The following is a 142847-nucleotide window of genomic DNA, read 5'->3' on the forward strand; positions in this document are numbered from 1 at the left end:
CTGACTAAGCCACCCAGGCGCCCCAGTATAGCCTTTTTAAAATTAAGTAATTTCTATGCCCAATGTGGGGCTCAAACTCATGACCCTGACATCAAGAGTCACATGCTCTACCAACTGAACCAGCCAGGTACTCCTGCTATAGCTTTTTTGGAAAGCATGTCAGCCACACCTATTAAAAATAAAAACAGGGGAATGTGGGTGGCTCGGTTGGTTGAGTGTCTGACTCTTGATTTCAGCTCAGGTCACGATCCTAGGGTCATGTGATCAAGCCTATGTTGGGCTCCATGTGGAGTATGGAGCCTGCTTAAGACTCTCTCTCTCTCTCTCTCACCCTCTGCCCCTCTCCCCTATTTGTGCGTTCTCTCTTTTTCTAAAAATAAAATAAAATAAAAACATAAAGTAAAAACACACTCTTCTACAAATCCCACTTCTGGGTAGAAAAGCACTGATTATATGTATAAGGATGTTTATTGCAGCATTGTTTACAATGGTCAAACACTGAGATTAAAGACAATGTTTATCATTCTCTGTAGAAAGTATGCTACATCGAATGCAGCTGTTAAAAAGAATGGATCAGAAGTATGCAAATTTACATGGTAAGATTTTAAAAAGGTTTTTTTAAAAAAAGATTTTTAAAAATTCCCCTAAGGTATGGGGAATTTATGGAATTTTTCCAAGATCGCATAGCTAGTAAGGAGTAGGGCCAGAACTCAAAAAGTCTGGGTCCAGAGTCCATGACCTTAGCCACTGTACTATGTTATTTCCGAGGGGAAGTAAATAGAAAGTTAGTAGAGGATGACAAAAAAAAGGGAGAAAAGGAAAGATAAGCTAAGTACCACATATGTCAAAGGAGCATGGTGCAAAAGGGGAATAATCATCTGGTAGCAAATGTTTGCTCCCCATCCCCCAAAACAGGACAGGATAGCAGAGGCCACCCTCAATATGGTATGAGAATGGTGGCTTTTCTGAGGCCACCAGAAGAGATTCCGGCTTCCTTTGCTGAGATGCAGAATCTGTATTAATAGGTATTAGCAATTTTTTATCAACAGGTATTAGCCATAGGTACCGCAACGCTTTGGGTCTTCCTGCCATCCCTCCCTGGGCTGAGCCTGATTCTCCCCTCTGCTGTCGTGGCCCTACTGCCATTGCTGCTGGTAACTGTTCCTAGAGATGGGATGCAGTAGAGGCCTCTCTTCTCTTTGACAAAGGGTGGCATGATGTGGTTAAAACACAGATCTGAGGATTTGGCAGAGGTGGTCTCAAATCCCAACTCCATTTTGACCACACCGAGTAAGCCTCGGCCAGTCGCAGCCTCTCTGAACCCAGTTTGCTTATCCGTAAAATGAACCTGTATCACAGGTGAATTACCAGAATTAACTGAGATAATGCATCTCAAATGCCAAACACAGCTCTTACTAATAAAGTCAGAAAGTATCTCTCAATGCAGTCACTTATATTCAGCTAGTTTTCCTTCACTTTTCAACTTAGCTATGCTTTCTTTCCATTACTTGCTGCGGGACCCCAACAAAGAGAGAAGCTGGGCATTGAACCGACTGTTTTGCTTACATATCCTCTAAACCGGTTTTGAAAAATGGTGTACTCCTGTACATATGCTTTAGCTGACATTTAAATTTTTTCATTCTAAGATTGAATACTGCAAAGAGAGGATTTCCAGCATTTTGCAAATAACAGCATTTTAAAATTAAAAGCCATTATAGACCTGTCTTTTAATATATTGAGTGCAATCTAAACACTATAAAGTGGCCTAGAAAGAGACCTCTGACCAATAAGGGTACCAGATCAGATAGTGCTTGACCAACCTCACCATGTTGCTTTCTGGGGCATTTGACTACGCGGGAAACAGTAGTTGAGACACAAAAGGAAAAGTTCTAAGGAGAAGTCATAGACAGTAGCATCTACGAGAAAGAAGAAATCAAGCAGGAGATAGAAGAACAGGGACAGAAGAGATTAGTAGAAGCATCAGGAAGAAGCACAGGCAAAGACAAAGATAAGCTGTGTTCACAGAATGGAGGAGTCACTTGGGTAGGAAGCGATAGATGGATGACCTCCTGTGGATGGGGGCGGGGAGGGACCACTGGAGTTGCCTTTATGCGCTAGAGCTTTACTGTATCTAAATGGCAAAGAACCATGGTTCAGTTGCACAAAGCCTAGATATAGGGCCCAAGATGGGTTTTGTGCTTCTTATTCGTGAATCTTGACGCCAAATTCCCATTTCCTGCGGTAAGCTAGGGATGCCTTTGTTTCCTGTACTTACAAGAAGTTAACGCAGAAATTAACACCTCCAGAAAGATGCTGTGAGGAAGTGAATGTTGCTTGTCTCACAGCAAGATGGTGAGCTATGAGAATCCTCTTTCTGTTACCTATAGGACAGTGTAGCCATTAGGAGCATGGGCTCTGGAGCCAGATAACCTGAATGTGATTTTGTCCTTGTTGCAGGATTTGAGGACAGTTTCTGGGCCTCAACTTTATCTATAAATGAGATATATTGGCTTCCTATGGCCGCTATCCCATCCAAGTACCAACCAGGCCCGACCCTGCTTAGCTTCCGAGATCAGACGAGATCGGGCGCGTTCAGGGTGGTATGGCCGTAGACGTATGGCCGCTATCCCAAATTGCCACCAACTTGGTGGCTTGAGACAGCAGGAACTTATTCTCACATAATGCTAGAGGTCAGATGTCTGAAATAGGTTTCACTGGGTCAAAATCAAGAATCACGACCTTGGCCAGGCTCTTCTCCATCTGAACACTCCATCGGTAGAATCTGTTCATTGCCTCTTCCGGCTCCTGTTGGCTGCTAACATTTCCCAGCTTGTGGCTACACCATTCTATTCTTTGCATCTGTGATCACATTGCTTTTTCTTCCTCTGTCTGGGGCAAATCTCTCTTACAAGGATACATGGGATTCCCTTTAAGTTCCACTTGGATGATCCAGGTGGATTATCCTTGTCTCAAGGTAGCTTTAATTTAATTATATCTTTTGCCATATAAGGTAATATTCTGACACCAACTAGTTTACTAAAATAAAATTCTGGCGCTACCCATGAGGAGTTAGCGCAGAACCCACCATTAAAAGGCATGGTCCCCAACAAAACTGCCTTCCCTTCAGATGTCACCCAAACTTGAGTCATCCCCAGGCCACTCCCACTTCATATGAACTGGCTATGGGTGTGAGGGTTCCCACAGTCCCCTCCGGTTTGAAAATTTGGTAGAATGACTCACATAACTTAGGAAAGTTCTATACTTAAAATTAAAGTTTTGTTATAAACAATACAAGTCAGGACCAGCCAAAGGAAGAGATGCAGAAGTCAGGATGGCCTCAAATGGAGAGCTTTCATGCCCTCTACCTGTGAAGTCAGGGCATATCACTTCCTCACACATCAATGTTTGCCAACCGTGAACCCTTACCAAGCTTCAGAGTCCAGAGTTTGTACTGGAGTTTCATTATAAAAGCAGATTGATTAAATCACAAACCATTAATTGTCCATCAGTCATTGGTTGAACTCAATGACTTTTCCTCATTTGCTTCCCTAGAGGTCAGGTTGATGTCATGTGGGTATCTCACTGGGGGTTTTATTTGCTCAATTCTAGTGACCAATGATGAATGATGTTGAACATATTTTCATGTGCTTATGTCATTTGTATATATTATTTGGAGAAATATCTATTCTAATTCTTTGCTCAATTAAAATTTTTTTTATAATGTTTATTTTTGAGAGAGGAAGAAAGAGAGACAGAGAAGGCAGGGGAGGGGCAGAGAGAGGGAGACACAGAACTCAAACGGGTTCCAGGCTCTGAGCTATCAGCACAGAGCCTGACAGGGGCTGCAACTCACGAATTGTGAGATCATGGCCTGAGCTGAAGTTGGAAGCTTAACTGACTGTTCTTTGCTCGATTTTTAAAAAGAATTTTTAAATGTTTATTTATTTTTGAGATAGAGAGAGTGAGCATGGCAGAGGAGGGGCAGAATGAGAGAAGGAGACAGAGGATCTTAAGCAGGCTCCATGCTGTCAGCATAAAACCCGATATAGGGCTCCAACCCACGAACCGTGAGATCATGACCTGAGCCAAAATCATATGCTCAACTGACTGAGCCACCCAGGTGCCCTGCTCAATTTTTTTTTAAAGATCTAACTGTATTTGTTTTTTTAAAAAATGTTTATTTATTTATTTTGAGACAGAAAGAGAGAAAGAGGAAGAGAGAGAGAGAGAGAGAACGTGGGCACACACATGGGGGAAGGGCAGAGAGAGAGGGTGAAACACAGAAACTGAATCAAGGCTCCAGACTCGTAGCTGCCAGCCCAGAGCCCGACAGCGGGCTTGAACCCTGCACTGTGAGATCATGACCTGAGCTGAAGTTGGATGAACCGACTGAGCCACCCAGGTGCCCCTCTTTGCTCAATTTTTGATTGAGCTTTCTTTTTTTTTTTTTTAATTTTTTTAATGTTTTTTATTTCTGAGAGAGAGAGACAGCGTGAGCAGGGGAGGGTCAAAGAGAGAGGAAGACAGAATCTGAAGCAGGCTCCAGGCTCTGAGCTGCCAGCACAGAGCCCGACACGGGGCCCAAACTCACGAACCGTGAGATCATGACCCGAGCCGAAGTCGGAGGCCTGACCGACTGAGCCACCCAGGCGCCCCAAGCTTTCTGTCTTTTTAATTACTGAGTTCTAAGAGTTCTTGGGGCGCCTGGGTGGCTTAGTCGGTTAAGCGTCCGACTTTCGCTTAGGTCATGATCTCACGGTTCGTGGGTTCGAGCCCCGCGTCGGGCTCTGTGCTGACTGCCAGCTCGGAGCCTGGAGCCTGTTTCAGTCTGTGACTCCCTCTCTCTCTGACCCTCCCCTGTTCACGCTGTCTGTCTCTCTCTCTCCTAGAAATGAATAAAAAAAAAAAAAAAACATTTAAAAAAAAAAAAGAGTTCTTTATATATTCTGGACAAGTCCCTTATCAGATATATGACTTTGGAAATATTTCCCTCCCATTTTGCAAGTATTTTCCCTCATTTTTCTTTTTTGGTGGTATATTTGCAGCACAAACATATCAAGTTTGAGATAAGCCCAACTTACCTATTTTTTCTTTTGTCAATTGTGCTTTTGATGTCACATTCAGGAAACTGTTGCTTAACCCAAAGTCACAAAGATTTTACTCTTATTTTTCTCCTAGGAGTTTTATAATTTTAGTTCTTTTTTTTTTAATGTTTTATTTATTTCTGAGAGAGAGAGAGACACACACAGCGTGAGCAGGGGAGGGTCAGAGAGAGAGGGAGACACAGAATCCGAAACAGGCTCTAGGTTATGAAGGCTAGCTGTCAGCACAGAGCCTGACGCGAGGCTCAAACCCACAAACCATGAGATCATGACCTGAGCTGAAGTCGGACGCCCAACTGACTGAGCCACCTGGGTGCCCCTATAATTTTAGTTCTTAATATTTAAGTCTATGATCCATTTTGAGTTCATTTTTGTGTATAGTGTGAGCTATTGGACCAACTTCATTTTTTTTGCATGTGGATATCCAGTTGTCTCTGTACAACTTATTAAAAATTAGTACGTGTTTGAGCCAGGGTTGAGCAGTTCCAGACGGCTGGGTACAGGCAAAAAGATTTCCTGCCACATTTCATGATGGTTCTGAATTTTATTTTTTTCTTTCTTTCTTTCTTTCTTTCTTTCTTTCTTTCTTTCTTTCTTTCTTTCTTTTTTTGCTGGTCTTAATTTTAAAATTTGCTCTGATCTGGGAAATTTAAATAAAACTTCCCTGTCTTGCTGTAGGTAATGTAATCAATTATTTCTTTGTTACATCTTCCAACTTCATGAAATTGTTCTAATCAAGTCCTCAGCGTCTCACCTTCAGGGGGCACATCATCAGGAAGTCTCATAATCATGGTTAATTAACTGTCACAAACAGCAGACCAGTAGAATTCCAATAGATACGAATCAGGGTTGTCAGCTGCAACAATAGAAGCCAAAAGTGGCTAATTTAGGCAGAAAATGAATTCATTAGGAGGATATTACATAGATTATAGAAAAGAAGGGAAACTAGGAGAAGCAGGCTTGGAAAAAGAACAGAAAGCCATTTGTCCAGCTAAAAAAAAAAGCTAGATACCATTGATTATTTCTCTCTCCACAAGTAGAGTCTGACCACACCACCACCACTGGACATTTGTTGCTTGAGACTCTTGACATCATTGTTGCAGCCCTTAATGATTTCAGATTGGGTCTTTACAAGACTCCAGTGTCCCAGGTATGAACATTTATTGGCAAAACCTTGGTTATTGGCCCATGGCCTTGATGATAGGGGATAGGGAGGGCAAATATTTGTCTCCCTTCAAACTTCTGTAACACAAGTTGGGCTTTTCCCTTCGACTGAGACCAATAAATGAAACCATTCCTCAAAATAAGAAGGGTGTTCAGACATGAGATGGCTAAAAAAACCCAATAATGTACATTACAGAAATGAATAATAATAAATACAGTAGCCAACCTTCATTGTGAGCTATGTATGCACAAAATTTCTTTTTAATTTTTTTAATGTTATTATTTTTGAGAGAGAGACAGAGAGCAAGCAGGGGAGGGACAGAGAGAGAGGGAGGCACAGAATCAAAAACAGGCTCTAGGCTCTTAGGTGATAGCACAGAGCCTGACGTGGGGCTCGAACCCACAGACCGAGACATCATGACCTGAGCTGAAGTTGACCCACTTAACCGACTGAGCCACTCAGGCACCCTGTCTGTACAAAGTTTATGTGAGGGAACTCAGGCATGGCTCACAACAGCCATATGAGGTATGTCCCATTATTAGCCTCTGCGGTGGGCTAAATAATGCTCCCCAAAGATACATCCACTTCCTAATCCCCAGAACTCTGAGCATGGCAAAAGGGTTAATATTCCCTGCTGTGTAATGAAGAATTTGGGGGAGCCTGGCTGTCTCAGTCAGCAGAACATGTCACTCAGGGGCGTGAGTTCAAGCCCCACATTGGGCATAGAGCCTAGATTAAAAAATAAAAATAAAAATTGATTGGCATTGGTTTCTGTTATGTCAATTGCATCTCAACAAGCTATTAGAAGTTACCACTGCGTATGGTAAAATTGCTATGGAAGATAAATCTGGCTCTACCATGAAGGTAGATCTGTGGCTACCGGCAGTTCCAGACTCATGTAGCCACATTTTTTTTTTCTTCCAGAAAGGAAAAGACCATCTTCCTCCCAGCTTCGCTTTGAAGAATCTCAGGGAAAATGCTGATTAATGCTGATGGGTTATACTCCCATCCTGTTTCTCTGGGGAGATCACAGGTCCGTGGTCAGGAAAGAGGAGTCTAAGGGGAGTCTGGGATGATGAAATCAAGATTCTGCTGCATTAGAGAATATATGCAGTGTGTATTTACAAAGATCCTTTCCCGGCTAAGTAATGCTCCGGAGGTAACGAGCAGCCAGTATTCAATGCCAGCGGTACCACTGGCACAGCTGTGTGTCCAGAGCTCCGCGACCACAGCAGGTGGTGTCCTGAGCACCAGTTCCATTCTGCAACTTGACTTTGGCTGTTTCTCATTGCGCAGCCCAGAATGTGATTCTTCTCTTCAGCCCTCTCATTAATTCTACTAGCTACGTAATATTCTTTTAATAAATTGCTTTTCTGCTTAAAATACCCAGAGTTGGTTTGGGTTGCTTGCAATTTAGAATCCTTTTCTGTTTTTTAATTTTCTTTTATTAAAAATAATTTTTTTATCTTTATTTGTTTTTGAGAGAGAGAGAGGCAGTGCACAAGCAGGGGAAAACAGAGAGGGAGGGAGACACAGAATCCAAAGCAGGCTCCAGGCTCTGAGATGTCAGCACAGAGCCCCATGTAGGGCTCAAACTCACAAACCACAAGATCATGACCTGAGCTGAAGGCGAATGCTTAAACACTGAGCCATCCAGGCACCCCTAAAATCCTGATAGATACAGATGAAGAAGACAAATTCTCTCTCTTGGGTAGGGTTTTTGAGCATGATTTTCAGTTTAAGGAACACACTTTGCATTGAGAGAAGTATGGCAATAAGTGGTAGAATGGATGCCCCACTGCTATCAGATATCCTACTTGTATTAGGGCATTCGAGATATAGACAAACACATATATAATTTTTAAATTGAAGTGTGGTTGACACATACAATGTTACATTAGTTATATAGTGATTGGATAAGTCTATTCTATGCTAGGTCTATTCCTTATGTTACTGTTCATTACAAGTGTAGTTACCTTCTGTTACTATACAATACCATTGACTGTATTCTCTATGCTATACTAGGTTTTTCTTTTATAAGATCCTAATAAAAAAGATTTCTTGTGTATGTTTCTATGTACATAGGTATCCATCTATCTATCTATGAATCATACATTTAGATTTGGAGCAGATTTTTGGTAAATCAAAAACTCTTCTCAATTTATAGTAGCTCTCTTTATCTCTGATAACTTTGTTAACTTAAATTCTATTTTGTGTGTTATTAACAAAACTATACGAACTTTCTTTTGGTCAGTTTGACTATATGTTTTTAGATGCTTTAAAAAATATTTTGTATACTTTAAACTTATATAATGTTATATGTCAGTTATATTTTGGGAATAAAAACCCCCAACCTTTTCCAGTTTCTTAATTTGGGGGTGTGTCTTCTTTAAATAGATTTGTTCATTTAGCCTTGGTTTACTCCTGTTTTCTCCTAGGGATCTTAGATACCAGCCAAGGTCAGTTATACACTAAATAAGATTTTCTTTATACTTTATCTAGTGTTTTCAGTTCTGCTGTACTGTTTTCTGTAATTTTTTTTTGTTTTAATAGAGAGAGCTATGTAAAAAATTTTTTTGTCTTGAGAGAGAGAGCTAGTGGAGACGAGGGGGCAGAAGAAGAGAGAGAATTTTCTTTTTTTAAAAATTTTTTATGTTTTATTTATTTCTGAGAGAGAGAGAGAGCATGAACAGGGGAGGGTCAGAGAGAGAGGGAGACACAGAATCCAAAACAGGCTCCAGGCTCTGAGCAATCAGCACAGAACCCAACGCAAGGCTCGAATCCGTGAACCGCGAGATCATGATCTGAATCGAAGTTGGACGCTCAACCAACTGAGCCATCCAGGCACCCCTCTTTTTTTACTTTTATTTTTTAACATTTATTCATTTTTGAAAGAGAGACAGATGGTGAGTAGGGGAGAGGCAGAAAGAATGAGAGGGAGACACAGAAACTAAAGCAGGCTCCAGGCTCTGAGCTGTCATCACAGAGCCCACACGAGGCTCGAACTCACAAACTGTGAGATCATGATCTAAGCTTAAGTCAGACGCTTAACCACCTGGGCCACCCAGGAGCCCTGAGAGAATCTTAAGTAGGCTCCATACTCCTCGAGGAGCCCAATATGAAGCCAGACACAGGGCCTGATCCCACAACCCTGGGGTCATGACCAGAGCTGAAATCAAGAGTAAGACTCTCAGAGCACCTGGGTGGCTCAGTTGGTCGAGTGTTCAACTTTGGCTCAGGTCATTATTTCACAGTCCATGGGGTCGAGCCCTGTGTCAGGAGCCTGTGTCAGGCTCAGAGCCTGGAGCCTGCTTCAGATCTGTGTCTCCCTCTCTCTCTACCCCTCTCCCACTCGTGCTCTGTCTCTCTCTGTCTCTCAAAAATAAATAAACGTTAAAAATTTTTTTAAAAAAAAGTAAGACTCTCAACTGACTGAGACACCTAGGTGCCCCTCTGTGCATGGCTTATAGATCTTTTTTCATAAACAGAATACCTTTCTAAAAATTCATATTTCTTTTAGATATATAATGCTAAAACCGAGAAGCAAAGCTAATTTACCAGGTTATTCACATTTGAACTTTATTGAACACGTTTAGGAAAGCATTCAGCATTTGGGAAACATGCTCCAGGGAATCTGGAAGAATGTAAGGAGTAACTTTATGCAGACTAGATTATATCTTCCTCTTGAGTGGCCTGACACTCTGGGGCCTTGAACTATCCCACAGACTCTGCACACCTCTAGGGACTCACCTGCAGTTTTACCATCCACTATGGATCACAATTCAGACCAAGAGCTTGGCGGCCAGAAGCTACAGAGATATGTCCTGACACCTGCTGGTGGCTGAGAGAGGCTTCACCTGCGAAAGGGGGGAACTGTTGGTGCTCCCGAGTTCAAAAGTTTAACAAACACTGTTTCATACTTTGTGGCTGACTTTGGTGTCATTGCTCAGATACAAAGATGAGACAGAGTAGGTTACTGATCTTGACAAATTCATAATCTCAGGGCGTGCCCTTTAGCAGGGAAAGAGAAAGACATATACACAGATAATTTAAATATGTTGTGGGAGGTGTAATGATGTGTGTAAGACGATAAAAATTATACACTGGTCTCTCCCAAGTTCCTGGCACAGAGCTCCTAAAACCCTTGTAAATTCCTAAGTAACAAGGGCACTAGGAGCATCTTTGGTTCTAATGAGGTGACCCTGGGTGGGCTCCTGGATGGCGCCTGGATGGGGCTGGTCACTAGAAAGAACAAGCCTCAATTTGAAGCTTGGGATTTTCAGCCTTGCCCCTCCCACTTCTTTAGAGAGGGGAGGGGGCTGGAGCTTCCAGATCAGTGAAAGATCCACGAATTTGGGAAGGTACACACCCCTTCTGTTTCCACGGGAACAGAGTTCTTGTGCTTGGGAGTCTCTCAAAGCTGGCCCTGTGTACCTCTTCATCTGGCTGTTCATCTGCATCCTTTATCATATCCTTTTAACAAACTGGTAATGGTAAGTATTCCCATGAGTGAGTCACTCTAGCAAAATCAATTGAACCAGAGGAGAGAGGTATGGGAACTTCTAATTTGCAGCCAAATAAGATGGAAGTTGTGGGTGGGGCACCTGGGTGGCTCAGTCCGGTTGAGCACCTGACTCTTGATTTTGGCTCAGGTCATGATCCTAGGGTCATGGGATTGAGCCCCACTTTGGGCTCCACACTGAGCGTGGACCTAGTTAACATTCTCTCCTCCCCCCACCCCTTTTTGTCTCTCTCCCTCTGCTCCTCTAACCCCCTCCTAAAATAAAGTTTAAACAAAAATTTAAAAAAAGAAGTTGTGGATAACTTGGATACTGGTGACAGGTATCTGAAGTGGGGGATGGTCTTGTGGGACTGAACCCTTACCCGTGGGATCTGATGCTATCTCCCAGTAGACAGTGTCAGATACTCAGCTGGTGTCTCAAAGAATTGCTTGGTGGGGGAAAACCACACACGTGGTGACCAGAAGTGTCAGAAGGGAAGCGTTGTATGTGACTGGTAAAGGCAACACACAGAAGGAAAGATTGTTTTTTCCCCACATGATATGGTAAGCTCAGAGTGCATGGAAATTAGTTTACTGTGTATCTCCATGTGAGGAATTCTCTGTAGCTTTTCATTACTGCTTTTCATTTTATTTCATTTATTTATTTTTTTAAATGTTTTATTTATCTTTGAAAGACAGAGAGAGACAGTGTGAGCAGGGGAGGATCAGAGAGAAAGGGAGACACAGAATCTGAAGCAGGCTCCAGGCTCTGAACTGACTGTCAGCACAGAGCCCGACGTAGGGCTCGAACCCACGAACTGTGAGATCATGACCTGAGTCGAAGTCGGACGCTCAACCAACTGAGCCATCCAGGTGCCCCTGCTTTTCATTTTAACTACAAGAGTAGAATCTTTCTGCCTCCAATGCAAATTTTTAGGAAAGGAAAATGAATTGGCCATCCCCTGAGTCAAATGTCCTTCTCTGGTCAAATCACTGTGATCAACATTGATTGTGTCATACATATATGACAAAGTCCTAAGGGATGGTGTGGGTAAGAGCAGTTCTCAGAGATATGGCGCTAGGGTGAGCAGGCAGGGTACTTGGCCCTTGTCTTTCCTTACCACCCAAATCTGAATCAATCCTACCACTTTCTTTGCCTAAGCAGCTAAGAGCTGCTGGAGAAAAAAAAGGCACAACATTTATAGAACATTTATAGAAATTTCAAATGGAACATCCAATTGGGTAAAGATCCCCTAGGCCTCATGCTGGCGGTTGGGTGGGGAGGGATAGTGCTAGGTAGGGTAGCATTGAAAAGACTGATTCATTCAATGGCTCTGAAGGAACGTATCTTGGTGAATTCACCAAGTTCAGGGTCAGGCTCTGAATTTTGCAAGCTTAGAAACATGAACATAACATCTCAGAATTGAGATTTGTAGGTACTGATTCACATTAAAGAGGTACACAAGCAACTGATGTACAACTCCTAAATGTGAACTTATTAATTTACAAAGAATATCTAAAGGCACATCAGCCCTTCCCCAGCGCCTAGTACAATTGTTGCAGGAGTTTTTACCACAGTACCTGAGATTCATTGTCTCATCCCCTCGAAGGATGAAGAAATGGACACAAAATGAGCAGCAGGCAAACGTTTATTAGAGTGTACGATTAGAAAGGAAGAATAGTAGGAAAGCTCTCTTTACAGAGACGGGACATTGAAAAGTGAGTGTCCATGGACTAAAGGCAAGGGCCTTGGTTTTATAAGGTTCTGGGGCTCCCCTCCCCCTTTCACTTCCCCCTTGTTTATTCTCAGGTTCTACCCTTATTGGCTGGATAGCTTTAGGTGCTGGGTTATCCATTCCTGATTGGCTTTCCATTGAATGAGGGGTGGTCAATGGCCATATCCTTCCTTGTGGATCATACATTTTATGGCCTACTACTTATTTTTACTTAGGTCTTTAGTCAAATTCTTGAGGGGAACCTCAGGGGGAATAGGTGGTGTCTGTTATATTCTTAGGGGGAACCGTAAGCCCGAGGGGGTTTGCTGTAGTTGATTGCTCCCAGCATTGTTTCAAGATATGTGTTTGTCCCCACCCAGGGACCTCAGGTCCCAACCTTTCCCTCTCTGCCTATTTTATCCTATCTTTCCCTATTATACAATGAGAGTTATTCTCAATGCATCTGATGAATAATCAGAAACTGGTAAACCTATTTCACCAGGGGCCAAGATAGAACTTGTTTTTTGGTTTTTTGTAATTTAAAAACATTGCTTAATGTTTTTTTAGAGAGAGAAGCTGGGGAGGGGCATAGAGAGAGGGAGACAGAGGACCCAAAGCAGGCTCTGCAGTGTTGAACGGGGAGCCGGATGCAGGGCTGAACTCACTTACTGTGAGATCATGACCTGAGCCAAAGTCTGAAGCTCAATCCACTGAGCCACCCAGACGGCCCAGAATGCGTTTGATAGACAGAACCCGGGGGCCTTGTCACTAAAGCTCTGCTGAGGTCATCAAGTCACTCCACTCTGGTGTCCAGTACCAGATCTGGCTTCCTGCCACACCACAACCAAAGGCAGAGCGACAGAGACCCCCCTGCTGAGGACTTCCCCAAGGGGCTGAGTAGGCAAGAAAACAGACGCAGACCTAGCGCAGGAGGGTAGGACTCGGAGGAGGAACGGAGTCCGGTGCCAGGGCCACAGAGAGAGAGCAGAGACTGTCACAGGCTCCCTGGCTCAGACCCAGGCAGGCGGAGGGGAGGACTCATTCATCCAGGGCCAGCCCAGGAGTGAGGCTGCAGAGCTGGCTGGCCCGGCCCAGGCGGGGTGTCAGGCGGGGAGGGGATTTCCTCAGCCTCCCTCCCCCTGGGCTGACGGGCTGAGAACCTGTTGGGACGATTTCAGTTTGGGGAGGGACCACGGAGCTCCGGGCAGGGCGGGAACTTCAGGGCCGCGGAGGCAGCCCCTGGGCCCAGGCGCCCGGGAACGCGGGGTGCAGCCAGTCCCGCCTGGGCCGCCCGTCGGCCGCCCGAGGTAAGCTGCTGGGGCTGGGACGGCTGCAGGGGGGCCCGCGGTGGGGAGGGGGCGGCGGGGCAGGGGGCGCCAGGGGGCAAAAAAAGGCCGGAGGGCCCCGGGGGCTCTTGCGGGAAGGAGCCGGCCTGGGGTACTCCCTTGGCAACCTCCCTTCCGGAGTATCCTTCAGGATGGCCGCTTGGGATCCTGCAACTTTCATTTTAAAAGTAGCTTGTCGAGGGGCGTCTGGCTGGCTCAGTCGGAGGAGCATGCGACTCTTGATCTCAGGTGGTGAGTTCGAGCCCCACCTTGGGTGTGGAGATTACTTAAGTAAATAAACACACTTAAAAAAAAGTAGCATGTTGAGTCAGGAATGGGGGGCTGTGTCTGGTTTCTCCCCCAAGGACATGGTTGGCAGGGACCAGGCAATGCCACTCTCCTCCCTCCTCAGCTCTGGGCAACCCCTGGCTTTTTCTCCCTTCTTCGCATTTTCTCCCAGTAAGCAACCTCCCTCCCCATGTCTGTCCCCCAACTTTTTTTTCTCTCTCCAACTGAGCCAGTTGCTAGAGCTCCATTCCGGCCCTGGAGACCACAGCCTGGAGACAGCCGCTCCAGCTTCTGCCTGCCAGGCGCCACCCCCTCGGTTATTTGTTTCCTCCTTCCTGGTATCGGTTCTAAGGGATTTTGCTCATTCATTCGTTACTATTCATTTGTTTGTTCATCACTGTTTGAGCGCATACCTGGATTCTGGGGGAGGGGGCACACAGTCTCTGGGAATAGGAAAACTGGCGTGTGTTTCATGCATTGGATAATTAATGAGCTGGTGGGCAGCGTGGCAGAGTGGAAGGTTATTTGGTGGCTGTCCTGACACTTGGATTCCTCTTCCAGCTCTCCGTTCACTTCCTGAGCCCCAGTTTGCCCATCCCTAAAGTGGTGTTGTGATGATGGCAGGAGACAGTGCATGTCAGGCACCAAGGTGGGCGCCCAGGAGGTAGTGGGGCCTCAATAAACACCTGTGCTCTTTCCTTCCTTGGTTCCCTCCCTGCCTGCCCCGCCTCTCCCAGCTGCCACCTCCCAGTCCCTGTAGGCTTGTAAAGATCTGGGAGACAACCCCTGGCCTTGAAAGCACTTAGGCAGACTTGTACACCTAGAATGGATAGTGAAGGGGGAGGTAGAGATGGGAGAGGGAGGCTCAAAAGGGGCGGGGGTGGACTGGGGAAGAAAACCGGACCAGGGCTGGGACTGCAGTGGAGGGAAATGAAGTTCCCAGCAGGCTCTCCTGCAGTTTCCGAATTTGCACTCACATTGAGCAGCGAGTGATGGGAACCACCAATTCCTAAGAGCAACTCTGCCCGGCCTCGGGCTAAAGGCTTTTAAATGAAAATAAATAATATTTTTAAAATGTTTATTTATTTTTGAGAGAGAGAGAGCGTGAGTAGGTGAGGGGCAGAGAGAGGGAGACAGAATCTGAAGCAGGCTCCAGGCTCTGAGCCCAATGCCACCTGGAACCCACCAACTATGAGATCATGACCTGAGCTGAGGTCTGATACTTAATCCACGGAGCCACCCAGGTGCTCCTAAGGGCTTTTAAATACCTTATCTCATTGAATCATAACCCTGTTATGATATTATTATCCCCATTTTATAGATGAAGAAACGAAGATACAAACAGGCTAAAGGATTCCCTAAGTTCACCTGGCTAGTAACTAATGGATCCAGAATTCAACTCTAGGTCAGAGTCTAGACTCCATGCTCTTTTTTTTTTTTAATGTTTATTTTTGAGAAAGACAGAAAGAACTCATGGAAACTGGGGTGGGGGAGGGGCAGAGAAAGGAGGAGTTAGAGGAACTGAAGGCGGGTTCTGCTGACAGCAGTGAGTACTGAGTACTATGCAGTTGGGCTCCCCTCCCCCCGGCCCCCCGCATAGGGCTTGCTGCTGCCAGCGTGCAGCCTGATGTGGGGCTCGGACTCATCAGCTGTGAGATCATGACCAAGCTGAAGTCTGATGCTTAATCCACTGAACCCCCAGGCACCCCTAGCCTCCATGCTCTTTGTTCAAGTCCTTATTGTCTTTCAAGTTCCTCTGTATGGGAAAGAACAAAAGGACATCATCATTCTCCTAGCTTCCTAGACACCAGCTCCTTAATTCCTGTACATCTCCTGCTCTGGGCTGCTTTATCCTAGTCTGGAAGAGCACACTCCTTCCTGATTCATGAATTCATTCACTTATTCACCCATCATTCATTCAATCAAGTGCTCTGTTGGTCCCAAGAGGGTCCCTGCCCATATCTGTTTGTTCACAGTTATTTAACCAGCAGCTTGCATATCCCTAATACAGAAACGTTTAGGGCGCCTGGATGGCTCAGTCGGTTAAGCATCCTACTTCAGTTCAGGTCACCATCTCACGGTTGGTGAGTTCAAGCCCTGCATCAGGCTCGGATAGTGCAGAGGTTGCTTGGGATACTTTCTTTCTCTCTGTCCCTGACCTGCTCGCGCTCTCTCTCTCTCAATATAAGGAAATAAACTTTTTAAAAAATATTAAAAAAAAAGAAATGTTTGACAAATCCTTTGTGATTAAATGGGTCCTAGAAACATTTTTTTGATGCATTCTGTGGGCTCCCTAATAGGGATTCAAAGATGAATAAAACTGAAGTCTTATCCTCAAGGTACCCATAGCCTTGTGGAAGAAATGGTGATAATACAAAGTAGACATGGTACCCTAGACAGGAGCCAAGCCTAGAGAGGGAACTATGAGGGGCATTTAATTCTATGTCGGCTTTGTTCTTTACTGTATCCAAGACCTAGCCAATGGCAGGCTTGTGGTAGATGCTCAGTAAGGCTTTGCAGCCGAGGCGTTTAGGACAGGATCTTGAAAGGGCTGTTAGAACTTCACCAGGTGAACAAACTGGGGAGGTAAGATATTCTAGCAGAGGAAGATACTCATGAAAAGGCCTAGGGCAGGGTGGGAGCTGGGACTGTTAGAGGCTCCGGATGGCTGAAGTGTGGAGTGTAAATGGAAAAATAGCAAGAAATGAGGATGGATAAATAGGCAGGGCTCAGGCCATGAGCCTTGTCAAGGAAACTAGATTTTATACCAAGGGTATTGGGTAACTATTGAAGGGATTTAATAAAAGGAGGACACCATCTGACTTATATTTTAAAAGTGTGGCTGATGCTTGGAGGTCCTGGAAATGGACCCAAGATCTCTAGGCCTGACAGAGTTCCTACCTGTCTGAGCAAATAAACCTTTTTTTTAAGGATCTGGGTTAGGACTTCCTTTTTAGGACTTCATAATGGTTCATGAAGGGCCTGGTGTCCTGATCTACTACTGCTTTGGCCTCAGATGTATGCTGGGTTACAGCCAATCTATTCTTTTTTTTTTTTTTATTTTTAAGTTTATTTATTTATTTTGAGAGGGAGGGATGGAGAGAGAGAGAGACAGAGACAGAGAGACAACATGAATCAAGGAGGGGCAGAGAGAGAGGGACAGAGAGAGAATTCCAAGCAGGCTCTGCACTGTCAGCTCAGAGCCTGACGCAGTGCTTGAACACACAAACCGTGAGATCATGACCTGAGCTGAAATCAAGAGTCAGATGCTTAATTGACTGAGCCACCCAGGTGCCCCTAATCTAGTCTTCCTAATAAAAGTACTGAAATATACAAATGATTTACATTTGCATAATCAGGAGCAAATTCTGGGGTACACTTCTTGCTAACTTGTGCTTTCTTATGTAAAGGAGAGAGAAGGAATTGTAGGTGGGGCACCAGGAATTATACTAGGCTCTGAATATGCCCCTGGTCGGCGGGGGTGTGTGTGTGTTGAATTGGAACTGGGGGTACATGGACATGGATAGCTTTCAGAGAATTAGTTTCCAGGCCCTCAGATTCCATAGGTATTCTTTCCTAACAGCAATCTGCTTACTGGATTCTTTTAAGTTATCCTTGTGAACTCTCTTTCCTTCCTTCCTTCCTTCCTTCCTTCCTTCCTTCCTTCCTTCCTTCCTTCCTTCCTTCCTTCCTTCCTTCCTTCCTTCTTCCCTCCATTCCCTTCCCTTCCCTTCCGACTTCATGTCCAATGTGGGGCTTGGACTCAAGACCCTGATATTGAAAGTCACATGCTCTACCGACTGAGCCAGCCAAGAGACCCTAACTCTGCTTTCATTGTTTCCCTTCTCTAGCTTTACTAGATTTGTCCCAAATCATTCTATGGTGCGTTGCTTGAGGACATAAAAACCGGAAGGACAACTGGAGAATGCTTTGTTCTTGAGAGATTAGGTAAGATAAATTGAAGGGGTGGTGCCTTACTACAGACTCTTAGAATTTACTTTTCACTTGTTTTATTATTTTTGTTTAAGTAAACTCTACACCCACTTGGGGCTTGAACTCATGACCCCTGAGATTGAGAGCTGCGTGCTCTACTGACTGAGTGGGCCAGCCAGGCACCCCAGCAACCAGAGATTTAATAAGTCACCCAAGGTCACAGAGCTACTAAGTGGCAGAATCAGGACCCGAACTCTAGAATCTCCTCTCTAGAATTTGTGCTTTTAACCACGTACTTCAATGTACGTGCCTTAGCTCTTTTTCTGTGTATTGTAGAGTCAATTGGGACCTGGGTTAGTTGTCATGGGGATACAGATAAACTCATTTATAGAAATTTTTAAAAATGAAGGTGGATTTTCTTACAGATAAAAAATTATTCTGGTTTGGTTGGTTGGTGTGACAGTAAGGACTGACTTTGATAACCGGATTACACGGCAGACATTTTCCATAAATTGAACAAGCTAAATCTATAGTTTCAAGGTTTGGATGAAAATATATCAAAAGTATGATTCCAATGAGACTATGCCAGAAAATTCTGTCTCTCTAGGTATTTTAAAAAGATTTTATTTTTAAGTAATCTCAAACTCTTTTAAGTAATGTCTTGCTCGAACTCACAACCCCAAGATCCAGAGTCACTTCCTCTACTGACTGAACCAGCCAGGTGCCCCCAGAAAATTCTATCTTGGAAACTATTTTAACCTGTGAACAATAATTTTAGTCATTATCATAAAATGTGTGAGGGGGTCATAGCTTTCTCAAAATCTGATGGGGGGGGGGTTACCTGGGTGGCTCAGTCAGTTGAACCTCTCACTTTGGCTCAGGTTATATCTCATGGTTCATGAGCTCGAGCCCTGCATCAGGCTCTCTGCGGTCAGCACAGAGCCTGCTTCAGATCTTCTGTTTCCCTCTCTCTCTGCCCCTTCCTTGTTCGTGCATCCTCAGTCTCTCTCTCTCAAAACTAAATAAACATAAAAAAAAAAACTAATGGGGATTCTTGAGCGAAACAATGTGAGGACTTCTGGCATATGGCGTATGTACACATCACTGGCCACGTGCATCGTGGTCAAGATGAGGTTCCTGGTCAGGAGCTCAGGAGCTGAAGTGGCTTGTCTACGGGTAAGTAGAGGCAGAAGTGAAGCAAGATCAGGGTTTTCTGATTGCTGTGATTTCTGTGACTCCACACTTCCTTCCTTCTTCATTTCTTGATGGCTTATTTAGCAAACATTGACTGGGCACTTACAGATGGAGTAAAAAATACACATTTTTGACTTTTTCTGTAGTTTATATTCTAGTAGAAAAGACAGACAATGAGTAAGCACATCAGATGTTTTTAGGTAGTGACAAGTACTGGGAGCATATAAGCTGCAGAATGTGATAGAATATCTGGGTGGGCAGAGGGGTGGGTCAGGGAAGACTTCCTAGGGAGGTGCTCTTTGTTATGAAGGAGGTAGACTTGTATATATATAGGGTGTGTGGGAGAAGTGGAGGGGTGAAGGAGAAAGGTTTAGGTCAAGGGAACAGCAAGTGCAAAGACCTTAAGGCAGGAGAAAGCTTGGGGTGTTCTTGGGGTAGAAAGAACTTGTGGAAAACAGTATGGAGTTTCCTAAAATAATTAAAAAATTGAAATGGCATACCATCCAGTAATTCTAATTCTGGGTCTTTACTTGAAGAAAACGGAAACACAAATTCATTTTTTTTAATGTTTAGGTTTTTATTTTGAGAGAGAGAGGGGGAGAGAGAATCCCAAGTAGGCTCCAAGCTCCTGGGGCAGAGCCCAACACGGGGCTTGAACTCACAAACCATGAGATCATGACCTGAGCCAAAATCAAGAGTCAGACACTTACCTGACTGAACCACCCAGGCACCTTGAAAACACTCATTCAAAAAGATGCATGCACCCCTATGTTTATTGTAGCATTATTTACAATAGCCATGATATGGAAGCAACCTCAGTGTCCACCAGTGGATGAATGGGTAAAGGAGATGCAGTATATATAATAGAATATTATTTAGCCATAAAAAAGAATGAAATCTTGCCATTCATAACAATGTGGATGGACCTAGAGGGTATTATGCTAAGTGAAATAAGTCAGACAGAAAGACAACTACCATATGATTTTACTTATTTGTGGAATCTTAAAAACAAAGCAAATGGATAAACAAACAGAAACAGACTCACAGAGAAGAAACTGGTAGTTGCCAAAGGAGAGGGGAGATGGGATGAGTGAAATAAGTGGAGGGGATTAAGGGGTACAAGCTTCTACTTATAAAGTAAGTAAGTCATGGGGATGAAAAGTACAGCATAGGGGATATAGTCAATAGTACATCAGTAATGTTATATGGTGACAGATGGTATCTACACCTGTGGCGGTGAGCATTTTGTAATGTATGTAATTGTTGAATCATTATATTGTACACCTGAAACTAATAATACTTCAATAAAAATAATACTTCAATAAAAATAATACTTCAATAAAAATACATATATATAAGAACATTTTTTAATGTTTATTATTTTTGAGAGACAGAGAGAGACAGTGTGAGCAAGGGAGGGGCAGAGAGAGAGGGGGAGACACAGAATCTGAAGCAGGTTCCAGGCTCTGAGCTGTCAGCACAGAGCCCAATGCGGGGCTCAAACTCACGAACTGTGAGATCATGACCTTAGCCGAAGTTGGACGCCCAACCAACTAAGCCACCCAGGTGTCCCTAAAAATACATATATATAAAAGGGAAACAGTATATCAAAATAAAAATAGATGTTGGGGGAGAATGGTAAAATTCTACAAAGCAGGCAGAAGCTAAGTCATGCAGGACCTCACCAGCCTTGATAAGGATCTGGTATTTATCTGGAAGACAGTGAGAGGTTTTTTTTTTTAAGTTTATTTATTTATTTTGACTAAGAGTGTGAGAGTGTGAGTGGGGGAGGGACAGAGAGAAAGGGAGAGAAAACCCCAAGCAGGCTCCATACTGCAGCGCAACATGGGGCTTGATCCCACGAACTGTTGAGATCAAACCCTGAGCCACAATTAAGAGTTGGTCGCTCAACCATCTGAGCCACCCAAGCACTCCCCATTGAGAGGTTTTAAGGAGAGAGTTGCTATACTCTGATTTATGGCTGTGTTTGCTTTGGAGGGGCTGCAGGGGTGGAAACTGAGATGGAGATTATTTCAAGTAAGACATCAGCAGTCTGCTCTATGGAGGGATTCCATGATGAACAGTGTTAATGGAAAGGCAGAATGGTATGGGATACCATTCTGTCTTCTAGTTCTGGTGATGTATGTTGGTAACTATTGCTATATTAACAAATCACCCCAAAATGTGGAGGCTTAAAACAACAATCATTTTATTTTGTTATGATTCTGTGGGTTTGGAATTTGGGCAGAGTTCAGCTGAGCAGTTCTTCTGCCCTGTGTGGTATCGGCTGGGGTCACTGACTTGGCTGTATTCAGTTGGTGGATGAGCTGAGCTATAAGGTCTAAGAAGGCTTCACTCATAGGTCTGGCACCTCAGTGCTCTTCTACATGGCCAGTCTCTCCATATGATTAGCTTGGGCTTCCTCATAGCATGGTGGCTTCAGGGTAGTCAACCTTATTTATTTATTTATTTATTTATTTAACCTTTTTTTATATAATGTTATTCATCTTAGAGAGAGCGAGAGAGCATAAGTGGGGGAGAAGCAGAAAGAGAGGGAGATAGAGGATCTGAAGCAGGCTCTGTGTTGACAGCAGAGAGCCCACCGAAGCAGGGCTCAAACTCACGAACTGAGAGATCATGACCTGAGCTGAAGTTGGATGCTCAATGGACTGAGCCACCCAGGTGCCCCTTTATCTTCTTTTATTATTTATTTATTTTGAAAGGAAGCTCTATGCCCAACATGGGGCTTAAATCTATCACTAGGTTTCTGTGAACTGATTAACTGTAATCACCCTGATGGGTTTGACTCACTTATAAATCTATATCACAGTATACCATGTTGGAACAATTTGTAGAATTTTATTCCTCAGTGGATAGAGAGGGCCTGGGAACAGGAGGTATTTTGTTTTGTTTTTTCCTTGTGTTTCCAGAGCCCAACATACATAAGGCATTCAGGAATGCTTGTCCAGTGAATGCATACATCATGTAAGAATTCATTGGTTATCAAACCACGGTGCACATAAGAATTCGCTGGGGTGCTGTCAAAAAGGCATGCCGATTCCTGGGCAAGATCCCAGCTCAGACCCTCTGAATCCAAATGTCTAGGGTGGGAGCTTTTAGGCTGAGTTACACTTTAAAATATACAGTATCCAGGCCCTACCTCCAGAGGCTCTGACGCCATTGTTCTGGGATGAGCCCAAACATCAATGTTTTTATAATCTTCTCAGATAATTCTGACGTGTGGCCAAGGTTAAGAACCACTGCCATAGGATTAGAACCAGCCACCTTCACCTGACTTCCCCGGATGATTCTGATGTAGGTGGTCTATGATAGGTGACGGTGTTCAATTTGCCCAGCACTGCCCTGATTTTAGCTTCCAGAGTCCCACATCCCAAGAAATCTAGGCCTGTGCACACTAGCACAGTTGGTCATCAATAGACCACTATTCACGAAACATTGTAGATGAGGCACTACAAGACCTTTTGAAAAATACCTGCAAGTATCTAACGAAAGCAATGATTCTGCCTCCTTACTTAAGGGGCTAACATAGTAGTATCATAATGCTATCAAACAGAGTCGTCTCCTTGAATTAAGGAAGAGATGACCTTGGATCAGTGCTTCCCTTCAGCCCTGTACTCTGGTACGCTAGGTCTGTTAACCTAGCTAAATAAGGTGTCCATCTCTGGGAATTCTTCCGTATTCCTTAGCATACACGAGGCAGCTTTGAAAGCCTGACCACAATCAACAAGGATGATGTGTTGAGGTTAGGATGAAGTTCATGTGTCTCTACACCAGTGTGTATTATTATTACTATTACTTATATTATGATAAGGCACAAATATATATATGTCATATCTTAGTGCTGGGCAAGCAGCGTGGTATAGTGAAGAGCCCAGGATCGCCTCAGAAAAATGGCTTTATGTCTCAGCTTTGGTGTGACTAGGTAGATATATGATCCCAGGTGCCTCTTTTGCTTTAGTTCTTCCTCTGTAAAATAGGAATAATAATGATGTCATCTCCACGGCGCAGCTAGGAGGATCCACTGAAGTAGTATAAGTAAAAGTGGTTCTGTAGACTAGGGAGGGGATATTGCAGTTGTTGTTGAATGGGAGAGGCACAAAAACATTTTTCTATTGAGAGGCCTTGCTCATGACCAAGGCCCTGGTTCCCCCACCCCGAACCACAGCCACAGTTGTGTGGGATTTCAAGGGAGAAGCTTTTTAACACATAATGGGCATGCAGAGACCTCAGGAGGCTGCGTGTCTCCACCTTAGTTACCCTCAAAGTCGAGTGCGAGTTTGCTTTGCTTTAGGAATAAGAAAAACTTCTGGAAAGGGGGGTTTGTGAAAGCAGGTTTTGTTTTCAAATCTTTTGCTTATTTGTTCCAAGTGTATCCTCAGAGATGCAGCAAAAAGAAAACAACCACAGCCACAAACCCATAATATTGAAAAGCTGGTTCTTAATTTCTGTAGCTAAAAAAGCACTCTTTCAGGCTAAACCACGGAGATTGCTGCAGGCAATCTGGAACTGGGCATAATGATGGTTTGCAGCACGATGAAGGAGGCTGTTAAACTCTGTGGCCCAGAAGCCCAATCTGTGGCCTCTCCAATTACCCAGGTTGCCTAGCAACACCACCAAAAGCCTCCCCACCAGGCCCACCTGGGCAAAAGTTGGGTACACCCAGCACAGCCTGCTGTCCAGGGCTCCCAGACCACATCAAGGCTGGACTCAGCCTTGGCAGGGGCCCGCCTGGTACCAATGAATGGGTGGGGCCAGTTGTTTAAAGAAACAATTCAGATATTGAAAACCTACTCATTTGAATGCAACTAGCAAAACAGCATAAACTAGTGATCAAAAGTCTCTTTCTGCCAAAGAGGAGTTGTCCTAAGGTGGGTGGCTGTGCCTGTGCTCTTCTGAGTGAGATGAAGAAGGGAAGGTGAACCTGACTTAGTCCCCTGGGTTTCCACAGAGGCAAGTCCTTTTCTTTTCCTAGGCATCTTGACTCCTTGTGGCAGCAGTGGGAATGATGGGGATTCCCAGCCGCATCCTCTGGGCTGCTGACTTTCCACTTGGAAACTCCCGGGCTCTCTTGTGGGTCTGTTTGGGGAGCTGGAGCAAGAAAAGGGAGATTAGGAGAGAGGGAAGGATGGGATGAACATAATCAAAATAGAGATGTATGCTTCTTTAACACTTGGTGCATGGGAGCCACAGGGCCGAGGAACACACAGGGTCTATGGAGTCAGACGCCCTGGGTTCCTCTCCCAGCCCTCCCCTCACTGGATGCATTACCTTGATCAAGTTACTTAGGAGCCTGAGTTTCCTTATCTATAAAAGGGGGTGTTATTATCCTGTTTTATCTTAAAAATTTTTTGTGTTATTATCCTATTGTATAAGGTTGTGAAAATTAATGCTCATTGAGTGTTTAGCATAGAATCTCGCAGGCAGTAATGCTCAGTGTTACAGCAACTCTTATTATTTCATTTGCTTCTTACAATAATTGTGTAAGATACTGAGGAGAGAAAGGGGGGTCTGTTTTACAGCTGAGGAAACTGAGGCACAGGGAAATGAAAGGCTATGTTGGGAGCAGAACTTGGGTCTTCACGGTGCCAAGCAAAAAGTCAGGTGACAAGACCTTTTGTAGCCATGAGGGCATGGTGGCTCTGCGGGTCTCCTCTGACAGGTCAGCGATGGGAATGATAATGGGACAGAGTGTAGAGGAAAAGGGTAGTGGGAGGCGCTGTTCAACAAAAAGTGATGTAAGACTCTTGGTTGATGTGGCCTGGATAGATGCCCCTATCTTTCCTTCCTGTATATTTTTTTTTGTTTTTTGGTTAATGTTTATTTATTTTTGAGAGAGATTAAGCAGGGGAGGGGCAGAGAGAGAGGGATACAGAGGATCTGAAGCAAGCTCTGAGCTGGCAGCACAGAGCCCGATGTGAGGCTCGAACTCACAAACTGTGAGATCATGACCTCTTGGATGATCACAGTTTGTGAGAGGAGTGGACCCTGGAGTCCTTACTTTGTGGTTCTCATAGGTGCTGCCCTCTCCATGTCACTTGTCGGAGATCGGCTAAATCTATTAAATTAGTTTTTTCAGGAGTGGGGCTCAGGAAGCTGTATGGAAACGAATGTTGAAAAACAAATGCTTGAGGGGATTCTAAGACATAGCCAGATTAGGGAACTACTAGGCAGACTGTCTAATTCACTGTGCAGGTGAGAGAGAGCCATGGAAGCTGTCTTCAGAGCATGGAAGGGACTGGCTCCAGCTCACATAGCCAGGAAGTGGCAGAGTCTAGACCAGAAAACAGGTCTCCTGGTTCTGTGCTCTCCTTGCACTGTGTCTCCCTCACACAGAACAAGAAATGAGTTGGGGCGCCTGGGTGGCTCAGTCAGTTAAGCGTCTGACTTTGGCTCAGGTCATGATCTCGCAGTTCGTGGGTTCGAGCCCCGCGTCGGGCTCTGTGCTGACTGCCAGCTCAGAGCCTGGAGCCTCTTTCAGATTCTGTATCTTTCTCTCTCTCTGACCCTTCCCTGCTCATGCTGTCTCTCTCTCTCTTTCAAAAATAAATAAAACATTAAAAAAAAAAGAAATTAATTTAACTTGTAATAGGAAGACCCTAGGTAGAAGGGTTGCTTGGCTATTCAGGTGTTATTAGGTTCTTGGTTGCAAGGGCAGAGAGTGATTCTGGATGATTACACCAGTAAATAAATTTTATTGAAAACACATTGGGTAGGAAAATAAAAACTATTCCTCCACTCCTATCCACACTTCTGATACCAAATATCTGGGTTTTTCACACCACGCAATTCTGCCACTAACTTCCCCACTGGTTAAGGGTTCAGTTCTACATGACAGCTCCCCACTTCAAATCCCAGTTGCAAGTCTGGACTTCGAATACTTTTGCTCAACTGGCTGTAATTTGAGGTTTCTGTGACTCCCACCTCCTTGGGCTTAATAATTTGCTAGAACAGCTCATAGAACTTAGGAGAGGGCTTTAGTTATTATTACTGGCTTATTATAAAGGATACATGTCAAGAGCAGCCAAACGGAAGAGATGCGTAGGGCAGGTATGCGGGAAAGGATGTAGAATTTCCATGCCCTCTCTGAGTGTTTTGTTCTCCCAGCGCCTCACTGTGTTTACCAACCTGGAAGCTTTCTGAACCTTTTGCTTAGAGTTTTTATGGAGGTTCCATTACATAGGCATGATTGGTTATTGGCCATCGGTGCTTAAACTCCATCTCTAACCCTTCTTCCATTCCCAGAGATGGGCCTGAAAGTTCAAACTCTCTAACCTCTAATCACATGGCTATTTCCGTAGGCAACCAGCCCCCATTCACCTAGAGTCACTTCATTAGCATAAACTCTGGTGTGGTTGAAAGGGGCTTATAATGAATAATAGAAGAAGTTCCTCCCACCCCTGTCACTCAGGAAATTCCAAAGCTTTTAGGAGCTCTGTGTCAGGAACTGGGTGGGAAAATATTTGTTTCTTAGTATTTCACAGTATCACAGGTAGGTTACAAAATCACTGCAAGGGTGCAGAAACAAGGTTTGGGAAATAAGCTGACACAAAGGGAGTCAGGCACCTAGAACTACTACACCAAAAGCATCACAGAGCCAGGTAGGCGAAAATGGCCCTATTGCTGCTATAGCTTCGTGTTCATTGCTGCAGCCTGTTCCAAGATACAGCTGGCATTGGCCGCTGGATACCTAACTGACCCCAATCACAAGGCTGGACACTGGACACTGTTGCCACTGCTTTATAGCCACCACTGGAAAGAACTTTACCAGCCTCAAAAATCCTAAGCAAATGCAGCTGATGGACCAAGCCCACGTTACATACCTGAACCCCAGTTGCCTAGGGACCTGCAAGTGTGAGGATTGGGAGTTTTTACCTTCTGTAGTGCTAAGTGGTCCCTGCTGCCCACCAGGGTTCATGAGATTGGGGGTTCTCCAAGAATCCGGACAAATGAGCATTATATAAGCATTATCAAAAGAATATACTGGGAGTCCTTGACATTTGCAGATTCAACACTTAACAGATTTTGTATTTCATTAGTTACCCTCAAAGGCCCGTTGTGAGTGAATGTGAACTGAATGACTTTGGTAGTCATTGACTAGTTAATGAGCCAGGCCCATCATTCCACTTTGACATCTCACGTGGCTTCACTATTCCCTACTAGTTACAGCCTTTGTGTAACCTGCATGTTGTGACTAAACTCTTTGTTTCTTGTTGGAATAGAAAAGGCTTCTAAAAATAAATCACTCGATAGTGCCAGAAATAGAAATGAGAAGAAAGTGAAGAGGCTTGAGAAAGTGACTTTTATTTTTTATGTTTTGCCACAAGTAGAAGTCTTGGATAAATTGGCATGGGATGTCAAGTTCAGCGGTGTCTAGGATCTCTGATACCAAGAGATGTATGATGTGTGTCACATAGGTCCAAGGAAAAGTGCCTTGGCAAGTTGTTTTAGTGAGTGCTTCAGCCAGTGAAGAAACTGGTCTTCAAGAGAGAGGTTAAAGTTTACTTAAAGGTGAAAAGAGGCACAATTAACTGACCAAGTTTCTATTTTCTTCTTTGCGACCTTGGGTGCAGAGTGTTGAACATAGTTAATTAATACTCCTTACATAACAAACCTTATAAATAAGCTTACATTTGCATTTGTAGAAGATATTTAGGATCCGAAATGTAATCACTTAAAATTTTCTGGCTAAAATTTATAACATAATTTTGGGAGACACTATATGGTTTCGAAGGCTCTTGAAAGGTTTTTGGAAAAATCTCTTGGCAATGTCAAGGATCTCCTGTGTAAATCTCCTTAGGGAAATCTCTCTCTACATTAAGAAAAAAATTTTTTCACGTTCATTTTTGAGAGAAAGAGACAGAGCGTGAGTAGGGGAGGGCAGAGAGAGGGAGACACAGAATCGGAAGCAGGCTCCAGGCTCCAAGCTGTCAGCACAGAGCCTGATGTGGGGCTCAAACTCACAAACCGCTAGATCATGCTAGATCATGACCTGAGCCAAAGCCAGACACTTAACTGACTGAGCCACCCAGGCACCCTCTGCTTTTTTTTTTTTTTTTTTTTTTTAAGGCAGAAGAGTGTTCTGGGTAAATGAGCATTGCCCCACCCTTTCCAATCCTTGGCCAACACAATGGCCCCATGATTCATATCATCAGCAATGCTTATTCCAAACAAAGACAGGATGTAAGGAAGTTCTTTCCAGTTTTCCTCTAATTTCTTTTTTAAGTTTGTTTATTTATTTATTTTGAGAGAATGAGAGAGAGAGAGAGAAAGAGTGGAGGGGCAGAGAGGGAGAGAGAGAGAGAGAATCCCATGTAGGCTCTGCCCTGACAGCATGAAGCCCGATGAAGGGCTCGAACTTAAGTCATGAGATCATGACCTGAGCCAAAACCAAGAGTCATACGCTTAACCAATTGAGCCACCACACTTTTCCTTTTCTTAAGGATACTTGCTGGGGCACCTGGCTGGCTCAGTTGATAGAGCATGTGACTCTGGATCTCAGGGTTGTGAGTTTGAGGGCCACATTGGGCATGGAGCCAACTTAAACAAAAGGGATACTTGGCAGCCATGAAGAGAAGGTCTTTGGTGCACAGGGGGAATATCTTCATTTTTAACTTGAAGAACATGAGTCTTTTCTACTCCTCCAACGTTCTTTTTAACAATCCACCCTCACTGTTCCATATTGGTAGGATGAAAACTTTTCATAACAGTGCCATCCAGTTTTGATCTGTGTGTGTGTGTGTGTGTGTGTGAGAGAGAGAGAGAGAGAGAGAGAGAGAGATTTCAACAGAGTTGACAGCCACTTGCTAAAGATAAAAGGAAGGAGGTGAGGCACCACATCAAGCCAACATTAAAGAAAGCTCAAGAAACCTGGATGATCTTTGCTTAGTGAGTAAGAAACAGGGCAGTAAGTAATTCCTCTCAGTATATTGCACTGTGATGAGAGCCAGCAAGTGAATAATTTGATAGCTGCGGATGCATTGTAATCATTGCTGACTTGTTTTGAGACTCCTGCTTTATTTAATTGGGCCTCCAAAAATTCTCGTAATCTAAAGTATGCCTCCAGAGACTCTATCCCAACTTTGACCTGTAGAGCCCATGGAATATCCAGGCCACGCCCATGCAGGAACAAAATTAATGGCATAAGCTTAGATTAGCCTAGGGAGAGAAAACCTTGGACCCAGGAGCAGACATGCTGGTGAGCAGATTTTCAGCACAGTGTAAGGAAGAACTAACTCCCTAAGGATTAGAACGGGCAGAAAGTGCAACAACCCAACTGAAATACATTCCAGTTCTTTGTGATTTTTCATTACTATAAATAGTTCTGCACTGAACATCTTTGAAATATAGCTTTGTATACTTGCTCAAATACATTTGCAGGATAGATTTCTAGGAGGAGGGTGATTCTGTTGAAAGTCATAGGCTTTTCGGGGCGCCTGGATGGCTCAGTCGGTTGTGTGTCCGACTTTGGCTCAGGCCCTGATGAGTTCGAGTCCTGCATTGGGCTCTGTACTGACAGCTCAGAGCCTGGAGCCTGCTTCGGATTCTGTGTCTCCATCTCTCTCTCTGCCCCTCCCCCACTCATGCTGTCTCTCTCTGTCTCTCAAAAATAAACATTAAAAAAAGAAAGTCATATGCTTTTCTACTGAATAGGTGCTGCCCAATTGCCTTCCAAAAAGGCTGCACCTGTTTCCCACAGCCTCCAACATATGAATAGTCTTTTCATTGATTAGTAATGTTTCCAAGGTGGTGAACTGTGCTCAGAAATTCAGGCGTGGGAGCAGAAGATAAACAGGAGTGGGAGGGACAGGGAATGTCAGAGACTGAAAGCATACCTGTGAGCATCGAGCAGCAGATGTTGGAGAGATGAATCAGGGAGAGGCCCCTGTCTCCAAGCAACAGGGCACACAGACGGGGATGGAAGTCACAGTGTGACCGTCATTGAGAAGAGAGGTAAAACCAAAATGCTGCAGTGGCCACCAGCATTTTCATCTGTTGCCAGAGCCTGAAGTAGCTAGAGCTGCACATCACATCTGTCTACTGTACATGCCGAGGAAGAAATCAGACCCGCAGTGAGTCTTGGCTAAATTGAATGGCTCAGATATCTTTGCAGCTCGGGAAATACGTTTCACTAAAATACCTAAAATGGTGGGCTCGACTTTGTAAAATTTCTGGAAAGTTTGAAATCTGGAGAAAAGAGAAAAATTGGAAGAAATGTAATTCTTAGTTTTCTAGCTTTTATAGCTACCAAGTTGTTTATTTACATTGTAAAATTTTATTTTCTCATAAAGTGATTGTGTATGGTATTTCAATTTACAGTAGAGTTTATTAATACAGTGTTAAACATCACTAGTTGAACTCATTTTTAAAATGACTTAGGGGTACCTAGGTGTCTCAGTCGGTTGAATGTCTGACTTTGGTTCAGGTCATGATCACACAGTTTGTGAGTTCGAGCCCCGTCAGGCTCTGTGCTGACATCTCAGAGCCTAGAGCCTGCTTTGGATTCTGTGTCTCCCTCTCTCTCTCTGCCCCTTCCCTGCTTGCACTCTGACTCACTCTCTCAAAAATAAACATTAAAAATTTTTTTAATGCTTTAATATTTGCAGTTAAACACTGAGTCTCCAATCCACACTGTGTTTTGCCAATCATGAGAAGGCACAAAACTGGCAGTAGTTGACAGCATTCAAAGAAAATTAATGAAATAGTTAGGTCCAGACTTAGTGTCTGTCCCTGGGAAGCTGGGTGAGTGGGAAGGTGGAAGATGTAGCAGAGGGAGGAAGACTTTCTTCTCAGAAAAGTTGCTGGGGGAAAAGTCACATGAAAGGGGAATTTTCTTCCCTAAATTTTCTGAATATAACCTATTGTTTAATGCGGAAACTACCTAATGAAATATTTTAAAGAATTAATTCAGCATGAGTTGATTTCCAGTAACTTGCAGTGTGAAAATAGGCCCTAAACTCAGCCCATCCTTTTCATCTTGCCAGCCAGGCAGCCAGCCAACCACCCATCCATCCATCATCTGTGCATCCGTGTATCCACTCATCCATAGCTAATAATAACTAACAATTATGGAGTGTTTCCTACGTGCCAGATACTATTCTAAGTACTTTCCATGAATTACCTCAATGTTTGTTTGTTTGTTTGTTTATTTATTTGAGAGAGAGAGAGAAGAGACAGTGAGAGAGAGAGAATCCCAAGCAGGCTCCATGCTTGGCAAGGAGCCTGACATGGGGCTTGATCTCACAACTGTGAGATCATGACCTGAGCCAAAATCAAGAGTTGAGGCTTAACTGACTGAACCACCCAGGAGCCCCTATTACCTCCAACAATCTTTCCAACAATGCTACAAGGCAAGTTCTATCATTATCCCCACTTTAAATTGGAATCTGAGAATTTCCTGAGAAGTTAAATATAGAATTACTATATTAATTACTATACTTAAGTATATACTTATATTAATTATATTTATTATTATTATACTTAATTAATTACTATACTAAAGGAATGTAGTAACTGGGGCACCTGGCTGGCTTAGTAGGTGGAACATGTGACTCTTTTTTTTCCTCCTTAGAATTTATTAAATTCCAGTTAGTTAACCTACAGTGTAATATTAGTTTCAGGTATAGAATTTAGTGATTCATCACTTACATACAACGCCCAGTGCTCATCACAACAAGTGCCCTCCTTGATACCCATTACCTATTTAACCCATCATCTCTGGCTACAACTCTTGATTTCAGGGTTCTGAGTTCAAGCCCCACATTGCATGTGGTACCTACTTAAAAAAAAAAAAAAAGGAATGAACCTTGAAGACTTTCTCCTAAGTAAGAGAAGCCAGACTCAAAAGACCCCATATTGTATTATTCCATTTTCATGAAATACTCAGAAGAAGTAAATCCATGGAGACGGAAAAGAGATTGCTATGGGCTGGAGGGAGATGGGAATGGAGAGATTGCTTAATAGGTTTGGAGGTTTTGTCTGGGATAATGAAAAAGTTCCTAACCTAGATAGTGGTGATGGTTGCATAACATTGTAAATGTACTTAATACCACTGAATTTTATACTTTAAAATGGTTAAAGTGGTAACTTTTTTTAGGTTTACTTATTTATCTTGAGAGAGAGAGAGAGGGAGAGAGAGAGAGTAAGAGAGAGAGAGAGAGAGCATGAGTGGGGGAGGGACAGAGAGAATTCCAAGCAGGTGCCCATTGTCAGCACAGAGCCCAGTGCAGGGCTTGAACTCACAAACCTGAGAGATCATGACCTAAGCTGAAATCAAGAGTCAGATGCTTAACCAACTGAGCCACCTAGGCGCCCCTAAAGTGGTAAATTCTTATGTTATGTCTATATTACCACAATTTAAAGAAATGTAATCTGAGGCTCAGAGAATTCAAGTGACTTACGGAAGTTTACAGTTGATACTGTAGTAGAGCTGTGTTTTAATCCCAGTCATCTGGTTCCATGGGTCATATAAAATATATATATATATAAAATTGATGAAGCACGTGCTGGTGATACACTGTATCTAATCTTTGCAATGACCTTGAAAGTTTTGCATTATTGTTTAGTGTGTGTGTGTGTGTGTGTGTGTGTTGGGGGTAGGTAGATAAAACATACATAACTTAAAATTTACCATTTAGTCATTTTTAAGTATACACTTCATTGGCATTAAGTACATTTACATTGTTGTGAAACTCCTAACACCGTCCATCTCCAGAACTTTATCTTCCCACACTGAAACTTTGTACCCATTAAATCAGACAACTCCCCAGTTTTCTCCCTTCCTCCATGCCCTCGAAACCACCATTCTCCGGTTTCTGGTGCCAGGCCCGTGGCCATTGCCTGGGGTTGCAAAGAAAACTCAGACGAAGCCATTCCCCCAGTCCAGCTCGTATCAAAGCCTGTGTTCCTGTCCTCCAGTGACCTTGGCGCTAGCACCTCGTCACCGAGTCAGAGAAGTCCACTTGCGGGACAAGAGTGGTGTTGAAGCAGGCAGAGGGGATGCCTGTGGCTTGAGGGTGGGAGAAGGTAGTCAGTGAATAAAATATGGTTGAGATGAAAGATGGATGAAAGAAGGTCTGTTAGGAAGACTGAAGATGAGAAGTGGGGACACAACCCTTGCCTGCTTTTTACTTCAGATTATTCTGAGGAAGGAGTACGTGAGATTTGGCGTGGGTATGTGCTTTCAAACACAAAGGGTGCTCCGCCTGCATCTTGGGACTCACATCACTACTTAAGTGGATTTTTAAAGTTAACTTTTTAAATTGTTTTTAATGTTTTATTTATTTCTAGGAGAGAGAGAGAGAGACAGCGTAAGCAGGAGAGGGTCAGAGAGAGAGGGAGTCACAGACTGAAACAGGCTCCAGGCTCTGAGCTGGCAGTCAGCACAGAGCCCAACGTGGGGCTCGAACCCACGAACCGCGAGATCATGACCTAAGCGAAAGTCGGACGCTCAACCGACTAAGCCACCCAGGCGCCCCTCAAGTTAACTTTTTAAAAATATTTATTTTTGAGAGAGAGAGAGAGACGGATTGCAGGTGGGGGAGGGGCAGAGAGAGAGAGAGGGAGAGGGAGACACAAAATCTGAAGCAGGCTCCATCCAGGCTCTGAGCTGTCAGCACAGAGCCTGATTCAGGGCTCGAACTCATGAGCCCCGGGATCATGACCTGAGCCAAGGAAGGACGTTTAACCAACCGAGCCACGTTTAACCAAGGTGCCCTTGAAGCAGATTTGTTTGAAGGGTGTAACTCAGGAGATCAGTTCCAATGGGGGATACAGATGACCAGCTGGTTAGGGGTACAGACTCCAATAAGCTAGGCCACAAAGGGGAGGGGGGAAATAGTACAGTAGTTGAGACTTTAGGATCAAGTCAAGGTGTCTTAGAGATGGCTTTATTTATTTATTTATTTATTTTTAAAAGTTATTTATTTATTTATTTTGAGAAATAGAGAAAGCTTGAGTAGGAGAGGGGCAGAGAGGAGAGGGCAGGAATCCCAAGCAGGCTCCACACTGCCAGCACAGAGCTCTGATTCGAGACTCAAACTCGTGAACTGTGAGATCATGACTTGAGCTGAGGTTGGATGCTTAACTGACAGAGCCACCCAAGCACCTCTTTGTGTGTTTTTTTTTAAATTAAAATAGTAATACAAACTTTGAAAATCAAATATAAACAGAGGCTACCTCTGAAGCTAATAAAAGCTTAAACTTCAGGTCCCTTTCACTTGCATGGCCTCCTTCAAAGGCCAGTATCCACTTTTGCAATTTTTATATTTTGTGGGTTTTTAAAATTTTTCTTAATGTTTTATTTTATATTTGAGACAGAGAGAGCATGGAGGAGGGACAGAGAGAGAGGGAGACACAGAATCTGAAGCAGGCTCCAGGCTCTGAGCTGTCAGCACAGAGCCCGATGCGGGGCTCGAACCCACTAATTGTGAGATCATGACCTGAGCCGAAGTCAGATGCTTAACTGACTGAGCCCTCCAGGTGCCCCACAATTTTTATATTTTATAATTTTAATTTAATTTTATTTTTTTCCAGGGAACCCCTCTCCCCACCCCCAAAATTGTTTACACTTCAGGCTTTGCAAAATCTGGACCCACCCCTGCACAGGAGCCAAAAATCGAGTGAAATCCCACCCACCAAGCAGATACAATCATGGTTAATTCTCCAGATCTCTTCCTGTGTGTGTATCAGTATGTTCCGTTTTACGAAAATTGGATTGTACTCTATGTACTACTTTGCAGTATTATTTTTTTCCCTTCCCCTCCTTTTGACCACAGAAATATTTGAATGATTTAAGTAGTTTAACCAGGAGTAAAAAATAACAGAACCGGGAGAACATGGTTAACCAGGGTGGCTCAGTCGGTTAAGTGCCTGACTCTTGTTTTGGGCTCAGGTCATGATCTCATGTTTTGTGAGTTTAAGCCCCTTGTTGGGCTCTGAGCTGACAGCTTGGAGCCTGCTTGGGATTCTCTCTCTCCCTCTCTCTCTCTGCCCTCTCCCTGCTTGTGCTTTCTCTCTCTCTCTCTCTCTCTTTCTCTTTCTATCTCTCTCTCTCAATAAATAAATAAATAAATAAATAAATAAACATTAAAGGAGATAGCAGAACCAGACCAACAGGGAAAGACAGTACACGGCCCAGGGAGAAGCAAGTATATGGATCAGCCCTCTCTGTTACAGACATGCTGCCTTGGTATCTTATGCACCTGCTTGGTGTCCTCTATCACAGTGTAATGATACAATTATTTGTATGATTTTTATTGACTTCTGCCTCCTCTACTACATTGTCAACCCTTTGGACTAGGGATGATGGCCTGATACATAGTAGGGGTCCATAGATATTTACTGAATAAATGCTTGAATAATTGAATGTTGAGGATTGAGTTTAAGGGAATACTTTTTTTAAATGTTTTATTTATTTCTGAGAGAGAGAGAGAGAGAGACAGCATGAACGGGGGGGCTCAGAGAGAGGGAGACACAGAATCTGAAGCAGGCTCCAGGCTCTGAGCTAGCTGTTAGCACAGAGCTCGATGCAGGGCTCGAACCCACGAACCCGGGAGCTGAAGAAGTCGGACGCTCAACTGACTGAGCCACCCAGGTGCCCTGAGTTTAAGGGAATAATTGTGGAAATTAGGAGGAGCTCAGCCAAGAGCTTTGGATGTCAAAGCATCATTGGGAAGATGTGTTTCAGCAAGGGTACTGACCTTGTGCCGGGAGGAATGGCCTTCCTAACTCAAGGGTACTACAGAATGGGCAGTGCTGGTATTTTAGAAAAGAAACTGGTAATTTAGAGAAGATGTAGGTTTGATTCTTTTTTGGGAAGCAGAATGGGCAGCTCAGTTTTTTATCTAGAAACAGGACTACAGATCCCCACCTCTTGGGGTTATTGTGGAAGTCCAACGAGTCAATAGATGTGAAAGCCCCTAGTATAGTGCCTGATACACAGTAGATGCTCAATAAATCATTTTTGTTTCTGAGTCAGAAATCTGAGACCTGTGTTTGGCCTGGGAGTAGAAGCAAGATGAAACTAAAATGGGAAAGGCAGAGCGCCCGGGTGGCTCAGTCGGTTAAGCGTCCGACTTTGGCTCAGGTCATGATCTCGTGGTTCGTGGGTTTGAGCCCTGCATCAGGCTCTGTGCTGACAGCTAGCTCAGAACCTGGAGCCTGCTTCAGATTCTGTGTCTCCCTCTCTCTCTGACCCTCCCCTGCTCGCTCTCTCTCTCTCTCTCAAAAATAAATAAAAACATTAAAAAAATTTAAATGGGAAAGGGGACCATTCACTTTAGCTGGAGGAGACTGGGTTCAGTTATGTGGTGTGCATGGTTTGAGCTCTGAGATGCATCACTTCATGGCCATGGCATCTTTTACACTGATGGTTGACTTGACAGTCAGTGGCAGAGGTGAAGGAAGGGTAGAATTTCCCTTTGTTTCCTTTGTTACTTTGTCACAATTACATGCTGGCGATGAGGGTATAGATATTATGAGTATGTGGATACCAGATCTTCAACTGCCTTCTATTAATATACAGGAAAGGCCTAGGAAACCAATGGTTGTACCAGACAGCTCAGGAAAGATCCATGGCCCAAAGACTATAAAGTCATCTATTTTTCCTTGATATTCATATCCCTTTTAGGTGGAGGGAAGACCCAGGACAATGGCTGCTGATCGCGATTTGGAGATGGAGGGCGTGAATCTGAATTTGGATAGAGACATGAAAGGAGAGCTGGAAGAAGAGAAGGAAATGCGAGAGGATGGGGGAGGTAAAGATCCCTTCAAGAATAAAAAGGTCCACAGGGTTGTCTCAAAATGGATGCTTCCTGAAAAGGTCCGAAGAACATACTTGGAGAGAGCTAACTGCCTCCCACCCCCCGTGTTCATCATCTCCATCAGCATTGCCGAGGTGAGTGGGCTGTGTGGTGGTGCTCGTGCGGGTACCACTGGGGAGTTGTGAACATACGGTGGCTTCGATCACATCTAGAGAAGAGAAGAGAGCTTGGTGGTGGCACGTACAGCATACACGGAACTCAACTTCACCCTCCCTGGAGCCTCCTTAGGTCTTTCCTATAATCCCAGTCACTTTCAGCCAAGGGTTGAGTTTTATTTTCCAAGCAAGTCCCCTTTCCAGCTGTGACTACAATTTCAGTGGCTTCGTTTCATTTTAGATGTTGGGCCTTTAGAAACCAAATAATTTTGGGGTCACAAATTGGTTTGATCTCATGAACTGATTGGTTCTATAGGCTATAGGCTGCCTCCACATTTCAGTAGGGAAAAAAGAAGGGATCCTCTAATGATGTGTACTGTGGTAGCAGGTAGTGTTATTTCAGACTCTGATCAAGTAAGCCCTTTTATTTTCCAGAAAAGAGTACAAGGCTCAGAGAGGTGGAATGACTTGCCCAAGGTCACATATGTCCATTGGGCCAGCACTGGGCTTGTCCTGAGCCTTATCGTACCTACCTTTATCTCCTATACCATGATGTCTTATAAAGAAATTGGCAGAGGATGTATGTGTGTGGCGTGTGACTTCAGGGACATTAGGAAGTCTCTAATGGAATCCTCTTTATCCTATTGATGTCTCAACTTCATTATCAAGGTGGTATTAGTCAGAGTTCTTTAGAGAAACACAGGTAATAGGGTGTGTACACATGCAAACACACACACACACACACACACACACACACACACTATCAGTCTATTCATCCATCCATCCATCCATCCAACTCTACATAGATATTGAGAGAGAAATGGATTGATTTTAAGGAATTGGCTCATGTAATTGTAGAAGCTTGGCAAGTTCAAAATTTAGGGTAGGCTGGCAGACTGGAGACCTATGGGGATAAGAGGTGTAGCTGGAGTTCAAAGGCAATCATACTTTCCCTCAAAGTCAGAATTTTCTTTCCCTCAGAGGAGATCAGTCTGTTCTATTAAGGCTTTAAATTGATTTGTTGAGGCACCACATTATGGAGGGTAATCTGCTTTACTCAGAGTCTATTGATTTTAGCATTGATCTCATCTAAAACATATCATCACAGTAACATCCAGAATGATGTTTGATCAAATATCTGGGTATCATGGCCTAAAGCCAAACTGACGCATGTAATGAACTGTCACAGGGACCTAGCCTCTTGTGGGTCAGATAAAGAAAAGGCTAATGTGTCAACATTCCTGGCGCACTCTATCATGTTATCTTTCCAGCCTATGGATTGGCTGGCCTGCCCACGGTCCAATCACGTGTGTGAGTGCTAGGGGGCGGGGGGAATTGGGGCATAATGGGATAAGGCCACATCATACAAAACATGACTGTTGTAGTCAGTGCTGTGGAGAGGGTAGTTTTCCAAGGAAGGGTCATAGAGCAGGTGCTAAGATACCTGTCTCGGGGCGCCTGGGTGGCTTAGTCGGTTAAGCGTCCGACTTCCGCTTAGGTCATGATCTCGCGGTTCGTGGGTTCGAGCCCCGCGTCGGGCTCTGTGCTGACTGCCAGCTCAGAGCCTGGAGCCTGTTTCGGTCTGTGACTCCCTCTCTCTCTGACCCTCCCCTGCTCACGCTGTCTCTCTCTCTCTCTCTCCTAGAAATAAATAAAACATTAAAAAAAAAAGATACCTGTCTCTCTCAGAGAGATGTTTCTCTTTTAAAAACATTTATTTATTTATTTATTTATTTATTTATTTATTTATAAGTAATCTCTATACCCAATATGAGGCTTGAACTTAGAACCCTGAGATCAAGAGTCACACACTCTACTGACTGAACCAGCCAGGTGCTCTGAAAGATCAGTTTTTTTAAAAATGTTTATTTATTTATTTTGAGAATGAGAATGAGTGAAAGAGAGAGAGAGGGAGTAAGTGAAGGAGGGGCGGTGAGAGAGGGAGAGAATCCCAAACAGGCTCCAAGCTGTCAGCGCAGAGCCCTACATGGGGCTTGTCCCACAACCGTGAGATCATGACCTGAGCTGAAATCAAGAGTTAGACGTGCAACTGACTGAGGCACCCAGGTGCTCCAAGATCAGGTTTTTAAATAAAAGCTTTATGTTTTATTTTTTAATTTTAAATTTTTTTTATTTTAGAGAGGGAGAGAGCACGAGCAGGGGAGACAGGCAGAGGGAGACAGAGAGAATTTCAAGTAGGTTCCATGCAGATGTGGGGCTCGATCCCACAACCCTGGGATCATGACCTGAGCTGAAATTAAGAGTTGGATGCTCAACTGACTGAGCCACCCAGGTGCCCCTTAAATAAAAGTATTTATTTATTTATTTATTTTTAAATATTTTTTTTAATGTTTATTTTTTGAGAGAGAGAGAATGTGAGCAGAGAAGGGGCAGAGAGAGAGAGAGAGACAGAAAGAGACAGAGAGAGAGAGAGACAGACAGAGGATCCAAAGCAGGCTCTGCATGGAGAGTGGAGAGCCTGATGCAGGGCTCGAACTCACAAACTGAGAGATCATGACCTGAGCCAAAGCTGGACACTTAACTGGCTGAGCCATCCAGGCGCCCCTTAATATTTATTTTTACAAACTTGCCCATTAATGTCCTCTTTCTGTCCCTTCTGTATCCTGCAACCCAGAGTTCTCACACTCAGTTGTCCTGTCCCCACAATGTCCTCTAATCTGCGACAGTTTCTCAGGCTGTCTTTGTTTTCATGACTCTGATAGTCTTGAGGAGAATAGGGCAGGTTTCTGTAGATTATCCCCAATGTGGACTTGTCTGATGATTGGATAGTTATGATGCCTGTCTCATCATATCACATCAGAAAGTAGGGGACATCCACATGTTGTCCCTGGTGACATGAGCCTTCATCCTTTGGTTAAGGTTGTGTTTGCCAGGCTTCTCTGCTGTAAAGTTTCTATTGTTCCCTTTCCTTCTTCTATTCTTTGGAAGCCAGCAGTGACTGAATATTACCGTGTAAATGACAGACTAAATGGGAATGAAAAGATGAGGGCAGAGGGTATTTAAGGGGGTAGGGAGGGCTCAGAAAGCATCTTCTTTATATTTGGTGTAGGGCTGCTCCTACTCACTGGAGGAAGTAGGCTGTGACCACAGTTACATGGGCAGATATGCAGCAGGGAAATTTAATTCCTGAGCACGTGCTATGGAATGGCCCACTTGAGAGCTAATCATTTGAAACCAAGGTAGTGCCCGTGGGCTTAAATGGGGCCACTCTCTGCAGAAGTTGGTTAACATTCATGTCTGCCCCTCCCTGTCAGCTGGCAGTGTTTATTTACTATGCTGTGTGGAAGCCTCAGAAACAGTGGATCACCCTGGACACAGGCATCCTGGAGAGCCCCTTTATCTACAGTCCTGAGAAGAGGGAGGAAGCCTGGAGGTTCATCTCCTATATGCTGGTACATGCTGGGTAAGGAATGATATTAAGTCGCTGATGGAGGAGGTGGACTGTGAGTACCTGTAACCCCCAACATTTGGTTGGTGCCTTATTATTATTATTATTATTTAATTTTTTTATTGTTTATTTTTGAGAGTGGTAGAGACAGCGCAAACAGGGGAGGGGCAGAGAGAGAGGGAGACACAGGATCCGAAACAGGTTCCAGGCTCTGAGCTGTCAGCACAGAGCCCTGTGCGGGGCTCGAACTCACAAGCCATGAGATCATGAGCTGAGCTGAAGTCAGATGCTTAACTGACTGAGCCACCCAGGCGCCCCTGGTTGGTGCTTTATTATTGATAAGGCACTTACATAACCATATCTTGTCTGATCCTCACAGCAACCTTAGGAGGCAGGTATTATTCCTGCTGCTTCATGTACAAGGCTGAGGGGATGTATTGCTTGCTCCACGTCCCATGGCTATGTGGCAGAGTGAGAACCTCACCCCGTTGGTGCTAACTCCAAGTCTAATGTACTTAATGTTGCATATGGCGGCCTAATGCTGGTGATTATATAGGAACAGTAATGAGAAGAGACCCAATCATTACTAAACCACACGTATGTTTTCCTAGTTGTTTGATGTTGTTAAAATGTTCCCTTTAGGATATGAATCATCAGTCCCTCCCTACCCACCCGTGCCACACACGTAAAAAGAATTAATTCATGACCATTTTGCTGAGTGTATGATACTGTTGTCCATCTGCAATAATACAAACAATGGGCATTAGTTTTTGTTTATAGCTTCTTATATACTAGTAGTCTTTTATAACCTTGTTCAGAATCCACAATTCACCATGGCCACTGTAGACAGTGAGGAGCTTGCTGCTGGACCCCACCTCCTCCAGTGAACGCTTGGGGTTTCAGATGAGGCCAACTTCATCTATGATACCTACCCAGCTCTGGACCCTGGAGGATGACTCTGGCCAGTGGCTAAATAGGTATCCATGGCAGGACACAGGGCTCTGAGGTTTGACAAGTCAAGGACAAAATTGCTAACTGCCCAGTTTCCATGGATACTTTCAGTTTGGTCTTCCATTTACCGTGTTCTGAACAAATGTGGTTCTGTACTCAAAGACTTTAAAATTATAAGGGAGAAAAGTCAGTTAAATAGTAATGCAAGGCCATAGAGTATTATAGTGTAGAATAGTTACCTAACATCTCTGTGCCTTATTTTCCACATCTGTAAAGTGGGGTATTACTACCAACCTCATAAGATTGCTGTGATTAAATGAGACAGTGGTTATAATGTAATTTTTGCAGTGCCTGATACATAATACAGCACTCAGAAAGAATTCTCAAGGCTGTGTAGGTCACACACGGGGTTGTATAAGTTAGGAATGCTCTTGGATGGAAGTAATCAAAAATCTAATGGGGTCCTAAACAAATGGAGATTAATTCTTTACCACATAAGAAGCCCAGAGGTATGTGGTTAATTCACCAGTTTAATGAAGCCAAGACACTTGGTTCTGTGCTGGCATCTCTGCTTTTTCCTTGACCTTTCTCTCATGGTTGTAAGTTGGCAGCTGTAGCTTGGTATTAAAAGCAGGAAGGGGAAAGGTAGTACCAGGTATTGGTGACATCCATCTCTTTTGTCAGGAAAGAAGCTCTCTCACTAGTCTCCCATCGGTGCCACTCGTACTTGCATCTCATTAGCCAGAGCCATGGGACACAGCTACCCCTAGCTAAGAGAGGTTGGCAAAGTCAACGTTAGCTCTTCAAGCATCACGAAGGGAGGCAGACAAGTGATAAGGAAATGGACGTGGGATTAGCTACTGTAATAGAAACGGAAAGAAAGAAAGATCGGGATGGGGATGGCTTCACAGGTGACTTGGATTCAAGTTGGACCTGGAAGGGTAGATAAAATTTGGATGAAAAACATTGGTATTTCTATTCCGAGTATATGACAAGATCTCATCTTTATGCCATTTCTACTTGCTACTGAGCGGCAGAGAGAATGCTAAGGGTCATTCTTTGTGTTTTGTTTTTGTTTTTGTTTTGATTGGTCACTTTGTCCTCAACCTGTTCCCAAAGAATAAGATGGGATGGCTTCCTCTGACTTTGTTCAAATTCACAAAGTGCACATATTTCCAAATACTCTTTATATCTGCGCTCTCCATAAGACTCGCGTAACTGTCCTTGCTAGACTCTTTTGTGCTGAATTACATGTTACTTCTCGTATGTCTTTGAAGATGGCTTGGACAGTGATAGTTGTGGCTGGTGCACACGTGGCTGTAAAGTTAAGTAATCTGTTCTGCAGGGTGTGCCCCGAAAGCCTGTTAAGTAAATTATAACCCAAAACACAATCCCTAAAACGAATATGAAAGCTCTTGCACTTTGTGGACGATCCAACACATATTTTTTTTTAACCTTTTTGGTTTAACCCGAAATCTCTTTTAGAAAAAAATAAAGCCTTGTGCTACTAAATTAAGGATTATTGTAATGTGGAAATGTTCCAAAGTACATTCAGAGATTTTCCAGAGATGCTTGTGGGGTTTGATAAGGAAAACAATATGGATTTTATTTAAAAACATTTTTACCGGGGCACCTGGGTGGCTCAGTTGGTTAAGTGTCCGACTTTGGCTCAGGTCATGATCTCATGGTTTGTGAGTTTGAGCCCTGCGTTGGGCTCTGTGCTGACAGCTCAGAGCCTGGAGCCTCCTTCATGTTCTGTGTCTCCCCCTCTCTCTGCCCCTCCCATGCTCATCTTCTGTCTCACTCTCTCAATAATAAATAAAAATGTTAAAAAAATAAAAATATATTTTTTTACCTATTTAAAAACTATAATAAAAACCACCTGTATAGGCAGATGTGTTCTATGTCAAACTGTAGTAATGAGAGATACAAAATTTAGCTAATATTCATACTTTCTTTTTCATTCTGGTGAACTTGTTTTTCAACTTTTTAATGTAGAACTGGGAATAGAGGTTTTTCTTGCCATCTCTGTTTTATTAAAGAATAGCCTAAGATTTCAAGACTGGTTGTTTAAAAACCTATTGAAATTTGGGGCACCTGGCTCGCTCAGTCCATAGAGCACGTTACTCTTGATCTTGAAGTTGAGTTCAAGCCCCATGTTGGGTGTCGAGCCTACTTAAAAAAAAAAAAGATTGAAATTTAAACTCAACATGAGTGAATTAGGATATTCTCAATACCATGTAACCGAAGCTGGGGCTAACATGAGTTGGCAATTGTCATCTAAACCTAAATTCAAGTTATGTTCCCTAAGCTAGCCTCATCACTCTCTGACATTGTCAGTAACTATCATAAAACAGAACCTATAAAATAGATGTATGCTTCTAAAATGTCCTTTTATCTGTTTTGCATATTGAAGCTTTGTGTCGAGATTTTATTTATTTATTTATTTATTTTAAAATGTTTTTATTTATTTCTGAGAGAGAGAGAGAGAGAGACAGCATGAGCAGGGAGGGTCACAGAGAGAGAGAGAGACAGAATCTGAAACAGGCCCCAGGCTCTGAGCTGGCTGACAGCACAAAGCCCGACACGGGGCTTGAACCCACAAACCGTGAGATCATAACCTGAGTCGAAGTTGGACGCTCAACCGACTGAGCCACCCATGTGCCCCTTGAGATTTTATTTTTAAAAAGTCACCTAAAAAAATTAGAGAATGGAATTTGAGTTAAGCAAGCCTGCTAATGTCCTGAAGAAATAACTATGTGGGTTGCTTATAATAATCTGACTCCTGTGTTTGTCTTTGCAGAGTTCAGCACATCCTGGGGAATCTTGTTATGCAGCTCATGCTGGGTATTCCCTTGGAAATGGTCCACAAAGGCCTCCGAGTAGGGCTGGTGTACCTGGCTGGAGTAATTGCAGGTCAGTGTTCTGAGGGTGACACGGAATCCGTGCCTCTTAGGAGGCAATAAGCAAAGCAGAAGTAATAAACATTTTAGTTAAGATTTATTGCACTCTTAGTGTAGTAGGAAATCTGATAAGTGTTAAAAATAAGTTAATTGGGGGCACCTGGCTGGCTCAGACGAAAGAGCATGTGACTCTTGATCTCGGAGTCATGAGTTTGAGCCCCATGTTGAGTGTAGAGATTACTTAAATAAATAAAATAAAAAAAAAAAGAAGTAAGTTAGAGGGTTGCCTGGCTGACTGAGTCAGAGGAGAATGTGACTCTTGATCTCAGGATGGTGAGTAAAGTAAACTTGAAAAAAACGAAAAGAAAGAAGTAAATTAGAATTAAAATATTTGAGATAAGATAAACAGAGGGGCACATGGGTGGCTCAGTCGGTTAAGTGTCTGACTCTTGATTTTGGCTCAGGTCGTCATCTCATGGTTTTGAGATTAAGACCGCATCAGGCCCCACACCGGGTTGCAGATTCTGTCTTAAGATTCTCTCCCTCTTTCTCTGCCTCTGCCCTGCTTGTGAGCTCTCTCACTCAAAAAAAAAAAAAAAAGATGAGCAGACAGAAGTTGTTGTGCCTGTCCTCAGGTATATCAGAGTCAGAGTCAGAGTTTTGTACAGTTGTAAGTTGTGTGTAGTTTGGTGTCCATGTGCATATATTGGGTAGGGACCTACAGCCAGATCATGAAGGCCCACGTTGTGAGACTAGTGGTCTTAGGAAGTAACATGAGCAAATTTCCACTTCAGAGAGACAGCTTGAAAAGAATGTAGAGAAGAACTGGAGGGCCCAAAGCCTCAGTAGGGACTAGCAGCATACGCCAGTGATCTCTGAAACGGGGTGTGCCTTAAGATGATCCATTTTGGTTTAAGCAGAAAATATTAGAATTTCCATCCATCCATTTATTTATTGTAAACAATTTGTTTTCAGTTAAACTTTTTTACATCACAGTTGTAAGAAATAAATACCTAGGGGTCTCATGTATCCTTTAGCCAGTTACCCCCAATGGAAAAGGCTTGCAAATTATAGTAGAGTATCACAGCCAGGAATTCCACATTGATAGAGTCAAGGTGCAGAACTACGTGTTCCTCACTTTGCATTTTTACAGCCATACTCTCTTCTTTCCCACCCCTATACCCTCCTTTGCCCCTGACAACCACTAAACTGTTCTCTATTTCTGTAATCTTCTCACTTCAAGAATGTTGTATAAATAGAATAATACAGTATATCACCTATGCGATTGGCTCTCTTCACACAGCATAATTCTCTGGAGATTCATGTAGGTTGTTGCATACAATAGTTCATTTCTTTTTTGAACAATTAAAAATTTTTTTAAGTTTATTTATTTATTTTGAGAGAGAGAGAGAGAGAGAGAGAGAGAGAAAACAAGTGGAGGAGGGGGAGAGAGAGGGAGAGACAGAATCCCAAGCAGGCTCCTCGCTGATAGTGCAGAGCCAAACATGGGGCTCAAACCCACAAACGGTGAGATCATGACCTGAGCCAACATCAAGAGTCAGAGGCTTAACCAACTGAGCCACCCAGGTGTTCCAACAGATCATTCATTTTTATTGCTGAGTGGTATTCTATGGCATGGATGTACTGCCTCTTGTTTAACCCTTCACTCGTTGGAGACTACTTGGGTCGTTTCCAGTTTGGGGCTATTACAAATAAACCTGTTACAGACCCTTGTGTACAGGTTTTTGTGAACAGAAGTACAGAGTTTTGTGAACGTAGATTTTCATTTTTCTGGGATAAATGCCCAAGAGCACAGTTCTTAGGTTGTATGGTAGTTGCATATTTAGTTTTGAAAGAACTGGCCAAAATGTTTTCCAGAATGGCTGTTTCATTTTACATTCCTCCCCGTATTGTATAAGTAATTCTGTTCCCCACATCCTCACCAGCATTTCGTGTTGTCACCTTTCTTATTTTTAGCTCTGCTCTGTGTAGTGAGATCTCATCTTGGTCTTAATTTGCTTTTCTCCAATGGCTAATGATGAACATCTTTTTGTGTGCTTACCTGCTATCTGTATAACCTCTTTAGCGAAATACCTGTTCATGTCTTTTGCCCATTTCCTAATTAGATTTTTTTTAATCATTGAATTCTAAGAGTTCTTTACATATTCTAGATCCTAGCCCTCTACTGAATATGTAGTTTACAGGTATATATTTCTCAGAGTGTGTTTGTCTTTGCCTTGTTTTAACAGTCTTTCATAGAGCTGAAGTTTTTAATTTTGATGAAGTTCGATTTATCAATTTTTCCTTTATGAATCATGCTTTTGGTCATATCTGAGAATTCTTCACTGGGCCCTAGGTCCTGAAGATTTTCCATTATCTTCTAAAGTTATAGTTTTACATTTTACATTGATACATGTGATCCATTTTTGAGTTGGCTAAGTTTTGTATAAGATGTGAGGTTTAGATTGAGGTTCTTTTTTTTTTTTTGGATATCCAATTATTTCACAACAATCTATTGGAAAATTCTACTTCCTTCATTGAATATTTTTGCACCTTGGTCAAAAATCAGTTGGCTGTATTGGTGGGGACTCTTTCTGGGTTTCCTGTTTCTTCCATTGACCAATTTGTTATCCCTCCATCAATACCATGTAGTCCATACCACTGTAGCTATATAAGGAGTCTTGAAATCAGTTAGAGAGTTTCCTTTAATCTTTTGCTCATTTTATTTTATTTAAACTTTTTAAATGTTTACTTAGTTTTGAGAGAGAGACTGACAGAGTGTGAGTGGAGGAGGAGCAGAAAGAGAGGGAGACACAGAATCCAAAGCAGGCTCCAGGCTCTGAGCTGTCAGCATAGAGCCCGATGAGGCGCTTGAACCCATGAACTGTGAGATCATGACCTGAGCCAAAGCTGGATGCTCAGCTGACTGAGCCACACAGGTACCCCTCTTTTGCTCATTTTAAAGGCTATGCATGTTTCTTTCACAAAAAGATGAGTGTCTAATTTGCTGACTTTTTACCCCCTATGGTAACAAAAGTCTTTCAGTAGGATGCTACTTAACAGATGTTGTTGAAAAAGCAAACACAAAATGTGTTCCTTTAAGGACATAATAGCTTTTTTCACACAAGGAGGGAGAATGTAACTGCTTTTCCAAAAACACTCATGCTTTGAAAGGGCATTTTGAAAACTGATAATTGGAAATCATTTTCTCCTTGTGTGATTTTGCTGCTGGGAATGTGCAACAAGTCTTAGAAATTCACACTTAAAGGGACGCCTGGGTGGCTCAGTCGGTTAGGCATCTGACTTCAGTTCCAATTGTGGTCTCACAGTTTGTGAATTTGAGCCCTGTGTCGGGCTCTGTGCTGACAGCTCAGAGCCTGGAGCCTGCTTCAGATTCTGTCTCCCTCACTCTCTGCCCTCCCCCACTCATGCTTCATCTTTCTCTGTCCAAAAAGTGAATAAACATTTAAAAAGGGGGGAAACAATTTCCTAATTTGTTTTAAGTTTTCTTAGTTAAGAGTTTTAGTGGGTTTTAAACATATTTCACAACACTTCGTTTCTTTCATTTAGTTTTTTTTTTTTTTAAATTTTTTTTTTAATGTTTTTTTTTTTTAATTTATTTCTAGGAGAGAGAGAGACAGCGTGAGCAGGGGAGGGTCAGAGAGAGAGGGAGTCACAGACTGAAACAGGCTCCAGGCTCTGAGCTGGCAGTCAGCACAGAGCCCGACGCGGGGCCCGAACCCACGAACCGCGAGATCATGACCTAAGTGAAAGTCGGACGCTTAACCGACTAAGCCACCCAGGCGCCCCTCTTTCATTTAGTTTTGAGAGACAGCATGAGTGAGCAAGGGGCAGAGAAAGAGAAAGAATCCCACAGGTGCAGAGAGAGAAGGAGAACAGAGTGTGGAGCCCCAATGGGGGCTCGAGCTCACCCTACGTGGGGCTTGACTTCATGAACTGCAAGATCATGACCTGAGCCAAAGTCGGATGCTTAACTGACTGAGCTACCCAGGCGCTCCATAACACTTTCTGATTAATCTGTAAGAACAAATGACTGGTACTGGGAATGGTGGCTTTCACCTAAATTACAACACATTTTTTTCATAATTAGAGTAGGCACAGTCAATGATGTAACCCTCCCATTTGAAACTACATTTCATTTAAAAATTTTACATTTTGGCTACGACAATGAGTAAGAAGAAATTTCTATAGAAGACAGCTGAACTTGGAAGTATAACTTTGTGTGGCATCTGGGTGGTTCAGTCGGTTAAGTGTCTGATTCTTGATTTTGGCTCAAGTCATGATCTCACAGTTTGTAGGATGAAGCCCTGAGCTGGGCTCTGCACTGACAGCACAGGAGCCTACATGGGATCCTTCCCGCTCCTCCTCTTTCTGTCCCTCTTCTGTGCGCACCCATGTGTGTGCGCCCTCTGTCCCCACCTCAAAATAAATAAATAAAAAAGAAGTATACCTTTGTGCTTCAGGGTTGTGATATGTAATGAGGATTTTAAAAAAACGAATGAAGCTTATTTAAAAAATCTGCTCATTGAAAGATTTTATAAGTTAAAAACTTAATTTTTTAGAGTGGTTTTAGTTTCATAGAAAAATTGAGAGGAAAGCATAGAGATTTCCCATACACCCCATGCCCCCCACATGCATAGCCCCCCACCCCCATTATTAACATCCCCCAACAGAGTGGGCATGTGTTACAACTGATGAACCTCCATGGACACATCATAACCACCCAGAATCCATAAAAAAGTTCACCCTTGGCATTGTACATTCTATGGTTCGGGATAAATGTGTGAAGGCATATCCATCATTACAGTATCATACAGAGTACTGTCTTCAAAATCCTCTGTGCTCCACTATTCATCCCTACCCCCCACCCCCACCCCCTGGCAACCACTGATCCTTTTACTGTCTCCGTAGTTTTGCCTTTTCCAGAATATCAGACAGTTGGAATCATACAGTCTTTGTAGAGTGGCTTCTTTCACTTGGTAATATGCATTTATGTCTCTTCTTTGTCTCTTCATGTCTTGATATGCATTTTTGTACCATTAATAAAGTAGAAATGATTTAAAAATATCGTGTAATCAATGTTTTGTCCTTTAAATATTCTATTTTTATATTAAAAAAAAACCATACTAGTCTATGAGAGAAAACCAATAAAATGTACCTGGCATCAACAAACCCGCGGTAGTATAGTAGTACTTCTATACACAACCCATAAATAAGTTAGGATACTTCTTTTTTTTGTTTGTTTGTTTGTTTTTTTAATTTTTTTTAAATTTATTTCTAGGAGAGAGAGAGAGACAGCGTGAGCAGGGGAGGGTCAGAGAGAGAGGGAGTCACAGACTCTGAAACAGGCTCCAGGCTCTGAGCTGGCAGTCAGCACAGAGCCCGATGCGGGGCTCGAACCCACGAACCGCGAGATCATGACCTAAGCGAAAGTCGGAAAGTCAGACGCTTAACCGACTAAGCCACCCAGGCGCCCCAAGTTAGGATACTTCTATTGTAATGGGTGCTTGTATCGGTTTCCTAGGGCTCCTATAGCAAGAATCACACACTGTGTGGTTTAAGCGACAGAACTGCACTGCCTCACAGTTCTGGAGGCTAGGAGTCTGAAATCAGGGCCATGCTCTCCTGCCTGCAGATGTAGCACTGTGACCTCTGCCTCCTCATCATGTGGAGTTCTCCCTTTATATGTCCCCATCTCCTCTAATAAGGACACAATCCTATTTGTGGACACTATCCTCCAATATCAGCAACAATCCTATTTCCAAATAATGTCACAGTCTGAGATGCTGGGGGTTAGAACTTCAACACCTCTTTTCGGGGGACACAATCCACCCTTTTGCAGTGCTCACCATTTCTGAACTAATGAAAATGTTGCTAGCCTTCTGGAACAGTGGGGCCACAGGACAGGAAGCATTCATGAGACGCGTTAAAGGCGCAGAATTGGCAATGCTTAGTGACACAGCTCCCCATCGTGCTTCCCTCCTACTTCTGTGGATCCTGTTTCTCCACCTTCTATTTCCATTCCCCCGCACACCTGTTTTTCCGTTCCTGCGTACACCTTTGAAAACCTCGGTGTGGGTGAGGTCCTACCTGGCTCTAGCCTCTGTGCTCGTTTCCCCTGCAGCTTGATTTCAATCCGTGGACTCAGCCTTGCCTCAGTTTCAGAGGAGGGAGAGAAGAGAGAACATGATTAACCTGTTCACACCCTCTGTCTGTTTTTGCAATAGCTTTTTGGCAGGTGTCTCTGCCATTCCGGTCTACCCTTCACACTGCTGCCTGGGTCACCTTCCTCAAGCATAGGTTCGATCATGTTATATGCTTCCTAAATCATTGACAGTTCCCAGAAGACAGTCAAAACATCCAAGATTGCTCGTTACCCTCTGCTATGTGGAGCCATTGCATAATGTTTATTAATATTAATTATTAATATCCCAATACACATATATACTTATACATTATATATATTTCCAATAAAGAAATTATGAAGAGATTAAGGGGAACTCGATGTAAAATGCTTTTTTAATAACTTTTTTGAGGGACGCCTGGGTGGCTTAGTCGGTTGAGCGTCCGACTTTCGCTTAGGTCATGATCTCGCGGTTCGTGGGTTCGAGCCCCGCGTCGGGCTCTGTGCTGACTGCCAGCTCAGAGCCTGGAGCCTGTTTCAGAGTCTGTCACTCCCTCTCTCTCTGACCCTCCCCTGCTCGCGCTCGCTCTCTCTCTCTCCTAGAAATAAATAAAAAAAAATTAAAAAAATAATAACTCTTTTGAGATATGATTCATATACAAAAATCTGTACATATTTAACGTATACAACTTGATGAGTTTGGAGATAGGTATACACGTGTGAAACCCTCACTACGATCTATGTCGTAAACATATCCTTCACCTCCAGAAGTTGTGGAGGTGTCTTTCTTGCTTTGCTTTTTTTCTAGATTGCTTGATATGTCAAACAACTTTGGTTTCCTCATCTTTGCTCCTGGCAAAGCGTGGTCCATGGCCCAGCAGCATTGGTACCACCTGGGAGCTTGTTAAAAATGCAGACTCTTGGGGCGCCTGGGTGGCTTAGTCGGTTAAGCGACCGACTTTCGCTTAGGTCATGATCTTGCGGTTCGTGGGTTCGGGCCCCACATCGGGCTCTGTGCTGACTGCCAGCTCAGAGCCTGGAGCCTGTTTCAGTCTGTGACTCCCTCTCTCTCTGGCCCCCCCCTACTCACGTTGTCTCTCTCTCTCTCTCTCTCCTAGAAATAAATAAAAAATATTAAAAAAAATAAATAAAAATGCAGACTCTTGGGCCCCACACCAGCCCCACTAACAGACGCTGCCTTCGAGCACATCCACAGGTGATCTGTATACACGTTTAAGACTGAGACGTGCTGGTCTGCAATCCCACCCAGCGTTCCCCAGTCTGACGAAGCATCACAATCAGCTGGAGAGCTCTCCTAGCTAACGCGATCCAGATCCCACCCAGATCTACTATGCCTCTATTTAATGAGGTATAATTGACGTATAATAAGCTGCACACATTTAAAGTGTATAATATAGTAGATTTTGATATGTGTATACAATCAGGAAGCTATCATCTTACACGGATTTTGACTATCATCAAAGTCAAGGCAATAAACGTATCCATCACTCTTGGTGACCCTTGAGAATCTCTCTCCATTGCCCTTCCCTGGCAATTACTGATCACTATGGATTAATTTATATTTTCTAGAATTTTAGATATATGTGATCATACAGTATGTGCTCTATTTTTTCTGTACCTGACTTCCCTCCTCTCCTTTGGGGGCTCTAATTATGTATTTATTAGGCTGCTTGAAATCGATCCACAGATCATTGATGCTATATTTATTTTTAAAAATATTCTTCTCTATATGTTTCATGTTGGATACTTTTATTGCCATTATCTTCATGGTTGCTAATCTTCTGCAATGTCTAATCTGTCATTAAACTCAACCAGTTTATTTATTTTTTCATTATAGACGTTATTGTTTTCTTTTTTTAAAGTTATATTCATTCATTCATTCACTCATTCATTCACTCATTCATTCATTCATTCATTCATTCATTCATTCATTCATGTAATTAATCTCTACACCCAGCCTGGGGCTCGACCTCATGACCTTGAGATCAACAGTCACATGCTCTTCTGAGTGAGCCAGCCAGATGCCCCAAGACACTGTAGTTTTCATCTTTAGAAGTTTGAGTGTTTTATATCTCGTATGTCTCTACTTAACTTCTTAACAATGGTTTACAGTTGTAATAATTATTTATTGCCATTATCTGCCAAAACTTACACTTGTGTCAGGTTGGGGAGGTTTGAACTGGTGGATTTTTCTCTTCATTATGGGTCATATTTTCCTGTTTCTTTGCATGTCTGACCATTATTGTTTGGATGCTAGACATTTAACCTTTGCACGATGACTATTATTGCATTCCTATAAATATTCCTTAAATGTGTCCTGGAACATGGTTACTTGGAAGCAGTTTGAAACTTTCTGATAAGGTTTGTGAGGTGAAACTGTGTTTTTGAGGAGTGCCTGGGTGGCTCAGTCGGTTAAGTGTCTGACTTCTGCTCAGGTCATGATCTCCCTGTTCGTGGGTTTGAGCCCCGCATCGTGTTCTGTGCTGACAGCTCAGACCCTGGAGCCTGTTTCAGATTCTGTGTCTTCCTCTCTTGCTGCCCCTCCCCTGCTCATGCTGTGTCTCTGCCTCAAAAATAAATAAACTACGAAAAAATTAAAAAAAAAAAGAAACTGTGTTTTTGAGTCATGTTTAGTGCTAACTATTACCCACTGCTGGTGCAGGATCCTTCTGTGTAGTTTAACCAATGCCCCATAAATTATGAAGCTTTCTAGTTTGGAAAGTGACTTAGCCTCTCTGGTGCTGTGAGAGCAAAACTACTTACTCTTCGGGGCACCTGGGTGGCTTAGTCAGCTAAGCATCCGACTTTTGCTTAGGTCATGATCTCGTGGTTCGTGGGTTCGAGCCCCACGTCGGGCTCTGTGCTGACTGCCAGCTCAGAGCCTGGAGCCTATTTCAGAGTCTGTCACTCCCTCTCTCTCTGACCCTCCCCTTCTCACGCTGTCTCTCTCTCTCTCCTAGAAATAAATAAAACATTAAAAAAAAAAAACAAAAAAACCTACTTACTCTTCTTTTCTGGTGGGACTTTCCTTGGCGCAGGTAATTTCCTCACGTGCTTCTCTGTACACCTCTTTTCCTCTCTGGTGCTCTGTCTTGCAAACTCCAGCTGCCTAGCACTACCTGGACTTTATTTTTTACTTATTAATTTTTTTAATGTTTATTTATTTTTGAGAGAGAGAAAGACAGAGTGCAAGCAAGGGAGGGGCAGAGAGAGAGGGAGATGCAGACTCTGAAGCAGGCTCCAAGCTAGAGCTGTCAGCACAGAGCTGACTCTGGGTTTGAATCCATGAACCATGAGATCATGACCTGAGCTGAAGTCTGACACTTAACTGACTGAGCCACCCAGGTTCCCCTTATTTATTTATTTTTAATGTTTATTTATTTTTGAGAGAGAGAAAGCACAAACAGGGGAGGTGGAGAGAGAGGGAGACAGAGGATCCAACACAGGCTCTGAGCTGTCAGTGCAAAGCCTGACATGGGGCTCGAACTCTTGAACTGCGAGATCATGACCTGAGACAAGGCTGACACTCAACCCACTGAGCCACTCAGGCACGCCACTATCTGGACTTTAAACCCTTATCTCATCAACTTAAAATTTACTGAGATCTACCTGGTTTCCCCCTTTGCACATTCTAGCCTGTAATCTCTCTCAAGGCAGTAAGCTGGGCAATCTGACAATTCACCTCATTTACGTCTTGCCTCTCAGGGTTCACCGTCCTTTCTCATCTGATGTCCACTATCTTGGAGATCACCATTTCATTTTGTCCAGTGCTTTTAGCTATTTCCAGCAGAAGAGAAAATCTTATCCTTGTTACCCCATCATGGTCAGAAGTGGACACTTGTATCTGTATTTTATTTGATTTTATTTTTTGAGAGAGACCATGGGCAGGGGAGGGGCAGGGAGAGAGGGGGCAAACAGGATCCAAAGCAGGCTTTGTCCTGACAGCAGTGAGCCTGATTCAGGGCTCGAACTCATTAACCGTGAGATCATGCCATGAGCTGAAGTCTGATGCTCAACCAACTGAGCCATCAGGCTCCCCTGTAAAATCTGTAAAATTTTACAGATTTAAAATATCTGTATTTTAAAAATAAATTACTCATATGATTAAGATGCAATCCCTCCAGCGCTAGTCTGAAGGTTACCCTTTGAAGACCATTGCCCTAACCCTACTGGACTACTCAATGGTCTTCAGTCATCCATATACCTTTGTTTGTATGTCTTTGCTTTTCCAGTTCCTTAAGTTCTTTATATTTTCTCCTCCTTTGTTTTCCTTCCAAATCTTAAATATATTTTAGAGTTTAACCAAAATGTTATCTCCTCCTTCTCAGGGTAGCAGGGCTTCCATCCCTCTGCTGGAAAAACCATTCCTTCCTAAGTGCTTCCATAGCAAATTCATTACATTTAAGAAATCATAGTAGTTCTTTTATTCTGCTTCTTATAATAACTGTTTACTCCTCTGTTTGTAAGATCCTAGGGCCACTTTGTCTTTCTTGCACAAAGTAGGTATTACATAGTATCCTAAAGAATGAAGGAGGGCCTTCAAAGCAAAAAACTAAGTAGTAGAACAGAGCAGTACCGAGAGAACATCTTAGAGTTTGTATAAGGTGGTTTTAAAGTCTTGTTTGGGTTAGTGGACACGTTTCATTTTGGTTGGTGGATCTGATTGAAAGCTGTGTTGATAAGTGTTCTGAGGCCACATCTTGACTCCGTGAAAAGGCTAGCCATTAGATAACAAAATGTTAGAATGTCGGGGAGCCTGGAAGGCTCAGTTGGCTGAGCGTCGGACTTCGGCTCATGGCATGTTCTCTCGGTTCATGAGTCCAAGCCCACACTAGGCTTCCTGCTGTCAGGGCAGAGCCTGCTTCAGATCCTCTGTTCCCCTTTCTCTCTACCTCTCTTCCTCTTGCTTTCTCTCTCTCCCTCAAAAAGAAATAAACATTTAAAAAATGTTGGAATGTCTAAGGTATTTTGATAGTTTCGGCTAAAGGTATGCAATATTTTGAAACAACGGCTAATAAGTACATAACACATCAGGCAGTGTTTGCATGATGCACGCATCAACTAATTTACTTCCCCTGACAATGCATTGAGGTAAGTTCTAATAATATCTCCATTTTTAAAGGAAACTAAGGCACAGAGAGGTTAAGAATCTTGTTCAAGTCACACAGCTGGTAATTCTGGCTCCAGAGTCTGTGCTTTTTGTTCATTATTCTGTCTTCATGTTGAACATTTAATATTTCAGAAAAATGGAGGTAGTTAGCCCACATATCTGTTCCTTTATAGTATGGAAGGGACAAACAGAATACATTTGTTGTTAATATGGTAATGGTCCAAACTTTCCAACTTCGACACTATAGAATACATTTGTTGTTAATATGGTAATGGTCCAAACTTTCCAACTTCGACACTATATTAGAATGATTTATTTTTCATGATTCTTAACAGTTATGTCTGATCCTTTGTGTTTTATTCTTTAGGGTCCCTTGCCAGCTCCATTTTTGACCCACTCAGATATCTTGTGGGTGCTTCAGGAGGAGTCTATGCTCTGATGGGAGGCTATTTTATGAATGTTCTAGTGGTAAGAACTTTGGGAATGGAATCTATGGACTTTTTTCTTTTAAATCATAACTGGTATTTGGGAATCATGGTATCTTCATTTATCAGTATTTACTGAACATTCATCTTCCTTCTAAGCACCAGAATTTTTCTTTCATCTTGATTTTTATTTCCCGATCTCCAAAGTGATGAATAAAAAAAATATAATCGAAAAATAGAAAGTCAAAAATCTCTAATACAGTCTGTTAATGGTTTCATATACATGCTTTCAGAGATATCCCTTTTGGAGAGAGGGGTTGGAGAGGGGTGGAGATGGGGAGATAGAGGATCCAAAGTGGGCTCCATGCTGATAGCAGAGAGCCTGACAGTGGGGCTTGATCTCATGAACCTTGAGATCATGACCTAAGCTGAAGTCGGATGTGTAACTGACTGAGCCACCCAGGTGCCCCCAAACCTTTATCTGTATGTATTCAAAATCCTGCCAACATGAAGGCTATAAAAATGGATCCACTCTTAAAGATATTGTTATATATCTTAAGGTAGAAATTATCTTGACCCCATCTACTCATGACCCCATTTTGGCTCACGGAAATCCACTTCAATCTGTTCAAGTGCATACAGATTGTACAAGTATACAGCACACTGTATAGCTGAATCCTGGTTTAATCGTTCAGTGAAAAAAAATTGAGGTGACTCCAGCTTTTCACACTTGTAGATAACGCTGTAAGAATGTTCTCTTACATTTATCTCTTTGTATTTGTGACTTTTTTTAGGATAAATTCCTAGAAGTGGATTTACTGGATAAAGCCTTTACATTTCCATAGATAAATGCTAAATTGCCCTCCAGAGTTGGCAAACCATGTTATACTCCATGATACAGTACATGTGTATGCCAACCCCTCCCTTTTTTATTTTTAGAGAGAGTGAGTGTGGTCAGGGAGGGAGCAGAGGGGGACAAGGAGAGAGGCAGAAAGAGAATCTTAAGCAGGCTTCATGTTCAATATGGAGCCCAATGCAGGGCTCTATCCAACAACCCTGAGATCATGACGTGAGCTGAAATCAAGAGTTAGATGCTCAGCCAACTAAGTGATCAAGGTGCCCTGCTAACTACTTTTTAAAACAGCCTACTGTTAAATCCTGACTAGTTGTTAACCCATTAATCATGTAGGTATACTTTAAAAATACTCTGGGAGGAAAAATATGAAGCAATTATAATGTGTGTGTGTTTTTTTAAATTTTATTTCTGAGTGAGAGAGAGACAGCATGAGCAGGGGAAGGTCAGAGCGAGAGGGAGACACAGAATCCAAAACAGGCTCCAGGCTCTGAGCTAGCTGTCAGCACAGAGCCCGATGCGGGACTCAAACCCATGAACCGTGAGATCATGACCTGAGCCGAAGTCAGATGCTTAACTGAGTGAGCCACCCAGGCACCCATGAAGCAATTATAAAACTATTCCAAAAATATAAGTCATTTAGAAAAGTGTTTTTCAAATTTTGGATTGCAATCCCATTAGTGGTTTGAATATACTTTAAGGGATTGTGACCAAAAATTAAACAAAAAGAGGGGCACCTGGCTGGCTCAGTTGGTAGAGAATGCAACTCTTAATCTTCGGGTCATGAGTTCAAGGCCCATGTTGCGCATGGAGCCTACCTGGAAAAAAAAAAATAAACAAAAATAAAAAAAAAAAAATTTCAGTACATATCACATGTAACATTGTTTGATTTATGTGTGTCCGGGATTTTTATGTAAACTGTTTCTTACTGTAGGTTGTGACCACGACAGTTCGAAAATAATTAATTTAGAATAAACATGAGTATTTCAGTATCTTTACCCTTTGGGAAGAGAGTTAATAACATGAAAGGGAAGGGAGATGTAACTCAATAAATTATAGTGGAGCTATGGACTCAGCAGTTCTTTGGTAACACAGGAGGGTACTGTAAGCTGGATTCAGATTTTTCGAAGCTAAAACTTTATCTTTTATTTATTTATTTATAATATTTTTTAATGTTTATTTATTATTGAGAGATAGAGTTTATTTATTATTGAGAGATAGAGACAACGCATGAGCATGGGAGGGACAGAGAGAGGGAGACACAGAATCCGAAGCAGGCTCCAGGCTCCAAGCTGTCAGCACAGAGCCCAACGTGGGGTTCAACCTAACAAACTGCAAGATCATGACCTGAGCGGAAGTCGGATGCTTAACTGGCTGAGCCACCCAGGCGCCCCCATTTTATTTATTTTTATTTATTTTTTTAGATTTCTGAGAGAGAGAGAGAGAGAGACAGACAGAATATGAGCAGGGGAGGAGCAGAGAGAGAAGGAGGCACAGAATCCAAAGCAGGCTCAGGGTCTCCAAAACTTTATTTTTTAAACCAATATTTTAAATTTGGGGGAGATTATCTTAAAAAACTAACGTAATACTCAGAGTTTAGTTAAGTCTTCGCTAACCCCTATTTGGAAAGAGGATAAAGCATCGAATGAATATTAACCAAAAAATCATATTTCATCAAACTTAGTTTGACAGCATCTCTCTATCCTCTCTCTATGACATGTTAAGTGTTGATTTCATATTATTTATATTTAGATTCTTTGTTGCTAATTCAGTTATGTCTAGTTTATACCACAGAATTAAATATCATGTTTCATTTTGTTCTCCAAAGTGCACCGGCATTGTGCTTCCCAAATGCATTTGAAAATTGGGCTCTTGCCACATTGCTTTGTTTTGTAAATACTGGACACTCAAATTTTAAACAAAAAAGTAGACGAAGAGAGAGCACAGTTGGGGTTTCACTTACCAATAGATAGCTTATAATATGACAATTATTATTTATCTCTTTGCAAGAATTTTCGAGAAATGATCCCTGCCTTTGGAATTGTCAGACTACTGATCATCATCCTCATAAGTAAGTTTGTTTTGTGAGCACTTCGCACCTTCCATTTTATTGAGTCGACCTCCAGGAGGCCTCACATTTCCTAAAGACTGGTATGGAGTGACAAGTTAATTGTGGCTTCCTAGCCTTGAGCAGAAAGGTACATGGAGTTTTCACAGAGCCCCACAGGTGGTTTTTAGAGGCACCTTAATAATGAGGTTTTGCTTTTTGTTTCTTTCTGCAGTGGGGTAAGTCAGGAGAGGCAGATACTTTGTCTACTTCAACCACCATAGCTTCGTTTCTGTTTATACACTGGATTTTTTCTCATCTATACGTTGGATTCTGTATATGATTTTGTCTGAGAAGGGAAAGCTTAAAAACCACTGACCCAATCTATTTTCTTCATCAATTTCTAAATTCTCAGATTAAAAAGAACAAACAACAACAAAAAAACCCCCACAAACTGATAGTCTAGGATCCAAGGGAGTGCTGGCTGAGGGCTGAAGATAGGAGCAGAGGGTGAAGGATTTCAGAGGTCAGGGACCCAGCAGAGAGGTGGATGTGGCTTTTGAAATCTCTAAGACTTACAGTAGAGAATTGCATGTTGAAGAGGTTTAGGAAGAGTGCTCCGTCTGCAGTGGACGTGGAGATTTTAGCTGAGTCTGAACGTTGGGGGAGATTTTGGGTGGTGGTGGGGACACACTGGGTGGAAGACAAAGGAGCCAAGGCGCACTGGGGCCTTGTGTTTCTGAACCTGGTCCAGCTGAAGCCGCAGACCCGCACAGAGTGTGTGGGGAGAAGGCAGACTCTGGGGACGGCCTGTAGGCTCAGACCTGATGGCCAAGATGGAAGTGACACTTGATAAAACCCAAGACTTGGGCCGTCCGCATCGTAAGCAAATATGGTTCTGCTAATTGGTATCAGGAGTTCAGTTATCCACATTGCTGGGGACAGGGCCAACCACCTCAGAGGAAAGAGACTGAATCCAGTTTAAGGACAGTTTAGCTGTAAGAACAAGATTTCATCCTGAGAGAAGAGCAGCGACTTGTTTAGAGCTTATACATACTCTATGTACTGTTTTTGTCCATAAGAAATAGAAAATGTGAGGGAAAGTTGTGAGCACGGAAAGGACAGCATGTGTCTGGGGTCATTGAGGAGAGTCGCTGTGGAGCAGAGCTGTCACTTGAGCTGTTGAGTGTCACTATCCGGACCTCAGGACAAGTCCCATGACCAAAAAAAAAAAAAAATGTTACACACAAGTTACCTGTTTTTCAATCTGTTTCTTTTAGGTAAGTATGAATGACTTTGTAAAATGAGCCTCAAACCCTTGATAGGGGAAATGGTTTTAATACTCTTCAATGTGGGAGTAAAAACCCTTTCCTTATGCACAGAGAATCTCCAAAAATAGTTTATAGTAACATTATGTCATTTCTGAGGTAAGTCATAAAGATGCTTCTTTATCTTACAGAGTAGGTAAGAGCTGCTAATGTTAACCCTTCCTCACCTCCTGGCATGCTTCATTTCTAACAGTAACCTGGTTTGCCTACTGTTAAAGACAGGAAAGTTAGCAGCATATGCCAGATTAACAAAACACAAGTACATTAAAAAATTTTTTTTTGATGTTTCTTTTTGAGAGAGAGAGAGAGAGACAGAGAGACAGAGCTGGGGAGGGGCAGAGCTGGAGGGAGACACAGAATCAGAAGCAGGCTCCAGGCTCTGAGCTGTCAGCACTGAGCCCAATGTGGGGCTCAAACCCACGAACCATGAGATCATGACCTGAGCTGAAGTCAGACACTTAACCAACTGAGCCACCCAGGTGCCTGCCCCATAACAAGTACATTTTTATTTTAAACACGTTTCCTTGGGAAAACTGTTAAAAAATGGTAAATCTTATTCTTAATTGTGAAGGACAATTGTCTTGGCCTTAAGGACCTCCCTTCATGAAAGCATTATTTGTTGGATATGTCTTGTAACAAAGCAACTGAGCTTCCCTTCAGAAAAAAAGAAATCTCACATTTTCACTCTTCAAAAAAAAAAAATCCACATAAAGGCAACTCTCTTAGAATCTGTGACAGATTTTTAGCAAGGACAATGGACTTGGTTTATTGGAATAGGAGCTTCTTTTCTGGTAGGAAGACATGTCTCAGTGTAGAGTCTGCTGTGAGGCAGAAGCGAACTCCTCCAGGAAGCAGAAAGAGCCAGGCAGAGATCTGCAAAAGGACATGATCAGAGAGAAACAGATCGGAGAAACTGACATGCTAAGAGTTACAAAAGCTTTTTGCAAGGAGGCCTCCTATTGTGGCCGACTAGACTAGAGGAACTGTTTGCAGTTAAGTCAGCCCCCTCCTCCAGTGGTTTTCTTCCGCTTTTCTAGTTCTATCTGTGTTATTTACCCTGGATTAAGAAATTCAAATGATGGAAAATAGGACACAGCCACATTTATCCAGCATTCTGTGTAATAGTCATTTGTAGTTAAATTGAATACTTACTCGACCTCAATTCCTGTCTAGTCCCTTGAACATCGATCAATATGGTATTGAAAGGGGAACGAGGCAGAACACACGGTCCTGATGCTATTTTCCCTAAGGCAAGGACTGGGTCTTTCCATCTCCGAGGACACAGTCGTTCGTTCGCTGAATGGAGCACAGGGAGTTGGGGGTTGGGTGTGGGATGCGACAGCTGCATGAGATGTTTCCAAGGGCAGGGCACATGGAGACTGGACTTCTTCTAGGCCAAGAAACCCTGGAAGCTCCTTTTGCGTCACGATCGGACTCATCTGAAGAACGCCCAAGTGGTGGGCTCTCACTGTTCCACTGGAGAATGTGGGCTCATTTCCTTTCTTGGCCTGGTGGCCCTTAGAGGCAGTTCGTGCGGTGGGTGTGAGGAGGCCCCTCCATAGTCAGGCTTCTTAAGGTTCAAATCCTGTCCTTGGCCTCTGAGCTGTGTGGCTTTGGACAAGTACTCACCCTCTGTGTTTTTGTTTCCTTACGTATAAGATGCCAGGGTAATCCCTCACTTGGATTGCTACAATATCAATGATCTAGGTGGTCTTCCTGCACCTGGCCTTGCTCCTTTACACTTTCCTATATAGCAGCCAGAATGATCTTTTAAAAGCATAAGTTGGAGTATATCAGCTCAAAAGCTTTCAAAGGTTTCCTACCACTTGGAGTCAAAGTCCTTACACTGGCCCTTAAAGCCCTTCCATGATTTGTCCCCTGCTCCTCACCTATCATTTTATCCCAAACTGTAGTCTAGAATCCCCCAGAGGTCTTGTTAAAACAGATTTCTGAGCCTCATCTTCAGAGTTGCTGGTTCAACAAGCCTGGGGTGGGCCTGGGAATTCTAATTTCTGTTAAGTTCCCAGGTGAATGTTACTGCGGCTCTTGGAGGGCCGGGGAAGCACACTTTGAAAACCACCCACCCATTCAGCCAACAACTCTGCTTTGGTATTCCTCCAGCACACCAGGCACATTTCCTGCCTCAGGGACTTTGCACTTGCTCTTCCCTCTGCCTGGATGGAAGACTCTTACTTCAGGTACTAGCATGGCTTGATCTCTTATCTCCATCAAATGTCATATTCTCGGTGAGACTGTCCCCGGCTCTTAAAAATTACACCCTACTCCCAGCATTCTTAATTCTCCTTCCTCTCTTCGCATTTTCTCCATAGCACTTACCACCATTTGATGTACTGTATGTTTTACTTACTTGTGTGCCTCCCCCACTAGACTGTCAAATCCATGAGGCAGGGCTGTTCACTGCACTATCTCTACCACCTTCTCCGGCACAGAGAAGATAACCAATAAATACTTGTTGGATGAATACATCTGTAAAATGGGATAATGATGTACTTATTTCAGAGGGTTGTTGTGAGGATTAGTTGAATTAATACTCATAAAGGTCTTTCTACAGCACCTGGCACAGAGTAAGTCTCAATCAATGGTAGCTGCTACCATTGTCAGAAGGGAATCAAAAACATCTGGCGCACTGTTGTGGCGATTCTGGGGCTTCATCAGGTTGTTTTTCTTTCTAGTTCTGTTGGATATGGGATTTGCTCTCTACAGAAGGTTCTTTATCCCTGCAAATGGGTCACCGGTGAGTTCAGTTTATTACTATTATTATTATTTTAAGTTGATTTATTTTGAGAGGGGGGAGAGGTGGAGAGAAAGGGAGAGAGAGAATCCCATGCAGGCTCTGTGTTGTCAGCGCAGAGTCAGACTTGGGGCTGCATCTCACGAACTCGTGAGATCATGACCTGAGCCGAAATCAGGAGTCAGATGCTCAACTGGCTGAGCCACCCAGGCGCCACCAGTTTATTAATTTTTAAGCGAAAATTGTTTATCAGTAGCTTAAAATCAAACGGGGTCATCAAACGGGGATAACAATTCTATGATTTAGGGCAGCCAAATTTCCATTTGGAAGTTAAGCAAATTTTGAGGACATCAGGCTTTTGGATTGTCCTTTTCACTTAACTCACTCAGAACCCTGATGGCGGCTCTACTTCTCTGCACCGGCCTTACCTACTGGTGGCTACTGGTGGCAAAACAGGAAAGAAGGGATTTCACTGCGCACAGAGTATAAAAAACAGATTGAAAACAGCAAAGAAAATTTATTTGGATCTGGATGAATTTGCAATACAAAGAAAACTGACAAAGATTTCCAGTTTTGTGGTGATAAGTCTTTGAATTTGGTAGTTTGTTTGCATATGTGTGTGTGTGTGTATTATCTATGTTCTCGTTCTGACATTCTATTTATGTGGGTCGGATAACACTCCTACAGAGATCCCCTGTGGCCATGCAACGTCCTCTTGGCATTATGTAGAACCATCCTAAACGTGATGATAGAGAATGAGAAAAACAGCTCTGTCTTGTGTACTCAGAGAGTTGATGAAATGACATGTTTTAGTGTCATTGTATGTGTTAGAACATCTCTCTCTGTGCACATCGAGCTTTGTGTCTCTTGTGTCTCGTTGGCCTCACCTCCTTGTTCTTCAGGCTTTTAAGGGTTTTGTTTGACTCTGATGGGTACTTGTTTTTTAGTAAAAGACATGCAATTAAAATATGCAATTAGCATTTTCTTCACTTATTTCCGTTTCTCGCCCTTTCCTCCCAAGGTGTCTTTTGCAGCCCACATTGCAGGGGGATTCGCTGGAATGTCCATAGGCTACACGGTGTTTAGCTGCTTTGATAAGGCCCTGCTGAAGGATCCAAGATTTTGGATAGCAATCGCAGCTTATTTAGCTTGTGTCTTATTTGCTGTGTTTTTCAACATTTTCCTGTCCCCAGCAAACTGACCTGCCTCTAATATAAACCAAGTAATGAAAAGAGCCATCTGGGAAACATCTGAAGTCTACGAAGAGACAGAGAAGTCCTCACAAATGCTAAGAGTTTTATAAAGAGGTCAAAACACAATTGAAGTCATCGGTTGCAAAGACTGTTTACAAAAGGAGTTAGGGTTTAGTGAAGGGGCTTCTGAATGCAGAGGGAGGGAAAGGGAAGAGAGAAAAGGGGAAGGAGAGAAAAAGCAGGGATTGGCTCTTTCCAGACATGCGGTGTGCCTTGTATGTACCCTTTAAAAGTGACTTGGTCTCCTTGAAGGATATATTGTAGAGATTGCTTGACAGAATCCACAAATTCTGTACTGTGCTGATAATAAAAACTTCTCATACCTGTGCCAGACTATTGGTAATTACTTTCAATCACCATTGGGGTGGATAGATCACTGTTTGAGATGCTTTATCGCTAATTATCGCTAATCTTTTCAATAACCACAAAAGTGGCTATTATTCTGCATCTAGAGACGACGATATGGAAACTCATTAAAAAAATCAAGTAACTTGTCTAAGAGGGAGCAGGATTTAAAGGTTGGTAATGACTCGAAAGCCCACACTCTTCTCCCTTACTATCTGAATGATGCTGTGTTCCCCAAATACTTAAAGTTGAGAGAATCTTGGGGTATATGAACAAACATTACCGAGAGCGCCATGAATGGTAGAAATACCTTATAAATGAAGGCTGAAAATGTTCTGGACTGCTAGTTTAATCTTCTGGAAGTGTGTCTAGGATCCCAAGGGAACTAGAACTAGCTTTCTTGTGCACAATGGGTACCTGGACTCTTGGTATTCTCATCCATAAGATTTTCATCCTTTCCATGGCTGGTGGCTCTCCTGGGAGTGGGTAGAATTTATTTATGAAAGGTAAAATGTCGTATCTGAAAGCTGAGAAGCCTGTCTCCCTTCCTATTATAGAAATAGGATTGTTGGCCATTTTTAAAAAAAAATTTTGTTAACATTTATTTATTTCTGAGAGAGAGGGAGACAGAGAGCAAGCAGGGGAGGGGCAGACAGAGAGGGAGACACAGAATCTGAAGCAGGCTCCAGGCTGTGAGCTGACAGCACAGAGCCCAATGTGGGGGTTGAATTTGTGAACTGTGAGATCATGACCTGAGCTGAAGTCGGGACACTTAACTGACAGAGCCACCCAAGGCATTCCTGATTGTTGGCCATTCTTTTTCCAAAATGGTAGTTTGGGGTCATCTGAACACGGGGAATACATTTTTTCCTTTCATCACTGACATGTTTCATTATTTATTTATGAAAAAAAACTTTAATGTTTATTTTTGAGAGAGAGAGAGAGAGAGAGAGGTGAGTGGGAGACGGGTAGAGAGAGAGAGACACACACACAGAATCCGAAGCAGGCTCCAAGCTGTCATCACAGAGCCCGATGTGGGCCACAAACCCATGAACTGCGAGATCATGACCTGTGCCAAAGTCAGACACTTAACCGACTGAGCCACCCAGTTGGTCCAACGTGTTTTATTTATAAATACCTATCAAAACATGTTGCTGTATTCTGAAAGGAGCATCCATACTTACTTAGATATACTGAGAAAAGTATTTCAGCATTTTGAGAAAAACCGATCAGAGATTTGTTAAAAACATGTTTTTTGAGTATGAGAATATGCCTGTGTTTTTGCTTCAACAAAGATTTGAACAGGAACTTAAAAGATAAGAGTCCCTTGGGGCGCCTGGGTGGCTTAGTCGGTTAAGCGTCCGACTTTCGCTTGGGTCATGATCTCGCAGTTCGTGGGTTCGAGCCCAGCATCAGGCTCTGCTGACTGCCAGCTCAGAGACTAGAGCCTGTTTCAGTCTGTGACTCCCTCTCTCTCTGACCCTCCCCTGCTCACGCTGTCTCTCTCTCTCCTAGAAATAAATAAAATATTAAAAAAAAAACGATAAGAGTCCCTTTTACCTTCCTATCCCAAATCCTGCTCTTTTCCCTTGGTGATGACTGCTGTTAACAGCTGGGTGTATATTCTCACAGACCTTTTTCTCTCCAGGGTATGCAGAAAGGGAAATGGATTTTAGTTGATGCCTGATCACTGAACGACACTGAATCTGCTCTGTACCCCCAAAGGAACAAGTTCAGAGAATGAGTTGAAGAGGACTGTGATCTAACTTCTAAGAAGAATTTGCTTCTCAGATTTACCTCAACTAAGGTCTGGGTTAATCTCTCTGTTTTAGCTAATTAAATATACATATGAAATGTATGTTTTAGCAAGATAAATGAGATTATACTACCTGGATTGTTCTGTTACTTGCTTTACAATGTGAAGTAGAGACCCTATTCTCTGAGTTGCTGAATGATACAGTTGTACTGTAGTTATTTAACCATCTCTCTACTGGACACTTAAATTGTTGCTGATTTTGTACTATTATCTACAGTGCTATGTGAACTTCCTGGTGCATGCAGTGTATCTTTGAGTATGTTTGCTGAATGAGTATTTTGAACATCCAAAAGCAGAAATGCTATGGTAATTTCAATAGATTTTTCGGGCACTTGGCTCAGTTGGTTGAGTGTCTGGATCTTGAACTCAGCTCAGGGTTGGTTTGTTTGTTTTAAGTTTATTTATTTATTTTGAGAGAGAGAGCATGAGCACAAGTGGGGAAGGGGTGGACAGAGAGGGAGAGAGAGGGAGTCCCAAGCAGGCTCTGCACCACAAGTACAGAGCCCAACACAGGGGTGGAACTCACAATCCGGGAGATCAGGACCTGAGCCAAAGTCAGATGCTTAACTGACTGAGCCACCCAGGCACGCCCTGAACTCAGCTCAGGCAGTGATCATGACTTAGGGTCGTGAGTTCAAGCCCTGTGTTGGGCATGGAGCCTACTTAAAACAACAACAACAACGAAACAAAACAATAACAAAAAACTGCCTTTTAAGTAGCTGCATCCATTTATATTCTTATTGACAGTATATGATAGTAACAGTCCTTACGCTTTTGCCAGGAGCAGGTATACGTCTTTGGAAAATTTCCATTTTGGGGCACCTGGTGGCTCAGTTGGTTAAGCATCTGACTTCTGCTCAGGTCATGATGTCATGGTTGGTGAGTTTGAGCCCTGCATTGGGCTCTCTGCTGTCAGCCTGGAGTCTGCTTTGGATCCGCTGTCTCCCTCTCTTTGCCCTGACCCTGCTTGTGTTCTCTCTCATTCTATCTCTAAAAGAAAACACTAAAATAGCTAATGTCTAAAAAAATTTGCATTTTTGATAGTTAAAAAAATACTTCATTTAAATTTGTATTTGACTCCTAATGAGGCTTAGTGTTTTTCAAGTTTATTAATATTTTATGCATAGTTTGTGTATGACACATAATATATGTTATAAACTATACAATATACAAATATGAATATATATGTATAATTATCCCCCCATAAAATAGTTGCATTTAATCTGAAAAGTATTTATTAGTTGGCAAAGAAGCCCAGAGAAGGGGCACCTGGTTGGCTCAGTTGGTAGACCATGTGACGCTTGATCTTGGGCTTGTAAGTTGAAGCCCCACGCTAGGGAGTAGAGATTACTTAAAAATTTAAAAATTAAAAAAAAAAAAAAGCCCAGCGAAAAAAAAGCCCAGCCGAAGAGACAGTCCTCTGTCATGGCCAGCCTATCAGGTCACGAGCTCTGAAAAGAGACCTTTAATGACCTAAATGGAAATGTAATTTTAACAGAACACTAGATAGAGAAACAGAATTCATTTAACTATGAAATTGGACATGACCCATTGATTATTAAGATTGATGACTAAGAAGCTATTATTTAGTCAGAAAGACTTCTTGGTACCAGCAACATCATTCACATAATCAAAACCAGTGATATCTAATTTCCCAAGGAGGCAAAACTACTGTTTTAAAAAAAAAAAAGCACACAAAAATCTGGTGTTTTAAATTTAACATCTGAATTACAGAGGAACCATCTCTTCAGCTTAATTTGGAACTCATAGCCATAGTCTTCTAAGCTGCTGTGTTATTAGAATTATTGGAAATATTCTTTATCTGTCCTGTCCAATAAAGTAGCCGCTAGGCACATGAAGGAAGCTTTTACATTTTTAATTAAAATTAAGTAAGAAAAACAAATTCCATTCCCCTGTAACACAGACCCAGCACAAGTGCCCAGAGGCTATACATAGCTAGTGGCTACCTTATTGGACAATGCAGAGTTAACTTCAACATCATTGCAAAAGTTCTATTGGATGCAGCCGACTTAGAAGAAGGAGGAGCACAAATGTTTTACCTGATGGCTGACTCCATGTGAAGAAATGAACCGCGCTACATCTGCAAAGGGGCTCATTCAGAGAACGAGCATGATTTGCTTCTCAGATTTAGGTAAACAGGTTTGTATTAATCTCTGTTTTAGCAAATTAAGAAAGCGTTGCTTGAAATGTTTTTATTTTTTGCTTTTGAATTCTATGGGACTGAATCTATGTATACTAGTATTCATGTCATTTGCTATGAAAACTTCAGAACTTAAGATTTGTAGCTGAATAACATACTGTTCCTTCTTTCAGGAAATACTAAGTTTTTTGTCCCTTAAGGAAAAAAAACATATCTTTTTTTGTGATTATAAAAGTAAAGTGCTCCTGGTAAAAAACAAACTAAAACATATATTATGAAATATTAAGTCAATTGTAATCACACTACCCAGAGATAATCATAGTTAATATCTTGATGAATATCCTTCTAGGCTTTTTTGGACGCATCTCTACCTATAAAAAATATATATAATTATGGGGTTATACTGTTCTATTTTATAAGCTGAAACAATTTACCAAATGTCTTTTTATATTGGTATATATTTGTCAATTTTATTGGTTGCATAGTATCATATTGTGGATGTACTGTTATTATGTGCAGTACTGTCTTTCTTGTATTGAAAATTATTTCGAACATTTTCAATTTGTGATTATTATAAACAACATCAATAATACCATTGCTTACACTTGAAAGTATTTTTGGATTAATGGATCAAAGAATATTATTAACATAATGAAGTGAAATAGAAATTTTCTCTATCTCAGGAATACAATGAAATTTTAGAAAGTTGATGGTTTTGAATCTCTTCAACCTTAGCTTTTAGGAAAGGAACTAAGGACTTTTTAAAAAAAAATTTTTAATATCTATTTATTTTTGAGCCAGAGAGTTAGTGGGAGAGGGGCAGAGAGAGAGGGAGACAGAGAATGCGAAGCAGGCTCCAGGATCCAAGCTGTCAGCACAGAGCCCGACACGGGGCGTGAACCCACAGACTGTGAGATCATGACCTGAGCTGAAGTTGGACGCCCAACCGACTAAGCCACCCAGGTGCCCCAGGAACTAAGGACTTTTGAACCAATTGTTTAAAAACCCCAAACTATCACTCACTCTGACATACCTAATTTAAATAAACTTTTGAGAGAAAACAGATGATTTCAAACGTGCAAAGAAGAAAAAAGAACAGGAGCTGACTTTAGAGCTACACTGATTTAAAAAAAAAAATTTATGGGGCGCCTGGGTGGCTTAGTCGGTTAAGCGTCCGACTTTCGCTTAGATCATGATCTCGCGGTTCGTGGGTTCGAGCCCCGCGTCGGGCTCTGTGCTGACTGCCAGCTCAGAGCCTGGAGCCTGTTTCAGAGTCTGTCACTCCCTCTCTCTCTGACCCTCCCCTGCTCACGCTGTCTCTCTCTCTCTCTCTCCTAGAAATAAATAAAACATTAAAAAAAAAATTTAAAAAAAAATTTATTTCTGAGAGAGAGCAAGAGCGAGCGAGCACGAGAGGGGGAAGGGCAGAGAGAGAAGGAGACACAGAATCTGAAGCAGGCTTCAGGCTCTGAGCTGTCAGCACAGAGCCCGATGCAGGGCTCGAACCCACAAACCATAAGATCATGACCTGAGCCGAAGTTGGGTGCTTAACCAACTAAGCCACCCAGGTGCCCCTACACTGAGTTTTAATGCAGTTCCAGTGGTGTGACCTTGGGTAATTTAAGGTGTGCCTCAGTTTCCTCATCTGTAAAATGGGGAAACAACATATCTCCCTCCTAAGATTTTTATGATGAACATATAGTGTAGCTATAGTATCCCAGGATTTTATTTGCTTATGGAACATTTCCCCTTATATGAGGGATATAGGACTTATAATGATATATATTTTTTCAATTTAATTTCTTTTTCAAATTGTTATTTAAATTCTAATTAGTTAACATACAGTGCAATATTGGTTTCCGGAGTAGACATATGCTGATATTTTAAACGTAAGTGATGAAAACATTCCCTCTTTTTAATCTTTCTTGTGGGATATATTTCCTCACTGATACCCTAGTATATCTACCTTAGTATGGAACATACTATCTGATAATCCAAGCAACTGAATTATGATTTACCCACCTGCTCCTTCCTCAAAAGCAAGATATAGGTCTTAAATAGGTCAAATATTGTCAAAATGAAAGTATAATAGACCACCACATCAGCCATCTGTTTATTTCAAGAAATATCTAATAATATTCTGGTAGTACAAAAATAGTTGAGAATTTTTGAAGTTCATTTTATGATGATAAAGACGTACAATGGGATGCCTGGGTGGCTCAGTCCGTTAAGCGTCTGACTTCAGCTCAGGTCATGATCTCACGGTTCATGAGTTTGAGTCCCGCGTCGGGCTCTGTGCTGACAGCTAGCTAAAAGCCTGAAGCCTGTTTCAGATTCTGTGTCTCCCTCTCTCTCTGACCCTCCCCTGCTCACACTGTCTCTCTCTATCTCTCAGAAATAAAACATTAAAAAAATTTAAATAAGATGTACAAAATTTTTCATAATTAAGAATTTTATGAATATTCAGAAATATTACTGAAATGTCTTATTTCTGAAAATGCTCCACAGCTGTCAGAAAGCAACCAGAAGTTAGACATTTTAATGTGAATTAAAAAACAAATCTAAATTTCTATAGCAAGAGCCAGATCCTTTTCCTCTGGTTTCATTAAATGCTGTATTTTACTGAATTGTTAAATGAAACACATTCATTTTCCTTTGTGTATAAATGAGACTTAAAAATCACTGACTTTAGGAGGTGCCTGGGTGGCTCAATCAGTTAAAAATCACTGACTTTGGTTTTAATTAAAAGAAAAAAATTTTTAATGTTTATTTTTAAGCAAGAGAGAGACAGAGTACGACGTAGGGAGGAGCAGAGAGAGAGGGAGACATAGAATCTGAAGTGGGCTCCAGGTTCTGTGCTGACAGCTCAGATGCAGGGCTTGAACTTACGAACAATGAGATCATGACCTGAGCTGACGTCAGGCGGTCAACGGACTGAGCCACCCAGCCGCCCCTGGTTATAATTTTTATATAATCTTAATAAGTAGGCTTTTAAGATCATGTCAGTAGTTCTAGGAACCTCTTCAGAAGTTCTCAGTTTAATGAAGTAAAACAGTAATAAATTTCAGCTAACATAACAAGACTCCGTTCTTATAGGGAATTCTACAGTTCTATATTATTATATTTTAAAAAATGTTTACTTACTTAAGTAATCTCTACACCCAACGTGGGGCCCGAACTCACAATCCCGAGATCAAGAGTTGCATGCTGTTCTGACTGAGCCAGCCAGGCAGCCCATCTACAGTTCCATTCTTCATAGAGAATATATACAATTCCTCCAGGTATCATTTTTCCCCTTTGTTGCATTAGGAGGTCTAAACATAAGTGATTTAAAGTTCCTGATATCCTAAATACATTCTTGATAAGATTATCAGAGATCTCTGGGAAAAAAAGTAAAGCAACCAGCACACTAAAAGAGCGATGCTCTGTTCGTGTTTTGGCCGTAGGTTTGCTTTATGAAACAGCATGTCCTTCAGGATGGAAGAATTTATCTGCCTCCTATTTGATGGGGTTCAGAGCTACGATGGCTGACTAAACAAGCATGGGGAACTGGAATTTCCTTGGAGGCATCCTGGAGGAAGTTCACATCCACTCCACCATAATTGGAAAGATCTGGCTCACTATACTGTTCATATTTCGAATGCTTGTCCTGGGGGTAGCAGCTGAAGATGTCTGGAATGACGAGCAGTCTGGCTTCATCTGTAATACAGAACAGCCTGGCTGCAGAAATGTATGCTATGACCAGGCCTTTCCCATCTCCCTCATTAGATACTGGATTTTGCAGGTGATATTTGTGTCTTCACCATCCCTGGTCTATATGGGTCACGCTTTGTACCGACTGAAAGTTCTGGAGAAAGAGAGGCAGAGGAAGAGAGCTCAGCTGAGAGGGGCACTTAAGGGGGTGGGGTGTGAAATGCCCTGGGACAGGAGGAGACTGGAGCAAGAACTTTGTCAGCTGGAACAAAGAAAACTAAGCAAAGCCCCACTCAGGGGAACCTTGCTTTGCACTTACGTGACACACATTCTCACTCGCTCTGTGGTCGAGATGGGGTTCATGATTGGACAGTACCTTTTATATGGATTTCATTTAGAGCCTTTATTTAAATGCCACAGCCACCCGTGTCCGAATATAATTGACTGTTTTGTCTCAAGACCAACAGAAAAGACAATATTCCTGTTATTTATGCAGTCTATAGCCACTGTTTCGCTTTTCCTAAATATTCTCGAAATTTTCCACCTAGGTTTTAAGAAGATTAAAAGAGGGCTTTGGGGACGATATAAATTGAAGGATGAGCACAATGAATTCTTTGTGAACAAGTCAAAACAAAATCTTGCCAAATATCAGAGCACATCTGCAAATTCACTGAAGGGACTCTCTTCTGCACCTGATTATTATCTGATGATGGAAAAGCAAACACACTCAGCAGTGTGCCCGAGTTTAAATTCACCTGCATTTCAGGCAGGTCCTGACCATCACAGTGGAAATGATGAGAAATGCATTTTGGATGAACAAGAAACTGCACTTTCTAATGAGATGTGCACACTTAGCGCTACCTGTAGTCATCTTCAACACATCAGATCATGTAATAATGAAGACACTCATAAAATATTTAGAAAAGAAGTGGGTAATGCATTAAAGGGAAAGAGAGAAATCGATGGTAAAGACACCAAAAGGAACCACTACTCTAGAGGTCACTGCTCTAGTCCAGGTGTTGTTATAGACCTGGACAACCATGTGGGGCAGCCTCAAACAGCTGCCCGGAAACAGACATGGCTTAGTGCTACCTGGGGTCCCTCTACAGAAGGTGAAAATCAGGCATCACCTCCTAAAGGAAACCTCAAGGGCCAGTTCAGAGAGGGCACAATCCGAACCCTACCTCCTTCCCAGGGAGACTGCCAACCACCTGACATTCCAGACACTCCTGATTCTTTGGGACAGTTGTCCTTTGAATCTGATTTGATCAGAAGCTGCAACAATCCTACTGCTCGCCCTCCAAATCATTTAGCGCTGCTGACAAACAACCTCATTGGTAGGCGGGCTCCCACAGACCTTCAGATCTGAAGGCTGCTGGCTTCTAGACATCCTGCATGTTCTCATAGATGCAGCCTGGTGGTGGTGGAGCAGGCAAAACAAGAGCAGCTCTAAAGACAAACCGTTTAGGCAGACAATTGCAAACCTACTTCAAAAAGGAAAAACTCATTAAGTCTAAATGGTGATGGGGCAGTTTTAAATTCAAGGGCAGTTACCAAATCAGGATTACTTTTTGTCACAGGCTCCTTTTAGAATCGTGAAAACGGATTCTGGGAATGTCACGTTCAGAATCGTGGCTTAATGGTTTGAAACTACGTTTTTCCTTGACGGGAGCACAGCCTTAGGAGACTGTCCTTGTTCTACCCAATTCTCCCCTTTAGTTACTGATCTTTTATTTCTGGACAATGGTTAAATTGTCCTTGGGCGTTAATTTCGTTTCCTTATATAGACGGCAATATGATGTCTCTTGAGTATAATCATAATGTCGCTATCTAGCAAATAAAATCTTAAAAAGATTGGTGGCTTTAAAACATCGTGATTCAGTGCCCAGATCGAGTTGTATCTCCTCACGCCCCAGTCCTCTAACCTCGACACTTTACTAACAGTAGCTACCTTACAGGGATAGTGTGAGAATTAAAATAAGAAACGTGTGTTTAGTACAGTGCCAGGCACACAGAAAGCGCTCAAAAGTGCTATTATTAGCTCGTTACTGCTCACCCTCAGAGGTCCACAGCAAGCCGGCCACAAAACAAACTGCAAAAGTAAAAGCTGGAGCCGAAACATACGATTACAAGCTCTCTTCTCAAGCCACTGGAAATCCAAGGGTCGCCCTACGTCGGTCGTGCGCACCTTTCCAGGACGAAAGCCAAGACGCCAGCACGTATAGGTTACCACACCACGCCCCAGTTGAGACCGGTCCGCTCCACACCGCTGTCGGGAGACCCCACCCAGCTACAAGTCCCAGCGCTCCCCGACTCCGCAGGCCCCGCCCTGGGCGCCACGCCTTTCTTTGGCCCCACCTGGACACCCGTCCCGAGTAGCCAAAACCTCGCCTCTCGCTAGGCAACCGAATTGCAGCGAGGACCGGAAGAGGAAGGAGAGGTGTGGAGCTGGGAGCAGAGAGGCGGGCGTACGCAGCCTCCCTCGGCTTAGCCCACTATGGGGCACTCAGAGCGTCCTGGTCGCCATGAAAACAGGCCACACCCCCGCGATCTCGGCCCGTGGTTCGCAAGTGCGCAGGCGCGCGCGGCCTTCCGCGCATGAGCAGTGCTGCTCAGAGCCCGCCAGCCACGGTCTCGGGCGCCAGCTACGCCGCTGCCGCTGTCACTATGGCCCATTACAAAGTGAGGGGGGCGCGGCGTGGCTGGGGGCGTGCGGGCGGTAGCCAGCCGCTGGTCGGCTCCGGGTGGGAGTGGGGGCGCGCGCACAGGTTTTGGGGGCCTGCGGTAGCGAGGCGGAGGCGGGGTTGCCGGACTCCCAGCGCCTTCTTCCTGCTCCGGCCCCTGGGCTTCGGCTACTGACCCGCCGTGTCTCCTCAGGCCGCCGACTCGAAGCGCGAGCAGTTCCGGAGGTACTTGGAGAAGTCGGGGGTGCTGGACACGCTGACCAAGGGTGAGCATGGGCTAGGAGAGGGTTCCTCGTGTCCACGTCGTGCTCCTCGGCGCTGCGCCCCTGACGGGCCAAGGCGTGGGAAAGGAGGGAGAACAGGTGGGGAGCTGTCTGGGGTCCAGCAAGGTGGACCTCGGGATTCGGCAGGGACTGGCGCACGTCTGGCTGCTGGCTGTCGGACGCCGCTCGAGTGGGGTAGCCTCGCTCACGCTACCACTCTCCAGGCGGGGAGAGAAACTCCTGCAGCTGTTGCAAAGTCCCTCCAACTTCCGTTGCTTTGCCTTGAGTGGCCACAGCGAGCATGTTTGGTAAAGACCTTGAGGTCCCAACTCCTCCCTCCTAACAGTTTTTGGGGGCTCAAAATTATGTAAAGAAGTATTTTCCTTCGGAAAAAGGGCAAGTGGGTAAATTACCAGATTTCAAAGCTATGAAATAACTAAGTGATCTCAACCCCAAAGTAAGCGATTCATAGTCAATTTGGCTGTGGTTTTTCAACCCCGGTGGTTTTTCGTAGGCTGTACCAATTCCTACTGTGTGCAAATTTCATAAGTAGTATTACCGTTTAAAGAGCTTGCAGGCACCTAAAAATGGTTAGATTGTTTTCATTTTTTAAAATAGAAGCTGTTACACTGTATCTCTTTGGGGGGGGTGCGGTTTCAAGACCTAAGATGAATAAGGAGCTTGAAACTGGAGAGTTGCAAGAGATAGTTGCGGGTACTACCACTTATATCATTAGCTTAGCAATAATGTGAATGCCTGCCATGCATCATTCAGCTCATTAGCTAAGATCTGCAAGGGTGTAGAACAGAAACGCTGTCAGGGATAATGACCTGGGTCCACATGAGAAATGTCTGGGAAAGAAAGAATTTGGTAACTGCTCTTTGGCCAGAAGCAAAGGTAAGGAGACAATTCTGGGAGAAAAACAACTTTGGGTCTTAGCAGAAAGCAGGGCTTTTAATTCCCATGCACGGGCTGGAAATTTTGAATTGCTGGCTAGGTCAGATTCAGGTACTAGTTTCCCTATCTCTTTGCAGTTACACTTAAGCAGACATTCCAGGAGTACTCTATGAAAGTGCTGTGCTCTGTCCTCTCTTGAAGAGTCATAGATGCTTGGAATTTATTGACCCCCCCCTTTAAAAAATTACGTGGGCTCATTTCTTTCATTAAACCATTTTATTCAGGTCTCTGTTCTAGGCACTGGGGATACAGCAGTGGGGGGAAAAAAGTCCCTGCTCTTAATGAACTTGTATTCTAGTTGGGGGAGACATAATAAATGCACAGTGACATCCAGTGTCAAATGTTATGAATAAGAAACAGCAAAAGAGGGGCGTTTGGGTGGCTCAGTTGGTTGAATGTCTGGCTGTTGAATATGGCTCTGGGTGTGATCCTAAGGTTGTGGGATTGAGCCCTGTGTTGGGCTCTACGCTGAGTGTGGGGCCCGCTTAAGATTCTCATTCTCTCTCTCCCTCTCCCTCCCTCTTTCCCTCTTCCTCTGTCTGTCTTCTTCTCTCTCTCTCTCTCCCCCTCAGCCCCTTTTCCTGCTTGCATTCTATTTCTAAACAAAACACCAAACAAACAAAACACAGCAAAAGAGATAAAGATCAATGGATGTGCCATGTCATAAGGGGTGGAGGCTACTTCTCTCTTAAGAAGTAACATTTGAGTGGAGATCTGAATGAAATGTGATGTCAAGAGTTCCAGGAAGTGCAAGGAGGCCAGAGTGGCTGGACAGAGTAAAAGCACGTTAAAAGGTAGAGAAGTGACCTTGGTGGGAGATAACTGAAGATGTACAGGGATGTTCCTTCATGAGACTGGAAACCACAGACGGCTTCTTTTCCCTTGCACACGTCTACTGGCATCTAACTCCTCAACTGCTGTAGACTTCCAGTTTCCTAAATAATATCAGACAACTTAACATAGTACCTACTGATGGAACCTATTTAAAATTTGATTTTTTTTCAGCTTCAAACATATGTACTTTACACATATTTAATTTGGAATTTTCATCCGGCTTATTTCCAAGGGATCTGAAATTGCCTCTAACATTAAAACACTATATGGCTAAAGATAAAGATAAGTCATTTGGAAAAAGAGGCATCTGAGTTATTTTGAGTATCATTTCAACCTCTAAAATTCCTAGCTGCTAAGGCAAAAAGGGAAACGGGGTATGGCGTTCTTCTCATCTGATTAAAAGGAAGTATATTTCATCTATAGAAAAGCACAGGAAACTTGCCATTTACATTATGTTCTGTAATTATCAATCTTGTAGTACCACTGACAAATTTAGAAGCTGAAAGAAATGGGGTGGGGAACAAGGGGTAGAAAAGGTAAGAGTATTTGTGTCCTAAAAAGTTACTTGGCAGAGATCAGTGGAAATCAGTGGGAGAAGAAACACGTTTGAGTATGTTATTTAAAGAAAAACACTGAAAGGAGAGGGAAGGGAGAGGGTGGCAGTGATGTAAATATACCGACTTCTCAAAAATAGTGTTGTGAGTACACTTAGAAGAGTATCTATCAGAACTCAGTGCTGGTTGTTAAAAGTCACTGCCATTTGACTTTTTCGGTCTATATTATTGTGATGAATTATTAAAGCTAAAAACATAAAAGGAAGCGTGTTGTCTTACAATAGTTCCTTGGGGTCTAGAGATGAGCATTTTTTGTGTGCAGTTACATTTTTTTGGCTTTTGACCCTTTCCAAGGGTTCTGTGCACAAGAAAACTTAACCATTGGTGTAGAGAGCTTTATATCTGAGTAGTAAATCCTAGGAGGAATTTATTCAACAGAAGATGAGCAAGGCAGTGCTGACGTAAGCTTCTGGATATGAACTAAAGTATAGAATTTATTTAAAAAAATTTTTTTTAATGTTTTATTTATTTCTCTGAGAGAGAGAGAGACAGAGACAGAGACAGCATGAGCAGGGGAGGGTCAGAGAGAGAGGGAGATACAGACTCTGAAACAGGCTCCAGGCTCTGAGCTGTCAGCACAGAGCCTGACGTGGGGCTCCAACCCACAAACCATGAGATCATGACCTGAGCCGAAGTCGGATGCTTAACCGACTGAGCCACCCAGGCGGCCCTAGATTTTAATGTTGATATAAGCATGCTGATTACTGGTGAAGTTTTTGGTCGGTGGTTATTTAGCATGTTGTGTCTGAAACTGAAGCATGTTTTCAGTTCAAAGCTTCTTCCAGTAATTATCATAGCCCTGTTGATTCTCGCCAAAAGTTTTCTCAAATTTCTCTTTGTTTTCGCCCCTCTATCACTTTAGTGCAGGTTACTGTCCTTTTCAGCTGGGTTACCACATCTGTCTCCTCGACTGGTCTTCCTGCCTTTATCCTTGTCCCGCCCTGCATCTTCCGCACCGCAGTCAAGAGTGATCGGTCGCTCTCCTGCTTAAAACTGTTTCATTATACGCCTGTTGTTCTTAGGATCAAAGTCCGACTGAACTTGCAGGATCCTCCCTGGTCGGCCTCCTGACCACCTTGCCAGCTTCCTTTCCTGACGCATTGTTCACAGCTCCATCTGGCCATACTTGAATTTTCAGTTCCTCAAAATGTTGTTCTCTTGCCCTCCCCACCCCCTCACCTTCCCATTTTATCTGAAACCCTCGTAGCCCAGGTCTCTTACTTCCCCTTGTTAGGAAGCCTTCCCTCGTGCCCTGGGCCGAGTTAGGTATTCTCCCAGTGTGGTCCCATAATCCATCATCCTGTATTGCTGCTTGATGGTCTTTTTTTGTTTTTTTGGTCTAGTCCTTTGCTTATTTTTTGCACTAGACTATAAATTTGTTGAGAACAGGGAGATTATCTGCTGTGTGTACCGTGGCATGGCAGTCCTATTAATGAGCTTGGCGTATAATAGGCACTTAATTCTTACTGGGCTATGGAATATAATTTCAGTCATTCAAATTTAAGACTTTAATTATTGCTTTTTTCTGCTTTTTGATTTGCAGTATTGGTAGCCTTATATGAAGAACCAGAGAAACCTAATAGTGCTTTGGAGTATCCTTTTCATCTTTCAAATCAGAAAAAGGACTTATTTTTGGAAGTCTTATTTTTTCACATAGATAATATTTAAAATATTTTTGATGATTGAAAAAGTTACTTTAAGTTTTGCGATGATGATCTCTGGGTAAATGCCGGTGGTAAGGTGCGGTGACTGTGATCAGAGATGTTGATGCTACTCTGAGCTATTTCATTAGTTTCATTCAGCTCAAGTAAATTCTTAACTTTGATATTAGTTTTTTAAAGCATCACTTAGGAGCTGCTACCCCAGAAAATCCAGAAATAGAGCTGCTTCGCCTAGAATTGGCAGAAATGAAAGAGAAATATGAAGCTATTGTAGAAGAAAATAAAAAACTGAAAACAAAGGTAAATGTTTTAAAAGAATTCACATTAAAAATAATTTCACCTTTAACAACTACAAGATCAGAACCTCACCAAAACGGAAAGTAGGGGAGGGAGGAGGAGAAAAAAATCTCAATTAACTGCAAGGCTGAACTGATGCCCTGTCAAGAAAACCACAGACAAACTGTAAATAGGACAAGCAAAACGTAGTCAAGAAGAGGTTCTTGGGAACCTGCATCAAGAAAAACCTGAGAACGTCGGTTAATGCTGCTTCTTATGAGTAAACGGAAATTTTGGGGAGTCCTAAGGCAGATGATGTAAGTAGGTCAGTGTAGGGTCACTGCTTTGTGACTGGGACCTCTTAGAGTTGTGCAGTGCGCAATCTGCACAGTCGTATTGTGGCGGCCCTGTAATGTGTTAACGTGTCCATCTGTTTGCACTGAATTTTGTCTATCGCCAAAGTTCTTTCTTTGTTTAAATTCCTGTGAACCTCTTCGTAAACTTCAAATTAGTCATCTCTAAGCCTTTGAGGTTTTACCACATTCTGAATCACATAACTTATTTTACATTACTCTAGGCAGTTCTCATCATGTGATTTATCTTCTCAACAACCTTGTGAAATAAGTAAGACCGGGACATGGACCATTTTGTAGGTGAGGGAACTAAAGCATAGTGAAGGCTGTCTTCTCACACCTGACAGCTAATTGGAACAGTCTAAATCTTAGACTAGTGTTCTTGCAGAGAACCACAGCTTAGCATAATAGAAAACGCAGTACCTTAAATTATTCAAGATTCCACAACACAAACACCAGTTAACTCTTTGGCATCTTTCAAGTCAGACATGAGCTGCTTTTCATTGACTAGCTAGATTAATAGATGTTACATTATTCTTTTTTTCTGCTTTTTGAGAGAAAGTTCAGTAAACCTTTGGTAAAGAAGAAGAAGGTACCTCATCAGAAGCCACAGCATCTTTGGGAAGATACACATAGATTATGGCCTATCAAGTATTTGAGCAGTGTGGTATGAACTGGAATTCAGTGTTGGTTTCCCAGTAATTTTAAAGGTTTATACAAAAAAAGAGTTTTCATTAGACTTGTTCATATTAAATCTTAAATCGTATTAATCTTGAATGGCTTAAAAAGGATAGGATATTCTTATAAAGTTATTGATTCAGTAATTAAATTGAACATAATAGTTAACTTGTTTTGTTACTATTAAGTTTTTTACCCAATCTAGAATAAAATTCACTTAAACTCCTCTGTCTTTGCCCTATAGCTTGCTCAGTATGAACCACCTCAGGAGGAGAAGCGTGCTGAATAGGATTCTTCTCAATTGAAAAGACACTGAAACCATGGTTTTGTATGACTTGAATAGTTTGTATAGTATATAATCTTTTCTGAACAGATGATATAGAACTCTTTTAATATGTTGAACTCACCTACCACACTTTAACTGTTATAAACACATATACTTAGAACCACCAATAAAAACTCAATGTAACTTTCTTTGGGTCTTAAAAGTAGGAGAATCCAGAGTGAATCCTGGAAAAAAAAATCTAAACACAGCCATCTCGTTCGTTACCTTAAAAGACATTCTGTTTATTAGTCTGACTAGGAATGATGGTCCTGGTTGTATTTTAGCCAAGGAAGTTCAGCATGGAGCTGTTCCTTGCTTTCGTTCAGGATATGAGCACAGGTACAATCATTCTTTCAAATGAAGAGGACACTGTCGTTTGTACTGTCAGTAGGCAGCTGGAAAGGTCTGCGAGGCGGAAGATGCTTTGGCGCGGGTTCCCGTGAATCTTCTGCTCTTGTTTATATGACGTGGAACAAATGACTCTTCTTTGCCACCACTTTGCCTTAGATAACCGTGTGTGTGCTAGTGTTAACTCTGACACCACGGGTCCTTCTATGCAATCATGCCCTACCTGAGAATGTGGCCTTGCTTCGCTCTGTGCATCAGTGGGTCCCAGGTGCACACCGGCCCTTGGCCCTTGTTGTTTTTCAACATGCTATAGTAGCAGTTACCCTGATTGTAATTTATAATAGCTTCCAGCAGGATCGCACAGTCCCCCTGCCTCACCTAGTTGCTTAGCTGAACACAGAACAGAGGCAATCTAGAATTCCGGGGTCGTGCACAAGCTGGGACGAGAAGGGGAATGAGCCATATATCGTGGAAGACTATAGTTTGCGGGTATAATTATATAGTGCTTCCCCCCCGCCCCAAGGTATTTTTCTAGCCTTGAATTCATTTTATCTTCATTATCCCTGTGAAGTAGGTAGGGCAAGAATGAGGGGAGGTTGGGTGCTGAATTTTTAGGCCAAAGACTGATATCAATACAAATTATTTACTAACTGTAGAGCCTTGGGCACGTCAGTTAACTGCTCGGAGATTCACTTTCCTCATCTGTTAAATGAGACTAGTATCTGTGCTGCCTACCTCACAGGGTTGTTGTGAGGGTCAAATGGAATGTATGTGAAAGATCTGTAAATGGTAAAGCACTATATTCTTGTTTTTTAGTCCTTTTCCTTTCTTTTGGAAGACCTACAGTCAGATGTTTCATTTTACTGGTCACTTATTTTCCTTATTGACTGACCGACATTATTAAGAGTCCCTATTTCATTTTTTCTAACCCTAGACTGACATTATTAAGAGTCCTATGTCATATATTCTAACCCTATTGTTAGAGAACCCGTCTTTACCCTTCGGTAAAAACACACGTAGAAAACAAAGCGAACCGATGAAAGCTGATTTAACTAGCAAAAGCGTCAGCGCTTGCTGGAAACTGTGACCAAGCTAATTGTAAGGGCATTTTAATCAGTCGTGTTGGCAAGAATGTGGCAACGGTCTGTGTCTCTTCTAGTCACAAGTTTGGTTTTTTGGAGGGGGGCCAGACACTACTGGAAGAACATTCACTGGAATTGGTTTATCTTTTACCAACTCGAGGGCCTCCTACATGCTCAGCAGTAGGCTGAGTGCCGGGGACTCTAAAGATGAATGACTTGAAATTAGTTATAAGACATATACATAAGCAATTACAACGTGGGATAGGAAGTGCTAAGAATCATAGGAATAATAAAACATGGCCTCATGGGGATTCTGGAAGAGAGGGAGGCTTGGCTTCTTTAAGTGGTTGGTATGACAGCCCCTTTGTAGAATACAGACAAGCAGAATTTTTTTTCTGGCAGCCAGCCCTCATTTGCTTTTTTCCCAGGGGGCTAGTATTACTATTTCCAAAACTCAGGTTACTGTCTCTTGTACCATCCTTTTTGGATAGAATGGCAACCTGTGGGTTGGCTAATTGCACTTTTAAGGGCGGGGGGAACTGACCTGCTTAAACTGCTGTACCAGTCAGTGCTGTTTAAGAACTCAGAGTCAGCCTGGCCTCTGGAGACCCTCTTCATTTCTGTCAAGGATATGGATGAAGAGACTACACAAGAAGATGCTCGATGGAGTAGAAAAAGGATCTCATCCATTCAGTTCCTGCTGTACTTCAGCTGCCTTGTCTATACAATGTAGATTTCATATCTTGCCTACCTCACAGGGTTGTTGTAAGGTTCAAATTAAATATAATGGATGAAAAGCGCCTTGTGAATTGTAAAAGACTACACACGGGTCGCATGATGTAATGCCAAATCTGTAAATGCCACAACGATGGCTGGTAGCTAGACTACACTGAAACAAACTTGAAAATGATTAACTTGGAGCACCCAAAATCCTGGGCCTAAACCAAAACGCTGCAGTGTCTAGTCTTATATTTAGGTTTAAAAAAATGCAGTAATACAAGTCTAGGCACTAGGATTGCCGACAAAATACTAGTTCCAGTGAGTATCAGTAGGAGCCACATATACTCTGAACATTTTATATATATTTCATTCTGGAAAGCATAATAGAAGTATTGACCAGGTGCTAAACAGTAATCCTGAAGGCTGTATTGGTCATTTTGCATTGTAGATGCTAGACATTTGGTGGGTGTTGTTGACAAGCTAAAATGCGTGTAAAAGAGTGAGTGACCAACAGGGAGAAGGCATTTGAAAATAGGAGGTTGTGCTGTCCAGTACCGTAGCCACTAGCCACATCTGGCAATTAAGGTTAAAAAAAATTCCTCACAGTAGCAACATTTCAAATGCTCAATCCACACTGGCTACTACATGGAGCAGTACAGTTGTAGAACATTTCTATCCTCACAGAAAGTTCTATTGGACCATAGAAGCAGTGGTCGAAAGATCAGATTATGTTTTATGTGAGAGAGAAGACTTAGTGGGTAATGAATACTGCGATCTAATATTTGAAGGGCTGTCCTGGAAAAGATGAAGACTGCTCCTGTGTTCTATTTTAAGCTCCAAGGAGTGTGATTTTCGGTTTGCATAGGAGACTTTCAAACAAAGTTCTACCTCAGTGGAAGCTGCTGCCTTTTGAGATAGTGAGCTCTTCCCTTGGAACTATCGAGGTGTATGTTGCATTATCAACAGCCACAGGTGTTACAGGGTAGATTCTCCTTAGGTGAGAGACTGGGGTAACCGATGACCTCGAAGGATGTGTCCTACCTTTCACTTAAAGATTCAGAAGTAGCCAAGTCCCAGACACGCAAGAATATGCTTTCCTTTCATAATCTAGAAGTTAGTTTCTTGGGAAATTCAGTGCCACCACCACCTCTATTTTAAGAGGAGGATCTTGGTTCGTCAAATTTCCAACTCTAACTTCTGACTGTTGAGGATGAAAATTCCTCTAGCTTTCTCAAACGTTATTTGGTGAAAGGATTAGATTTAGTTTGCTTTCATTATTCATTCCTTTGGTGGCGAACTGAAATCATGGAAGATGCAGTGTTCTCTTGGGGGCGGGGGATAAATTACTTGAAAAGTAGACCAACTAGGTGGGAAGGAGGGAAAATTGAGTCCCATTGAGTTTAAGGTGGTAGTAGTATACACTGTCTTGATTTGCTGAAGAAGAATAAGCTGTTCCAGCTTGGCCGCATTTACTCCTATCTGGGTCCTGCTACCTGCTAGAACGAGCTGCATCACACCCATGACTCTGCCTTTGGTTGAGGCTTTACCCTCACTCAGACTGGCTCCTCCTCCCTACCTACCAGCTCCACGCATCTAGACCGGCTCAGACGCCACCTCCTTACAGACTTTCCCACCCAACTCCCGAGCACTATTATCTTCACCTTTGACCTTTCCACTTCATACCTCGTACCGAAGCTACTTACGCAGAGATCCGATCTCTATTAATCTTCGAACAACTTGAGGGCGGGCAGGGTCCGAGTCGGTTTCAATTTTGTGTCCCTTGTCACCCCAGGGCATCGCGGGCATCAGTAAATACTGGTCAGGCGAGTACCACGGTAGGACGACAACTAGTTCTTCCCCCAAATGCCCAGAGAACATCTCCCGTTGCGATGGCCTCCAGAGCTCCTAAGAAGGCAGGGGAGCGGCGAGGAACTCCGCGCGTGGCTGGGCAGGACCGAGGTGCTCGCTAGGGCGGAGGGCAGAGGGCTCGGCCGGCCGGGCCACCCTCCTCGTGACTCCTCCTCCCCCCTCCACGGCTCCAAGTCAGGTGATTCCGGGCACGTGACGGGCACCACCTACCCTGCTGCTCCCGAGTGGCAGCTCGGGCGGCCAATGAGGGGCTGGGCCTCGGCGTGGAGCCTATGAGAGCCCTGCTCCAGGGGGCGGGCCGCGCGGCGGCGGCGGCTGCCGGGGGCGGCGGCGGCGGCGGCGGACTGGGGAGGCGGCGGCCTGGCTTGGCCTGGCCTGGCCTGTCAGGGCGCGGGCGGCGGCGGCTCCAGCACCATGTCCCTGCAGTACGGGGCGGAGGAGACGCCCCTGGCCGGCAGTTACGGCGCGGCGGATTCGTTCCCGAAGGACTTCGGCTACGGCGTGGAGGAGGAGGAAGAGGAGGCGGCAGCCGCGGGCGGTGGGGTTGGGGCGGGGGCCGGCGGAGGCTGTGGTCCGGGGGGCGCTGACAGCTCCAAGCCGAGAATTCTGCTCATGGGACTCCGGCGCAGCGGCAAGTCCTCCATCCAGAAGGTGAGCGGGGCCGCGCCGGGTCCCCCGGCCCTCTCTCCCCCTCCCGGGGGCTCGGGTAACCGTCGGGCGGGGCTGGGGGACCCCCGAGGAGGGCGGCGGCCGGGGCTGGCCGGCAGGGCTGTCCCACTGCGCTTTTTCTTGTCTTCTGGGGACCGGGGCCAGAGGCGCGGCCCGCGGAGAACCCCGACCTGGGAGTCCACGCCCAAGTCAGCTGAGGCCGAGCGGGTCCCTGAAAGCGAGACTGGCTGGAGGGAGGCAGGTGCCGGTGCCGCCGCCCGGGACCTCCGCCCCCTGGGACCCAGCCCCTGAGTGCTTTTCCGAAACAGAGACGTACTCTTCGGTCCCAACTTGGAGAACTCGTCCGACTCCCCCTCCCCTGCCCGGTTTTTGTCTATGGCTCTCACTTCGGGTGGCCTGAGTTTGCAGGGCTTCCCAGGTGAGCCCCAGGGAGCAGCGTCTGGAAGAGCTGTGACTAAGTCACTGGCCATTTTAATGCTTGCTCTTGTTACTGCTGCGAAGGAGAGTTTAACATTACTGGGGATCGGGGGCTGTTACTCCCCCAGTTTTAATACTTGTGGCCAGGCGAGTGTCATTACTGGTGATGGTCCTCCCCTATGCGTGTCGATACAAAAATCTTCTGAGAATCGAGAGTATTTGCAGACCTAGATCAGGACAATTGCTTTCGCTTCGGGTCTGCCGGGAACAAATGGAGGGTTAGATCCTTCTTAGTGAGGGGGAAATTGAGGCAAGGTTGGCCACCTCCATTCGCCATCCCCCTCACCTACAAGTGAGCTGATATTAAAACGCCAGATCTCTCGTTTTTTGCCCTTTCCACTCTGCTGCAAAGGTCTGTCCACAGTAAATCTGTGATATTTTGTAAACATCGTGGTTTTAAAAAGTAGCCTTCTTCTGCAAGTACTGTGTTTACTTCCGAATTTACTGGATTGCTGGGTTGTATTTGTCTTCTCACTTATTGTAGCAAAATTTGAGTACATTTACAGTGGGGATTTAGCAAACTGCATTTAATTCTTCTCAGTTGTTACTCATTGACCAGACCTTGGGAGTAACTACCCATTTTCCTCTTCTAGAAAGTAATAGAGATAAATTAGCTTTATGTTAGCATTGTATGGATTGGGATTATCCTGATTCTTAATAATTACCATTACCACTTCTTTTTTCATGGGAGCTGTTTTTCCCTGTCACTTCCCCTCCCCCATATATAACTATCTCCCCCCCCCCCCCATATATCAGTTTCTACTTGGTATAATTCCTAGCTGTTTTACATCCTCTGCAAGACTGTAAACTCTGTGAAGGCAGAGTCTAGTCAGTTACATTTCTAATGATTTCTCAAAGCCTGATGTAGGCATCCCAGGAAGTTTTCAATAAACAAAAGTTATTCTACTTTAGCTGTTTGTTTTTGTAATCTTAAAGCAGATCTTGGCAGAATTAATACAGTTTAACAGAAAACAAAATTAACACAAGAGACATTGTTCCTACTAGGATTAAATATGGTGCAGAGAAAATAGCAGAAAAGTTTAGCTCCAAAATAGGCCTGATGGGAATTAATTTGATGTCTTCTCGTCTCTCAGAAATAAAAGAATAGTGAGTACTGAGGGATACACCATTCACTTTTTATCTCTTTAAACATCTTTGCTATAGGATCAAATTCTTTAAATGTTAATTCAGGGTGGAATTTTGAACTTGAAATACAAAGCTGAATAGTTATAAGATTATCTTCTTTCTTTTAACAGGTGGTGTTTCACAAAATGTCCCCCAACGAGACCCTCTTTTTGGAAAGTACCAACAAGATCTATAAAGATGACATTTCCAATAGCTCCTTTGTGAATTTCCAGATCTGGGATTTTCCTGGGCAAATGGACTTTTTTGACCCAACTTTTGACTACGAGATGATCTTCAGGGGAACTGGAGCTTTGATATATGTCATTGATGCACAGGTAGTTAGGAATAATGATGTTTGCCTCTTTTCTTCTGGTGTCAAAAGATGTAGAAACAAAGGAAAGCTGTTTATCTTCTTTATCATGTGCTTGCAGCGTGTTTCTTTGCCGGGAGAACTCCTTCCAGTAGGAGAGTTGCAGCTGCAGAAGTGTGTTGGGAGCAGGCATGCCTTGTGAGAGTGCAGAATAGATGATTAGGAGATAGTAGCTTATTTATTATCTTTGAGTTCCAGTTATTGAGCAGGTTTCCACTTTTATTTGTTAACAGTGGATATCGCTGTACTTTATTAACTGTTATGATGGGGATGTCACTCACTGGAAAAATCTCCTCGGTGCCCGTAATATAAGTTGGAAGAGGAGAACCAAGTGAATGTTAAAGTGAGTGGTTTCCTTAGCTGTCCAAACTGAGTTTAGCTCAGCAAGCGTTTATTGAGGGCCTCACATGTGAAAGGCACTGAGGAGAATGGGACATGTCCCTGTCCATAAGAAGCTTAGTTTTTATAAGTGTAAACATCAGTCAGGAATGCTTCCTGCGTGACAGGCTCTGTAATGGATATGCTTTCACACACATGATCCGATTTAATTTATTCTTCACGATACTGTGAGGTAGGTACGGTAACGCCAGTTTTGTGAAGAAGTAAACTCAGATCACAGGTTTAAGCACCTGCTCGCAGTCACACATCTAATGAATGGCAGAGCTGGGATTACTTTGGAAAAATTCTGTTGGGAAGAAATGGCCATTTCCTTATATTATCGATATTAAAAATTACAAGCTTTAACTTGGTAATTGAATTTTTTTTCTGGAGAGATTAAAGACTTAGTTTAAGTTCGTGTATTTGAATGTTTTGAGTATTTGTGAATAATTAGGGTAATATATTTTCTGTGGTTGGGGTAAGAGGTGGTTTGAGGCTTTCTTAACTCGTTACTGACTTTTACAAGATTTCTTTTTAAAAAATATTTTGTTCTGACTTACAGGATGACTACATGGAGGCTTTAACAAGACTTCACATTACTGTTTCTAAAGCCTACAAAGTTAACCCAGACATGAATTTTGAGGTTTTTATTCACAAAGTTGATGGTCTGTCTGATGATCACAAAATAGAAACACAGAGGGACATTCATCAAAGGGCCAATGATGACCTTGCAGATGCTGGGCTAGAAAAACTCCACCTTAGGTAACAACGTGTGTGTTTGATATGAGAGCCCTGAAGAATGTGTAAATGTATTCCCATCTCTGTCATTACAAACACATAGCTTTCTGTTACTGGTAAACCCTTTCCAAATCTGTAATGTTCTTGATCTCTTCTTTGTGGAATTCAGTTTTGGGAGCCTGGATGTTCTTGAGAAGTTCCTTTCCCAGTTCTCTGCATTTTCTTGGAGATTGAAGTCCTATAAAGTGTTTTCGTTGGTGCTTTTAGAAATTCATCTCAAGAGACTGGAATCAGCCTGTTTCTTCGTGGCATAAATCTGCTTTGGGACTTCCCTCTCTTTATTTCATCTTTTTTTTTTTCTTTTTGCCTTTATTCAAGGACTCTCTGTCACATTTGTTGTAGATCTCTGTAGCTTGAGTTTTCACTTTATTTTTTTCAGTAGGAAGGGCCTTTAAAGAGGATACAGTTTCAAATCTGGACTCTGCTCTATCTTGTGTATATTTTTAAAAACAGTTTATGCTTATATGAATCTCTAAAGTTTGGGTTAGGTGAGTTTATTCTATAAATTTGTTCTGGGCTCCTGTTAGGTTTCAAGAACTGATTCATAATTAAATATTATTAAAAATTATTACTGAAAAAAACACCTACTAGATAGGATTGATGGTTTATGTGCTTGTATTCTGAAAGCATGTGAGGAATATTATCTATATGTTGTATTTTTTTTGGTGGTATAGGTAGATATGAGTAATAAAAAGTACCCAAGAAAATTCTCTTGATGATGTAGATAGCTTAAAGGGGAAGCAGCAGAGAGACACACGTGTAGCTATTTCCTTATCCCTGGTCTGTTACAGTGACTTCCTTATAGGCTCAAGCCAACCCCCATTCCTACCCCTAATATTCCTTAGGGTCTCAGACTCCAGGGTCTTTATGTTATTTTTCTAGGAAGTCATGTAGAAAAAGTCTTATTGATCTATAGTTTGCCCGGATTAAAATTTTAAAATATTTATAGGTAATTCACTTTTAAAACAAAATTCAGCAATATTTGTAAGGGAAAGTGAAAGTGCCTCCCTGTGAAATTCCTCCATCTTGTTGGGAATCTACTATCAACAATGGATTTTAGGCCATGATTGTCCTGTGTTCCCTTAGTGCCCATGGGAATTCTCCTCGTCTTTATGCCACTTCTGTGTCCCTTTCTGGGGCAGCCCACCCCAGTGGTACATGCCATCCCTCTCTCTAGTTCCTTATAGGATCTTAGGCCTATGTTAACCTCTCTAGAATTTTACATCTAGCTTTTGTTAATCACTAGCACACCTGTGGATTAGGCTTCCTTCGATTTCCGGTTACCGGAAACTCACCTCACTACCTGCCTGTGTTGTAGGCTCTCCTGTCACCCTCTACCTCCAGGCGTCACAGACTGGGCAGGACCTTCTCACATTGGTCTCTCTTGTTCATTGCTCTAACATGTAAAGTCGAGCCCCATCTTGCGTCAGGTTTAGGGTCCTAGGACAGCTTCTTGAGAGTATTTTTATTTTTATTTATTTAAAAAAATTTTTTAACATTTTTATTTATTTCTGAGAGAGAGAGAGAGAGAGAGAGAGAGAGAAACAGCATGAGCAGGGGAGGGTCAGAAAGAAGGGAGCTACAGAATCTGAAACAGGCTCCAGGCCCTAAGCTAGCTGTTAGCACAGAGCCCAACGTGGGGATCAAACCCATGAATTGTGAGATTATGACCTGAGCCGAAGTCGGACACCCAACCGACTGAGCCATCCAGGTGCCCCTCGAGAGTATTTTTAAATTGCCTGTAAAGTGTGATATTCACAGATCTGTGTTTCTAACTTTGTAATATATGCTTGTAAATAAATAAGTAAAACAACTGTGTAATGGAAAGTATCCCTGACCTAAAAAGGAGGTAAAATTGTCTGTATTGTTTGAAAGGTTAAAGGTGTGTCTTTCTCAATTGTGTTTTGTTAAATCTGTAGATGTTATGTTTCCACTGTATGTCCTTTTAGGCTACTAGATTCCTGTCCCGTTCTCAGGAGGGCCCTAGCTCCTATCTTTCCAAATAAATTATTTACTGAGCATCAATTGTGTTCATTTGTTTACTGAACAGATATTTATGAGCACTGTTGAGGGCATTGGGGTTGTAGCTGTGAGCAGGACTGTCAAAGTCTCTGTCCTCATGGGGCTTACATTCTGGTGAATGAGACAGCTCAAAAGCACTTACAAATGTATAGTGTAACTTTAGGTGCTTATCAGTGCTATGAAGAAAAATGAATTAGGTGAAAGGGGTGCTATTTTAGGTAGGGGGGCCAGGGAGGAGCTTTCTGAGAAGATGACACTTTAGTAGAGCCTGAATTACATTCTTATTTAATAAATGTCATCCTTCTCCATAGTCTTTTGGTTTCTATCTTGGTCTTTGTCAGTTTTTTGGCTTAAGAAATCAAGTTTTTTGGACCAGGTTGCACAGAATTAGGTGAATATTCAGATTTCTGCATCTGGAAATGCTTTGCTGGGTACTAGGGAATTGCCCTCTGTGTAAATGCAATAATGAGGTGGATGGTTACAAGCTAGGTGGGGAGGCTTCGTTTGTGTCCTTGAACTGTGGGGATTACGGGCAAGATAAAAAGGCTTTGTCTGAACTTCCTGAAATGAAATGATAAGAAACTTAAAAATTTATATTTTGTGATAACTGTCACTTTATTTTTTTAAGTAATCAAACTATGTTGTGTTTTTCAGCTTTTATTTGACTAGTATCTATGACCATTCAATATTTGAAGCCTTTAGTAAGGTGGTGCAGAAACTCATCCCACAGCTGCCGACTTTGGAAAACCTATTAAATATCTTTATATCAGTAAGTGAGCTAATTTACTATTGTCTCTGATTGCATTTTCTTGAATTTATCTCTGTTATCCAAGTCTCCCAAAACTGACTTGGATTAGTCTGAGTCAGGCTGAAAGACTAATGACACACTTAACATGTAAAGTAAATCATAAGAACATTCAGAAAAAAATGGCCGGAGTTATTTTCTGAGCTCTTTAGTGCTCACCCTTTTGGTCTTAAAATGTAATAATGAAAAATTTCCTCATGCTTTCTTAATAAAAATCTTCATGATAAAAAAAATTCATAATATCTGTTTCCTGAATGAAGAGTAGTAACTGGAAAAGCCTGGGTTTTGGGAATTTGAATCTAATATCTGCTTTATTGGAGGTCATGTTGAAAAATTGATCTTTTCCTTGCTAACCGTACTTTAGTGTCACATTTCACCTTATTTTGAGGATTCAGCTAAAAAAAAAAAAAAAAAGGATGTTCTTTCAGTTAATTTAACCTTCAACTTTTATGTTTTCCAGACATGACTTTGAACGACTCTGCATGTAGTCATCCTCAGTTCTTTTGGGGTTGGGGTTATGCTAGGTGTTGACATAAAATTAATTCTTTTATGTTTTGCTAATTACCACGGAAAGCCTTCCTGGTAGTGAGGTCATTCAGATCAGAGATTGATTATTGCAACAAGAAAGGATTAATGAAAATGTAGGATGGCTTGATTTTCGGAGGGTTTTTTGTTGTTGCTGTTGTTAATTTTTATTCTTTGGTGGTATCTTAGCAAATGATCCATTTAAGTAAGAAGAAACATATTTGGTGCGATCAGATTAGTAAAATAATTCCACTTTTATTCCTTGGAGAACAGAAATGTCTCTAAACCAAGTATCATTTGCTTTTTTGGTACATTTAAAAAATGTCCTTGTGTGTTAGTCATTCAGGATATGAGGTAAATTACAAATTTTGAATCTTAAAACTGACACTTCCCTAATTTTGTTTCTCCAAGAATTCAGGTATTGAAAAAGCTTTCCTCTTCGATGTCGTCAGCAAAATCTACATTGCAACAGACAGTTCACCTGTGGATATGCAATCTTACGAACTTTGCTGTGACATGATTGATGTTGTAATTGATGTGTCTTGTATATATGGGTAAGTTATATACACATTTTGGCAAGATCTCAGAGCAGATGGAAAACTACCAATTCAGTTTGTCAGAGGGATTAATTTCTGAGGCCTCTAGCAGGTCCTGTGTAGAGTGGAATTGTTCTGACCATAGTTCTTCAACTTGGAACATGATGTGTCTGTAGATGGACTGTTAGGTCTTACTCCTTCAGAGAGGATGGATAAAAGCGGTTGAAAAAGTGGCTAGTGCCAGACTTCATTGTCACGTAAAGTTTCTCCTGCCATTATTTAGGAGGCTTGCACTGTGTCTTCTCCCTTAGGGATTTAGCTAGATCAAAAAAGTAGATTGATTTATTTAAAATGTTTTGAATAACAGAGGAAGTCCTGGTTCCTAATTTAACTTCAGGCTTTGTGGGAATGAGGGATCCTTAATCTTTCATAGAACAAGGAAGTCAGAATTTTGGATGTCAGAGGACTTGCCCATAGAAAATTTTGACTCATACATCTAAGTTTTCAAAATAAATGTCTAAAATGTAAACTCTTTCTTTATGTAAATTCCTCAAACTCCATACAAGCTTTATAAATGTTAGCACAAGTGTATGATTTTATAGAATAGTTCAGAGGATGAGTGAAAACTTTGGAGAATTACTGATATTTCAAAAGCCAACAACCTCTGTTGTTTATAATAGCCCTGATTCCCCTCATGTATTAACATCAGCACTCTCCAGGCACTTTCTGATGCTCTGACATTACCTTTGCTTTCTGGTACCTGTGTCCTTTATCTGTTCCTCTCTCCACCTGGTCTGAACTCTTCATTCATCTCTCTGTCCCTGCCCTTCACCTTGGTCTCTCAGCCCAATTTGTTGGCGTCTTTCTCCAGCTGCCTCTGAGGAGGAGAATGCATTTCTCTTACCTGTTCTTTCCCTGTCTGTCCCTGTCTTTTGTTTCTGTTTTTCACTGTTGTGCTTACAGGCTCTCCTCTGTTCTAATTTTTCCCATAATAAAAACATGATTTTTGTCTGTTTATTATTCAGTAAAGTTTCATGTTCCCATTCTTAATTTTGAAAATGGATGAATAGAGCATTTGCTTTTTCTGTAAAAGAAATCAAAATTTCATAACCCCTTTTTTTTTAATAGTTTAAAAATCAAATTCAGTTGCAAAGTTCTTTTTTCAGTATAAAGTACATTGTAAAATACATTATAAGGCACATTATAAAACAGAAAATCTCTCCACTGTCATTCTTCACACAATCCATGCATGCACTTTGTGCTTTATTATATTTGCTTCTTATTTGACTCTTGATTTACATCTTTTGAAGGAGAAGCACATAATTCTGACAATTCTAGTAAAATAAAATAGCTTTCAGACCCTGAAGGCTCACTTTGTAAGCATCAGGATTCCATAGTGTCTTTGACAGACTGTATTCATTTTATTTTATTTTATTTATTTATTTATTTTTTTATATTTTTATTTATTTCTAGGGGAGAGAGAGAGAGAGACAGCGTGAGCAAGGGAGGGTCAGAGAGAGAGGGAGTCACAGACTGAAACAGGCTCCAGGCTCTGAGCTGGCAGACAGCACAGAGCCCGACGCGGGGCTCGAACCCACGAACCGCGAGATCATGACCTAAGGGAAAGTCGGACGCTTAACCGACTAAGCCACCCAGGCGCCCCTCATTTTAGTTTTTATGCTTACTCCTTTTTCACTAATGGCAGCTTTCTCTCTTTTTAAAAATTTTTTCTAAATGTTTATTTTTGAGAGAGACAGAGTGTGAGTGGGCAGGTGGGGAGCCCAGAGAGAGATGGAGACACAGAGTGCCATGCAGGGCTCAAACCCATGGACCGTGAGATCATGACCTGAGCTGGAGTCAGAAGCTCAGCCGACTGAGCCACCCAGGTGCCCCAAATGGCAGGTCTCTTAGGTTGGGTCCTTTTTACGAGGGAAGGTTGGAAACCTGTTGAATTCCATGTATGCTGGGTAGACCAGATGAAGGTGTGACCACGTGGAATACTGCATCCCAGTCAGGTAACCACGTTTCTTAAATGAGAACCTCTGTTCCAGTATGTTTAAGCCAGTATTTTTCTCAAAAGACACTCCAGAAACTAGGTGGAAAGACTTGTCATTGTGCAAATTAAATGTGACAAAATACCTAGTTGGGAAACGTGTAATGAATACTTTCTTTTAAAACAGGTTAAAGGAAGATGGAAGTGGAAGTGCTTATGACAAAGAATCTATGGCAATTATCAAGCTGAATAATACAACTGTCCTTTACTTAAAGGAAGTGACTAAATTTTTGGCACTGGTCTGCATTCTTAGGGAAGAAAGTTTTGAACGAAAAGGTAATGGCATTTTAAAAGGCTGTTTTTATGTGAAGTTCTTTGTCATCATTTATTAGGTTCTTGAAAGTAAGAGAAGATAACATTGCAGCGTTAAGAGGATTATCAGCTCGAACTACTTTTGTTCCTTCCTTTCCATATATAGTCCAGACTTTATCCTTCTTTTGATCTTTGACGTTAAGTCAAGTGTTTAATTCCAGCCTTTCTTACTTGGGGTCCTTTTAACACATGTCTCAGTGCCTGTGGCTTGGCTTCCACCCGACTCTGTGTACCGAGATGGTTCTTTGGCAGGTTCCCAGGTTCCTTTCCTGCTACACGCAGTGGCCTTTCCTCGCTCTGTAGCCTCTTCAGCCTTCCGAAGCATATGGCCCTGCCATTCCTCCTTTCTGGAAGTTCTCGTCTCTCTGTGCTTCCCTAATGCTGAGCTCTCCAGGTTATTTTACATATTTGTCTCTCTTACCACATCTCCTCCTCCCTCGGACCGTTTGTCTCAGTCTGAGCGCTCCTCAGAGCCGAGTCTGTCTGCTCGCTTCTTCCTTGTTCTCCTGGTCAGCTCACCCAGGCCACGGCTTCGTTAGTTTTGTCTATGTAGTTGATTGAAAACTCACATCTCTAGCTCTGACTTGAGCCCATAGTCCAGTCCCGTGTTTGGAGATGTTAGTAAGATATTTTCATTTCATTTGACTATTACCTTGTACCTGGTGTCAGAACTGGTGAGTATTTGCACTTCTGTGTCATGACTCTCTTGGCTACCCTGCTTTTGTTCCTCAGTGTGATGGTTTCCGGTGTCCGGGCTCAGATACCTTGTAGTCAGGTGACTGTGTGGTGGCATATTGCTGAAGGGGCCCTTGCACGTCACTTCACAGAGGGTATTCGGTGTCCTCTTTTTTCTATTCTTTTTCCTGTACTGTTGACCTTGAATTTTCACCCAGTCTTATTATTTGTTTCTTCGGTTTCTTTTCTATTCCCACTGTCAGTGACTCTAGTCCAGGCCCGTGGTGCTGCAGTAATGTCCTGCTTGAGGTTATGTGCTTGGCCTGGGTTTTGAGGGCTTGAGTATGTGTTGTCTTTTATTCCAGAGGCAGACTAGCTTTCAGAAAATTACTTTCATCGTGTTTATTACGTTCTCGTGGATCTGTGAGAACTCTCTTGTTCCTGCAGCAAGTTCCTGCTCTTCCGTCTGCGTTTCTAATAGTAGTTTCACATTGAATGAATGAATATCATTTCACTAATGTTACCGAACCATATCAGATACACAAAATTTTTGGATAAAACAAAAATCTGCATTAACCTTTGAGCTTCAGAACTAAAACACTGTTGAATGTGGTTTTCAGTTTTCCTGTGTATGACTTATTTTTATTCTTTTATACTTGGTATCTTCCTTAAACGACATAGAGCTTTGTATCCTGTATCCTTGTGTAAATGATATAAAAATATAAATGGTCTTTGGCAGCTTGTTTCTTCTCTTCACTCAAGATCTGTTTTGAGATTTACTTGTTTTGATAACATGTATGTTTAATTCGTTCATTGTCTCTGCACGCCATGCTATATGGATTCGATATACCACAATTTATTTTCTTTTTGCTGGACATGTAGACTAATTTTATTTTTATTTATTTCTTTAAAATTTTTTATAATGTTTTATTTATTTCTGAGAGAGACAGCGTGAGCACGGGAGAGTCAGAGAGAGAGGGAGGCACAGAATCTGAAACAGGCTCCAGGCTCTGAGCTGGCTGTCAGCATAGAGCCCGATGTGGGGCTCGAACCCAGGAACCATGAGATCATGACCTGAGCTGAAGTCAGGTGCTCAACTGACTGAGCCACCCAGGCACCCCATGGATATGTAGATTGTTTTTAAAATCACATATAGTTTTGCAACAAATGAACATGTTTGCCTTTGCACATGTGGAGAATTTCTCTTAGGGTATGTTTAGTAGTGGAATTTATAGAGATGTATTCATACATCTTCAACCTTATTCCTCATTGCTTTCCGAAGTGGCTTTACCAGTTCTCCCCCCTAGCGGTACTGTGTGGGAGTTCTGGTCACTTCATGTCCTTGATAATGCCTGTCAGTCTGGTAGGTGTGAAATGGTCTCGTTTGGTTCTAATTTTTACTTTAATCACTAGTTAGGGCAGACATTTTCTTCATAGCAAGCATCTTTTCTGCCAGTTCAAGTTTCTTCTTTGGTAATTTACCTGTTCATATACCTTAAACCTTTTTGTACTTCTTAGAATTTCGTTATTTTTATCTATTCTAATCTTAAAAGTTAAAAAACAAAAAAACCCAGCCAAACTTGAAAAAAGAAAAAGGGGGGCGCTTGGCTGGCTCAGTCAGAAGAGCGTGGGACTCTTGGTCTTGGGGTCGTGAGTTTGAGACCCCCATAGGCTGTAGAGCTTACTTAAATAAAACTTTAAAAAAAATTTTAAAAAGCCACTTTTGGTGGTTCCGCTTATGGAAATTTTCAAATATATACAGAAGTAGAATAGCACAGAGTGTGTCCACGTGTACCCATCTTCCTGCTTCGACAGTCACCAGCCTGTGGTCAGTCTTGCTTTCTGTTTATCCTAGCAGCTAACTCATTATTACTTCTTGCTCTTTTGTTGTGGAAACTGTCAAAAAACATACAGAAGATAACATAATGAATCCTTTCTATTTATCTTCCAGATTGGATGATTATCAACATTATAGCCAATCTTACTTCATTTCTGTACTTCTTTCCCTACTGGGCTATTTTGGAACAGATCTCTGACTTGATCAAATAACTTTGTCTATCCAGATTTCAGCAGGTATCTCTGAGAGATAGTGTTCTTTTTAAATTTTTTTTTAATGTTTGTTTATTTTTGAGACAGAGAGAGACAGAGCATGAGCAGGGGAGGGTCAGAGAGAAAGGGAGACACGGAATCCGAGGCAGGCTCCAGGCTCTGAGCTATTAGCACAGAGCCTGACACGAGGCTCAAACTCACAAGCCGTGAGGTCATGACCTGAGCCAAAGTCAGACGCTTAACTGACTGAGACACCCAGGCGCACCCAGATAGTGTTTTTTTAAAACATGACACAACCATTGATAGACATAAAAAAATGAACAGTGGTTTCATAATATCACCAAGTCTCTGGCTAGTGTTCAAGTCTCTCTGACTTGATTCCACCTACTTCCCAGGGAGCATTCTCTGTCCCTGTCCCCAGTCATGCCAGTTTCTTTCCTGTCTTCCACCTGTGCTGTCTCCTCATTGCCAGCTCCCTCCTGTTTTGGTGGGTTTTTTTTATTTTTGTTTTTGTACTATTGCTCCTCTTTCCTGCCTAATTAAATCTTGCCTGTATCCCTGAAGTTCTGCCTCATCCTTGAGGCGCTCACTGGCTGCCTTTGCTCTGCACTGGGCTTTCCGTCTTTTAGACTTCTTTGACATTTATAGTCATTTTGACATCATAGTGTGTATGTGTGTGTGTGTGTGTGTGTGTGTTTTAAATAAATTTATTTTGAGAGCGAGAGAGTTGGGGAGGGACTGAGAGGGAGAGAGGGAACCCCAAGCAGGCTCTGCGAGGTCAGCACACAGTTGGATACGGGGCTCAAACCCACAAACCATGAGATCATGACCTGAGACGAAATCGAGAGTTGGACACTCAACTGCCTGAGCCGCCCAGGAGCTCCTGACACCATAATGTTTTGATGTGTTTCTTGATGTTCTCAAGGGCATTTGAAGCCCATTCTTCTCACTGGCTTCCGTTCTCAACTCAAGGGCACCTCCTGGAGCTCCGTAGTCCACACAATGAGGAGAAGCAGGGCTGGGGAAAGAATGCATCCTTTTCCTTTTAAGGGGATTTCACAGAAGTCCCACATGTCTCCGCTTATCAGTGGCCAGAATTGGCCATGTGGCCCTCCATAACTACAAGGAAGGCTGGGAAGTGTAATGTTTTAGCTGAGCACCATTGTGCTCATCCAAAACTGGGTTTCTCTTACTAAGGAAGAAGGGATTTGGGGCAGGCAGGTAGCCATTTCTGTCACAAAATAGAACCGTTCAACCAAAATCTTGTTTGGCGGCCAGTTCATGAGACACATGCGGAAGGAGCTGCCTTGTCTGAGGAGCGGGCGGAGGCTGCCTGATGGGCTGGGCCCTTCTGGTGCCCCCAGACCCCAGGCCTCTCCTGAGCGGTGTGCTGACTGCTGCTTCACGCCGCTCCCTTCGGCCCTTCGTCGGCCACCTGAAAGGCTTGAGAAGTATTTTACTTACACTTTAGATTTTTATTGTGAATTTTCTTAGCACATTTACCTTCCTAATTATTTTATCTATTTATTTACCCGCTTCATTCCCAGGCCCCAGAGGTAACCAGTGTTAACAGCTTGGGCATATGCCGTGGCACAAAATTCTCAGAAAATAAAATTCCTGTGTTTTTAAAATACATACCAGTTATTTTCTCTTGTTGCCAAACATTTCCCAGTAGATAATTTCACAGCTGACATTCAGAGGGCCTGATCTTCTTTTTCTCTCTCGCAGGTTTAATAGACTACAACTTCCACTGTTTCCGGAAAGCTATTCATGAGGTTTTTGAGGTGGGTGTGACTTCTCACAGGAGCTGTGGTCACCAGACCAGTGCCCCAAGCCTGAAAGCGTTGACACACAATGGCACGCCGCGAAATGCCATCTAGCCGGAATTCCAGCTGTCGGGGCTCTGTGCCAGCTTACTCTTCACTCCAGGGTCAGATGCCACGTGCTGCAGGACATGGGAGCTGCCGCCTGTGGGGTCCTGGTGCCTGTCCCTCTAGAGACAAGGGGTAGAGTTTCTCATTTGGATGAAAACCCCTTCAGCCAGTGGTGTGCAACTGAAGCTACTATTTCTTTTTCTTTTTCTTTTTTTTTTAAATGGGAAAAAAGAATTCTAAAGACCACAGAACTCAAGTGTGTTCTCTCTCGTCTTTGGGGTCCTATTTTAAGTAGTTGGGATATTTTGGACCTGGAGATAACACCACTTACCCATCCTTACCAGAGAATGTTGCTGTCAATTACCAGTTGGAAATAACAGAAAGGACTGCATTTTTATATGCTTCACTTAGGTTTTTCGTTTGAGTAGTCTCTCAAAATCCTGCCTCGCTTCAGTTCTCACACTGCCTCTCAGACTTCAGGTTTGGACGTTGCACATCTAAGACCTTTTAAATGCATCTGCTTGCTAACTCGGAAGACACATGGTCTGAGTGCAGCAAAGGACATTCCTGTATTTGTTACTGAAGAAACGAGAAAGTTTGATGCTGCATCAGGCCGAGAGCAAGGCTCAACAGTGGCTGCTGCGTTAGTTCTCTTGGAAGTGTTGACGAAGAAACGTTAATACAGAAGACAGATTTTGCCCCTGTGTTCTGGGTACCAGCTATCTGGGTTCTTTCTCCTCCATTGGATAAGTGATCATGATCCGTGTAACGATGGGAATTTAACACATTTGTTTTACCCACAATCCCCTCCCCCGGGGGAGAAATTTCATTATGTCGTTGAAATATTTAGCTCACTTTTCTTTAAACTTGGTACCAGCCGCTCCCTACCTTTTATTCTAAGCTATTTAGGTTCTTTACGAATTGCTGTTTTGTCAACTGCGAATGACTCTAAAGGCACTGATGGGCTGTCCGCTGGGAGTTGGAGAGAGCACATGGCGCCACAACATGTGTCGTTAAACATCCTTTGTCTCCAGTATTCTGACACCAAGTGTCAACTGTGGTACTTTCTTCACCTAGGATATTAATTCATAATCGTTTCTTTTTGTTGGTGGTTGATACCCTGTCCATTGATTGAAAGTTACACATTATTTTTACTCAACATGCCCAGTAGTCCTGTATTCCAAAGCCACTGGACCACTTGAGTACGTAAGTGCCACTGTTTAATGAAATATGTACACCCAGGTCTGTAAACCTAACCGTGTGACTTGGAGTGCTTCCTGCAGATGGTTCTGACTGTTGAGTATTTACATGGACCATGGTGATATCCAAAAGAAAATGCTTTTATATTTATAGATTATTTCACTGAACTATATAAAAATGGGTATCAATAAATGTATTTACTCCAGAATCTGTTTTTTATTTGCCTCAGCTATGAGGGGGGCGGGGTGATGCAGCAGCGGGTTGACTCATTTTGCCCCTTTCTTTTACTGCCACGTATGGTTAACATTGCCATATGTATTAGGACCTCATGCTCTGTCCTGATACAGGAATTTCATACCTGTGTCTGGACATCTCTCCTGGCCCATGTCTGCTTAGGGTAGGAAATCTAGGCCTTGGTGAAAATGGTTTTTTGGTTGTGTTTCATACCAACAAATTTTCTCTTGTGGTGGGGAGTACCCGGGGCTGGCATAACTGATGTGGTTCTAGCCAAGCCAGGAAGGGGTAGGGAGATGAATTAAGTACACCACCATATAAAAAATTTGTACCAATCCCAGTTTGTTAAATTTTTCCAGTTTCTGGGTTACTCATTTATTTTTTATTTTTATTTTAGAGAGAGGGGTGGGGGGTAGAGAGCATCCCAAGCAGGCTCCACACTCAGCGTGGAGCCCAATGGCAGGGCTTGATCCTGCGATCCTGGGATCATGGCCTGCATGAAACCATGAGTTGGAAACTCAACCGAGTGAGCTACCCAGGCACCTTCATATGCTCATTTTTTAATTTTAATTTTTTTTTTAAATGTTTATTTTGAGAGTGCAAGCAAGAGTTAGGGAGGAGGAGGAAAGAGAGAGAGTCTTAAGTAGGCTCCACATTCCATGCTGAGCCTGATGGAGGGCTCGATTTCACAACCGTGAGCTCATGACCTGAGTAGAAATCGAGTCAGATGCTTCACGGACTGCGCCACCCAGGCGCCCCTGGAATACTCATTATTGACACTTAAATGTCAGTTTGGCTCAGTGGTTTGAGCTCCATGTTGGGCTCTGTGCTGACAGCCCAGAGCCTGGAGCCTGCCTCAGATTCTGTGTCTCTCTCTCTCTGCCCCTACACCACTTGCTCTCTGTCTCTCTCTCTCAAAAATAAAAAAAAAATTTAAACTCCAAGCCAGGATACTGTTGAGAGTGGAAGGGATGCCATGGACGGGTGTAAACTGGCACTGTCCTGGCAAAGCAAGGTTGGCCAACCTAGTCCTAGATGTAGTTAGTGCGGGGTGGGGCCTGCGTTCCAACGTGGCGGCCCAGGGCTGCCTGCCAGTGCCTCCAGCCTCAGGCTCTCATTGGCTAAATGGAGATAGTACCTCAGGATGAGTACCCCGTGGCACACAGGCGCCCACGAAACGTTTCCCCCTACAGATGCGGGAAGTTACGCATTCCGGGGGCAATCAAGGAGAAAAGTTGAAAAATGGTGGAATAGAGACAGTGAGTGAGGGAAACAACTCGAGATTAAAGGAAATGGAAGAATTCTATGAAACTGTTAGGAAAGCTTTGTCTGCTTAGCTGTTCCAGGCTACCTCACGGAGAACTGCAACATATGGCCACATACAATCTTTCCAATCTCTTGAAGTGAGGTGTTTTAGCCATTTCATATACCGTATCCTCTCCCATTCATTTACACAGTCTCTTCACACACACACACACACACACACACAGTGAAGTCCCATTATAAATGCTGAAGGTATTTGTCAGTTAATTTACCTTCTACATTTTGAGTTCTGTGCGTTCACAGAGAAACACACGATTTTAAAGCTAGAATTAATATATTACAAGCTTTGTAGTTGGGGAGAGCAATGCCTGTGATTTGTGGATTGTTAGGTTCTCTTTGTCCTGGTTTGCAAATGCTGAAAGCCTTTCTAGTTATATCCAAAAGAGGTTATTAGTGAATGTCATTATTTTCCATCTAAGCTAGTAAAGTAACTTAAAACCCTCCCCAATGGCCCCCAGAGATCCCCAAAAGAACAGTTTCTATAGGGAATAGGGCAGCAGTTGGGCCTGGCTGGAGTTTCTGTTAATAGCATTTTCCCTGAACAGCTCACACAGAGCTGGGAGCCTGTGGACATGAAGAGTAGCCAGGAGAGATCTGAAGGGGTAGCAACTCCTAGGAATTATTTTAGGGGGTATATATGTATCACTTCACAGAACTTTCACAATACGTTGTGAAGTAGGTACTATATTACCATATATAGGAATGGGGGGAAAGGATAGAGGGACTTCATTGTGGGCAGTGGAGTTTGAATTGGAAGCCATGCAGTTTGATTCTAGGACTTGCGTCTCTAAACCACGTTTGACCTTGCTTCCCTAAGTAGGGAGGGAACGTTTGCTCACGGGATGTTTTGTGGAAAAAGAATCCTATAGTCACATTTTGGAAATAGCATTCTGTAGTGTTTTGGAGATTTACTATTTTCAGTCAAATATTAAAGGTTCTGAGAACACCGCAATAGAGAAGCCTTGGTTTATACCCCATGTTCTTCAGTTTATGTGACCCTCTTAGAAATGCCTACCCGGGGTGCCTGGGTGGGTCAGTCAGTTGAACGTCCAACTCTTGATTTCTGCTCATTTCATGATGTCAGGGTTGTGGGATCAAGCCCTGTGTCAGCTCCGCACTGAGTGTGGAGCCTGCTTAAGATTCTCTCTCTCTCTCTCTCCCCTCTGCTCACGCATTCTCTCCCCCCAACCCCAAAGAAAACAAAAAAGAATGCCTACTCAAGCAGTATATGATGGATACACTGAACGACACTTTACTGAAATGTTTTCGGTGGGATTGAAAGTAGGAGTTCATTTTCCAAGTGTCTTAATACAACCTTTGGTGACCTGGTTGTGTATGAGAGTAAAGCCTGTATATTTTCACAATTGAGCCATAGCTCTTGGGGTCCTTTCAACCTGGAATCGGTCTCCCTTTCCCTGTAAGTCCAGATCCTCCGTAAAAAGCCCTGTGACCACTCCCTTTTCCTTCATCTACTCCCCTATCCCTGCACCTTGACATGGGTGGGTCTGTTCTCTGCCCCTTTCTTGGTGATTTGCTCAGTACCTGTTCTTATCTGTAGTGATGGGGGGGGGCATATTTTGCTACCGTACAGCTCTTTCCTCAGTATCTCATATGTTGAGAAAAGCCTGTCCTCGTTTAAATCGCCTTCATTGCAGCTTTGATGCGAAGGAGGGGATGCCTTTCTGGTCCAGGTAGCAACCTAACTTCTCCCTTGGTTTGGCGGTAGTGTCCAATTCCTAAGTATTTGACCTCTAGGTGGCGGTGTTGTACTATTTAAACACAGTGTTTTGCTTTCCAGCCCCTATATACTTGCTCTGCTCTGAAAGTTTAAATTGTCTGAATCACCTAGGTGTACACCCAACTTAGAGATCCAAAGAATTGCTGAAGTTATTTCCCCTGAAATGATATTCAGGGATGATCTGGGACATTTTGGAAGGGCAGCAGTTTGTGATTTTTTTGCTTTTTGTATTTGCTACCAGCTTTTTAACAAGGGGTGGGATAGGTCGGAGGTCATACCATCATTCACTTCATGGATTATGAGTTATAAAGGGGCCTTAAGAGGGCAGCTCTCTCCACATTCCTACAGCATACAGGACTACGTGCTTCCTGAGCCATCTGTTGTAGGTGCGTGTGGTCTTAGAGACTCCCATGAAAGGAGAAGCCACACATTTGAGTTAAACTACCTGCTCTAATCAGTTTCCTTTTCCTCAAATGAGGTCTGTTGTAATTATTTCACCCCTGAGAGCCAAAACACTGCAAAGGAAAAGGCTGCAATACATTTTCCTTCCACGGGCACTTATTCTTCTTTCTTTTGGGGCCGTACCATCTCTCCCCAATCCTCAGCTGTGACCCTGTTCTGCAAAGACAGATTTTTTTAAATCTTTTTTTTTTAATGTTTATTTATTTTTGAAAGAGATATAGAGCACAAGTGGGATTGGGGGCAGAGAGAGAGGGAGACACAGAATCTGAAGCAGGCTCCAGGCTCTGAGCTGTCAGCACAGAGCCTGACGCGGGGCTCAAACCTACAAACTGTGAGATCATGATCTGAGCCGAAGTCAGACGCTCAACCGACTTAATTGGCCAGGTGGGATGCTCACCCACCTGGGTGCTGCTGCAAATACAGATTTTAATGTAAAAATAACTACATATATCAATTTGTCTTCAGAACTGTTTAAAATATAATTGTGAAAATTACAAAAGGACCATTATAATGAGGAACTGAGTTGAAGGAAACTAGTGGAAGGAAACCATCCCCTCCTTCAAAGTGCCTGTTACTCCCAATATGTTGTTATAAAAGTGTTATAACTTCCACTTTAAGACCCTTACACTTTATTTATTTTTTGTTTTTTATGAAAGAGAGAGAGAGAATGGGGGAGAGGAATAGAGAGAGAGAGGGAGAGAGAGAGAGAGAGTCCCATGCTGACTGTGGAGCCTGACTCAGGGCTTCATCCTGCGACCCTGGGATCATGACCTGAGCCAAAATCAAGAGGCGAACCCTCAAAGGACCGAGCCACCCAGGCGCCCTGAGACCCTTACACTTTGAAAAGCATCTTTCGAGCCAAAGTGATCAAACATCAGAAGGCACGCGGCAGACGGTTAATTTGGTTTAAAACAACCTGCAGAACAAAAAAGCTTGGGCTACAAAAATGGAATATTAATCTTCTGCAATGCTCTCTGTTATTTTTAAAGAGAAGTGCTGGTACATTCATTTTGGTAATACTCCTCCCTTTCTTTCCATGTCCCCTCTCCTCTCTCTGTTCAAATAAGCGTGCGAGCTTTGTGTTCCGGGTAACGAGTCAGCTGAGAAGGGAGTGTTCATTTTTTTGAGCGGACTGGGCTTATCTTATTCTGAAAAGCAGTGCTGAAACTCTCTGTTCTGGGGCTTTGTCCCAGAAAAGGCACTGGCTTTACAGCTTTGGAAGATGAACTGATAAGTAAGCTTACAGCCCCACTGGCTACTTCCCTAACTCCTGTCTTGACTTTGGACATGGAACTGTCTGCCATTTCCGTGCTTGGAGGATACTTCTTTTTTCTTTTTTTCTTTTTTGCACTGTAGCTCCTTCTGGTTAGATGTCTAAGACCGAAGGCTCTTTGGGCTCTGTTTCCTTATGTGACCCCAGTGGCCATCTGTTGATGGAAATAGCATAATTGAGAAAGGCAAGCTATTTGGCAAAAAGGAACTCATTTAGATGTCAGGGGGCCCAGGATCTCAGGGCAAGTGTTCTCTGGAGCTGGATGGAGGGAAAAAGGCTGAGCCGAATGGAGATTGAGCGGGCATACTGAGGGGGCGGGGTACAACCTGGGGAAAGCCATGGTCAATCCGCAGGAGGAAGGTGTCTGGGAAAGAAATCAGAAAAATCCTTGCGGCAAGAAAAAACCAGGTAGACTGTGAAACGTGAAACGCAACACAGATACCTTAGGATGAGAATCAATAAAGACTTTAATTTTGCTTGGAGTTTTGGTGACTTTGAAAACCCTCCATCCTGGAGATTGGGACCAATTTGTGCTTCTATAGGTCCTCCCTCCCAGTTGTTACTGGCTCCTTAAATTATTTATTCTTGATTTCTTTCTAATCCAAGAGAATGGTTATAAAAGTGCTTATTAAACTGGTATTCTTTTTTTTTTTTTTTAATTTTACCCCAGGCCAGATCCTTGCCACATTTCATCTCAATTCTTACAGGAATATGTGTTTGCCTCTCAGATTTTTTTCTTCATTTTCAAAGTCTGCACCAGCCTGTAAGAATGATAGTACTATTTTTGTTATAATTATCAGCAGTAGCATTGGCACTGTAATATCTGAATGCTTACAACTCACCGGCCGTTGTACTGAAAGCTTTACTTATGCCTTGTCACATAATCTACCCAATGTCACAAAGTTAGAGCTATTGTTGTGCATTTTACAGATGAGAAAACTGAAGCACAGGGAGGCTAAGGAACTTGCAGGGACATATTGGTAGTTACTGGCAGAACTTGGGTAGAAGATGCATCTGTCTGACATCAGAGCAAAGGTCTGCCTTAGTAGCAGCAGAGCGCCTTAGCAGCCAAGTTTACCAAAGGAGGAAGGAAAATGGCTACATGAGGACTCTCAACAGCTTTCCCCAGAGCTCTTTGGGAGGAGCTGTAGACATTCTTTTGGCCGAGGAGGATACCTGCTCAACAAACAGGCTGTCTCTTCTTCTAGGGCCCCAGGAAACATTTCCAGCCTCCCTTGCAATTAAGGATGGTTCTATGGCTGAGTTCTGGCTAACAGAATGCGAGTGGAAGTGACGTCCACTTCTAGGCCTCACCCATCCAAATCCTGTTACCCATGAGCCTCCGTGCATGATCCTTTCTCCTTCTGCCAGATTGCAGCCAATAAGCACAACACTGTCACAAATGCAGAGCCTTGACATGGGAGGAGCTTGGATTCCTGGATCACCATTTTTGGAAGGGTCATCTGCTGACCAGAAGCACTTTCATTGAGCTGTTACATAAGCAGTGAATAAATGTCTCTCGTGTAAAGTCTTGGGATTATGAGCTTTGTTATAGCAGCTGGTATTGTCCTAATGTATTCACTAACACACTGTGTAGGTCATAATTCTTGGCCAGGGACTCAGGTCGTGAGTGAGAAGGCAAATAATCTTTGGAAAAACGTGAACTAGAAAGATCCAGTTTCAGGGTACCTGGCTGGCTCGGTTGGTTTAGCATCTGACTCTTGGTTTTGGCTCAGGTCATGATCTCACGATTTGTGAGTTTAAGCCCCGCATAGGGCTCTGTGCTGACAGTGCAGATCCTGCTTGGGATCCTCTCTCTTCTTCTCTCTCTCTGCCCCTCCCCAGCTTGTGTTTTCTCAAACAGTAAAAAAAAAAAAAAAAAAAAAAAGAGAGAGAGAGAGATTCAGTTTTCGTAGCCAGTTGCAAAATGTCAAAATAAATAATGTTTTTCAGACCAAGGAGATTATAATGATTACAGCATTTGAAGTCTGGGGTTTGCTAGATATTCTTCAGGGCAAAGTTCTTAAAAAAAATTTTTTTTTAATGTTTGAGAGAGAGACAGAGAGACAGAGCATGAGTGGGGGAGGGGCAGAGAGAGAGGGAGACACAGAACGGAAGTAGGCTCCAAGCTCTGAGCTGTCAGTGAGCTGTCAGCACAGAGCCTGGTGCTGGGTTTGAACCCACGAACTGCAAGATCATGAAGATCATGACCTGAGCCAAAATCGGACGTGTAAGTGACTGACGCACCCAGGAGCCCCCAAGGCAAACTTCTAATGCAAGAAGCTCATTGCATGACCGTAGGAGTCAGTGGAAGGGTTTGGGGAGTCCTGAATTTGTGTGCCAAATCACATGTACCAATTGGACTAAGGGAGCCTGGCCTTTCCCCACATCTCCGGTTGAAGAACCAGTTGTGAAGCTGAACACAAACCACTTAGGAGGCTTATTTAGAACAGAAATAAAAATCCCGACTTGGCTGAATGTCCTGGATTTCACATTTTTCCCTGGGATTTCCATTTCTCCCCATTGTATATGTAAAACGATAAAGGAGAGCTTTTCTTAAAACCAACACATTAGCATATGGTACAGGTGTCAATGAGCAAGTGGAATTGTCCGGGTGAGGGAAATCATGACTATGAAACATAATTGTCTTGGTCAAGTAGCACATGAGGCCAGTAGTCTTAGGAATAAAAGTGAGCCTCGGCCATGGTTCACCATTTGGTCATGGTTCTACCAGCTTCCTCTCCCTACACCAGTAATTTTCCTTGTCCACAGGGGAGCTGCTCCAAACTCCCAGGGGATGCCTGAAACTGTAGGTAATACCCAACCCTACACATACTATGTTTTTTCCTATCCATACACACTTATAAGACAGTTTAATTTACAAATTAGGCATAGCAGGAGATTAACAATCACTAATGATAAAATAGAACTATAAAAACATAATGTAATAGGGGCGCCTGGGTGGCTTAGTCGGTTAAGCGTCCAACTTTCGCTTAGGTCATGATCTCGCGGTTCGTGGGTTCGAGCCCCGCGTCGGGCTCTGTGCTGACTGCCAGCTCGGAGCCTGGAGCCTGTTTCAGTCTGTGACTCCCTCTCTCTCTGACCCTCCCCTGCTCACGCTGTCTCTCTCTCTCTCTCCTAGAAATAAATAAAAATATTTTGAAAAAAAAAAAACCATAATGTAATAAAAGTAATGCGAATGTGGTATAGAGATCTCAAAAGATCTTATTGTCCATACTCACCCTTCTTGGGATGATGTGAGATGATAAAATCCCTGTGTGAGGAGATGAAGAGAGGTGAATGATGCAGGCTGACCTGAGGATACACGGAAAGGGGGATCTTCTGCTTTGGGACCATGGCTGTCACTGCCCGCCCCTGCCCCCCCAACCCCCCACCCCTGCCTTCCCCGTAACTGGACCCGCGGAAAGAGAAACTGTGGGTGGTGGGGGGACCCCTGTGTGTCAGAGGTGTCTTTACCCTTCCGATCCCTTGGCAGCCACCTTCTTCTCTAACATGCCTTCCCTGATCTTGCTTGTCCCTTCTTCTTTTTGATTTTTAAGCCAGTTCATTTATTTAAGTTTGTTTGTTTATTTTGAGAGAGAGAGTGTGTGTGCACGCATGAATGGGGGAGGTGCAGAGAGAGAGGGGGAGAGAGAAAGAGAATCCCAAGCAGGCTCCATACTGTCAGCTTGGAGGCTGACCTCGGGAACCATGAGATCATGATGACCTGGGCTGAAATCAAGAGTCGGATGCTTAACCGACTGAGCCTCCCAGGTGCCCCTGCTTTTCCCTTCTTGATCTCCTGGCCCATCTCCTTTCCTTGTTTAATTATTCTACAAGTACAGTGAAATCCCACAAGGGCCATCACCAGGCTGAAGAGCCGAGTCTGTCGTTAGCCCTCTTTTGTATCCACCAGGGGTGCTCCGAAGAGGCCGGGCCTTACACCACACCCTCAGTCCATACCTCCCTGCGACAAGGCATAATAGGAGAAGTGCGAGCAGCAGGACTGGGAGATACAACCTCAGATCCTTAGAGACCTGGGATTGCTGTTGGTGACATACCTACCACCTGCCTGCCTGCTCTGGGCTAGATATTTATTCATTCATTCACTCAACAAATATTTATTGAGTGCCTATGGGTGCAAGGCTCTGTTCTAGGTTCTGGGAATATATCGGTGAATAAGATAGCAAAGTTCTTGCCATTAGAGTGGTGACTGAATTTCATCCTGACAAAAGTTAGGATGCAGATGGGGCAAAGGAGAGGCCCTGGGAAGGGAAGGACATGCCCTAAATCACATAGCTGGAGAGTGAGTGTTGATCTTCTGACTCCAAGACCCAGGGCTCGTCAGCACATAAGGAGCGTAGGGAAGACAGAAAGGAAAGACATTAGAGGCAAATTAATAAAGAGTTCTGTTTATTGTTTTTTTTTTTAATATAAGAATGAAAAACTTCTTGGGGGGCCTGGGTGGCTCAGTCAGTTAAGTGTCCAATTCTTGATTTTGGCTCATTTAAAAAAATAAGAATGAAAGCTTCTTCATGTCAGAATAGACTACTATAAACAAAACAGGAGAAGCTAGGAAAAACTGTTTGCTCAGGTATAATACACAAAGTCAGCATTATTTTTTTTAAGTTTATTTATGTATTTATTTAAGTAATCTCTACACACAAACTGGGGCTCGAACTCATGACCCTGAGATCAAGAGTCATTTGTGCTCTTCCTACTGAGTGAGCCAGGCATCCCCAAAGTTAATGTTTTTTTATTTTTTAATTTACTATTATTATTATTAATGTTTTATTTATTTCTGAGAGAGAGAGAGAGACAGGGTGAGCAGGGGAGGGTCAGAGAAAGAGGGAGATACAGAATCTAAAGACAGGCTCCAGGCTCTGAGCTAGCTGTCAGCACAGAGCTTGACGCAGGGCTCGAACCCACGAACCGTGAGATCATGACCTGACCCAAAGTCTGACACTCAACTGACTGGGCCACCCAGGCGCCCCCTTTTTTAATTTTTTAAGTTGATTTATTTTATGAGAGAGAGCACGAGAGTGCATGCGCATGTGTGTGGGGGAGGAGCAGAGAGAGAGGGCGAGAGAGAACCCCAAGCAGCCTCCACACAGTCAGCAAGGAGCCAGACTTGGGGCTTGAACTCACCAACTCCAAGTCGAAGTTGGAGGCTTAACCAACTGAGCCTCCCAGGCACCTCAAAGTTAACGTTTTTAATACAGTTTTACAAGTTAGTAAGAAACACGTTCCAAAAGAAAGTAAGGGAAAGATATTAGTGTGTGACATGTATGTACAAAGAAGCCAAAAATATGAAAAACGATAAACCCTCGCAAGGAAACGAGAAATGCAAATTAAAATAGCAATGGGCTTCCCTCTCTCTTTATCAAATGGACATTTCTTTAAGGGATGATACTCAGTGTTGATGGGGGTATAAGAACAGGCTCTTTCATTCCTGCTTTAACAATCAATGATAGGGTGTTTTCAAACTGATTGATTTTTATACCTCTTTAAAAGAACAGGGATTTGAAAAGCCTTTCCCCCCTACCTTTTTAACAGTGTTTTCCAATTATTTCTACAATGAATATGTATCCTTTTCTATAATTAACAATATACATATATGCATTTAAAAAAATTCTATAAATATTGAAGAGAAGATGAGGAGGAGATTTTATTGGTTTCTTACCCATAGTAGAGCATGGTCCTAGCCTCAGAAGTAGGGGAGCAAATTTATCGTCTGCAGTTTCCAATGTATCCAATTGCCCTTCTTTTATGTATCCTTACTTAGCCTTGCCTGTGGTTCTCTTCCTTTCAGCTCCTGGGCAGAGCCTCGTCACCAAATCCTCCAATTTCCTGAGCATGATCTGTGCAGTTTCTAAGGATGGGCACCTTTACAGAGGTAGTTCTCAACCCCAACTGCACTCCAGAATCACTTGGAATGATTTTGAGAAATAGTGATTCCAGGGCCGTCCTAAACCAATTAAATAAGGCTGTCTGTGATTTAATGTTAATTAGCGTTGTTGAGAACCACTTGCCTACAGGCTGGATCCAACCACCGGCCTATAGTCTGGACCCGACTACATCTAGTTATTTTGTGTCCCTGGTCCTAGGTCAGGTGATATAATATGGGCTTGTTGAACTGAGTTAAATAGGGTTAGTTCCCCTGGTCCTCCAGCATGAAGAATTCTGATTTTGCTGCTTCTCTCTCTCTTTTAAACAATGTTTATTGATTTATTTTGAGAAAGAGAGACAGTGGAGAGGACGGAGAGAGAGAGAGGGAGAGAGAGAATCTCAGACAGGCTCCACACCATAAATGCAGAGCCCGATGTGGGGCTCGAACTCACGAACCATGAGATCATGACCTGAGCAGAAACCAAGAGTCAAACACTCATCTGACTGAGCCCCCCCAGGCGCCCTCTTCCCCTCCCTTTTTTGTGATGCTAATCCAAGGTGTCAAACAGAGACACACAAGAGTTGTATGATATCTATCTGTTAGTCAGTACACCATTCTTTTTAAGTCTAAATTCCCAGGTGGTAATAGCTCAAAGCACCTGCAGTTCGTACCAGGCTTATTGTGAAAATTTCAAAGCAAGATGAATTTTGATTCATTTGGTGAAACAAAGAAGTTGCATTGCACTATTTGACAGTGGCAACAGCCACCAAAGGGTGGTTACTCTATTTATCCATCTCTGGCACTTGGTAGGTGCCCAATAAATACAAGATGAATGAGTGAATGGATGAATGAATGGGTGAATAACAAAATTGAAACCAGGGCAGTGCAGTGTCTTTAACTTCATGGTCTCCTAGAAGGGTTTCTAGCTCCACCAACTATTTCCTATTCTATTCTTCACCACGAAATTTTTACTTGGAACTTGAGTTGAACATCACCGCTCTGGTGAGTATGTTACTCAAAACAACTTGCGAGCACTAAATCGTCTTCTAAGCAAACCAATTTAGGGGCCCGGACAATGTGCAAGAGCATTCACTCCAGAACTTGGGCACTTAGACGACGATCTGTCAGTCTCTCAAATGCCAGCATTTGCTCTCATACAAAATTCCCCCTTCCTCTCTGCTCTGATCAAAGACTCTAAAGCACAGGTATGAGCCCCACCAAGTTTCTCTTGTTGCATCTGCTCTGTCTACAGGCATGGTACTGTGAAAGCAAATGTCACTGCCGCAGCCATAATTTAAGACGTCCTTTTAAAAAATTTCAATTTCATCATTTCACAGAAGAATAGATCAATATTTCTACAGTTAAGAGTTTAGTTAAAAACCCTGCTGTGCAATGAAATAATGCATCTGCTATTGGCGTAGAGCGACTGGGATGTTAATTCCCTGGTTTTGTGTCAGTTAAGGGCAAATTAGCCTTCTAGCACCAGTCATGACTCATTATGTCATTATGTGGAAGGCACTTACTGTACCTCCACTACTATGCAATTTAGATCCAATAAAAATTGTGACAGCGTTTTTATCCACTTCATTAAGCTACTAATTTCTTGTAAAAAAATGTACATTAATCTTTTTATAGCTTCATGCAGAGTGGCATATTTTTAGACTCTAACATTGATTAGGTCCTGGTTAAGAATAATTTTCACAGTACTTTTAAGAAATGTAAATAAAGTTACAATAATTTAATTTTTCAACATAGTTATGACAGTATTGATCTTAAAATGAACATGTTGGCTGAATTAAACGTGGAGCCCAAATGAAATACAGACTGAATATTTAAACATGCAACAAATTACAAAGCATGGCTTAACAATACCCTGCAAACAGAATGAAGAGAGGGAGCGTGAACCTCCGTGGAAAATATTAATTGCTCACATTTTAAAAGATGTAAATGGGGATTTTTTTTGACATCTGACTTTTCTTACCCAAATGTTTAAAAAATACAGTAAAAAATTGTCTCCCTCCTTTGATTTTTCCGTCTTTGTTAAGTATTAATGGCTCTTCTGCCTGAATGCATTAGGGAAAAGCAGAAAAGGAAAAAGTTCCCTGTGCCAAGGTTGTGATATTAGTAGACCGGAGTCAGGGAAGTTGTGCCCCAGGTTTGCAAAGGGTTCTGCGGGCAGTCTGGGGTACCTGGTGGCTGGAGCAGCTGTTAGTCACTCCAAGCACCCACCCTCCCCAGGCTGTTTTGAACAAGGCAGACCAAGCCCCGAGTCACGTCCTCAGTAACCATTGAGGCGACCTCTGAATGCTGGCTGTCATTTGATTGCAAGCCTGCAGACTTCCCATTAGATCCTGGCCTGCCTGGCTGGACTCGTCTCCTTGCTCTGGACTCTTTGAGCTATGTTCTGATTCTGCCCCCTTTCTGATTCCCACACCAGGGAACCCCAGCTCTGTCCTGGCCTCTGAATCTGCCCTGCTCTAGCTCCTTGGCAAGGGTCCATCCACCATATTAGCCCCAGGGGGCCTGCAGGAGGTGGGGGGCTGTTTGACGTTATCACAGGGGACAGAGTGGGAACAGTACTGCATCTGCGTCTTACGTTTTCCCTGAGAAAAGCATTGTCCCCTCTCCAGGCACGCCCTCATCTCCTGTAAGGAAGCTTTGTGCTGAGTGACTATAAAGAGCTGCTATAGGACCACAGTTCTAGGACCAAAGGCCTCCCTCTCAATTTTGGGATTCCTCCTGGGACATCCCTGGCCAGCTGTGTGTGGATGCATCCAGTGTTGGGAAGCTCACTTAAAATGTGTGTGTGTGTGTTTTTTTTAATGTTTATTTGTCTTAGAGAGAGAAAGAGACAGAGAAAGTCAGAGAGACAGAGAGACAAAGCATGAGTGGGGGAGAGGCAGAGGCAGAGAGAGACAGAATCGGAAACAGGCTCCAGGCTCTGAGCTAGGTGTCAGCACAGAGCCTGATGCGGGGCTCGAACTCATGAACTGCGAGATCATGACCTGAGCTGAAGTTGGATGCTCAACCGACTGAGCCACCCAGGTGCCCCGGGAAACTCACTTAAAAAAATTTTTTTTTAAGCAGGAAACAACCTCCTTGACCTCCACCGCAGCAACTTCTTACTTGACACATCCCCAAAAACAAGGGAATCAAGAGCAAAAATAAACTGTTGGGACCTCATCAAGATTAAAAGCTTCTGCACAGCCAAGGAAACAACCCAGAAAATTAATAGGCAACCAACGGAATGGGAAAAGATAGTTGCAAATGACATATCAGATAAAGGGTTAATATCCAGAATCTATAAGGAACTCACCAAACTCCACGCCCGAAAAACAAACAACCCAGTGAAGAAATGGGCAGAAGACATGAACAGACACTTCTCCAAAGAGGACATCCAGATGGCCAACAGACACATGAAACGATGCTCAGCATCCCTCCTCATCAGGGAAATACAAATCAAAACCACACTGAGATACCACCTCACGCCAGTCAGAGTGGCTAAAATGAGCAAATCAGAGAACTCTAGATGCTGGCGAGGATGTGGAGAAACGGGCACCCTCCTACACTGTTGGTGGGAATGTAAACTGGTACAGCCCCTCTGGAAAACAGTGTGGAGGTTCCTCAGGAAACTAACAATAGAACTCCCTTATGACCCAGCAATAGCACTGCTAGGAATTTACCCAAGGGATACAGAAATGCTGAGGCATAGGAGCACATGTACCCCAATGTTCATAGCAGCACTCTCCACAATAGCTAAAACATGGAAAGAGCCTAAGTGTCCATCAACAGATGAATGGATCAAGAAGATGTGGTTTATCTATACCATGGAATACTACATGGCAATGAGAAACAATGAAATCTGGCCATGTGTAGCAACATGGATGGACCTTGAGGGTGTTATGCTGAGTGAAATAAGTCAGGCAGAGAAGGACAAATATCATATGTTTGCACGTATAGGAGGATTAGGAGGAACTAGACAGAGGAACAAGGGGGAGAAGAAGGGCGGAAATGGTGGGGGAAAGGGAGAGAGGCAAACCACGAGAGACTCTTGAATGCTGACAAAAACTGAGGACTGATGGATGTAGGGGGGAGGAGGGATGGGCATGGAGGAGGGCACTTGTGGGGATGAGCACTGAGTGTTATGTGGAAACTAATTTGACAATAAACTATTTGTAAAAAAAAAATAAGTAAAAAAAAAAAAATTTTTTTTTTTTAATTTATTGAGTCCTGTGCCTTCTCTGGCAGGATTTAAAGTCGGGATACAGAGAGCTTCCTGCCTCCTAACATCCTCACGTTCACTGAGATGGTGCAAATCAGAGTAGCTAAGTGCTGTTGGCGGCCCGTCACTTCTCAGGATGCAAGATGCTGCAGCTGCTGGGAAGGGTAATTATGATCTTGTTACCACTGCCCTGGTCCCTGGTTCTGAGGGTGTGGTTGTCCCCAAGTGGGCTTGTGTGGGGCCAGAGGCCTCTCCTTAGCCTGTGGCCCAAGCAGCATCTCTCTGGCCCTTGGTTACCCTTTAAAGAGCCCCAGTGCCTGGAAATGGTCACTCTGCTCTTTGGCTGTCCCAGACCCTGGGCTCGCACAGAGCTCTTCCCTGGTGTTTATCTAAGGCCACTCCCCTCTGCCACTGCTACTTCCCTGCTGTTTGTGGCTGATCCACGCTGCTCCTGATAGTCATCAGAGCAGGGCTCTATCCATTTGGAAGAGCAGTCAGGCTCAGCCCTCATCTCATAAGAGCATCCCTGCCTCTCTGAGAGGCAGCCAAAGATAAATGGAGACCCAGAGAAGCAAAGTGACTAACCCAGGATCACACAGCTAGGCAGCAGTGGAGCCAGACTAGAGCCCTGGCCTTCTATCTCCTGATCCTATGCTCAGCTGATCAGGACTTACAAAATGCTTTTGGTAGTGGTAAGGATGGCGGTCAAGAGCTTGGGCTCCAGGGTTGGGTAGATTTAGGCTCAAACTCCAGCTCCCATTTACTAGCTTACTTGGCTCAGGTAGATGACCTGACTTCTCTGAACCTCTGTTTCATCTTGTACGAAATGGGGATAAGTACTTTTTAACTTCACATGGTCGTAGTGAAGATTCCACAAGATACAACACAAAGCCCTCAGGCTCATACCTGGCACCCACGAACCCAATAAATAGATAGCTATTGTTATTATTGTTACGATCGTTACTATTACTTCATTTGAGTCTCACGGTAACCCCAGGCAGCAGGTGTTTATTTATAGAGATTCATGAACATAACAGCTGAAACTGACAGAGGGCAACATGAGGCTCTCATGGTTTGTTAGGATCTCCTTGGAGCCTGCTTCTCTATTTCTTTCTGCCTGTGTCTAGTACCCTTTGTCAAACCCCAACCCTAGAAGGCTCCTGTCTTCTCTCTTCCTTGTGCACATTCAGGCTCAGGGCTATATGGCTGGGTGGCCTCTGGTTCTCAGGAGGCTGCCTGGGAGGCATGGATGTAGTGGCTGGGGCAGCAAGATCTGGCCCAGAGGAGGAGCTCAGCTGCGGCTCCCCCCATCCCCAGCCTCTCTCTCCAGGGAGAACCAGTGTTTGGGGGGTCAGGTAATTACTCCCCGCAGAAATCTCTTTCAACTTAAGTATAGGGTTCTGTATGTGAGGCTGTCTGCAAGGCAGCTCTGAGGACCGGCGGGAGGTTACGTTCCGTTTCTCTTCAAAACAACGATCTCTCCGAGGTTTTATATAAATACTCAGTCAGTTTCCTATTATGACAATGTGAAGGAGCGGTTGGTTGCGTCTTCATAATTAAGACTTGAAGAAAAGTCAATGACAGTGAATAAATTAGACTTGGAGGTTTGTCGCCCTCCTTGTCCTCCTTTCCTCCGGGGACCCGCCTGCGGGCCGGGCCCCGCACTCCCAGGCAGGCCAGGCCCCTCACACCCTGGGCACCGCTGAGTGGGCCCCCGGCTCTGCTCTCCCCACCAGGCTGCGAGGTCCCAGAGTAGGAGGAGCTTAGGTCTGCAAAAGCTCTGTTGCCAGATGGCATTTGATACGAATATTGATGTTAATGGCGTTTGGATAATGACGCTGTCTGTGGCAGGGGCTTTATTACTGTTATGAACAGTGTGGTCCTGGAGGGAACCATTCCGTTTAGTTACCTTTGTGTGCAAGTTGCAAATGTTCAACAGACAATTGTCAGGAGACTGTGTTCTAGGGGATTTGGGTTATTCCTGGATTCCCAGCCAGGGTCTGAAATCGGTGGCCGCGTAGAGCTCAGGCACCTTGGAGGAGCAGGTCGGGGCTGCCTGAGATCATTTCCTTTCTGCAGAGACCAGTCACCCTAGTCTTTCCCATTTGTCCTCCGTCGAGGCTTTCCCTTTCTCTGGGGGTCTGCTTTGTTGCAACCTCTCCATTCCAGATACATCAAAACCCTACCTTTTACACTTCCTGGGGGAGTTTGAGTTTCTTCCTATTAAAAATGAATAATAAAATCCTCCGCTTTCATCCTAATGGGGTTAGTAGGAGGTGTTTAGCTTTTTATAGCTACCTAGATGATCGAAGGAGGCAGATGAAGCCATCACAAAATTAAGGAAGAGGTCATCATTAGAAGGCCAGGGACCCAAGTCTTTTAAAAGCATTTCTGGTCTTAATTCAAAGCGCCTCTCTGGAGAGCCTCAGTGAGCAAAGGCCGTGCATTTCCTCTGTTGGAGCCAAAGCTTTGGCAAGGTGGGGACCGCAGGGCAGGATTCTGTGCAGGGCCTGTGAAGGGCTAGTCCCCTTAGAGCAAATTCGACACTTGTGAGATGGATTATCTGGGGGATAGTCCGGCCCGTTGCCCTATATCAGGCAGAAGCCTCCTGCCCTTGTGAGAAACAGATGAATCAATGAGTGGGACCTCAGGTGTTTTCGGGGTCCTGGACAATGGCCTCAGAGGCCGGGCTGGTAGTCGCTTCGGACCAAATGCTCCTGGGATCTTAGATATCTGGCAAAATGGGGTATTGGGAGGCTGAGCTGAACTTCTGGAACAGCATAAAAATGGATTGTTGTGTGTGCTCCCAGCACAGCTCTGAATCTGAATACAAAACAGAGAAGATGCTCTTTTGCTCCTTTCAGACTAATGATTTTGTCCTTTTTCCCTCTCCTCCTCGTTTTATTTCTTCATCTATAACAGCTGCAAGAGGGCAGCCAGACTAATAAAACAGCGCTAAGCTTGCCTAATGCCAGCCATTGATCCGAGGGTGGGACCCGATTAATCAATGGGATTTTAGCGGTGCTCACGTCCCCAAGGGACATCAGACCCAAAGACAGCTCTTGGCTCTGCAGAGGGGAGGAATGAACCGATGGAGCTGATTCTGTGTTCGGGTTCTGGGAGGTGGTGACAGGTGGGGTGCACCCCCCCACCCCCCCGGGAACAGCCTTTGAGGCAGTTTTATTTTTATTTTTAATATTTTTATTTATTTCTAGGAGAGAGAGAGAGAGAGAGAGACAGAGTGAGCAGGGGAGGGTCAGAGAGAGAGGGAGTCACAGACCGAAACAGGCTCCAGGCTCTGAGCTGGCTGTCAGCACAGAGCCCGACACAGGGCTCGAACCCACGAACCATGAGATCATGAGATCATGACCTAAGCGAAAGTCGGACGCTTAACCGACTAAGCCACCCAGGCGCCCCGAGGCAGTTTTAGATCCTCAGTGTGATCTCCCTGCAGGATATGCTGGGCTCCAGGGGTGGGTCCTGCAGTAGAGGGGAAGAGGGTTCTAGAACAGAGAAAACCTGACCCAGCATACTAGGCACCTCTTGCATAATTACAGGCCTGGGGAATCATCTCTAACCCCTTCGCTGTGCAGTAGAAGAAACAGACCCAGGGAGGGAAGGGACTTGCCCAAGGTTGCACAGCAACTTGGAAACGCTGCGGAACTAGAATTCAAGTCTCCTGGGCCAAGCTCTTGGCCTTCCCTGTGTCTGTAAGACTGAGTCAGGAATCTGGTGCAGCTGCATGAAAGACTCAAAGCGTTGATACAAGCGGTTATAGAGAATTCAGGCAGGGTATAGACACCCAAACTGAAGAATTCAGTTTGAAAAAATAATATATTTAAAAGATAGGCCGGGAAATCCTTTTCTTCCTTTTTCTTGAATATGTTTTTTTTTAAATTGTGAATATGTTTTCTAATATGTAGTTTTAAGTTTCTATGTCACACAGACATAGAAAAGTCTATAAGACACAGATACGATCCAGCAAATTATTTATAAAGGAAATACCTTTGCAAACGCCATGCAGTTCAAGAAATATTGTCAGCCGCCTCTTCCCTGAAGCCCACTGTGTGCCCCTCTCTTATCTCAAAGTCCCTCTCTCCTAGAAGTAATCCCTATCTTGACTACTGTGAGGACCACTTACTAGCTTTTCTTCATAAATTTTCAACCCAAATAATTTCTTGCTGCCTGCTTTAAAAGCAAAGTTTAAAACTTTGTATCAATGGAATCACCCTTGATGTGTGCAGTCTTTTTGTCTTGTTTCTTTGATTTAGCATTATGAGGTTTGCCCGTGTTGTTGCCCATAACTGAACTTTATTCATTTTTATTACTAGTAATTTTTTTTGCACAAAAATTATTTTAAAGAAACCACTGGAACTCTGCGAAATAAAGCCTGATTTTTGATATAGTTCAGTCTTTGGGGTGGGTTTTGGGGCAAGAGTGTCCCAAGGAGGTTTGTTTATATTTTGGTTCTGTTTGCCCTGATCAAATACCGATCTCTTTTTATAGCTTCAGGAAGTTGTTTTATAAATTCCCTCAACGCATACACCAATCTAAGGCTCACAGGATGGTGCTGGGGTCCAGTGCTGGGCAAGGGAGGGAACCCCAGAATTCCTCATTTTGCAAAAGACTGTGAGCCCCCTGGAGGCAGGAGTCGGTTGATCCATCTTATATGCCCAAAGCCCAGGAAAGAGTCAGTCCCTAAGCAGCTCAATAAACATTTGTCCAAGGAACGAAAGAATGAAGGTCATTCAGAACGGCCCTCGGCAGGATGTCTAAATTCCCTCTACAATACGGTCCTGGCTGACTAGTGACCAAGGGGCTACTTCGTTGGTCTTACAGAGATTCCCCAAACGCAAGAAGCCAGCTTAGTGGTGGAGGCAGGAATCCTGACCATCCTTAGTACATTTGCGTCTTACATTCAAAAAGACCTTAAAAAGGTCAGCGTTGACCTGAGACTCACCAGTTTTCAAGAAATCATGTAAAAGAGAGTGTGGGAAGAGACACTCATGAAAAACCAGTATGCAATGTGCATTTGCAGGTTACTGCTGGGGGGCTGAGTGAGGGTGCTCTGGGTCCCCCCCTCTAAAGGGCAGTATTTGTGGCCAGTGCAAAGCTTCTCTAGGTGGCTCTGAGCATCTAGGAGGATCTTGCACACCTCCTGCTGAGTCGGGAGAGGAAGCTGGAAGTGGGGTCATCTCTACTGCTTGGGTGGGTTGGGCTGGCTGGAGAGTGAGTTCTCTTCTCTTTACATCCCCACCTGCTGGTGCCCAGTGACCCTACCTTATCCAGCCAGGTCAGACATCAGCAGCTGCAGATACATATGCATATTGCTTGAATTATTTTTTTTTAAGTTCATTATTTAGATGAATGTCATAAAATATTTAGGACACCAAAGGCTTATTGCAGGATCATGTCTCTGCCATCCTTAGGGCCCACGGAAGCTCTCAGAACTTTCATGGTATCCAATACTGAAAGTTAAAAAAGAATCTGTACCTTTTTTTTTTTTTTTTTTTGAGGCACTCACTGTGACTTGCATGTATTTATTTGTGGGATTGTTCACCAAATCAACCTTCCCCACCAGATGTGAATCTCTGGTCCGTTTCCATCACCAGTATTCAGCTAAGGGCTTAATAGGTACCTGGTGATGGGTGAATATTTGTTGAATGAATGATGGGTGAATGTTGAGGAGTCTGGCTCAGCTGCGGATTGAAGGACAAGGCTCGCTCCTCCTCTGACCCCGTCCAGGCCTCAGTGAAGGAAAGTTCAGAGCCCCTTGCAGATAACCACCGCCCGTGAGCCCCCGAGAGCCTGGAAGGCACCGCCGGGAGGCCCGCCTTCCTGGAAAGCCTCGCTTGGAATTGTCTTCAAAAGCTGCGACGCAGCCCCCGGAGTTTGAGCACGAATAAATCATTAGCATTTTATTTACAATTCTGGGTTTACAATTCCTAGAAAAGGATCCTGCTGTTCAGTGCGGATTCCTGCTTTGCTGCCTTCCCGCAGCGCCTCTTTCCTCTCTCTCGTCTTTGGGGGAAGGGGTTAGCTCAAGACTCATTTTGGACCAGAGTGGGGTGTGGAGCCGACGCACCGAGGGGGTGGCCTCGAGGTGCTCCACTTTGGGGGGGGGGGTCTCGCGTTTCCCGACGACCCTGAGCGGAGAAGCCCTATCCTCTCCCTTATCACCGGGAAAGAAGGTTTGATTCCTAGATGGCCGGAGACTTGCCCAAGGTCACACAGCTAGTGCCGAATTTGCACCCGGGTCCTTGGTCTCCAAGCCCGGCCTCGCTGCCGCAGACGCCCGGAGCCCTCTCCGCCCCAGCCTGGCTCCAGTCCCCCCGCGGCGCCTGCCCGCGGCGCCCGCTAGATGGCAGCCTTGGTCTCCGCCGCGCCGCGCGGCCGCGAGGGGACTCCGCGGGCGCCGCCGCCACGCGCGCGACGCGTTGGCCTCGCGGGCTGCTCCACGGGAGGCGCCTCAGTCGGCGCCCAAGCCCGAGAGTGCAGGGTCCGTGCGACCAAAGGAAAACAGTTGCTGGAAGCAGTCCAGGATCCCCTGCCTGGGCCGGCGCGGGGTCCGCGGGCTCCGGGAGCGCCGCGGGGTGGGGGGCGCTGCCAGCCCCGGGGCAACCCCCCGGGCAACCCGGGAGCGAGTCCAGGACCTGGTTGGGCCGGCCCTCGAGGCCAAGCGGGGTGAAAGGCGGGCGGAGGCCACCTGGCTAACCCGATCGGGCCCTTTAGACGCGGCCTAGGGTTAAGCCTGGCTCTTGCCCTCCCCCCAGACTTGGCGGTGAGGAGCCGCGCACTAGCGACCTGGGGTTAGCCACCGCGACGGTCCTCGCCCCCAAGAGCCGCCATGGCCGGTGGCGTCAGGCCTGCCGCTCCCCACGGTCCAGCCACTGGGGAGAGGCGGCCGTTTGTGCAGAGGCGGCGGCCTTGGTGGTGGTGGTGGTGATGGCGGAGCAAACACTGCCTTTCCCAGAGTAGAGAGGAGGTGGGACCCAGGGGGCTGGGGGCAGTCCTGTTGTCCCTAGAGAGTATGATATGAAGTGTGGATTGATTTTATTGCCCCTTTTCTTTTAGGCTCCAATTCTTAGGGTCTCTGCCTTCGAGGGTCCTGCATTACTCTGCCGGGAGCTGCCTCCTGGGCGGGCAAGGCCTGCAGACACCTTTCACCTCCCAAATTCGCCAGGACACTTCCTTCTCCGGAGGCGGCTTCTGTGCTTTCTAGGAAGGGAGGGGGCTCCCGAGTTTGTGTTGGCCTAGTGGCTGTTCTTATGCATGGTCAGTGACAGACCTGAGCTGCTTCCGGCTCTGAGAAGCTGGGCCTTGCCTTGGGACTCGGACACGGGGACACTGAGGCTCAGAGGGGGAAGACGTTTCTGTTTAGCCCTTGCCAAGTTCTGCAGTTTGCACTGATTTTGAGACGCATCCGGGGCTTTGTCCCAGAGCGCCTGGACCACTCGGGCCCAGGCGTGGGTCGGGCGTTGGATGGGCGCTGTGCTCGCTCCCGCGGGTCTGTAGGCCGCGCCGCGCCGGGTCGGCGCCCTACAGCTCGGGTCTGATGAGGGAGGGCAGCCGCGGAGTTGGGGAAGGCCGGTGCGAGCGTCCCCGGATCCTGCCATCGGGGAAGGCGGCCTGCCTGGCGGTGGGGGGAGGTGCCGAGTATCCACCGCTTGCCCCTCAAGATTACAATTTCCGGGGAAGAGACGCTCTCTAACGGAGCCTGTCGAGTCGGCTCAGGCCGCAGTGGCTCAGAGCACTCCCGCCGCCGAGAGCCCCGCGACTGTGGGATCCCGGGCGTTCACCGTGCCTCGCGCGCCAAGGACGCAGAAGGCGGCCAATTTCGATTTCGAAGGGTGCTCGGATCTGGCACCTGTCAGGCCCGCCGTCAAATTACTCGGTGATTATTCCGCACAGCCGGGCAATCGGCCGGGTCGCGGCGAGCCCGCCAGCCACCGAGGGGGAAGGTGAGTGTCCCCGAGGCCCCGGGGCGCGCTCGGGCGGAGAGGGGCCCCTCCGGACCCGCTGGGCAGGGCCCCCTTGGACCGCGCGCAAGCACCTAGAGCGGTCGTCCTTACTGGCGGCGGGAGAGGCTGTTGGGGGAAACGGCAAAACTTGCGTCGGCGGCTGCGTCAGTCTTGCAAAGGGGCAGCCAAGCGGTTTGCAGAGCGTTCCGCGGCTCGCGCTGGCGCCACCGCCTCCGCTGCTCCGCGCCTGCAGGGGAGGGGGAGGGGGAGGAGGTGACCGAGTTCACGTCCCCACCGCTGCCTCTCTTGGAGTGATGGATGGCTGTCTACTCAGGCGGGGGAGCGCCTGCACAGCTCCCTCTGCAGGGAGCCGCGCTCAGCCTCCCACCCCCGGCGCTGCGGCTGCCGCAGGCTCCCGGCCCCAAACGCTCGCGGAGCACGGGCTCCGGGTCCCTTACCCCAGTCGGTGGTTGTGCGTTAATGAGACCCGTCGTCTTTGGCTTCATCCGGATCGGTGGCGATCTTGCACACACGTCCATCCCGTCTTCTGGGCTCCGGGCCTTCTGGCCTAACCTTTTACAACAGACCCACAGCGGGTCTTCCTTCCTCACGTCTCTGACTCGGGACTCACCCAAGTTTTCTCCGGGTGGCGTTTTGTGCCTGGGTTAGGGAACAACTTACCCCCCGCGAGACAGATCACAGAGGCTGGCTCTTTGTCCGCCTCTTCTTTAAAAGGGAGTACACGAAAAAGTCCATGAATTGAAGGCTATAGTTCATCAGTTAATTACAGGACTTAGATTCGATTTTGTCTATCTTCTTTCCCTCCCTCCAAATGTTCTTTGTATATCTTCTGTAGCTGGGGCTTCTGAAATCAAAACCTGGGGGGTTTCGGTAAACTGGGGTTAAGGGTAGATTGGGGAGAAGCCTCTCCTATTGGAAGGGGCCTTTATTTTGCAGTTTGCTTCATTCAGGGGATCCTTGGGTCCAGTTCATGATGCAAAACCAAACCCCACCTGGGGCTTCAGGGCAGGATGGGTGGATGCTACTGCAGCTGGGGGCCAAAAAGTGCTTTAAAAAACTCATCAGCAGTAAGGATGATGCAGATAATAATGCAGGGCAGCTGACCTTTCTCAGGCACCTAGTATGCGTCAGGTACTGTGCATTTAATCTCTATTATCTTACTTAATCTCCAGAGCTGACCCTTTAACGTGGATGCTATTATTCTTCCCACAGGAGGAACCTGAGGCTCAGAGAGGTTAATTAACTTGCTTCCAGTGACACAGCTGGAAAGGGACAGAGGCAGAACTCTGCCTAGGTTCTGATTTCAAAGCCTTGGACTTAATTACTCTCTACTAGTACAGACACTTGGAGTCCTCTTGCTGCAAAGCACATTTGTATGCTGGGAAATACCCTTTAAAACTATTTTACAGCTTTGCCATGAGCGGCTGTTTGGCTCTGCTGCTTCTCTCTCTCTTTTTTCAAAACCAATGGCATAAACCAAACCAAAAAATGCTCTGTCACTCTCCAGTGGGTCAGTCAGGTTAGAGAAAAAAGAACTGCTGCGTTTCGCTGCTGGCTTACATAAAAGAGAAGTTGCCTTAGAAGTATTTGTCCTAAAAATGATCCATTCATGCAACTAATATTTAGTGCACGTACTGTGAAGTTCTGGAGTGTCTTCCTTCGGCCACCGTCGCCTCCTCCTGGTGTGCCCCAGGGTCCAGCTGGAGCCGGACAAATCTCTCCTCCCTTGGTACGACATTGTACCTGCTTTCCCCTTCTGTGAGGACCCAGAAGGCTGCCCCATGAGAAAGCTCTGCACGGACTGCTCAGCAGAGTTGGCCCAGAGCCATGGAGAGTGAGAAACTTTCAAATTTCAAAACTGCCCTGAGCCAATTTAATAAACTTCTGCCACCTCCATCCTCTCCACATTTTTGAATTCTCAAAAATTCACTCCCATCTAAGATGCGTGCAAGAGTGGAAGGATTTTGGAATGTTAATAATACAGAATTTTACAGCATAGCAAGGTGAATTCTCAAGGGGTCGTGGTTAACATCTGCTTTCTCTTCCCAGGATAACAATGGGGAAAACCTGTGCTCTGCACACACGCACACCAAGCCAGGATTGTGAGAGCTGAGTTTCTCTCTCTCCTCTCTCAGCAAAGAGGCAAATTGTCCCCAGATCCAACACTGGGAACAATAACCGGAAAACTTGGATGTGGCAAGAGTGACAGTGATAGGAAAAAACAAACAAACGAAACCCCAAAACGGAACCAAAGCCAAATCTCTCAGGGGGACGCTTTCTGGGCTGTGATCAAGACCCATTCTTCCAGGGCGTCTGGAAGATGGCAAGAAGCTCTCTGCTTTGTCCCAGCGGGGCAATTCTTAGCAATCAGCATCAGAGCTGTGGTCCTGACATGTCCCCTGGGAAGCAGCAGGATGCTTTGTGACTAAGAGCGCTCAGTCAGTCTCTGGTTCTAGATACAGCCTCTGGAGCATCCGAAGAGGGGGTCTTGTGCTTGTCCTCTGAGGGTTTCTGTGCTTCTGTCACCCTATCTGCCCTCTACCGTAAAGGGTTGTGACTACCAGTGGGGTCTGGAAACAGAGGTGCCTGCCTGGGTCTCAGTTCCATATCTGCCCGTGTGAACTCTCTGAGTCTCCCAGTTCTTCTCATGGTAAAATGGAGATAATAGTACTGGCCCCATGGGTTTTGGGTTGTTTAGCATGGAGTCTGGCTCAATACATGGTAACTATGAAAAAAACAACAACCCACAGGTAAATATAGTCCACACTTGTTTCTAAGACCCATTTATTTCACATGCTTTGAGCTGCTCATTTTAGAGAATAAAATGCTCTGTCATAGGAACCAAGTGACCCAGAATATAATTTCTGATCTAGCCTTACCCTTTAGACTCACTTAGATAGCTCTATGGAAATGATCCAGATTCAAATCTAGGAGCAGTGCAGACATGCTTTTTTAAGGGAATCTCTTGGTTAGTTTTATTGGTTAAAAAAAAAATGACCCAGAAGTTATTTTTAAAAATGAAGGATGCCAACCTTTTGCTTGCAGCTACCTAGGGATTTTTATCAAGGGATTTGGGAGCCGAAACAAATGTTCCTGTGTGTTGCAACAATATCTTTCAGCTGGCAGAAGTGGCTGGGCCGCACTGTGTGGATACCATTTTAGCCGAATATCGGAAGCCCTGAGCTGGCGCACCCGCTTCTCTCTGTCGCTTGCATAATGCAATTTAAATCCCTTGTTAATTTCCAGGTCAAGTTTCATTCATGAGGATAATCTTTAATTGGTGTTAAATATAGGGATCAACTTAAGTGCATTATTTCTTTTTTACCAAGTGCTAATTGTTCATGTTCTCATAAATTATTTTCTCTTCTCATGTAGCAGGTTTTATGAAAGAACTTTTCAGCCAGTGCTTTTAACCTCATTGTATGAATATTATCCTGTAATCAGCAGGTCGCTCAGGTCCCTCTTGTGCTGATGATCTCTATGTCACCCTTCGGAGCAGAAAGGAGAAGAAAAATTAGCTCGTTTTGAGCGTATTTATATATGGGTGGCTCACGGACATTAAAAAAATGTGTACTCGAACATTTTAAACTTCAAGCGCATCTTTTCAGCTGCTCTGTTCCTACTGAGACCTTTCAGGGATTCAGCCTAAATCTACTTTTTCTTTTAAAGGTCTGAACAAATTATGGATTTTATTTTATTTTTATTTTTGTTTAGTTTTAATTGTGGTAAAATATAGATAGCATAAAATTTACCACCTTTCTTATTTACAAATTTTCTTATGTTTATTTTTGAGAGAGAGAGACAGAGCAGGAGCGGGGTAGAGGCAGAGAGAGAGGGAGACAGAATCTGAAGCAGGCTCCAGGCTCTGAGCTGTCAGCACAGAGCCCAGTGCAGGGCCTGAACTCACGAGCCGTGAGATCACGGCCTGAACTGAAGTCGGATGCTTAACTGACTGAGCCACCCAGGCACCCCCACCTTACTCACTTGTAAGCATACAGGTCAGTAGTGAGTACATTCACAATGTACCACCAATCGCCAGAATGCTTTTCATCTTGCAAAACTGAAACTCCGTACTCATTAAACAACTCCCCATACCTCCCTCTCCCAGTCCCTGGAAACCACCATTCCACTTCCTGTGTCTATGAATTTGGCCACTCTAGATACCTTACATAAGTGGAATCATAGTTTTCTTTTTTTAGGTGACTTGCCTATTTCACTTAGCATAATGTCCTCAGGGTTCATCCATCTGCCAGAATTTCCTTCCTTTTTAAGGCTGACTAGTATCCTATTTTATAACAATACCACATTTTGTTTATCTACTCATCCACTGATAGACACTTGGGTGGCTCCCAACTTTGGGCTGTTGTGAATAATGCTGCTATGAACATAGGTGTACAGCCTGAAACCACTTCTGATCATTTCATTTATTCTAAAAATGTTTAACCATGTTCAGGAAGCCCCTGTGCTCAGTTTCTGTAAGGAGATGAGAAAGATGGTATGTCTGCCCTCAAGAAGCTTGCAGAAGAAGACCAGATGATAGTAATACCCACTATTTCCCGAGTTCTTACACTCATCATTTTATTTAATCTTCTCTACAACCCTCTGAGGAAAGGTTATTCCTACTTTACACAGGAGGAAAATGAAGTTCAGGACCATTAAGTCACTTGCCCAAGATCATCACAGTTGAGGAAACTAGGATTTCAACCTAGGCTTGTTTGACTCAAAACCTTGCCCTTAACCCAAACAATATCATACCTCTTATGGGCATAAAACCCCATAAAAAGAAGGTGGGGGAGCTGTGTCCCTTGGGACGGTGGTGGACATTGGGCTGGGGGGCTCAGATGGGATGAGATGGCTCCTCTTGGGATCAGGGCAGGCTTCTTGGGGGAAGTGATGTTTGGGCTAGAGCCGGGAGGGGGAGGAGGATGCGGGTGGGCAGAGATAGGAGGGAAGGGGGTGTATGGGAAGGGACAACAGGAGACCCAGGGTCTGAGAGAGGGCAGGAGGGATCTGGGACAAGGCAAGCAATCTGGGCGGAGTATGAAAGCACTTGCTGGGACATGGGGCTGCAGACATGCCTGCGGAGTCAGGCCATCTGAGCAACAAGGGCTGAGGGATGTGACTCTTCTTTCACAGATGGGGAAGCCGAGGGCCCAGGAGGGAAACAAAGCCAGGTCTCCAGACTCCAGGCTGGTGCTCATTCCACAGTAGTTGGGAAAGGTGGGGGTTCTTGTTACAGAGGTGATGGGAGAGCACTGAGGATGACGTGGTTGGCACTGTCTTGGGCATTTTGACCTTGTATCCCGAGCCCCAGAACCACAGCACAGTCTTAGACATGAGGGTGGTGTCAGGCGCAGTGAAACATACTCAAGGGCCCTGCTGGGGCCTGTGGGCCTGTGCTGGGTGGATGGGGCAGCCCCTTCCCCCAAACTGCTGGGAGCCAGTGATTGTCTCCCTGCAAAGCTACTGAGTGTGCTCTTTCTATCATGGGTAAATTTCCAGACACTTTTTTTTTTTTTTTAAACAACTGGAGGCAGTTGGTGGAAGGGTGGTTAGGAACACAGGCTCTGGAATCAGACACGTGTAGGCTGGACCCCTCCGTGCTATAGCTGTCTCAGTGTAAAAGGAAGAATGTAAGCAGGACTCAGGTGCAGATTGAATCCGATACCATATGGACGCAAGGAGGGGTTCCTGGCATTAGGAAGCACTGGTTCAATGTGAGGACTACCATGGGGGCTCCCAAGTTGGTTCAACCAGAGATCTTTTCGGTACCAGCCCCAATGGGCCGGTCAGCACTGGCATCCAGGCTGCAGATCCTGCCCTTGATCTAGAACAACAGAGAAACCGGAGAAGGCCAGAGGCCAATGTCAGGTGTGAAGCATCTCACTTTGGATTTTGTCGGCCTCACTTACCAGCCGGTAGGGAAAGCTGGCTGTTTGGGACAGAACCCAGACCTTTCTGTTTGTTCATCTATTCCACAAGTTATGATTGGTTAATGGCCCGCTTTCGCAGGTATTCCCCATATGATATCTGCACGTGGAGATAGGCGAAGCCCTGCCCAGACTGGCCTTGGCATTGTGTAACTTCTACCCAAGGCATGGCCCTTCACAATCTATTAAAGCTTTTTCATGCATGCTTGTGGCAGAATCTATTTTTGACATATGAGTGCATTTTGCTTATTTTTTCTATTTCCCAATCCTTGTGCTCCAAGCGAATAGCCTGGCCCTTCGAATGCCTCTGTCTCACGGATTCTTGCACAGGGCAAAGCAAGAATAAAAGCCAAGGCTCTTTGAATAAATGGTATCTCAGAGAGTGGAGAGTGCCTTGGAAATCATCAAGAGAAGACAGACTCCAATGGAGCTGGAAAGGGAGAGAGCAGTGGGTCCTTCCAAGGGAATCACAGGGACCCATTTCCAAGAGAGAGAACATGACCTCAGAAGGAGGTCTGTGGCGGAACAATATTCCATGGTACAGATATCCATATTTTATTTATCCATTCATCAGTTGATGAATTTTGGCTATTTTGGGTTTTTTTCTATAACTTTTTTTAATGTTTTTTGTTTGTTTGTTTGTTTTTTATTTCTGAGAGAGCGAGAGACAGCGTGAGCAGGGGAGGGTCAGAGAGAGAGGGAGATACAGAGAGAGGGAGATACAGAATCCAAAACAGGCTCCAGGCTCTGAGATGGCTGTCAGCACAGAGCCTGAAGCGGGGCTGGAACCCACAAACTGTGAGATCATGACCTGAGCCGAAGTCAGACATTTAACCGACTGAGCTACCCAGGCGCCCCGAATTTTGGCTATTTTGAATAATGCTGCTGTGAGCATTAATATACAAGTTTTTGTGTGGACCTATGTCTTCAATTTCTTGGTATAGATAGATACCTAGGAGTAGAGATGCTGCGTTGATGGCGACTCTGATGGTTTCCAATGGCTGCACCCTTTTGTGTTCCTCCAGGCAGTGCTGAGGACTCTAATTTCTGTCTGTGCCCGTGGGTCTGTTTGGTTATTATGGTCACCCTAGTGGGTGTCAAGTGGTGTCTCCTTGTGGTTTTGATTTGCATTTCCCTAATGACTGATAATGTTGAGCTTCTTGTCATGTGCTTATTAGTCATCTGTATATCTCTTTTGGTGAAATGTCTGTTTATATTCCTTCCCCATTTAAAAAGTTCAGTTATTTGTCTTTTTATTATTGAGCTGTAAGAGTCCTTTATATATTTTAGATACAAGTTCCATACTAGATCTATGATTTGCAAGTATTTCCCCTATTTGTGGTGATTGCCTGTCCTTCCTTCCTTCCTCCTTCCCTCCTCTTTCTCTCTTTCTTTTCTTTCTCCATCTCTCTTTCCTTCTTTCCTCCCTTTCTCCCTCTTTCCTTCCTTGCTTTTTCTTTCTTCTCTTTCTTTTCCCATCCCTCCCTCTTTCCTCCGTTTCTCCCTTTATCTTTCCCTCCTTCCTCTCTTTCTTTCTTCCTTCCTTTCTCTCTCTCTCTTTTCCTTCCTTCCTTCCTTCCTTCCTTCCCTCCTTCCTTCCTTCCTTCCTTCCTTCCTTCCTTCCTTCCTTCCTTCCTTCCTTCCTTCCTTCCTTCCTTCCTTCTTGCAGCATGGAGGCTTTTAATTTTGGTGCAATTCAACTTATCTTTTTTGTGCTTGTGAGCTTTTGGTGTCGTATCTAAGAAACCACTGCCTAACCCAAGGCCACAGCGATTTACTCCTATGTTTTCTTCTGAGTTCTACAGTTTTGGCTCTTACATTTAGGCCTACGGTCCTTTTTCAGTTAACTTTGGTACACGATGGTGTGGCTACCCAGTAGTACCAGTACCATTTGTTCAAACAACGAGTCTTTCCCCACTGAAATATCTTGACACCTTTGTCAAACATCAACGGGCCATCAGTGTCTGGACTTTTGATTCAATCCATTGATCTAGATGTCTATCCTTACGCCAGGGTCACACTGATGTGATTTGTAGCACGTTTTGCCTCCTCCCCTCTCCCGCCACCCCCCAGGCAATTGCAGTGCTCAGCACACACTAGGCCCCAGGATGGGTGAAAGAGGCAGCCACTCCCCTTTGATGCTGGGACCCCAGGTGCGTGCTCACACACACCTGAACCTCAGGGCTCCTTAGCTGCTTCTTAGAAGGTACCACCCCGAGCACAGGCGCCTTCTCCAGCCTCCTCTTTTGAATTCACTCATTCCTGAGAGCCTTCCTGAGCCAGAAAACTTTAGTCAGCCAAAGCGCACGCCTCAGCCTACCTTCGAGACAAAGACTGCCGCTCCTGGCTGCTTCCCCCGGCAGTGCGCTAGCTTACTAGCTGTCAAGACCTCTGCCACTTCACCCCTCCGAGCCCCACTTACCGTGACAGTATTAATACCCACCTCTCAGGATTGTTGAAGAATAAATTAGATAATGTGTCAGGCACTAAGATAAGTGCTTTTACAAGCATTGACTCCTGTGAGATAGGTACCCAGCTTCATCTACAAAGGTGGGGAAACTGAGGCACACATAGGTCTACGAGGTTGTAGACCAGGGCCCTGTATCATCCCACTCAAGCCCGCGCCAGTCTGGCTCCGGAGCCTGTGTGCCCGGCCCGGAGAAGACCCCTTCTGTCCTGGGAGAAGACCCCGCTCAAGGCCGGCGGTGGGGCGAGGCCCGGCCCTGCCCCCGTCCCGGGCGCTTCCAGCCTCTTCTTGCCTGGCACGCCATCCCAAAGCGGCGGTCGGGCCGGGCAGGGCGGCGGGCAGGGGTCCCCGCGAGGCAGCCGGGCCGCGGCGTTGCGCGCTCGGGGCCCCAGCGCTCCGTCCGCGGAGAGCGAAGGGCCGCGCGTTCGGGCTGGAAACGGGCACAAAAGAACAAACAGGAAGGCCTCTAACATGCTAAGGCGGCGCCCGCGCGGCTGGCGGCGGCGCAGCCCGGGGCCGCGGTCACGGCGCCGTGGCTCATTACTGCCGCCGGGGGCCCGCGCCGGACTCCTCGTTCCCCTTCGTTTTCGGATGAAAAAGTATTGGCGCCTTTGCAAATCCGGAGGGCGCCGGACGCTAGTGGCTCAAACAGGCGGCGAATGCAGAAAGTAAAAAGCCGGGGCGCCTGGGCGGCTTAGTCGGTTAAGCGTCCGACTTTCGCTCAGGTCATGATCTCGCGGTTCGTGGGTTCGAGCCCCGCGTCGGGCTCTGTGCTGACTGCCAGCTCAGAGCCTGGAGCCTGTTTCAGTCTGTGACTCCCTCTCTCTCTGACCCTCCCCTGCTCACGCTGTCTCTCTCTCTCTCTCCTAGAAATAAATAAAACATTAAAAAAAAAAAAAAGAAAAAAAGCGAAAGGGAATCAGTTTATTTCCCTCACCCCTAAATGCAATCCTGATAAACATTCTGGTCGCTCACTTGTTTTTTTGTTTTTGTTTTTTTTTTTTTTTTTTTTTTTTTTTTTTTTGATGTAAGAATGTGACTGGAGATCTTGCCAGGTTATAAAGCCTAGCTCAATCGAATTGTTGCCGAAAGTCCTGTGATATTCCAGGGTGTTAGGGTACTCTAGCCAATATAACCTTACTTCTGTTGCTACTAATTAAATACTTGATGCATGCCAGGCTTTTACATAAGCACCTTACCTGTACGGTGTCATTTCTTTATCATAATAGAGACAAGTGTAATAATTCTGTTTGAATTAATGCAGAAACAGGCACAGAGAGGTGAAGGAACTTGCCTGAGGCCACACAGCTAGTAAAGTAGCAAAAACAGGCGTGAAGCCGCGGGTGGGGGTGGATTTGACTTGGAAGTCGAGCTCTTCTCCCAAAGCTCAGTGCCCAGCTGAATGGATCATTCAGGTCACTGAACACTGGAAGGGGGCCCTTTCTCCGCTCTGGTAGTTCCTTTTCCCACAGACAAAGTCTACATCAGTGTTTCTGTGGGATTCTGCTGATTTCTTCCTGGTGATTCTACCCCAATTATTTTGATCCGGGGAATTAAAGCCTTAAAATTGTATATACGTGGTTAAAAACAAGTACTAGTGGCTATGAAGTGAAAAGTGAGTCTACCATTCCAGATTTCCAGCGTCCTTTCAGAGGAAACTCTTCGCTGTTTTTGTGTCTCTTTCTAGACATTTTCAATGCCTACATTTTCACATATGAGTGGTGGCGTACTAGATAGTCTTCTGTAGCTTGCTTTTTCCAATTAACATTGTATTTGCAGATCATTTTGTATTGGCATAGATAGATCGATTCATTCTTTTTCTTGTTGCTCTAAAATTCAGTTTTGCTTTTTGCAATAGATAATACATTCAAAGGATTCAAACATCAAAATAGTAAAAATAAGAATGCATTGAGAAGTCGATTCCAGTCCCCATCTCCTCTGCGGGGGTTCCTCTCCCACCTTGGGCATCTGCTTTTATTAGTGTCTCTTTATACAACGTTTACTATACTTCGTATGTATTTTACTGTCCTATTGGTGAATGTTTAGGGCTTTCAGGGTTTTTTTTTTTTTTTTCTTTTTTTGGTGATTGCATAAAGCTGTAGCGACCAATCTCATACATACTTTTTGCGCATGTGTGTGAGTATTTTTGTAGGAAACATTCTTTTAAAAATGTTTTTAAAAATGTTTTATTTATTTTTGAGAGAGAGAGACAGAATGTGAGCAGGGGGAGGGGCAGAGAGAGGGAGGGAGACACAGTATCTGAAGCAAGCTCCAGGTTCGGAGCTGTCAGCACAGAGCCCGACGTGAAGCTCGAACTCAGATATCGCGAGATCATGACCTGAGCCGGAAGTCGGATGTTTTTTTTGTTTGTTTGTTGTTGTTTTTAATTTTTCGATGTTTTACTTTTTTAAAAAATTTTTAATGTTTTATTTATTTTTGAGAGAGAGAGATAGAGACAGTATGAGCAGGGGAGGGTCAGAGAGAGAGGGAGACACAGAATCCAAAGACAGGCTCCAGGCTCTGAGCTAGCCGTCAGCACAGAGCCCGACGCGGGGCTCGAACCCACGAACCATGAGATTAGACCTGAGCCCAAGTCGGACGCTTAACCGACTGAGCCACCCAGGCGCCCCAGGAGTCAGACATTTAACCAACTGAGCCCCATGCAGGAGCCCCCTGTGGGAAACACTCTTAGAGGGAAAATCGCTGCATCAAAGGACATGTAGGTTGAAAATTTGAAACTTCTTGCCAATTCGTCCTTCAAAGAACTTGCACAGATTTACACTCCTGTTGACAGTACACAAGCCTGTTGGCATTTCCCTGTCTTCACCCATGCTAGGTATTGTTAGACTCAAAAAATTTTTTTTGCCAATCTGATAGATGAAAAATAATAATCTGTTGCATTATTTAATGATGGTTGAAGCGGAACGTCTTTTCAGGTGTTTAAAAGTGATTTCTATTGGGGCGCCTGGGTGGCTCAGTCGGTTAAGCGTCCGACTTCCGCTCAGGTCATGATCTCATGGTTCGTGGGTTCGAGCCCCGCATCAGGCTCTGTGCTGACAGCTAGCTCAGAGTCTGGAGCCTGTTTCGGATTCTGTGTCTCCCTCTCTCTCTGACCCTCCCCTGCTCATGCTGTCTGTCTCTCTCAGAAATAAATAAAACAAAAAAAATTTTTTAAAGTGATTTCTATTCCTTTTTTTGGTCTCACCATTTTTTTAAAAAATTTCATTAATTTATTTTTACCATTTTTCTATTGGGTTGTTGGATGTCTTCTCAGTCTCTGAAAGTCCTTACATCATGTGGACATTAGCCTTCTCTTGGTTTGCCATTTTCTTTAGATTTTGTATTTGTTTTCTCTGGTAGACATTTTCAAAGTTTTGTGTAGTTATATTTGTTAGTTTTGAAATAATTCATGGGGCATGTATCTCACTTAGATCTTAAAATCGTTTCAAAATTACAAATGCTTTTCATGTTTTCTTTTGTATTTTTATAGTTTTATTTAAAATTTAGGTCTTTTATCTATTCAGAGTATGTTTTAGTATAAGAAGTGAGGTCAGTATGGCTGACCAGCAGTCCCAAATACAAAATTTCCTTATTGTTTTGAAATGCCAGCTTTTTTATACACCAAATTCCAATATGTGTTATTTCTAGACCCTCTAGTCTTTCCAGTGATTGGCTTGTCTATTCAGGATTCAGCACCAAACTGTTTTTTTTTTTCCGAGTTTTTATTTATTTATTCAAGTAATCTCTATACCCAACATGGGGATTGAACTCACAACTCTGAGATCAAGAGTTGCATGCGCTTCCGACTGAGCTGGCCAGGTACCCCCAGTACCAAGTTATTCTAATTACTGATGCTTTGTAATATGTAGTAGGGCTAGTCCTCATACCTTTTACTACTTCTTTTGCCAGAATTTTTCTGGCTATACTTATGTGTTTCTTTTTACACACAAACTTAAGATTTACTTGTTTTGTCCCAAGAAATATCCATTAGTACTTTATTTATTTATTTTATTTATTTTATTTTATTTTTAATATTTTTATTTATTTCTAGGATAGAGAGAGACAGCGTGAACAGGGGAGGGTCAGAGAGAGGGAGATGCAGACTCTGAAACAGGCTTCAGGCTCTGAGCTGGCAGTCAGCACAGAGCCCGACGCGGGGCTCAAACCCACAAACTGCGAGAGCATGACCTAAGCGAAAGTCGGACGCTTAACCGACTAAGCCACCCAGGCGCCCCTTTATTTATTTATTTTTAAGTCATCTCTACACCCATTGTGGGGCTCGAGCTCACAATCCCTAGATTAAGAGTCACGTGTTCCACCAACTGAGCCAGCCATCCGCCCCTCCCGTTGGTACTTTAATTGGGATTCTATTGCATTTATAGCATTAACTTAGGGAGAATTGATATCTTTCGTGAGTCTTTTAAATCAAGATCACATTAGGACTTTCATTTACTCTGGGGCAGATGCAGTAAATTCTCAGCAAGTATTTAATTCATTCTTCTACGTTTTGCAGCTTCACGTACATGGCAGGGCTACATACCTGGTTTCGGCTGGTGAAATATGAGTAAAGGTGACATGTGACCTTTCGGGGTTGAGGCAGTGACAAACCCAAGCGTGATTCTCTGTGTTCTCTTCCCTTGCTTTGGTGATCGTGGAAGCATGAAGTATCACGGGATGAAGGCAAGCCTATTGCTGAGCCACACATGGAGGACCGCTGTCTCCAACACTTACCCACATACACAGCGGAGTTTGGGTGAGAAAAATAAGCTTGTGTTGTGTTAAGCCACTGAGATTTTGGTGGTGGTTGTTTCTGCAACATCTAGCCTATTCTCTCTTCCTCCCTCCCTCCCTTCCTTCCTTTCCCCCGTCCTTTCCCACCTGTCCCCTTTCTTTCTCTCCTCTCTGCCCACTGTGGGGCTTGAACTCACAGCCCTGCAGCCAAGAGTTGCATGCTCTACCATCCAAGCCAGCCAGGTGCCCCTAGTTACAGCCTCAGTAGAGTTTTAAAGTTTTACTCTTATATCTTGTACATTTCTTATTAGGTGTATTTCCTTTTATTTTGCTATTATAAATGAGATTTCTTCCCTTCCTGTATATTTTCTAATCACTTGTAATTTATATAGGAAAGCTATCAATTTTATGTATTACATCTGTAATCAGGCACCTTACTGAAGCTCTTGGATTTTTGAATAGATTTTCAGTTGATTCTCTTGGGTTTACCTTTCCTTTTTCCCTTTTTCTTCTTATCTATTTGCTAGTATGGAGGATGAAAACTAACTGCTGTAGAACCAGGTGTATTTTCTGTATTTGCAAAATAATTCAATCATCTTTTTTAAAAATTGAGTTTTTGCCCATATATTAAAGTTGAAATTCCAGCTTCACTTGAAATTTTAGGAGGTTGGATAACACTGGGCTGGTATTCCTGCCAGAAAAAATACACTGGAGCACATGAGCCTCTGCCCTGAGGTAGGTCCTGATGCTAGTTTAACCAGTCCCTGTATTTATTTTATTTTTGTTTAGTTTTTAATTTTTATTTTTGAGAGAAAGAGGGAGAGAGAGAGAGAGAGAGAGAAAGAGAGAGACAGAGAACAGAACATGAGCAGGGGTTGGGCAGAGAGAGGGAGACACAGAATCCAAAGCAGGCTGCAGGCGCTGAGCTGTCAGCACAGAGCCCGATGCGGGGCTTGAACCCATGAACCATGAGATCATGACCTGAGCCAAAATCAGATGCTTAACTGACTGAGCCGCCCAGAGACCCCTAACTGACCCCTGTTTTTAAAAACTTAATTATCAGGGTGCCTGATTTTCACTCAGGTCATGATCTCGCAGTTCGTGAGTTCAAGCCCCACATCGGGCTCTGTGGTAACAGCTCAGAGCCTGGAGCTTGCTTCTGATTCTGTGTCTCCTTCTCTCTCTGTACCTCCCCTGCTCATATTCCGTCTCTCTGTCTCTCAAAAATAAATAAATGTTAAAAAAAATTTTTAAACCTAATTATCATCACTTTTTAAAATTACCTGCATGACCCCTGAAAGCATTTTAGTTTGTAACCTTGCTGCACTTTCAGAAAGAAATTAAATAATATTGGTGATAGAAAGTATCCTTGACTTATTTCTGACTTTAATGACAGGGCTTCTAGTATTTTACTGTGAAGTATGAAGCTGGCTCTTTCCTCTAACAAATTAAAACACAGAAAAGTTGAAAGAATTGTATAGGGAATACTCATTTCCAGCTATAATTGACATTTTATTATATTCATTTTATTACATATTTATCCATCTACCCATCGCTCCCATCTATCCACCCATCTTATTTATTTATTTTTGATGCATTTCAAAGTAAATTGAAGACATCAGTATACTTTACCTCCAAAAATTTCAGCTTACATGTCATTAACCACAGTTCAATATGCTTTTTTTAAAGGTAAAATTTACATACAATTTAATGCCCAAATCTTCATTATGCCATTCTATGAGTTTTGATAAATTCATGTTCTTGTGTAACCCAAACTCCTACCAGGATATAGAATATTGCTATCATTCTAGAAAGTTCTGTTGTACTTTTCCCAGTTCGGTCCCTATTGCCCAACCTCAGGCAACCACAGTTCTGATTTTTTTCCAGCACAGATTAGTTTTACCAGTTCTAGAACTTGCTATAAAAGGGATTGTACTCTTGTGTTAGTCTTCTTTCACAAGGCATAATGTTTCTGAAACTCATCCATGTTGCCACAGATATCAGCAGTTCCTTTTTATCGTTGAATATTGTTTCATTGCTATGGATTGAGTGTTTGCATCTCCCTCCAAATTCATATGTTGAAGCCCAAACTCCCAATGTGATGGCATTTGACTATGGGACCTTTGGGAGACACTGAGGGTTAGATGAGGTCACTGGCGTGAGCCCTGCTCTGATGGGTTCAGTGGCCTTATAAAAACAGACACCAGAGAGCTTACTGTCTTTCTCCGCCATGTAAGCACGCAGCGAGAAGGCAGCCATCTATGATCCAGCAATGGAGCTCTCACCAGAACCTGACCATGCTGGTGCTGTCTTCTTGGATTTTCAGCCTCCAGGACCGTGAGAAAATACATTTCCATTCTTTAAACTGCCCAGTCTATGGTATTTTGTTATGGCAGCCTGAGCAGACTCAGACATGCATTATATGAATATATCACCATTTGTTTAACCATTATCTTGTTGTTTGATCCTTTCCAGTTTGGGGCATATAATATGAATAATAGTATTATGAACATTTATGTACAGGTCTTTTTGGGGATATTTGCTTTAATTTCTCTTGGGAAAATACTTTAGGAGTAGGATTGCTGGTTTGCAGGGTTGGGTGCATATTTAGTTTTATAAGAAAGTAACATTTTCTCCCTTTAAATTTTTTTTTAAATGTTTATTTATATTTGAGAGTGAGAGCTAGAGAGAACGTGAGCAGGGAAGGAGCAGAGAGAGAGGGAGACACAGAATCTGAAGCAGGCTCCAGGCTCTGAGCTGTCAGCACAGAGCCCGATGCAGGGCTCAAATCCACAAACCATGAGATCATGACTTGAGCTGAAGTCAGATGCTTAACCAACTGAACCACTTAGGAGCCCCTAAAAAAAAAATTTTTTTTTTTTTAGAGAGAGTGAGTGAGCAAGGGATAGGGGCAGAGGGAGAGAGAGAGAGAATCCCAAGCAGGCTCCATGCATGATCATTGTGGAACCTGATGTGGGGCTTGATCCCATGACCCTGGGATTATGACCTGAGTCAAAATCAAGAGTCAGACATTTAATCAACTGAACTACCCAGGCGCCCCCAGACCTTTTCTCAAAGTGTTTTGCATGGGAGAATGCATGGGAGTTCTGGTTGCTCTGCGTCCTTGTTAACACTCAGTGTGATCTGGATTTTGTCTTGATGCCCAAAGTATATAAATCACGTTCATGAAATATCCATCTATTCCTATTTTATTAAGATTTTTTCTGTTTTTAAAATCTGGAATGAATGTTGAAATGTATAAATTCTTCCCTAGCATCTATAAGATGATCCTTATTTTTAAAATTTATTGTTATAGTGAATTACAGGAACAGATTTTCTAAAACTGAACCAGCCTTGCATTCCTGGGATGAACTCCATGTAGTCATGGTATGCTTTCTTTTTTTTTTTTCTTTTTAAAGATTTATTTATTTTTGAGAGGGAGAGAGCACAAGTGAGGAAGGGGCAGAGAGAGAGGGAGACAGAGGATCCGAAGAAGGCTCTGCTCTGAGAGCAGTGAGTCTGATACAGGGCTTGAACTCACGGACTGTGAAATCACGACCTAAGCCGAAGTTAGATGCACAACTGACTGAGCCACCCGGGTGCCTCTATTTGCTGGCTTTCTATATGTGGCCGCATTCTGGTTGCTCATTATCTATTTAGATTGTCATTCACTATTCATAAGTAAGACAAACCATCTTCATTTTGGGTTCTTCCTTTGTGAGTTTTTAATGTTATTTGGCTTTGAAAATGGATTCAAAAGGTTTTTTGTAGCGTCCTGTGCTCTGACCCGGTGATTTTGGACTTGGGGTTTCTGTATGATTTTCTGTTTGTCGGTTGGTTGATTTGGTATAAAAAATAAATAAAAGTTACTAGCAGACATACTACCTGTTGTGTGATCATCACGCCTGGAGCCGCACTGTGGGAGGCAGCCTCACTATTGGTTAAGAGCACAGGCTCCAAAACCTGGCAGGGCCACATTCTAGCTCTGCCATTTTGGGGCTCCAAGAGCCAAATGCCGGGATTGCAGCAACGAGACAAAGACAGCTCTCAAATTCTCATCTATGACACGGGGACAGTAGTAGTATCTACTTCCTGGGGGGAGTTAGGAGACGCAGTGCTGGGTGAGGGTACCAGCTGAGCCTGGTATACCGTAAGCACGTGGGGGACACTGTAGTGAAGCTGGTTCCAACCCCTCAGTTAGTGGAATCAGTCAAACCTCTGCAATTCTCTGCCAATCCACAGAATTCCTGTCCTTTCTTCGGAAGCAGATCTTTCTTATTGTTCCCCTAGACACAGGGTGAGGAAGTGAGAAGAGCCAACCTGAGTTCCCCTGGAAGTTCAGCTGGGCCAGGATAGGAGCCATCTTCCAGATGGGTGCAGCCGGACCCGCTCAGACCCACAGAGATTAGGTACCAGGCGTGATGTCTTCTCTAGTACCCATTTCCTTGCCCTGCTCCTGTTTTCTTTGAAGGCGTGAAGTTGATGAGCGCTTTGGAGCAGGCTAGGTTCTGGATGTTGCTGGATTTTTCTGTTTGTTTTCCTCCTGTATTAAATGATTTTAGTTAATTTTTTGGAAGCTAGATTTAAGACTTTCCTCTTATCATTCTACCTCAGTGGGGGCAGGGGTGGTGGTGGATAGCTTCCTGGCTCTCCCCACTGGACAAGCAAGAAAGCATGGGTGCTGAGGGGGGCAGAGGGTGCTTCAGAAGCATGTGAGCCCTCTATCCCAGCGGGGATTTGAAAAGAGGCAGGATGGCTGCTAGCTATGGATGTGGCAGAGATTCAGGCAATGGATGATGGGGGTGTCTGGGGAGTGAGGTGGGGGACTATGAGGAACTGGGTGCCTGGATGGCTCAGTCAGCTAAGCGTCCGACTTCGGCTCAGGTCATAATCTCACAGTTCGTGAGTTCAAGCCCTGCATCAGGCTCTCTGCTGTCAGAGCTGGCTTCGGATCCTCTGTCCCCTCTCTCTCTGCCCCTCGCCCATGTGCCCTCTCTCTTTCTTGAAAACAAATGAATATATATATAAAAAAAAGGGCAGACAGAACTAATGACATGTTCCACAATGCAATAGTGTGATCTCTGGCAGGTAACTGCTGTTGTGTGCTTCAGTTTTCCCATCTGTGAAATGGGTACAATAATACCTACAAAAGAAGATGTGAAGAACATAGGGGATAATGGGGCTAAAATGTTGTTTCTTTTCACCCAGAGATTCTGTAAAGCAGGAAGAACTTTCCTGACGTTCAGTCAGAAGAACACTTGTTTTTAGCACCTGCCCCACCTTGTAGGTCACCCCCATCTTTCCCACAAAGCACAGAGTATGCTTGGGTTTAGAGGTTTCCACCTTAGAGTTGTGGCTACAGGGCCAGGGACACATGTCACTGTGAGTGGGTCCTGCTGTGGATGTGGGGGGTTTCTGTTATATTTGGCCTCATTGGCTACTTTCCCCAAATTCCGTAAATCAGATATGCAGGCATTATCGGAATGTCCACTTTGGCAAAAAGACCTTCCTCAGACTGGAAATGCAGCTGCCTGGTGGCTTCCCAGGGACCTGAGGAAAGTTAGGTTTGCGTGTTCATTCCATCGTGCTGGGGAAAAAGAAAACACAGGTGAAGACCAGTCCAAACCTTTAGATTTTTGGGTGTTCAAATGCTGGTGATTTATGATGCAGAAATTTCCAAGAAAGGAAAGATT

The 142847-nt window shown here is 43.8% G+C and overlaps 4 protein-coding genes and 1 long non-coding RNA gene across 13 annotated transcripts; 4 read left to right on the plus strand and 1 right to left on the minus strand.

The window, feature by feature from the left end:
* Positions 1–13572: 13572 nt before the first annotated feature.
* RHBDL2 (rhomboid like 2) lies at positions 13573–64675 on the plus strand. Of its 8 annotated transcripts, none has more exons than XM_039244447.1 (10): positions 13573–13790; positions 17948–18044; positions 36871–37137; positions 40434–40582; positions 44322–44434; positions 56065–56165; positions 58986–59046; positions 62472–62548; positions 63044–63105; positions 64296–64675. In XM_039244447.1, exons 3-10 carry the CDS (start codon positions 36892–36894, stop codon positions 64312–64314), a joined length of 828 nt encoding a protein of 275 aa, XP_039100378.1. In that variant the 5' UTR covers positions 13573–13790; positions 17948–18044; positions 36871–36891; the 3' UTR covers positions 64315–64675. The 8 variants fall into 8 exon arrangements, with proteins under 8 accessions (XP_039100378.1, XP_039100377.1, XP_039100373.1 ...); XM_039244446.1 differs by lacking the exon at positions 64296–64675 and adding an exon at positions 64124–64254; XM_039244442.1 differs by lacking the exon at positions 62472–62548 and having other exon boundaries at positions 64124–64675.
* Positions 61086–71868, minus strand: LOC120239907. 2 transcript variants are annotated; one of them, XR_005530535.1, is made up of 4 exons: positions 71839–71865; positions 65011–65176; positions 62719–62837; positions 61086–61223 (listed from the first exon to the last, which is right to left on the minus strand). It is a non-coding gene; the product is annotated as an uncharacterized LOC120239907 (long non-coding RNA). The 2 variants fall into 2 exon arrangements; XR_005530536.1 differs by lacking the exon at positions 65011–65176 and having other exon boundaries at positions 71839–71868.
* Positions 71869–72218: 350 nt separating this feature from the next.
* On the plus strand, positions 72219–73739 carry GJA9 (gap junction protein alpha 9). The gene has a single exon (XM_039244441.1). It carries the CDS (start codon positions 72219–72221, stop codon positions 73737–73739), a length of 1521 nt encoding a protein of 506 aa, XP_039100372.1.
* A 992-nt stretch (positions 73740–74731) lies between these two features.
* Positions 74732–82178, plus strand: LOC120239906 (MYC binding protein). Its single transcript, XM_039244451.1, has 5 exons — positions 74732–75052; positions 75248–75320; positions 79266–79314; positions 79554–79683; positions 80935–82178. The coding sequence occupies exons 1-5, from the start codon at positions 74969–74971 to the stop codon at positions 80977–80979; spliced, it is 381 nt and encodes a 126-aa protein (XP_039100382.1). The 5' UTR covers positions 74732–74968; the 3' UTR covers positions 80980–82178.
* A 3199-nt stretch (positions 82179–85377) lies between these two features.
* Positions 85378–101110, plus strand: RRAGC (Ras related GTP binding C). Its single transcript, XM_039244481.1, has 7 exons — positions 85378–85685; positions 87437–87640; positions 88616–88815; positions 91528–91642; positions 92615–92757; positions 94920–95068; positions 99557–101110. Exons 1-7 carry the CDS (start codon positions 85449–85451, stop codon positions 99706–99708), a joined length of 1200 nt encoding a protein of 399 aa, XP_039100412.1. The 5' UTR covers positions 85378–85448; the 3' UTR covers positions 99709–101110.
* Positions 101111–142847: the final 41737 nt, after the last annotated feature.

The sequence above is a fragment of the Hyaena hyaena genome, unplaced genomic scaffold (assembly GCF_003009895.1).
Source record: "Hyaena hyaena isolate Hyena2069 unplaced genomic scaffold, ASM300989v1 scaffold_237, whole genome shotgun sequence".
Taxonomy (NCBI): domain Eukaryota; kingdom Metazoa; phylum Chordata; class Mammalia; order Carnivora; family Hyaenidae; genus Hyaena; species Hyaena hyaena.

Coding starts and splice junctions, on each gene's coding strand:
- LOC120239906 (XM_039244451.1), top strand. CDS start 74,969: ATGAGCAGTGCTGCTCAGAGCCCGCCAGCCACGGTCTCGGGCGCCAGC. Junction 75,053..75,247: donor TCACTATGGCCCATTACAAA/GTGAGGGGGGCG, acceptor GTGTCTCCTCAG/GCCGCCGACTCGAAGCGCGA. Junction 79,315..79,553: donor AAACCTAATAGTGCTTTGGA/GTATCCTTTTCA, acceptor CTTTGATATTAG/TTTTTTAAAGCATCACTTAG.
- RRAGC (XM_039244481.1), top strand. CDS start 85,449: ATGTCCCTGCAGTACGGGGCGGAGGAGACGCCCCTGGCCGGCAGTTAC. Junction 87,641..88,615: donor TATATGTCATTGATGCACAG/GTAGTTAGGAAT, acceptor TCTGACTTACAG/GATGACTACATGGAGGCTTT. Junction 91,643..92,614: donor TATTAAATATCTTTATATCA/GTAAGTGAGCTA, acceptor TGTTTCTCCAAG/AATTCAGGTATTGAAAAAGC.
- RHBDL2 (XM_039244442.1), top strand. CDS start 36,892: ATGGCTGCTGATCGCGATTTGGAGATGGAGGGCGTGAATCTGAATTTG. Junction 37,138..40,433: donor TCTCCATCAGCATTGCCGAG/GTGAGTGGGCTG, acceptor CCTCCCTGTCAG/CTGGCAGTGTTTATTTACTA. Junction 44,435..56,064: donor CCTGGCTGGAGTAATTGCAG/GTCAGTGTTCTG, acceptor TTTATTCTTTAG/GGTCCCTTGCCAGCTCCATT.
- GJA9 (XM_039244441.1), top strand. CDS start 72,219: ATGGGGAACTGGAATTTCCTTGGAGGCATCCTGGAGGAAGTTCACATC.